The sequence below is a fragment of the Lygodium microphyllum genome, chromosome 19 (assembly GCF_053477565.2).
Source record: "Lygodium microphyllum isolate KBCC chromosome 19, Lygodium_microphyllum_v1.1.10, whole genome shotgun sequence".
Lineage (NCBI taxonomy): Eukaryota > Viridiplantae > Streptophyta > Polypodiopsida > Schizaeales > Lygodiaceae > Lygodium > Lygodium microphyllum.
In genome coordinates this window covers 6,459,544-6,603,722 of record NC_141153.1, presented here as the reverse complement: position 1 = coordinate 6,603,722, position 144,179 = coordinate 6,459,544, and the positions used below count along the sequence as shown (strand labels likewise).

The 144,179-nt window shown below is 41.7% G+C and overlaps 1 protein-coding gene across 1 annotated transcript; it reads left to right on the top strand.

Annotated features, from left to right (window-relative positions):
* Positions 1-26,552: 26,552 nt before the first annotated feature.
* Positions 26,553-134,510, top strand: FASS (tonneau 2 (TON2)). The gene is made up of 14 exons (XM_087701019.1): positions 26,553-26,728; positions 26,824-26,857; positions 26,969-27,176; positions 27,394-27,485; positions 27,572-27,634; positions 27,718-27,816; positions 84,403-84,561; positions 84,654-84,725; positions 120,583-120,715; positions 121,380-121,444; positions 131,898-131,973; positions 132,892-132,993; positions 133,189-133,381; positions 134,035-134,510. The coding sequence occupies exons 1-14, from the start codon at positions 26,721-26,723 to the stop codon at positions 134,273-134,275; spliced, it is 1,545 nt and encodes a 514-aa protein (XP_087557145.1). The 5' UTR covers positions 26,553-26,720; the 3' UTR covers positions 134,276-134,510.
* The last annotated feature ends 9,669 nt before the right edge of the window (positions 134,511-144,179 follow it).

The window sequence follows — 144,179 nt, the reverse complement described above, 5'->3', positions numbered from 1 at the left end:
CACAACATGAAAGGTGCTCCTTGCAAGATTCCCCCTACAAATTCATAAAGCATCTTCACAAAAATAGTGGTAAGCACCTTACTAGTAATAAATAAAATAACTTACTACTAATAAATATTTTCTCGACAAAGCTATTATCTAAAAAGTTCCTAAACGTCTCCATAGCCTAATTAATTATCCACTCCTACATAAAGATGAAAAGAGTGCCTACAGTCTCACTACAGCCTGCAGTCTCTACAACAACCCCGCTCTACAAGCAACATCCTTCATTGGCAAAGAGAATCTCTTCTAACAAACAAAAGGTAAAAAGAAACTTGGATATCTCTCTAGCTTGGGCACTTTCAACGTGTGCTACAGCAAACAGAAATGAAAAGAATGCTCTCTCAAAAGGTGCATCCTCCACAGCCAAATCAAATTTATTTATCTCAAGGCTATCTAGAACAATGAGGAGGCCATCAAAGAAAACTATGTTTTCTCACGGCTAAATGTTTTATCAAAATGGTCAAAGAACTTGAGAAAACTATGGGCTCTTCCAAGTGTCATAATAGGCAATCACCAATGTTGGATATCAAGCAAAGAATGAAAAAGATGATCCCAAGGAAAGGATTCAAAATGTTAAATCTTTCTTGGTGAGATTAACAAAACCCACATTTGCCGTATATTGTTGGCAAAAACCCACCTCAACTACAAGGGTTATTTTCATCAAAAGAAAATATCACTTGTTTTTGAAAAATAAAAAGGAGAGCCTCAACAATCGTTTCTAGATAGCAATTATAACCAACCCTTGGAAAGAACCAAAGCATGGCCAAATGTGAGATTCACAAAAACTCAAAAAACATGCACATCCACATTACAATGTTTTCCTATTCAAAGGGTGAAGCCATATCAAAAAATTCATACTTCTCCAAACCATGCAAAATGCACATCACAAACTTTTTATGTGTGCAACTCAAAAGGAGGAAAGGTCATAAATCATAACAAGTATGGATGAAGAAAATATGAATGATATGAAAAACATTTCATATCAAATATAGAAGAGAAAAATAATGAAGAAGTGATGGACGAAGAAAAAAGAAATGTGAAAATAATTCTTTAACAAATGAAAAGATGGATTAATATGCACCATGTCAACAACAAAGCAAGAAAAAAGGAAAAGGTATACCATGAAGAAAAACTTATATGAAACCCTTTTTTCAACATAAGCATAAGAAAAGCACATGGTAGCAAAAGAAATGGCACATGGAAGAAAAGCAAGAGAATCATACGAGTACATCTCCTTTCAACAAAGTCTTATAAATATTTTGAGATAATACTCCTTTATGTGAATATGTAACATCTGCGGTCGTGATCTATAAGACCCCCCTTTTATAATTAAATGAAAAAAAATTTAACCCCCCCATCGGTGCCACCAGTTGGCGGAGGGAGGGGGAGCTGCAGTGGCCGTTGATACGTACTAGGAGAGGACAAGATGACGTGATGGGAAGAGAGGCTGCAAAGGGAGGCAACGAGCGTGATGACTATCCCTTCTCCCCCTCAACCATATTCTGCATGGTGCCGGCCCACCTAGTCGCCTAGTGGAGATAAGGGGAGATTGGTTGGGGGGGGGGGGGGGGGGGGGGGGGGGGGGGGCGCTCCATGCCACACCATTCCCCCTTCCCCCCCCCCCCCCCCCTCCCCCCTAGGAGAGAGAGGAGCACCTCATTTTTCCTTCCCCTTGCTATGGAATTGAATGAGAGAGAGACAAAGAGAGAGGGAGAGAGAGAAAGGGGGAATCTCCTTACAAGCTTCCAAGCTTCCTCCCCCCCTCTTTGAGAGGATTCCCACGGCCATTCTCCCATGAGGAGTCAACTCCTTAGTAGCTCATGTGCGTATCCGCAAAGGAAAGTCCAAACTATATGATGCCTCCCAAGCGAAGTAAGGTCTAATCGAGCATGAATCCCACATCAACTGATGGAGCTACAGGTCAAGGAACCATGACACTTGGTAACTAGGTGCATTCCATAAATCTTACTCTGGTAGGTAACTTTTAAAAATGTAGATCAACTACATTAGGTAGGGAGAAGTATTCATGCAAAAATCTATGATAGCTAACCACCAACTAGGTTGTATTATAAATCATGTTGGGAATTGTGTTTTATTGCACTATGGCATGTTATAGAATGAATAATTTGCACAAAGATTACGCATTGGTGCACACTAAAATCAAGGATTTTATTGATTTTTTCGTAGAGCATTAGATTTATGCACTAGCATTGGCATGCTTGAGAGGTAAAAGGAACTCAAAAATGGGTTATCAAATATAAATGCTAATTCGACACTCTAGAACCAAGTACCGTTATAATATCAAGCCCTACGAACAGGACAGTAAAGCATAGTTATCATTAGAAAGAAATCACACTTTTGCATCGCATAATTCACATAACTGGAAAGGTAGGTGTAAAGGCTTGAATCAAGTTCGTGATGATCATGAGTTGCAATGAATCGACTAAGTGTCTATGGGTTGTTGCAATACTAAGCTAAGTACTAGACTCGAATTTTTGCAAGTGCATCTTAGGTTACTAATATATAAATATGCAAGACCATGCAAGACGATAACATCCTATAAACCTTTAAAGAGAAGTAGCTCTCATTTGCACTAGGCATGATGATTTCATGTTCCTCGCATAAAGAAAAATACAAGTCACAATTTATGATTTGCATAAGTGCATTGAAATGAAATTCCAAGAATAGAAGCTCTGCATTGCATCATTAACTCGGGAAAGACTCGCATCTAGATTTGCATGGCATCATGGACAGTTTCACTTGCACTACATAATAGAGATTCATGTTAAAAGATAGATTTAAGATGTGTATGTGAATTGCTAAACTTAATTGCACGAGGCAGTTCGATAAACGAAACCTTATGTGATACATAGGGCTAGGGTTTAATTCGACTTATTTAGGGTTTAATTGTAAATAAGTCAATTTATTGCTATGATCATAGGTTAACTTAGAGTCAAGTAAACACTTCATTGGTCTCTATCCTAAAACTAGCTGTGTTAAGTCCAAAACCCTTAGAGATATCATACTTAACCTGATACAACTTGATGTCAATACAAGAAAACTCGAGTGTCATATCTGCAAGAAAGAACGACCATTCGCTACCTGTCGTTTAATGCTCGTAGCTGTTCAAGGATTGCAAAGGACCTAGTTTGCTCTTGGCTTGCAAAAGGAATGAACGAAAGTTTAGTTACAAAATCTTAAGGGAGTGAAACCCTAGGGTAAACTTAGAATCCCTGATAATGTTCTAAGGAGAAAAATGGTTACCAAATAACCAATTAAAATCCTAGGTTGAATTATTTAAAACCTGTGATCCCAAGACAAGAACCTTGGACTTAAGGCTAGCAAATTAGGACATCTACCATCAGAAAACTATCAAATATAAATCCAATAGCATAATTACTCGCTCCTATCACATAAGAATGGGGTGTCGGAATGAGGGTATTCTCTATCCCTCAGAAGGTCATGGCAATTGACACCAAGGCAAGAAAGACCCAAGAAGGGCGAACGCTAAGCGTTCAAAGATGGGAACTCCACCTTAGCAGATGTCTTGAACACTCGCCTTCATTATTGTTTGTGCTTGTAAATTCTAGAATCATTGTCTGTGAAAGGATTGTATGATCCAAGCTCACAAAAGAAATTTAAATAATGAATCAGGTTGAATTCATGGAGGGCATGCCAAACCACCCCCAACTAACCACCAACCCTATCTAAGGGGGATCTAAATAATCATAATGGGAATGTGGACCGAACCCACCATGAGAGGTCTCTTCATGGATTAGTTTGAACATAGGAGGATGCTTAGATGCCAAGGGGCTCTCGCTGTAAATTCCCTACCTTTGAGTCCTACTTAAACGATCTACGTGACTCGAGATGGTTTCTCGAGGCCCTATTACTAGTGCAAGGACAGAAACTTGGAGGAAATAAGGTGCATCCTCATGGATTGTGAGAATCGTCCTTTTTGGACAAGACTTGTATCCCAGTTAAAATGCTAATATAAGGTTTGATTCCAAGAAACATGTCTGGATTGTTTTCATGTCACTGCCATAAGTTACGTGAACGAGCCCTATACCCTAAAAGGCTTAATCAAGGAAGCTGATTTTAAATGTCACACATAAATGTGATAGGACTTAATTAGAAAACTAAAGAGTGCCTATTGAGGAAAGCAGGTGGGCGGAACCCTGATGGGTCCATCCTATGAGGGCAGGGTGATCCCAAAGAATTGGGAAGCTTCTCACAAGGTTCTACAATCACACGACATTTAGCTATTATTAGGTTAGAACCCGATTCATGCCGTTTTAGGGGACCGGAATGGGACTATGCCCTATGGGCAAAGAGGTTGAGTGGTGCATCCCTCTCGTTTCCCATTCTCTTTGAACCAAGTGCGGCATGGGTTTACTTCGGCTTGGGTACCTCTACGTAAAATAAGATATCCAAGTCCTGACGCTAGAATGCTGTCAAGAAACCTTGTCCACTAGGAATCCTAATTTCAGGTCAATCCGAGTGGGTTCAGCTGTGAACGCTTTGTTGCGAGGCAGATTTGAGAAACCCTAGGCGACAAACCCCGTAACATTCTATGGGGAGTGCCATGCAGCGTCACTTAGATTTGTCTCTCAATGGATCGCTAAAAACGTGCCTGGATAGCCAATAGACGAGCACGTTACAGAATAAGCATGTTACTCTTCCACCTTTCATGTGGATAGCACATTACTCTTTCACCTTTTCATAAGGAACCCATTTTCTACAGAGAGTTCCTCCTCTATGATAAAATATCCATCTATTGTAAAGGGGACTCCCTTGGATCTGTAAAAGGGAGCTCTCTCATCCTTAGAAGGGGGTCTTTCACAAGTCTTTTGTAAGTTTCATTTTCTAGTTCATTTCATAGTTAGTTTTAGGAGTTCTTTTTTGGATAAGCTCAACAAGCCTCTCACACCTTCTCTCTCTCAAGCTTCCCTTGTGCAAACCTTTCTCTTCCTTACACTCTTACCCTTAAGCCTCTCCATCCTCCTCCATACTCACAAAACTAATAAGCTCTCCATCTTGCTTCTCCACCATACTTCTCCAAGATTCCATATTTCCTTCTCTCCCAAGCTTACTTCTCCCTTAAGCTTCATACGCTCTTACTCTCACCACATGCACCTTTTCATGTTAATGGTCCTCATTTGAAACCTTTTCTGACTTAGTTGAATCGTTTGAGTTTGGGTAGATGGTTTCTTAAATTACTTTCTAGCTTATTTTGTTTTGTTTGGGGAAATAATTTTGTTATGGCATACAGGTATGGAGATTTTATGGATGGATAGTCTATGTCCTCATCTTGATGATGATAGTCCTGACCCTACTCATGTAGGCCCTTATAGTATTCCACGATTTCAAACACATGACAAGTTCTTATATGTCCGCGAGGTGAGGCCTGTTGTGGTACATCTTTTGTAGTTGTCTTTTGCTTACAGTATTATCCATGGAAAACCTCCCTCATATACTCATTTGCACATCATTGATTGTGAGACTTTTTGGCATGTTTCCAAGGATAAGCACAATAAGCTGGATCCTAAGTCTAGAAAATGCATCTTTCTTGGTTATGGGGATGTAGAGGTGAGATAGGCTATCGCCTATGGGGTCTAAAGGCTTGGAAGGTGATCCATTACCATGATGTTATCTTCTGTGAAGAGAAAATGCATAAGCAACCTGAGCATATTGTTGAGGTACATAGGGTGATATTTTAGGAGAAGCCTCTTGCTATTGTACAACTAGCTAGATAGCTAGCAACAATGTCCATGATGCTTCATAGGATGTACAGGCCCCACATCTTATCTTGGTCTACTAGAGATAAATGATAGTCTCCTATACAGTTTGAGTCCTCTATGGATTATGTTATGGTGATAGATATTAGTAAGCCTCTTACTTATGATGAGGCCATGTGTAGAGGTGTCATCACTCTTGGGATAGGGCCATGCAATCAAATTATGACTCCCTGTAAAAAATATCATAAGTGGGATTTGGTTCCCTTGTCTAGTGGAAAACGTGCTTTTCCATGCAAGTGGGTGTACAAGTTGAAAAGTACCCCTAGACGCCCCAAGCTAGCATACAAGGCTAGATTGGTTACTAACGGTTTCAAGCAGGAGCATGGTGTGGACTTTGATGCAGTCTTTTCTCCTATTGTGAAGATGACTACCCTACATCTGATACTAGCTTTGGTTGCTCAATTTGACTTGGATTTTTATCAGATGGATGCCAAGACAACTTTTCTTCATGGGAGCTTGCATGATGAGATTTACATGGAGTAGCTTAAGGGCTTTGCAGAACCTAGCAGGGACCACCTAATGTGCAAATTGAGGAAGAGCCTTTATGGCCTTAAGCAGGCACCTAGGGAATGGTACCATGAGTTTGATGCTTTTATGCATTTAGAGAGATATTTCCGCAATGATATGGATTCGTGTTTATACACAAAGAAGGATCATGATGACAGCCATATGATTTTGATCCTCTATGTGGATAACATGTTGATTGCTAGGAGTGCTCATGATAAGTTGGATGCCTTGAAAAGTCAGCTCAATAAGAGCTTTGAGATGAAGGACATGGGACATGCCTCACATATTCTTGGGATGCACATTACACGTAATCGCTCTAAGGGACTCATTTACTTGTCACAGAAGGAGTACATCCAAAAGTTCCTTAATTAGTTTCATCTATAGGATGTCAAGCCTATTCGCTATCCTTTACCTTCTCATGTGAAGGTCAGCCTGGCTCATTGTATGCAGTCTACTGAGCAGAAGCTCGAGATGGCCAAGATCCCTTATGCATCCGCAAGTGAACAGTTTGATGTATGCCATGATAGCCACTTGCCCTAACATAGCATTTGCAGTGGGAGTTATGTTACGCTATATGGCTAAACTTGGCAGATAGCATTAGGATGCTGTCAAGGATATCATGAGGTACTTAAAGGGCACACTAGCTATATGCATATGTTATGGTAGCCAGGATACAAGAGTCTGAGATACATTGACTCTGATTATGCAAGACATGTACATAGTAGAAAATCCACCTCTAGCTATGTCTTTACCTTCGCTAGAGGTGTTGTTTCTTGAATGGCCAAGGTGTAGAAATACACAACCCTCTCTACTAAAGAGATAGATTATATTGTAGCTACTGAGGCTTTCAAGGATGCTCTCTATTTAGGCTGTTTGGTGGCAGACCTTGGCATTACTAATGTGGTCCCTACACTACATTCAGATTCTATGAGTGTCATTCAGTTGGCTAAGAATCTAGTCTTCCATGCAAAGATAAAGCACATTGAGGTGTGTTACTACTTTATAAAGAGGTTGTTGAGAACAAGTCCATTGAGCTTGTCAAGACCTTAAAATTGATAAAAAACTTGCATAGTTGGTCATGAAAAGTCTCTCAATGGAGCACTTTGCCTTAGAAAGTTGATGGGCATTGGATGAGATGACGTCTTTCCTCATCCTGTTGTACTTATGCACATTTGTACTTTGTCACTTTTTTCTTGTTCTCTCCTCACTAGAGACACATTTGTCTTTTAGTGAAAGGTTGTTGGGGGTAAAGGTGCATGTATTTAGCCGCATGTGTATTAGTTACACTGACAATATCTACACATCTATACATTGTAGGTGGCGCTGCCCATCATTGTCATATTATTCTTTATTCTTTCAGTGATATTTGAATAAAGAGAAGGCTGGTCACACATTGTGACTATTGGAATTCCCACATTGGGTATATATCTCTCTCTCTTACTCTTGCTCCTTTCCATTGTAACTCTTGCTTCCACTCATGTGCTTCTACTTCAAGGCTCACCTCTCCCTTCATGTTGTTGAAAGATGAGCATAGGAACTCTCCTTACACTAGAGAGGATAAGGGTAGCTAGGTGTAAATGGACTGGAGGACAGGGGAAACCCTAACCCTAACTCCTCTAGTGGCTATATAAATAGCCTAAAGTACACACTCAATGAAGAGGAGAGTGTACTAGTTGTACCTTGAATAACTGACTAAACAAGATCTTGTTCTTGTACTTGAGCGAGCTCTCTCTCCCTCTTGTGCACACTCTCTCATGCTTCCAACTCTGATTTGCAACATGGTATCAAAGCCATCTCTGATCCTTCAGCTTCCCTCAACCTCTATACACATCTAAGTACACAAGAAGAACTCTTGCCATCTCAATTACCTTCCTTTCCAAAATAGCCAGCTAGACCCCTTGACCTCGAAGGAGCTGGTATGTGCAATAGAAGCAGTTTCAGCTCCCGATTTCTTCTGGAGATTTCATCCTCAGCTTAGGGCGCTTCAGCACAGTGCATCAATCCCTGATATTGGATGACATGGTGGGCAACATTGCCACAAATGTAGAAAATGGCGTAGTGCTGACAGCATGGCAGTTCGTACAACAGCACGGCCTGCAATAGACATAATAAGGGCAGCCACCATAGAGTCAAACACTGCTGCTCCCATAGAAATTCTTCCTCTGCTGCTCCCACAGAGTCAAACCCTAACTGTGGGTCTCTGGCAGCCATATCCAAGAAGCTTCAAGCTTCTTCAACCTTCAAATTTTTCAATGTTTGGTCACTAACAGTGATCTTAATGTGATTTTACTCACTCAATCATCTCTTCCAGAATTAGTTACTAATATAGGAACTTCATTTCTGAGGCTCTTTTACTTGGAAGATCGTCATGAAGCTCATCAAGATCGACATATACCATCTCTAGCAACATAAACTAGAGATGAGTGCTTGTAAGCACTATGGCACATTGCTTAATCATTATTGCTGCTAGTACCTACACAATCTAAGTTTTTTCATCAAAAAATTTAAACAATTGAGTTCTTTACTTCATGTTGTAAGGCTATGTGTACAATTATAAACACATAGACCATCCTATCCTAAACTTGTATTGCATATCATGTGTGGTTTTTTCAAGTACCCTGGTAAATGAAATCAAAGGGATGAGTATCATTGTACTCTCCTCGGAGACATCACCACCAAGCATTGAAATCATAGACCGTCCTTGTCCGACACAAGGTTCATCTACTAAGCCATACCACAAGGAGGAGCCCGAAGTCCAGTCTAGGTTCACATCATTAAAACCTAAAAAGACCATTAAACCTCGGAAGAAGATTGCACATAAGAAAGGACCACCAAAGTCATATTTTGAAATATTACATATGTATGATTTTCAGTCTTTCTCCTCGTTACAACTTTGATATCAATTGTTTGATTTGCTTCCGCATTCAGTGGCAAGGTTGTAAGGGATTAGACACTGCCCTTGTCCAAACAAGTGGTAAGACCTTCCCAATGGCCACAATATATGCTGATGTCCATCCTCAAATTCGGAAATTTAATGGAAAAGATTTCCATCCTTGGCAAGTCTTGGTCAAATACAAAATGATGGAAAGAGGATACTGGCCCTTCATAAAAGGGACCAAAGTAATTGACCCATCCAATCCCCTTGATGTTGAAGATGATGAACGGGCTCAAGCCATCATCATGCTTCATTTAGATGAATCTTTAATTCATCACATTGACCAACTCTCAACTGCAAAAGAAAAGTGGGATGAGTTTGAAAGGCTCTACAATGCTATAGGGAAGAACTCCAAGATATTTCTCAAGATTTTTTTTAGCTTGGAATACAAACAGGGAGAAGATCTAAGCAAGTTTATTTCACATATGAAGAGGCTTATGGCACAGCTCGCCTCTGTTCAAGCATCCATCCATGATGAAGATGCCATTGCCATCCTGCTAAAGTTTGTGAAGAAGGCTTTTTCAACCCTTGTGACTACCCTAACTAATATCTCGAACCCAACTTTAGCAAGTACCATCCAATCATGCCTCGATGAAGAGAAGAGAAACAATACTGAAGGCTCTTTAGCATTTACTTATCGTGAGCAAGTGTTAGTCCATACAACTGCTACTAAGTGCTCCTACTATCACAAAAAGGGGCATATTATGAGCAACTGTTAGAAGAAATATCCTAACAAAATGAAGTGCAATAAATGCAAAAAGACTGGGCATATCACTAGTAAGTGACCCGGTATTCCAAAAGTACCTAAGGAATTGGAGGTCAACTTTACCTCCCAATCCACAGGTGACTGACCCTTTTGAGTCTTGTAACACTCTCTACCTATAACCTTTTCTTATAGCCTGATTTATAAAGGCATCTCATTGAGAATTAAGGGGAGGCATCCTATTATGTTTTATCATGCCACCTGGCATTGAGGGGGGTGTTGAAAGATAAGCATAGGAACTCTCCTTACATTAGAGAGGATAAGGGTAGCTAGGTGTAAATGGACTGGAGGACAGGGGAAACCCTAACCCTAACTCCTCCAGTGGCTATATAAACAGCCTAAAGTACACACTCAATGAAGAGGAGAGTGTACTAGTTGTACCTTGAACAACTGACTAAACAAGATCTTGTTCTTGTACTTGAGCTCTCTCTCTCCCTCTTGTGCACACTCTCTCATGCTTCCAACTCTGATTTGCAACACATGTCTCGGTCTAGCTTAGTTGAAGGTGAAGCTTGAATCTAGTCTTCATTGACAAGGTTGCTCGAAACACCATCCAAAAGATCACTTTTTAATATATCATGGTGTTAAACAAGCTTTCTTCTGGAGTTTAGCGGGAGGAGACAATTCTCCACCAATTATGGATGAGTTTGTGGCTGTTGTTCAGGTTGGTGGTCTCTCTCCTTCAATATGGTTGTAATTTTGATTTGATTTGATTGAATTTTGTTGTATTTGTTATTGATATAATTAGAGAGAGAGAGAGAGAGAGAGAGAGAGAGAGAGAGAGAGAGAGAGAGAGAGAGAGATGTTTACTTGGTTTATGTTGGTGAGCTTATGTATATGTTAGTTATGTTTGTTTTTATTAGCTTTGTTAGTGGGTTGGAGAAAGAGACCTCTCTCTCTCTCTCTCTAACCTACCTAGGTAACCTCCCCAACTTTTGATTAGTCTCCAACTTTCGTTTGTATTGGTATTGGTTTTGTTAGTGGGTAGGTTAGTTGTTTAGACAGGGGGAGAGGGAGAGAAAGAGAGTATGGTTGTTAGTCTTTTAGTTTGCCTATTTTATTATTATGTGATGAGAGAGAGAGAGAGAGAGAGAGAGAGAAAGAAAGAGAGTAGTTTATTATTTGTTAGCTTATTTTATTTTTTAGTGAGAAGTGAGAGAGAAAGAATGTTCATTTAATTTTTTTTAAATTGTTTATTTTGTTAGTGGTTGGTGAGTTATTGTTGAGGTGGTAGGTTAGTTTTGTTTGTGTTGCTAATAAGTAAATTGATGTCAATTAGTTTTGTTGGTAAGTTGATTGGTTGGTTAGAGGGAGGAGATATATATGTGTGTGTGTGTGTGTGTGTGTGTGTGTGTGTGTGTGTGTGTGGTTAATTATTAGTTATAAATTAATTAATTGATTACTACTTAATTATCGAATCTCTTTCTCTTGACGCAAGTGTGGGGGCATAAAGAGAGAGATATTTATTTATTTACTTACTTATTTATTATTATTATTATTATTAATTATTAGTTTCAATTAATTGATAAATCACATATGGAAGAGAAGGGGGAGGGAGAGAAAATTTGATTGATTGATTAGTTATGGGCTCTCTCTCTCTCTCTCTCTCTCATATAGGGTGTGAAGTAGGTTGGTTTTGTTAGTAGGGTATGAACTCTCAATATTTTGATTTGAGTTTGTGTAATAATTTGGTTTTATAGGCAAAATCTATGTGTGTGTGTGTCTCTCTCTCTCTCTCTCTCTCTCTCTCTCTCTCTCTCTCTCTCTCTCTCTCTCTCTCTCTCTTTGTGCTTTTGAAATAGTGGAGTTTTTTATGTTGGATTTATATGGAGAATACCTACCTATGCACTTTAAAATTTGAGGATCTACATTGGATTAGAATAAACATTTTAAGATATGCATTTCAAGACATGGAGTGGAAGATATCAACATTTTAAGATATCGATGATGTGGGGATTTAACTCTATCTATTTTATAATCTTCTACACTTATTTTAAGACATGGAGTGGAAGATTCTATACCAATTTTAAGATATGTATTATATTGTCAACCCATATAGGTGCCAAGATGGAGCCATATATCTTGAACTCCGAAGTAGGGGCTACAATTTTCTACACCTATCTTCTTCATGGATTATCAAGTAATGATTTTCTAGGAAAGGATATTGTGTGGTGTGTACCCTTGGACCAGAGGGGTCCATCTTAAACATACAAATGAGATCATGCAATGAAGCTATTTGTCTTGAAGAAAAAGCCTCGTTCAATTCTAAAAGCCAGTTTATTGCTAGTCGTAGCATTTAGTGCACTAGGGGCTAAGTGATAATACTATTTATTCATGACTTTCATTATCAAGAGATAGGTCCATTTTTTACTATGCTCATTGCAATTCATGAGGCTAGTATGCATATAATACTTTAATGTCATTAAAAAACCCCATTATTGACCTTTTCAAACATTGGGAGTTGTTTAATGTGTGAGTTATAGTTTTATTAGTGGGAATGGAGAATGTAGCATCGTCGCAGGGCATGATTTTCTAGGGAAGGATGTTGTGTAGTGTGTGCAAGCAATGAGACTCTTTGTCCAAGGAGAAAAACCTCATTTCAATTAAAAGGCCAACTCACTAGTTGCTGTAACATTAGATACACCAAAAGATCCATCCTCGACTCTACTCATTGCAATTCGTGACGTGGGTATAACTATAAAGAACTTAGAATCATGATGGATGTATTCATAAGGATGTTCAAATGAATACAACCATTGTTATGAAAACTCTAATCTCTCGCCTAGGAACCCATGGGAATTTTCTCGAAGTACTCCAATTACACCTTAAAGACATGCAAATGACCAGTATCTAAGTTAGTGAAAGACCCACTTGAGTCCTATGTGTGAGATAAACAAATTGAAACCTCACTCCAAATGCTATTTGTGATAGCAAATCCTATCATAATCAATCATATGGTCCAAAGCACGTATGTTTCAAATTCAATGCATTGGAAGGTTCATCCAATGCCATCTAGGATTGTTCACTATTTCTAAATTTCAAGAATAGTTGATATGCACCTCAATCTTAATGCATTTGTTTTGCACAATGTGAAAGCGTTTGTAGCAAACAAAAACATTTCTGCAAGAAATGTTGTACAATGCACTCCCAACATGAAAATGAATATGCACAAAGTAAAAGAGATTACAAGAAAAAAGGCAGTTCATCGTGCACTCAAGCATGTTGGAGGATATGATAGTTATGTTGGTTTCTTGAGAATCATTCATCGCCTAGACAGGATTCAAAAGCAAGTGAAGACACTATTTTGACATCAAAGAGCTTCAATTTCTCTTAGTGAGAACATTGGTAATCGTCTATAGAGGATTGAGAGAACATTGGAGGAGAAATATCAAGGGACCCTTGGTGATGGAGTGAGGATACAATATGAGTTGGAAGAAATCAAGGGTTATATAGGGGAGATATATGACCATATTCAAAATATTGGCCATGGATCCTTTTATGATCATGATGAGAATATGAAAGATCTTATTGATAGTGTAGGTCGTATAGAGGATGGAGTATGTGAGTTAATTACTCACAAAAATGAGAGCTTGGTTGCACTGAATAACATTGCCATTGATGTGCAACTTACTTCTTTGAAAGTTTGCCTTAATAGGTTTTCAGCAATGCTAACCCAGATGAATCGCAATGTACGCTCATCCCCTCACACTGGAGAACATTGCTCTTGATGTCCGACTTCCTTCTTTCAAAGTTTATCTTGATAGGTTTTTGGCAATGTTAACTTGGATGAATCACCACATAAGGACATCCTCAAATCCATGCTTTACTTGATATATATATTACCTCTACAAGGCTTCTTAAATGAGTTATATTGGATTTTATTTGTGAAAATTTCCATTTTGAAATTCATTGTCTATCTCTTCCAAATTGTAAAACTTTTTAAAAATCATTTAACGGTTTCTTTTTCCATCTTTCACCTTGGTATTCTTTCATATGTAGACGAACAAACATCCATTAGCAAGGCTTGGAGAGAGAGAGAGAGAGAGAGAGAGAGAGAGAGAGAGAGAGAGAGAGGGGGGGGAGGGAGGGAGAGAGAGAGGGGGGAGACTAGACAATGCTTGGTTTGCCTTTATTAAGCGTTGTGTATGCATGTGCTCACACATGGCCATATACACATTTTCTTATCCATGTTGGACCTAATGCATGTCTATTCTTTCACTTTCAAGTCTAGAATACCCTCAAGACTAGCATATCTTTAAGTTTGAGTGATGCTTGCTAGGCCTTTAGCAAGTGTCGTGTGCATGTGGATGAATGGACATCCATTAGAGAGAGGGGGATTGTTAATTGGCCTTTAGTGAGCACCATGTATGCATGGGCTCATGCATGACTATTCTTTATCTTTGAGTCCAGGACACCTTCAATTTAGGGTTTTCAAATGCAAATGTGTTCATCGATTGTATCTTGAATGGCTTTGAGATATCTCTATGTGAACTCTTATACTCTCTTGAAAGTTTCATGTAGTCATCATGTATCAAAGCAAAGCCATGGACGATGTTCCAAACATAGTGCATTCAACTCCATTGAATGCGATTGATTTAGTGGAATCAAAGAAAATGGCCACCACATTGTCTCTTCGATGCTTGCCTACTTGGAGCCATTTACATGGCTATGGGAGATAGTTGTTCTAATTGCATTTACATCAAGGTGTTGTATACTTTTTTTTAGAGATAAGAATCTATATATTTTGTTGCAGCTAAAATGTGGAGTCTAATAGGGTGAATAAAGTTCATGTGTGCAAAATGAAAGAAGTGGCAAGGCAACAGGGAATGCATGTTGCTAAATCTACAAGAACATCAAGGATTCGAAGAAGCACAAAGGCTACTTCAAGTTTTTCAGACTTTAAATGTCTCAAGGCCAAGATGAATGAGTTGATAGAATTCCAGATGAGTTTATGCACACGTGCCGATCATGCACTTGCCATTTACACCGTAAAGCTACATGAATAGGCTAAAGGTTTGTATGGTATTGTGTGAGAGATAAAGCATACCCAGAGTGTTCTTCAACAAGTCTCGAGTGGTCTAGGTGGTGAAGTAAGGAAACTTTCGACAACTGTCTCTAAGACAAGTAGGTTGATGAATTTATTGGGTGAATAATATGTGGGAATCATTTTGGGGGCTTGGAGATAACCACAAGCCTGTGATTTGCCAAAGGGGTTTTTGATTACCATTCTTATAGTTTCAAATGAATGTTAACAGCTTAATGCCTTGCTATAACAATTGAGTCATCAAATGAACTATCACAACTAAGGAGGAGAACTTGCTTGGGATGAAGCTTATGAGCTATCATTATCTCGCTTATTATTTTAAAGTGCTTGGGCCACCATTTTTTTGCGATAATGTGTGCTTTCTTTTTGTGAGGCTTACATTGGTTTTGATGTAACACAGATAAACTAAGTGAAATGTATTGGGTACTTAAAATGTGATGTGATGCCACTTTCTTGAGGTTTGATCTGTAGAAAGAGCCATCGTGGCTTGCAATCTAGATAGAACTTTATTGATTTTTGCAATGTAATGCATATGAGAGTAATATTCTCTATAGAATGCTTAGTGTATGGTCTAATTATAATATTTAAATATTCAAGTCTCTTCCTCTCTCTCTATCTCTCTCTCTCCAACATTTGGTTCAATGTATAAGGACTTGGATTAGATCACATTTTTAATTTTGAGTATGTATCTATTGCCAAGGATGAAACTTACAAGCTACTATTGTCTTGCTTATTGTAAAGTGCTTGGGCCACCACTTTTTTGTGGTGATATATGCTTCCTTTTTGTGAAGCATGCATCAGTTTTGAAATGTAATGAGTGAAATGTAATGGGTGCACATAATGTGATGCCTCTTTCTTGAGGTTTGATCTATATATAAATACTTATTGTGTCTTGCAATCTAAAGAGAAAACTTAATTGATTTTTGTAATGTAATACATGCGAGAGTAATATTCTCTATAAAATGCCTAGTGTATGGTTTAATTTTAATCTAGCATTTAATATTTAGATATACACAATCTCTCTCTCTCTCTCTCTCTCTCTCTCTCTCTCTCTCTCTCTCTCTCTCTCTAATATTTGGTTCAATGTATAGGGACTTGCATTAGATAAGAATGATATGTATGTTTTTTCTCTTTTGAAGAGTTTGTTTAGGTAAACATGAGTGTTTGTAAGTTGAATATCCTATTGCAGCAATTGAGTCATCTCAACTGAACTTATTGAATAGAAACTCTCTCTCTCTCTCTCTCTCTCTCTCTCTCTCTCTCTCTCTCTCTCTCTCATAGTTGTGGTCTTTATTAGCCTTTTTTGATTTGGGTTTGGGTTAATTTTGATTTTGACTACTAGTGTTTTAGAGCGCATCAACACATGCTTTTATAATCTTGTGTACTTTATTTTTATGAACTTGCATTTTATGGGCTAAGAAATTATACAACACTTTTGATATGACAAACTTAAACTAGGCTAGACTATGTGTATCAAGTTTAAAGGTTAACTTATAGAAAAAATTATTACCTCTAGCAATTTGTCAAGAAGTAACTCTACTACTATTTTTATCATGGCAAAGGTAAATCTTGAATCTCCATCAAGTCTCTGATAAGTATTGGCATAAATTCATGTTAAATGCATATGCATTGCTCTCTCTCTCTCTCTCTCTCTCTCTCTCTCTCTCTCTCTCTCTCTCTCTCTCTCTCTCTCTCTCTCTCTCTCTCTCTCTCTCTCTCTCTCTCTCTCTCTCTCTCTCTCTCTCTCTCTCTCTCTCTCTCTCTCTCTCTCTCTCTCTCTCTCACTCTCACTCACTCACTCACTCATTACACACACACACACACACACACACACACACACACACACACACACACACACACACACACACACACACTCATTCACTCACACACACACACACATGCACGCACACACACACACACACGCTCTCTCTCTCTCTCTCTCTCTCTCTCTCTCTCTCTCTCTCTCTCTCTCTCTCTCTCTCTCTCTCTCCATCCATTGTGTTTAGGAAATAGCTTTGAGAATCATTTAGATGTCCAATTTGTACATAGAGATTTGTGTTTGGATTTGCATGTAGATCATGTGCATAGATTTTTATGTTGAATAATGTTAAATACATATGCATTCATTTGGCTCTCTCTCTCTCTCTCTCTCTCTCTCTCTCTCTCTCTCTCTCTCTCTCTCTCTCTCTCTCAGTGACACCCATCTATAACATTCGAGGAAGTTATTAGTGTTGGAAATAATTTAAGAATCCTAATGTTTTAGGTATATTGCGCATTCCTATTGAAGAATGATATATTTGGGTTCGAGTTATAGGCTTGGGGGATCACTTGTTGTTGGTTAGATAGAATTTTTATTTGTCTCTCTTTGGATCAGACATCTAATAACATAGAATATAAAAATATATAGTTTTGATTTTTTACTTCTAGTGTTCCTTGCGTGTAGGAGCAATGTGCTGATTTAAATTGCTACAATGTTTAGAATTACATGATTCTGGATTGATTTTACTTTTTAGTCTTTTTGAAAATACTAATTTCGATCAAGTATTTCCTTGAAAGAATGCATGGTCTCTCTTGACATATAGGCTTTGTGAGAATCCAATCAATATGGGATTTTCACATCGGACAACTAGCAAAGATTATGTGTTACGTGTTCATAGCCATAAACTCAAATCCACGCAACATAGACAACGACAAGTTGCTAGGATTAGGACTCAAATGGTTCAATTATAGACAAAACATGATTGGAGGGGACACAAAAAGATGTGTTTTGCTATGGTTGGGTGGTAGAACATTTCACAAAGAGGAGCTCTAAATCATGATAGCTTGATTCATGCAGGAGTTCAGAGTTTGGTTCATAGCATGCAAAATATGCCTTCTCACGTGGGAATTTTAAATGTTAATAGTGAATCAATTGAGCAACAAATTGCTATGAATTATAATTGCAATACTAGAAATCACCAAAATCTAGGAAATTCAATGGTTAATGAGTCATGTATTAATAATGCTCCAACCTTTAGCCCTCAAAATGGAGGTTTCTGCTCCATTTTGCATGCTTTGCCTATAATGGATATTCATCATGCAACTAAAATATTGCTATTTCAAGACCCAATTATGCATTCCATGGGAAGTTTTTATGAGATGTGTGAGTGATGTTCGGCTAAATTGTGGACATTTGAGACTCAGTGCAAGGATCAATTTTATTTGGTAAACATTGTTGTCGAAGTGGAAAAGTAATGTTGCCACTGTCACAACATTTAGTGTAGCCATTGCATGATTTGTAGCATGGTATGCATCCTCAAAGTAGACTATTTAAAAATAATATACGGGCATATAATAGTGCTCTTGTATTTGTGTCACTTGGTGCCAATGTTGATGAGTTTTTGTTTGTTGCGGGGAATTCTTATGTCTTTAGAGTGCACGGTTCCATTTATCATTGTATAGGCCCTTTGCTTCCTAATGTGCAACGATAGGAAAGGCCAATATTTGCACCAACTTTGCGTTTATAATATTGAGCATGAGTTATCTAATCAGTTGGGTGCTATGCCTAATTTATTACCAAATTTACTTGGGGAGCTTCAATCTATGATGTATCAACACGATGTATATACACAAGCTTTTAAATTTGTGGGTATATAATTGCAAAATAATCCCTTGCATGATTTAAGAATGACTATTTTTGGAGTTCAGCAGACTAATAGACAATACTCAGCTCAAGTGGCAACTGAAGTTGCAGCTATCATGCCAGGACAAGGCAACAAGAATACTCTTGATCCTTCAGATATACATGTTTATAGTTGAGATGGACGATGTATTGCTATTTCAAACTTACATAGGGCATATATGCCAATGATATACGTTCTACTTTTTCCTATGGGTGATGACGGTTGGCATGTAAAGGTACCTTATAGTAATGCTAATATTCTAATTAATATACATCGTCTAATAAGGACTGTGTTACTCAAATGCAATTTTATGCATTTCGACTACAAAGTGTGTGAGGACACTAACGTGTGCATATTACATGGTGGCTGATTGTTGCAACACTTTATTGTTCATGCTTATTGTAGTATAGAGCAATGTAGCTTGGCTTGGTGTCGTGAGGATCAATCAGTTTTACGCTTGAAAGTTTATAAAAGCTTGGCAGATATGATGGGAGTGATGGATAATGAGCTAGTACAAGTTATTGGTGCCTCTGTTAATAAAAGGACAGTTTTGCCATCTACTTTTACTAGTGGGACAAGGCACATGTTGTATCAAGATGCCATGGCTATAGTACAGAGTAAGGGGAAACATTATCTCTTCATAACAATGACATGTAATCCAAAGTGGCCATAGATAACTAATGCTTTGTTGCATGGAAAGATTGGTTATGATAATCATGATTTGACTGCTCGAGTCTTTCATATAAAACATGCTAATATGATGCATATATTGTTGAAATGGAATCTGTTTAAAAATGTTGTCGACTATATTAGTGTGATTGAGTTCAAAAGTGAGGGCTACCGCATTCTCATACTTTGCTAATTTTGGAGCACCCTTTGAACCATGGCATTATGATAGATTTGTTTGCTTTGAGTTTCCTAATAAAGCAAAATTTTAAGCTTTGTTTGAAACTATCTCAAAATGCAATGTCCATGGTCCATGTGGTGGATTAAATCCCAATAGCCCTTACATGTGTGATGGTCAATGTACTTAAAAATTTCATCGGAGGTTTGTGAATGTGAAAACTGTTGATAACTCTGGCTATCCTGTTTATAGAAGACAGGATGTTGGAAACACGGTCACAATAAAGGGTATTACCATTAATAATCGATGGATTGTCCCATACAATCATTACTTAAGTTAAAAAAAATACAATATACATATAAATGTTGAGGTACGCTCAACAATGGCAATTGTTAAGTATTTGTAATAAGTATATATACAAGGGACATGATCGTGCAACCATTAAACTTTTTGTTGAAAGCTCAGGATTGACTTGTACAACCATCCGTGAAGTGGAGAGATCGAGAGTTATTTAGATGCACAATATGTTTCAGCTCCAAAAGCATGTTGGTGAATATATGACTATGCATTGCATAATGAAAAACCTAATATGCAATGGTTGTAGGTGCACTTTCTTGATGAGAATTGTGTGATGTTTCAAGATATGGACAATATATCAAATGTTATGCAAAATGAAGATATGAGGAAACCTACTCTTACGTAGTGGTTTGTGTGCAATCGTATTCATCTAGAGGCTTGAGCTATTTGCTATCAAGACTTCCCAATGTATTGGGTGTGGAATGCATAGCAAAAGGTGTGGTCAAAGAGAAAGCATGGAAATACATGTGGTCTAATATACTTTGTGCCACCTACATGCGGTGAGTTTTATTACTTATGAATGCTAGTTATGTCAACTGCTTCAAATGCATACATGTGTATCATGGGAGCCTCATTCCACAAAATAAAGCTCGATCTTCTCAATAATTGAGCAAGATCACTCTAAACATGAATATTACAGGTGGATCGATTACTTAGATCCAATGGAATTTCAAACCTCGAGTGAGCAGTATGACCACCTTGTAGAAGCAAAGCAGCAATGCTATCTGATGTTGTTGCTAATGCTATACAATGATCATTGTGTAGCCTAGCAAGCAAACACTTATAGAGAAATGTCTTCCTAGACCCATGAGGACCATTTAAAAAATAACATCCCCAGAGTCTGCACCAATAGCATCTATAACTGTATTATATGCAACTCTATGTCTGTCATTCAACATTGCCTCCATAGAAACACAATCTCTACATTGCTCCAGTATATCATATGGATATGCATCTTCTAAAAGAGGGTTAGCACACAACTGAGAATCTGTTTGATGAGGTTCTGGCAATCCATCAAAGTCAAACAATCTTCACCCATGCTATCGCAAAAGATATTGAAGGTGCAATAAAGCCTTGCTTGATGCCTCTTGCTGTAGAATTGCAAAAGCATGTGTTCTAGCTATAATTTATATAGAATATCCTCTACCATTGGTGCCATAAACCTATCCCAAAGCTGATCAGGTTGAATAGGCTCATAGAAGACCAAAATTGCAGCAAACAAAGCATGCAACTAGGCACCAATTTGTATAGAGGCAGCTTCTTCCAAGCACATAGCACACTCATCATCACCCTCTAACACACCCTTTGCAATGCAGGCTTCCTTAAAAGTATTGTACATCACATTGCCAATAGTATGCAAATCCTCAAAAGACATACATCCTCGAGACATTATTATGAGTCGTGACAAACCATTTGGTGGAAAGGTCACTTTACTTGGAGGTGATTTTAGACGGATCCTACCCATCGTGATGAAGGGTTCCTATGAAGATATTGTTAATGTAGCACTATGTTACTCTCATTTATGGCAATATGTTAAGGTGCTAAGGTTGTTTGGGAATATGTGGATGTCAACCGTTGGTGACGTAATGTGATAATGGGTTTATTCATTGGATTCAAGGGATAGGGGATGGAGTGGGTATTATAGAGAATTGTCATAAGTTACGTATTCCATCTGGCATGGCATTAAAAGGACACTTTATTGAAACCTTGGTTGATAGCGTGTACAATGAAGTATCCATTGTGAGAGACTTTGGAGTATATTTCAGCGAGCATGCTATACTTGTAGCGCATAATACAAAGGTGGCTTATTTGAATCATCATGCATTACAATCGATGCCTAGAGAGGTTATATAGTACTATAGTGCGGATCTAATTATAGAGATGGATGATAGCTCATTTTTGTACTCTGTAGAGTATTTGAATACACTAGATCTTGGAGGTAGGTTTCCTCCCCATCTATTACTACTGAAGATGAATGCACCTATTATTCTACTTAGAAACTTAAATCTTGGAAAAGGTCTGTGTAATGGTACACCGTTGATATGTAAGGCATTCAATAAAATGTGATAGATGATAAGATACTAACAATAACAAATGTAGGGGAACAAGTTTTCATTCCTAGGAACACTTTTATTCCTAGCACTTTGCAATTTCCATTTACTATAAGGCAAAGGCGATTTCCTATTTGACTAGCATTTGCTATGACAATCAATAACTCACACAATCAGATTTTGTTTGTTGTTGGTATTTACTTAAAGACATTGGTATTTACACATGGATAGTTGTATGTTGCATTTTCAAGGGTGAAATCCTCATGTGGTGTGAGAGTCTTGCTAGATGAAAATGGGAGTGTTGTGAATGTCATGATGAATATTTTATACAAGGATGCACTTCAGAAGATGCAATAATGTGTGTTGCTTTTTTGCAGAGATGCATACAAATATGTGTTTTTTGGAGGGTGGAATGATATGCTTGGTTTTTTGCATAGATGTATCTATTGAAATTTGATAGCTTCGTGGTCCCTACTTAGTAGATATGTGAAATGGCCTTTGTGCCATGTTCGGTTGGCATATACTCAGTAAGTAACTGATTATTTTCTACACTATATTTAAGTGTTTACTCAACTTTTGCAAATGCCTACTCCAAATTGGGGCTATTATCCAGCTTTTGAGTATCAGAAGGAATTGCAATGTATCTTGCGCGTAGTAACAATGTATGATATTATAAGAATGACACTTGCAAGGGTCATTGAGCATTTATATGATGATATCAACATAGAGATTTTACTTCTAGTGTATTATTGAGGTGGTGCATTGTGGATATACTTAGTGTTTTGAGTGCATATGGGTGAAGTTGGACATGATAAGAGGTTTCCATGATCTCACACTGATAGAATACGAAGGGGGTTACTGACGTATGAATTTAAAGACCTCAATTACATTGTGATGCTACATCAAGCTATGAAAATGCCTACTCAATGGTTTGTAGATGTTAGGCCCGGTACTGTTATTCTAAGGTTAAGTAATATTTGTCAATTATTAGATGTATTTACATTTACATTGTGGTTTTCTAAAATTTTAGGTGCAAGAAAGAGAGGAAAGACTATCATGTCCCCTATACAATTGCCGAGACGACGAGGAGTGGCAACGGGACTTGCTTCACCTAATCATGTTGTGTTGGAGAATGGAAATTTTCCTTGTGATTCCTCAAAGAAAAGAAAGCTTCGTTTTGGTTAGGCCCCATGGGAATTTTCTGATTTTTTGTTCACGTTGGGGCCCTTTTTGTAACATTTGGATACAAATGCATAGGCACAATCGAGGAGTAACACTTTGTGGTTTGTTGATACTTAACTTTATGGTGCAAAGTTATTAGCGTAGTCTCTAAAAAAAACTTTGGTTTTGGGCTCTACTTCACCTATGTGTATTATTAATACTAAGAGTTTATTTGTAATGCTTAGACACACTTAGACTTTGTGGTGTATTTCATGTATCTTTCCTTTATGGCTCATTTTAGCGTAGCAATGTTATTTCTAGTTGTAACATTCAAGGATCATATAGAGCTACTTCTAACTATTATGCAAAGCAAGTGTGGATACAAGTTTACACGTTTGGTGCATGGTCATTGCACATATATATGAGTCTCTGTACACCTAGATACAAATGCATGTCTAGCCTTGTATACGTGCATATACGAGAGAGAGAGAGAGAGAGAGAGAGAGAGAGAGAGAGAGAGAGAGAGAGAGAGAGAGAGAGAGAGAGAGAGAGAGAGTGAGTGAGTGAGTGAGAGAGTGAGTGAAAAGAGAGGGGAGAGGTGTAAATGGGGTGAGAGATAGAGGGGTTGTAGGTGGAGGAGAGGGATAAAAAAGGGGAGGGAGGGAGAGGTGGAAAAGGGGGGAGGGAGGAAGAGATAGAGGTTGCAGAGAGGGAAGAGAGATAAAAAGGGAGAAGGGAGGGAATGAGGAAAATATATGCGAGGGAGAGAGAGCTGGGTAACAAATATATGAGAGAAAAGTCATAAAAAGAGGAGGGGAGAGAAAAGGGGTAGGGAGAGAGGCAAAAAAATAGTGAGAGAGATTCAAGATAGAGAGAAGATGGTGAGCAAGCATGTGATTTCTTGCACTCAAGGATACAAAATATGCATTTTGTATGTCTTTTATTTATGGTTAGGTGCAATGTTATTTCAAATTGTGACATCCAAGGATCATATAGAACTGCGTCTAGATATAATGCAAAGTAAGTATGGGTAAAGTTTACAAGTTTGGTACGTAAAAGGTATTGTATACATATATGAGTCTCTATACACCTAAATGCAAATGCACGTCTATCCTTTTATGTGTGCATACATGAGAGAGAGAGAGAGAGAGAGAGAGAGAGAGAGAGAGTGTGTGTGTGTGTGTGTAAAAAGAGAGGAGAGAGATGCAAAAATGGTGTGAGAGAGAGGGGTCGGAAACAAAGGAGAGGGATAAACAAGGGGAGGGAGGGTGAGGTGGAAAGGAGGGGAGAGAGAAAGCAATGGGTGTTGCAGAGAGAGAGAGAGAGAGAGAGCAAATATGTGGGAGAAAAATCACAAAGAGGAGAGGTGTGAAAAAGGGCAAGGAGAGAGAGATTGGCAACAAATAGTGAGAGAGATTCAAAAAAGAGAGAAAATAGTGAGTAAGCATGTAATGTCTTACGCTCGAGGATGCAAAAGAAGAATACGTGTTCATGTTATGGTTGTGCAATGGAAGCGAAGCATGTGACGTTTTTACACTCAAGGATGGAAAAGTTACTGGATAGCATGGTAGCTTCTCTTCCCTTGTACCCCAAGCAGAATAGCATTGCTTGCATACGAACGCTAGTGGCTATTAATAAGAAATATGGTGGGGAGCTCTATAAGTGGAAGAATTGGCCCATTGCAATATTTTGGATATTCTCTATTGAGAAATGAAATTGAAGTAGCAAATACATAAGGTCACTCAGAAAGAAAGATGAGCTAGCTACAATTAATTCATAGAATGAACATGATCTGAAGCTTGTTAAGATAGTCTTTGGCTAGATGCATATAATAGGGGCCTAGACATTGATTGCCTTGTTAAGGGAGTTTTAAGACATTTTTGCTTGGGATTATTGTGATATGAAGGGGCTTGACCTGAAGTTTTATTAGCATCACATTCCTCTAAAAAAGATTTAATGCCAAACACCCAACAAAGATATCGCATGAATAAGCATATGGCCAAGTTAGCTAAGGAAGAGTTGGATTGGTTATTGTGGGTGGACTTCATTGCACCAATGGTTGAGTAGAATGGGTCTTACTCATATTTATTGTTGCAAACAAGAACAAGAAGCTATGGATCTATGTAAACTACCAAAATCTTGATGAACCTACCATTCTTGAAGCATTTTCCTTGTCATATTTGGAATGTTCTAGATGACGTGGCTATCCACAATATTTATTATTTCTTGGGTACTATGAGGGGGTATAATCAAGTGCAAATGGCATTGGAGGATCAAGCCAATATAAATTTCATTACGACACGGGGTCTATATGTTTGTATTGTAATGTGGGTTGGTGCAAAAAATGCTTCTCTTCCTTTTTAGCAAGATATATAGGAAAACTTTGGTTCCTATCTTACTATTCCTTTTTAGTAAGATATATAGGAAAATTTTAGTCCCTGTCTTATTATTCCATTCACATATTTCTTGTTGGTTACAAAATTATTCTATTTCTAAGTGAGGGTTTAGGGATAAACTATTTTGTGAAGAAGTTTCACTTGTCTTTATTAGGCAAAGCCTTTATTTTCCATGCGGATATTTCCGTTATGTTGCAATTGGTTAAGCAGGAGAGTTTGATATGTTGTTTGGTGAGATGCATTCTACTTGTTTGGAGAGTTTGAATGTAGAGTGGTTCATTGTCCTTGAGTGCACCATGTGGGTGTGTTGTAGTAGGAAGTTCTCCCTATGGAGCAAGAGGTGGTATTGGGAGAAGCACATGCAATCCTCCAGGGGTGGACATACATGTTACATATTACTTGTGGTGGCCAACTTTAAAAGTGGACGCCATTAAATATGCTTAAAAATGTGATGTTTGTGACCAATAGAAGCATGTCACTACCCAACAATATATACCCTTGAATTCAATCTTACTATTAGATCCATTTCACAAATGGGGCATTGATTTTGTCTTGAATGCCAACCACTTCTTGAATGGCGAAATGAGACATTGTTATTGCCATCGATTATTACATAAAGTGGGTAGAAGCTTGCCTCTCTTGGGATGCTAGTATTCATAAGTTACAAGTCAGTGGTGGGTGGGAGTGTAGGGAAGGTTGTTACTCCTTTGAGTCGAGCTGCTTCAAGTAGCCATTACCCTTCATTTGGGCACAATATATATGACTCTAATGCAACTCAAGCGGCTTATGAGCATGCTAGTGTGCTATAGCAACAAATGGTGGATCTTTGGGGTACAGCAGTGCAAATTATACGAGAAGCGGATACATTTGAGTGATTAGTAGGATACACTGATAGGTAGATTTAGCGGATACATTTATCCGCTTACGAGGTAGCTCGTGTGCACATAGGACTTCCAGGCGCTCGCATTTTTGGCGAACCCGCGGGAACGGGGTCCTCAGGCTACCAAATTAACATTTCCTTAGCGAATAAGCGTAAAATTGCCGCATACGCGGGAGATCTGGCCTAGCCTACGAGCCTCTAGCCGATGAGGCACAGTAAGTTCTTATGTAGGTAGTTGAAAGTGGAGGTCGTGGGGAGGTGCATCTGCAGCAGCAATTGCATGAACAGGTCGAACATAGTTTGTGCAGACGAAGCGCTGGTGTCATCACCGGCTGCAGCAGAGACAACTCAGGCAGAAATTGAAACCTTTAGTTATGTGGCAGGAACATTTTGCGTTCAGGGCATCCTCTGCTTCAGGTGACATTAGGAGGCTCGGACTGCATTGATGCTGCACGCTTTGAATCCGGGAGTCTTCTTTGAAAGGAAGGTTTTCAGCTTTTTAACCTGTCCTGCATGTGGACATGGCAGAATGCACCAGGATTTGTTAGGCCTATTCTTTGTGGTTTGATCGTTTGCATTTGGAGTCAAGTGATCACAATGCCAGGCACTGCAACCAATGGGGATTGTCAGGATACACAATCAAAACCTGGCATGTCAGGTTCATCAATGCTTTGGGCTAGAAATTTGAAGAAGTATGTAGGTTCTGGAACAGAGCTAGGGTCAGAAGCTCTAATGGGTAAGATTGCTTACTTCCTTGCCTTCCGAAAACTTCATCCCTTAATGAAAATGCTGTATCAGTCACCATTTGCAATGCAATCTTGCAAACAGTTGTATATAACAGTCTTCCATTTCCATTCTGTCACTAAAACTTAAGTTTTGAAGAATTCCACTGGTTTTATGTACTGCTGGTTATAGTTTTTGCAAGCTTTAATCTGATTTGTGATTTCATGCAGAATTAGAGACAAAAAGAATCTTGCTTGAAGCATTCAGAGAACGACAGCAAAGGAATGCACAGTCAGATGCTATTCCTACCTTCTACAAGCAGGTGCTTCTGGGCTGTTCATGAGAGTCAGCTGATTTGCTTTTTCCAGCTTTCTAGCATTTATACATGAATAACTTCCTGTCCTGCAGAAACCTTCTGAGGGATCTATTGGAAGCAAGGTGCAAAGATTAGCAAGATTCAAATTCCTGAAAGTAAGTTGTATTTTGTTAGCATAGCCCTGATAATTTTTCATTTTCTGAGGCGTAATGGAGCTGATCTACACGTTTTAATGCAGAAACAAACAGAGCAGCTTCTGAATGCAGAGGACTTGGATACTATGTGGGTGTGCTTGCGAGAGAACTGCGTTGTGGATGATTCAACTGGTGCTGAAAAGGTATGCTCTCTCTTTTTTTTTTCGTAAATAGGTATGCTCTCTCTCTCTCTCTCTCCAAAAAACAACCAATGCTCAAGAAGATACAGGTCGGACCTGTTTTCATATCTTTCAAATTTCCGAGTTTCAATATGGATACTTCATGTCCTCTTCAGTTGAGACGGCTGATATTATGATTATACTAGCACTGGGTTTGAGGTATTCCCAAACTTATTAGATACCCTCAAGAGTTAAATACAAAGGTCTATTACATTTAGGCAATAGGAATTGCCACCATGTCATGTTGAAGCACAAATTAGAGAATAAGAAGCAAAAGGTAGCCTTAGTACAAAGTTTTTCATGTTTTTTGTCATGTCTGAGATTTCTTTATAAGCTCAACACATGCATAGGCAACTGTTGTTCATTCTACTCTCTTTAGGGTACCTTGTCAAGGATCAAGTGACCGTTGAACTTGCTCTACCTTTCCATTGTAATCAACATTGAACTTTGCCTTAGGGCTGTTGAGTTGGGTACACATTTTTCCATGCACCCATCACCTTACGTGCTTCTTCTTGCACTCATCATTTGGCCTATGTGTGTGGTCTATCTAGACACATACTGCATAATAGCTAGGAGTTTCAGAAACAGCAAGGTAGGAAACTGGTTTCAAACAAGTTCCCTATACTAGCAATTTTTAGGAAACGTTTTCCTCTTACCGATATAGTAAAAATTATGGGTTATAGAATCCATATATACAAAATGCTCAAAGAAATAATCCTATGTATCCTTATTAATTGTACACTATGAACATGCAAATGATGTCAAACCTCAAAGAAAATAGGTGTTACTAGCCATTCTAAATCACATTTCAATTTATCATTCTCAATGATCATCAAGAAATAGGTGTTACTAGCCATTCTAAATCACATTTCAATTTATAATTCTTAATGATCATCAATACACTGTTTAAAAAGAAATATTAAATACCATTTTGAAGCCAGCATAAAGTAGCAAACATGAATAGAAGTATAGAAGTAACAAAGTGTCAAACAAGTCCCAAGCCTCTTGAACCTTGTTAAATATTCAATACATAAATGGATTATGGAAACTACTAAAACCCAATCCTAAGTCCTATAGAATGTTTAATGAGTCACGACTCATGCTGAATGTCCTCCTCACTATCCTCAATCTTCTTCTCCTCGTCCTCATCACTCTCCTTGTAAGAGTTGGATCTCCTTAGTAGATCCCTATTAGTAGTAGTTGGAGCAGTACTTGTGCTAATTGCTTTACAAGTACAAGCTGTTGATCTTGTAGCTGTAATAGGGATTATAAGGTCCTCATATGACATGGAATAAAGAGCTTGTTTCTCTTCTTGGTATAAAACAAAGCTCATGTACTCTAGTTTCTCTCATAAGGACCAAAACTGCAATCTTGAGAGAGAACCCTAATAGCAATAGGTCTTTGCGATATCATCAGTGCAAGCATTAGGATAGCATAATTTCAATCTTTAATGCAAAGGTAAGTATATCATGTATCTCAACATGATGATTAAGTTACCAAGTTGGGAGCTGAAGTCCCATATTTCTCCCCCCATGACACAAGATGGAACTATATCTTCCTAAATGATGTCGTTGGCTGTCGTTGCAGAAAAGAAGCAGCTCATCTTCAAGCATTGCCGTGAGTTGTAAATCATCACCCACAAGCTTTTTAATGTGCCCTATCCATCCTGTTTCCAACACTTGATTCATATATTGCGCTTCACTCCACAATAGATGCAATATATGGGCAATTGCATGAATGGGCGAATGGAACTAATCCCAGTGATTGTTCCATACTTGCCTATTGCTTCAACTCTACAAAAACTCCAAAAGCGTTTCAAGTTAAAACATGTATTATACACATGCTTTAAATTATAAAATTGAATTAACAATTACATGTTAGCAAACAAACAAGCACATGTATTAAGGGCTTCACCAGTCTTGTCCATAAACTCATACAAAAGTCCAAGTGTGTTACCCTTCTAATACAAAGGACACTATAGGTGGGTTGCAATTGTTGAGCTAAAAATGCATCGGCTTTATTAAAACAGCCCCAAAACTCATTTAATTTATGAATTAAACCTTTTATTAAAAAGAAATGAGTTCCTAAAGAGTGTTTGTGCTTTGTAAGCACAAACTCTCATTGGGAGGAACCAAAGTTTCTATAAATAGGCACGTTGTCCTCTTACCCACAATCTCGTTTTTGTAGCTTGTAGGTGTGAGAGCTTTGCTCTTTACACTCCATATGTGGAGGAGATCTCAATCGAAGTTGTCCACCATTGTCTTCTACCATTAGACACCTACTTCTCAGCCATTCCTCGAAGATTCGGATTGTTTCTGGTCATCTCCACCCTGCTGCTATTTATCAAGGCGACTGCTGCTTTCTACACCTTGGAGTTTGTGTTTATTGTTGTACATTGCTCGAAACTCAAAGTTTTTTCCAAAAGTGCCGTTGCCAATAGTCACCACTCCATATAGCTCGTGTTTTGCTTCATTTGCTGCCACCCAGCATCAAACGTCATCCTGGTGCTGCATTTTGCCTATTCTGTTGCGGCTTGGAGTCTGGACTAATTTGAGCCATTCTATGCTGCGTTTGTTGTCTTCTATTTGTCCTTTGTCCATCCGCCTCACTAATTTAGCATCCTACTATTGCGTTTGTTGCTGCTAGACACATTTGGAGGTTGCCTTGCTGCGTTTTGAGATCTATCAATTAGAGAGCTCTAAGAGAAATGGAAGGAGCTTCACTTGCCATAGTTCCTTTCTCTCTCTCTCTCTCTCTCTCTACACACACACACACACACACACATTCTTATTCATTGTGTTCATTGTCCACCAACTAACAATTAAATTGGTCAAGCTAATTTATCACCCAAGTATTCTTGAGCACTCATTAGTCCTTGGGTTGGCATTAAAAATTAATTAATGCCAAGTCCCTAGTGTCACCACTGGCACCTATGTCTAATAAAGTGATCTAGGCTAATCTCTCACCAAGTACCAAGTATTTGTCAAGTACAACTTGTTATAACTTTTACCTTTGGCACCAATTGATATCTTGGGGTCCTAGGTCCCACCTTGTCAAATAGCCAACTTGCACATTAGATGTGCAAGTCACACTTGCACATAATCAAATTGTAAGCACAACATCAAAATTTCACGACCTCGTGACATCGACGTTCTCTCTCCTCTCTCCTCACTCCTCACTCCTCAGTTAGTCTCTCTATTAGGTGTCCTCACTCATCTTGCCCTTAGATTGGCATTGATATAGGGCCAAATTTGTCATCTTTAATATTGTATGCAATCTTGATTTCATTATCAAAATTTTTGGTTCTTTTGTATTCACTATCTCTGTGCTCTTCTTTGCGGGGCACAACTTGTGGTTGGTGGAGAGCAACACAACACTTCATTTGCTGTGCCTTTGGCTAGATTCAGGGCTTTCATTTGTTGGTTCTCTCTAGTTTGAGTGTGGAGCGCCCCATCTTCGGGCCTGCACGTTCTTTGACAGTTCACCTTTCCTTGTCTTTTCTTCTACAGAGTTCTCATCATGATGGATCATCAAGACCGACAAGATTAATAGGTTTGTGAGGTGGATCATGAGGAGTGTCTATTATCTCCCTATCCATCTTGTCCCCCTTCTCTTCCCTCTTCAGAATCTTGTATCTCTCATATCTCCCTCATGGTACCCACCATACATGTGCCCATCCTTTCCACCCTTCCCCAATATCAAAAGTTGGATGGGACCCACCATTTGTATGGAGTTGCTAGGTTGAGGCCATTCTTGACACTTAACAGTTTTTGAGAATTTGTTACTCTTCCCATATCATGGCCTACTACGGGCCAAAAAAATTGTGTTCTGGTAGGTTCAATGGCTTTTTGGTATTGCCTCAATACATGCGTCCAATCATTTTTCTTCGTGAATTGCAAGGATGCAATCCTTGTGCATGCTTGGTATATCTATATGGAGGAGATTCACTATGAGTTACCATCCCTTGGGAAGAACGTGTAGTGTGAGGACATGGTTGTGACACTTTCCTTACATTTCCCCTCAAGCCAAGTATGATATTGCTACACCAATTTTCTTAGCTCGTGTGTGGGTCACCATCAGTTGGTAGGAATTGGTACCTATTATCTTGAAGTAGGACTAGCACAAGGAAATTGATGGCAAAGGATCTATTAGTTGTACTTTTGTTGCTAATTCATTTGACAAAGAACAAAATGAGAAGAAGAAAGGGAAGAAAATCAAGTTGAATTCATCATCCAATTCTAAATTTGACAAAGAGGAAGGACATGACGGCTTTGCCAAGTGTTCTCACTTTGGGGAGTCCTCACATCCCAAGGAGAAGTGCTACAAGAAATACCCTCACGTTTGTTTAGGTGTGAGCAAAGGAGTCTATGTCTATCTACATATGCTCTTGCCATTAAGACTAAGTGTGTTTTCCCCACATTCATTAGATGGAGGATTTTCTCATGGCTTTCTCAGTTTCAGAGAAGCCTTGGTTCATGGATAGCAGCATATCTACTCATGGCATTCATGTGATTGGCTCTAGAATGTCCGTCATCAAGGGACTCTGTCACTATAGTTGAGATTTTAGTGATGCTTATTTGTGGTGTGCCATGTCATTACTTCCTAACTGACCGCATTTGAGCTCTATTGTAAAGGCTATAGATATTCTAGATTTGAGCTTCCATGTCCTCTCCATTCATGGCCTTATTTGTTGTAGTATCCTAGCTATCTTCAGTGGATACGGGGTCATTGTCATGGGGACGTAAAGTTTTTGAGATGCTTTGCTCTTGCTAGTGACATTTGATTAATTTAATAATCAAATGTGCAATGTTGTAAGGCACATGTGATGCACATGGTAGTTATTTCATGGTAATAGGCCAAAGACCCCCAAGAAGCGGTGGGTGTCAAAGGCAGAAGTTGTGACAAGTTATGCTAGCCAAGTTTTGGATGTCAGTTGGTGTCAGTTTTGGCCCTAGGAGATTTAATTGGCCATTAAGTGTTAGTGGTGGTGACACTAGAGACTAGGCACTAATTAATTAATTTATGCTTGTCCAAGGGTCAATTAAGCCTAGGGATCACTTGGGATTGCAAATGGCCTAGCTAATTAAATTGTGGATGGGCACATTCATTTTTGGGCAGGGTCAAAAGGGCTGAAATTAATTTTCAAAATTAATTAATTAAAAAAAAGGGTTGGAAATGACTGAAAAATGGGATTAGAAGGTTGCCACTTGGCAAAAAATTCTCGTACAATGGGAGAGAAGGCTGTTTTGGGTTGGGAGAGACTCATTTAGTGCTTTCAGCCTGTGAGAGAGAGGAAAGAGTTGTTGTTGATCAATTTCTGGGCGGGGAATCAGCCATTTGTTCTAGGTGATAGCTGCCAAAACGCCTCAGAAATAAGGCGACAGCATTTAATACATTAGGGATAGTAGGCGATAGCATTTATGAGTAGGTAACAACATCTTGGAGGCATTAGGGCAGCATGTAATAGCATTTATTGCTAATAAGACAAGGCAACAATCTGATTTGGGGGTTTTCCCATGTGGACTCTGAATTTTCTCTCTCCTGAGCATTCTTTGAATATCTCAACATTTCTCAACCAATTGAAGGTGTTCTTAGTTCGATTTGGTGGACAATAGTGAGATTTTTGTTGTAAACCCTAATTCTCAGTAGAAATTAGGGTTTAACAGCCACCTTGGGACCCATGCCAGTAGTTAGAGGCATTGTACATTGAAATCAACAGCTGAATTGAAGGAATTGTCAGGGATTTTAGATGCCAGCCCATTTCATTTGATTGGGGGCAGCATTTGGCCAGTTTGTGGTTCCATTTGTGTACAAGTCCTGGGTGAAGATCAAGGGGCAAAGTGCTTGAAAGGCTTGCTGATTGGTTGTGGCAGCAAGGGGCTTTTGGATTAGTGGAGGATATTGTAAAAACTTGGTTGTACTCCATCCAATAGCAATACTAATTAAAAAAATACTGCAAGGGGTGCCAAAAAGGATGTCCAATGTCCAAGATTATTGTGGTAAAGTGTGCATTTTTGTTTTGTTGATTTATTAATTGCTATACTTAAGTGCTCGATCAGGATTTCACCACTCTTTCCAAGAAGGAAGGCCGGTTTCAATCATTGTTGATAATGCCACCTCAAGGGCCATCCCTTGGATGTGTTTTCAAGAGCGTGGGATTTATTGGATCCCTTCACCTATCTCTTTTCCGTCTTTTGAGCAAGGTTCTCCTTAACATCTTCCCTTTGCGCCATCAATTCCCAATAGGCCGCCTTCCATTTTGAAACCAGCCTTCCTTTTGGAGAAAGGGTGGTAATAACGTGATTTAACACTTATTACAAGAATAAATAAATTCACATAAATTGAAATTTAAATGTTATCGATTAATCTTGGACACCCGATACTTGACTGGCCCCAAAATTGGTGCCCCTTGCAGTATTTCTTTAACTTGTATTGCAAATGGCCCGAAGTACATTGAAATTTCTTCAATTGCCTTCACTATTCCAAATTGCCCTTGTTGTCACTAATGAGTAGTAGGTCTTCAAACCAATTTGCCACTTGGTTTGTTCTGGATTGGCCTACGAAACACTTCTTGCATGACAAATTCAGCCCAAAATTTGAAGTTGGCTGGCTAATCTCTTGAAATTTTTCAAAATTTCCCAATTTCAGCCTTTGAAATTCAAGTATTAGGCTTGTAAATCTGAGCACACTTCTCAAGGTGGTTGTGAAACCCTAATTGCTGTTATAAACTAGGGTATGCTGAAGAGATTCATCAAAATCTCCACCTCCAATGGTTGGAACTGCTAGAATTGCTAAGGGAAGTTGGGAATTGGCTAGAGGATGAGAGAGAATGCTAAAGAGGGAAATTTCAGATTTCCATCGTGAGAAAATGGAAGAAATCAGCTGCTGCCCTTTGTAGACAGTCATGAAAGCTGTCTCAAACTGTTGGAGATCACCAAGAATGCTGTCACTTGCAGCTGGGCATTCTCCTGCAGCTGTCACTGCTGCGTGGCTGCTCCTTAGGGGCTAGAATGGCCTCTTTGTTGATACTTGTTGGCATAGTGCTCTCTTTTTTTTTCCGTAAAAGGTAATTGTATTAATTACGAAAAAAAGATACAAGTTTACATGATTACAAGATACACGATGGCTCTAAGCCATCGAGTTACAAAAGTCATGGCAAAGACGCAGAGGAAATTGCCATATGCCAGGGAAGCATAGTGCTCTCTCTCTCTCTCTCTCTCTCTCTCTTCTCCACGAGCTGGAATGAGCTCTTTCCAGCCTCCCACAGCCTTTTGCTCACTTGCATAGGCAAGTTTAGCTAAATGGTAGCCTTCCTAATCCATTTTCCAAGATTTTTTAGCTTTATTAAATTAAATTTCAGAATATTAATTGTAAAAATAACTTTAATATTTAAATCTGCTTTGAAAGTTAGTTAGACCAGCCAACAATTAAATTGGCTAGGCCAATTTATCATCCAAGTATTCTTCAGTATTTATCAGTCCATGATTTAACATTAATTAATTAATCAATCAATGCCAAGTTCCTAGTGTCACCATTGTCACTTATGGTCAATAAATTGGTCTAGGCTGAAATTTGTCACTAGGTTCCCCTTGTACCAATCAAATACAACTTATTATAACTTTTGATTGTGGTATTAATTGATCTCTTGGGATCTTTGGCCTGATATCGTGAAATAATTTACTTGTACGACCTTGTACATTACATTTGCACATTTGATTAACACTTAATCAAATGCTAAGCAAAGCATAGAGCACCATGATGAGAAAGGAATCGGCTTCTCCCCTTTATGGAATTTTATTGAAGCAAACCATAGGCACAAAGTGCTTAAACTATAGAATGGGACTGATTTGTTGCAAATCTAAGAACTAGGGTTTTGAAAGTCTAATTTTTGCATTGGACAACAAGTTGATTTTTTTTTTCATGCTTTGATTTGATCAAGTCAAGTAGAATGTGTTTCTTGGGATGAATATTTTATAGGAGTGTGCAAAGTGTGCAAAGCATGTGGTTGAAATTTTAGTAATAGAGCTTGTGGAAGTAACGAGAGAGACCTCCGTAAATAGATGTGAGGCTTTGGGTGCTAAAAAATGGAAAGTGGAGGTTACATAGAACAAGTGTTTGCTAGTGTTGAGCACCTCCATAAATAGATGTGAGGCTTGGGTGCTCAGAAGTGGAAAGTGGAGGCTACAAAGGACAAGTGTTTGATGGGCTACAAAGGACAAGTGTTTGATGAAAATGACAAGTGTTGAGCAAAATGATGAGTGTACAAACACTTGTCAGGTTCAAAATGACACACGTTCTATTGATGCCACATGTCAATTTTGTAAAGAAAGTAGCTTCTAAACCTTCTACTTTAAAAATATCTCAAGTGGTTGAGAAATTGAAATAGTTGTTAAAGACAAAATTGTTCTTGTAAAATTCCTGAGCCTTTGACGTAGACACAATTTCTATTGGAGTAACTTCTAAAATAATAACCTTGTAAATTTCAGAAGTTGCCAAATTTTGGATTTTGGAGAGCTTCATTGTATAGGTTCACCAGTTCATGTTTTTTTTTTTGGTGATCATGAGCATCTAGTTTTGTCTTTTGAAACCACTCATTATTATGTGGGTTTCTAGTTAATTTGACCATCCTTGTGAAGAAAGTCAAAGTCATTCAGACTTTTTGGTCAATTTTTCCACTAGAGGCATTTTGGCCATTGGTTACTCTTGAATGAAAAGATGAGTATTAAACTACATTTTGAAATACTCAAATAAATTGAATTTCAAGGTATATGAGTATAAAAAAGCTTAATTCGTTGAGCCAATACATTTGGATAATAGTTGATATATAAAAGGTTGGTTACAATTAGACCTGAAAGAGCAATTAGAAATAGAGAGGATGACACTAGAATGAAGGTGCTTGGGCTCTAATACCATGTTAGAATAATGTGGAGTAATTGAAGCAAAAAGATGAAGCTGCTATAAGCTCAAAGGTCTGAACATTAGAACAATACATAAACTTAGAAATAATGAATTCAGGAAATGGAATCCATATATCAATATGGGCAACGAGTAGAGTGCTTCTAATCTCCCTCTCTCTAGTAGTATATAGGATACATGTATTAGATAGATGTGAGATAGAGTAGCTAAGTACACAAGAAATATAAGGCTTGTTTGAACAACCAATCTAGTGGGCTCTAATACCAAATCATTTAAGGGGTGTTATGAAAAAAGGTATGTGAGTCCTAGGTCATTTTAAAAAAGAGTTTGACAAAATCTTTAGAGGTTTTGGATATGGATAACGCATATAGGTGCAGCATGCAACATCTACTTGAGAAGAGCCTACTTTGCTACCCATGAATTGCTAAGAATGCATAGATTTGTTGGAGATAATAAGGTTAGAATTATGATAGATGATTTAGCCAACTCATGATATTAAAAGTATGTCGCTGTGAAAAAGGTAAAGCTCCTAATATCTAGTTAACATCACTATGTAGTTAAGATGATGCGAGGACACAATCGTATGGTATGGAACGCTATGGTGTCTAATTTGGAAATTAAGATTCAAGAATATGATATAGGGCAGAGAGATCTTTAGGTAGAGAGTAGATTTGGAGTTTAGAGGCATCATTAAAAAGGAGCTATCATCATAATATACTTGCGAAAGGACAAAAAGGCTATTATAATTCAAGGTGAGTATGATATATCAAATTCTCCTTTGATTTGTTCATTTGAGTTATAGAAACTTATGTATAGACATGCTTGTGAGGTTTATATGATTTGGTGTTTGGCCATACAATAAAATTTCTTTGTTGAAATAGATAATTTTTTGTTCTAGTATTTTGTTGTCAATACTCAATTAGGTGCATTGGTTAAATGGAATTAAGGATGTTTTTCCATTTGATTTAGCATGTTGTTTACCACTAGAGGGAGAGGATAATGACCATCCCATAGAACTAATTAGAGATGCACATAAAATTTCAAATCTTCCATATAGATTGAGTGAATCCGAGCACAAAAAGGCAAATTAAAGAATATGTGGGTAAGGAGTTTATTAAACCCAGTCATTCACTATGGGCTCTACTGATTTTATTGGTGAAGAAAAAAGATAGCTCTATGTGATTTGTGTCAAAGAGTATGAATAAGATTATGGTAAAGAATCAGCTCCCATTGCTTTACCATAATCAACTCCCATTGCGAAGGATAATGGATGGAGGATCCTTTTAATCAATTGAGAGAAGCTCAATTCTTTACAAGAATAGACATGAGATTTAGCTATTATCAAGTTAGAAGCAAGGCGCATATGTTTCCAAGATGGTGTTTAGGACTAGGTATAAGCATTATGAATTGTTGGTAATGCCTTTTGGCCTTACCGATGCTCTAGTCACTCCCATGAAGCTCATGAATAGTGTTTTTCAGCCTTACTTGGATTACTTTGTTATAGTCTTTATTGATGGTATCCTCATCTTTAATGGCGCAAAGGAAGAATGTTTGGAGCATCTCAAAAAGATATTTCGATTATTAAGAGAAAATTATCTTTTTGCCAAAGAATCCAAGTGTGAATTCTTTGCTTAGGAGGTCAAATATTTAGGGCATATTATTTCAAAAGAGGAGATCAAGATGGATACAAAAAAGTTTAAGGCAAACTACGAGTATGGCCACCTCCTAGAACTTATAAGAGTTGTAGAGACACTTGTTGTCTACATGTATTGGCTGCTTGAAATGTGCGTTGCATATTCTTTGGGTATTTAAAAATATGGTTAAATGTTCATCTTTCCCTCCAAGGGTGGCCAATGGTGAGAATACCTTGTATTTAGAATCAGGTTGTTGTGGATGAGATGCCCAAGAGGACTAAAAGTTTAATCATGTGGTTAGATTGATCGGACCCCCAAGACTTTTTAGTGGAGTGGTCCACATAATGAGTGATTTCAAAGGGTAAAACTAGATGCTCATGATCAAAGAAACAAACCATGGATTAGGAGCTGTCTTGAATCCATATTTAGCAACTCCTAAATTTTAGGAGGTTACTATTTTTTAAAGTTACTTTGATGAAATTCTCTCAGCATTAAAAGTCTTTGAATTTTGCAATGGAACAATTTTATGTTTAGTTGTTGTTTTGGATTCTCAACTAGTTGAGATTTTTTTTTTGAGTAGAATGTCTAGAATCTTCTTCCTCCCAAGATTGACATTTGACATCTAGAATAGGACATGTGTTATACAAAAGTGACGAGTGCCCATACACTTGTCATTTTCAACATGCTATTGTCTTTTGTAGCTTTCTCTTATCACTTTTGAGCAGCCAAGTGACACATATATATTGGGGGTCTCTCTCTTTACTTCCACCAGCCTTATTGCTGAAATTTCAGCCACATGCTATGTATATGCCTATGTAATCTTTTAGTTAATAGTCATCCAAGGAGCACCCTCTACTTAGCTTGATAAAATCAAAGCATGGAATTAGAAAATTAGCTTGCTACTTGGAATATGCATAAATTGGGGTTTTGAAAACCCTATTTTTCAGATTTGTATAAAATCAAGCTCATCGTATTTGGTTTAGGCACGTTGTGCTTGTGGTTTGTTTCTATAAAACTCATAAAGGGAGGTGTTTCCTTTTTTAAATTCATTGTAATAACTGATCAAGTTGAATAGCTCAAATGATTGTCATTCTCATGTTCTTTCCAACGTTTACACCCTTAAACATCTCAAATGGCATCTACTTGGTAGAAGCGTGCATTGTATCATTAATCATATGCTTGACCTATGAATTTGGTGCTGCCTAATAACCTTGCCAATATCATTGACAAATAGTAATCATGGTCTAACATGAATTCTCCATGTGGCTATCAATTCAATAATGGTATACTGCGGAAAATACTTGTTACGTCCTGAGGCTATAGAACAATGCTTTCAAAATCCACGGATTGAACACAATCCTCTTTAATAATCATGATCTTTGAAGATCTCTATATTTAAGAACCTTGCAACCTTTGTTGCATCCATATTAGATTGGATGGAGTCAACCTCATTTGCTTGTGAACTTGTTCACCATAATGAAAACAACATCATTACGGAATCTCTTGCTCTTTGGAATGCCAATCGCAAAATTCAATTTAAATCTTCTCCCAAGCACATTTAGATTGGGTGATGGTTGTTACTTCCCACTACTTTCTAGTTGGTCAATTATGATGTCTAGCATGCCCAACATTCTCTCATTTACCACTATATGCTTTGCGTCTACCAAGGCCAAAAGAAATGCCAAGATAACTTCTTAAGGATAGAACCTCAACACAATGCTCCATAATGTTGCAACATTTGCCCATTGAGAAGCCTTACTTATGTAAGGTTTATAATAATAAGATAAATTTTGCCATAGAAATCCATTTGTGCTAAATTTTTAACATAAACCTAGAATGGAGATCCCATTTGTAGTTATAATGCATCTTTGGACCAAAAACTAAGATTTGCCTTGCAAAAGGTGAAGAAATTTGACTCCACGAAAGTGACCACCACCATTGCATAGAGCCACCTTCGTTATGCACCCGTCACAACACGTATTCAATCTTGTAGTTGAATTGGATAGTAAACATATACCATCACAATCAACACAGAATCATGCTATGATTGAGAGTATATAGCATAAAGCTTATTGGTTGATCTTCATTCAGAATCCCATCTAAAACAATAATACCTATAGTTCTTTGTACGATGTGCAATAGCTTATAATTCCTCATCATAAATAGCGTATTTCAATTCTATTGTCTTGAGCCTTCGACTCAGATCATCCATGGAGTGCACAAGCATCACAAATAACAATTAGGGCTCATTTATGTCCCAACAATCACAATGCATTGAGGAAAGAATAGATGCCCAAGTCATTGAAAACCTGCTCTATCTCCACTGTGCTATCCAATGGATGCCCTATTTTGTAATATCTTTTAGAGGCAAGGTCACATTTGTAGTGTGCTCTAGAAACCACCTACCAAACTTTGCTAACCCATGCTTATGCAACTCCATTACATCTTAGGACAAGGTCACTCCATGATGGCCTTGACCTTCTTAGAATCCATATTAATGACCCTTGCAAAAATGTGTCCCATATGAAAAATGGATAGCTCAAAATATTTGATGCTCTTCCTATTTAAGAAAATCTTATTCTCTTGTAAAACTCGAACCACTTTCTACAAATGGTCATATTGCTATTCGTATGACTAACTGTAAACCTAAATATCGCCAATGATTGCAATTGCACTTCCCTATGCGAGGTAACACTAGGGTTTGTAGAGAAAACACAAGGAATCTATGAACACAACTACCACATTGTTGGAAAAAACATTCTCCAAGATTGGAACACTCCCTTGCCCATTCTCGATAGCCATCCCAACTTTGAAACTTTCCAGTCCCCTTCGAGTTGTAGGGAATAGACAACAAACAAAAGTGCTTTCTTATCTTTTTATTTTTTTATTGGTTTGCCTAGCTTTCATGCCATGCAGCCCATTATGGTAGTCCCATTCCATCTTAACTTGACTTGTTTTTTCTAGCCACTAGCTCTCTCATTACTCTTTCTCTCTCTCTCTCTCTCTCTCTTTGTGCACCCATCTTTGCAAGGAGTGAGCTAGGGCGGTCTAGGTGAAACCTTACCTAGGGATTGATCATGGTGAACAAAGTGAATGCTGAGCTACTCGCCCATGGTGGAGCAAAGATAAATGGATGTGCAAGCTATGCACTTCCGAATACGTGAGTGGATTGACAAGATGTACATGTTTTTTGGAGGAGTGTGGCAAAGAGATGAGGTTTTACAGACATATCCGAGAAGAGATAAGAGCTTTAGGCACGTGCTACAATCCTGATGCTTTAGACATTGCTTTTTGTTTCATTGCACAATCCTTTAGGCATTCAAGAGTACTAATGTACTTACTCGTGAGTGGATAGATAGTATTGAGATGGTTGGGCTAGACAAAGTTGTGCATTGGTGGCAACTAGTGAGTCAACAAGTAGAGTGATTGATGCTATGATTTAGGCATTGCCATCACATTACGATTTCTTATTTCGTGGCTCACTAGAATAATCTTTTAAAGGATATTGGCAAGCTTTAATGGGTAGAGCTGATTATTACCAAAGCTATTGAGATGGTCACATGTGTGCTCAATAATTAGTTGATGGGCTATGAGCTTTTGAAGAAGTCTTGAAAGATTCTCTTGAAGTACTCACATACTTGCTTTGCTTTCAACTTCTTGATGTTGGGTTCATAGTTGCCAAGAAACTTGTTTGATAAGGTTAGGAAACTTGTTTCATACTTGGGCATTTTCTGAGTCATCCACAGAGTGGGCAAATGTAAATATCTCATTTTGTTAATACATTTTGCATCGATTTTTAATTTTTTTTATTCCTAGGTCAATTTGATTGCAATCAAGCGACAAAGAATGTAGTCATCCATACATGGTTCCAAGTCCTACGAAGTAAATAAAGTACAAAAATCAAGAAATTGAGTTCTATCTACAAATCTGATGAAGGTGATGTCTGTTGGAGAGAGACGCCAGATGGTGAGGAACCTCGCTGGCAGCCAAACGCAAGAAGGTGGAGCTGCTAGAAGGGTGGAGGATGACACCAGATAGGGTGGATGCTGACGCCAAGAGAGCGTGGACACCAAACGCAAGGTGTAGGAGTACAGAAGATGTTGTCGCCAACAATGGAGGATGGACACCAAGTGAAGAGAAGCACACTGCCACCATAAACGTAGCCAATTGGAGATGAAGGTTGGCGCCAGGAGAAAGTGGAGATTGTGGTAGGAGAGGAGAGAGAGAGGATGGAAGAGAGAGTGTTAGAAGACTGACGAAGAGAGAGTGGGAGTGATGGATTGAAGGATCAGCCGTGAGGAATGAATGAGAGACTGGCCTACAAACAATCACAATCAATCTAGGGTGGCACCCCTTTTTGGGGCTGCAAACCCTAAATGCAAAACGCAGAAATGCAAAAACGCAAAGTGCGGGTGAAGGTTTCTCAACACCCCCTCTCAAGCCCAAAAAGGGGAACAAGAGAAGAGTGAGGTGGAGATGTAATGCTACATGCTGAAGAATGCTTATGTAGCAAGTACTACTTGGACAGTGTTCCTCGTGGGGAAATTGTTCACTTGCCCAAGCGCCCTAGTACAAAGATGATGAAATCATGCAATGCATAGGAGGAATGTCCAACTTCAGAATATGCCCATACTTGATCTTGGGAGGTGGCTCCATGTTGACCAAGGGACGAAGAAGATCCACCTTGTAATCTGAGAATTTCACTTGAAAGGAGACTTTTTGAAGATAGTTAGGAGATTGGATGAGCTGTAGAACTCGAAACTCAACCTTGGGAGTGAAGCCACTAGCTTCATGACTCCATGCTGGAAGGAATACGAAGGCCTAGCCACCAAGTCGCTGTTGAAGATCTAAGGGCTCCGATCTAGGTAGATCTTGTAGATCCTGGATATGAGTAGAGGAAATGACTGCTCAAAGGAGAGCCACTCCTTGAAAGTGAAAGGTAGTGGTGTGTGAAGAACTTCATGGCACATAGGTCCCTCTCTGAATTGGAAGGAGTAGAAGTAGGAGCCCCCTTTGAAACCGGAGAAGAAGTGAAAGCCCCCTCTGAGGGCGAAGTAAGAAAATTCCCTTATGAATCCCAGTCTGAGAGAGAAAGGGAATCCAACCACTCATGGCTCACGGACTGTGAAGCATCTGATGACGAAGGAAGTGCCACCGGTTGTGCTGAATAAGGTATCTGGGGCTCGGAAGAAGAAGTTGGAAAGCACCCAGAAGTGGCTCTCGAACTTGAGTGGAAGAGGGTGGGAAAGAAGGAGGCTCAGGATGAGCCAAGGGTGGGGAATAGTGGCGGGCTCTCAGGAGAGTGGACTGTGGAGGAGATGTGGGTTGTGGAAGCCATTGTACTCGGAAGTAGGTGGGGGAAACCTCCGCACAGTGGGTGGTCTCCAAGAGGGTTTTTTGCCTCGTAAGGTCTTAAAGCCTCCGTGTGCTCGAAAGGACTTAGTGCGCTTCGGTTGCGGCTTATTAACTTGAGCATAATATTTCGATAGCCGATGCAGAACGATGTCTGTGGCCCAGAAAGGAGAGGTGGCACTAGGAGTGCCAGGTGGGAGATGCATATACTCCGGGGGGATGGGGAGCAAAGGTCGAAGTGGACAGTTTTTGGGGAGATAATCGTTCGTGCCACAGTAGTAGCACCTAGTACATAGTGTGTGTATGGCACACATCGAGTGAGAAAAGAAACACAGAAGATGATGAAAGATGAATCATGCTGATGAAGTGAATCTGATACAAGGGTGCTGTAGCACAAAGGAAGCCCTACAGTGCAGGAAGACTGCCGAAGAAGCCTCTGAGTCTGCAAACACAGGATGAGGAGGTGTCACTTGGAGCAGGGAGACTGCTATCGAAGGGTGAGGAGCCTCTGAATCTGCAAATATAGGGATGAAAAGTGGTACCTACAAGCAGGGAGACAACTGATGAAGCCTTCGTTTGCAAACACAAGCCTGATGAGGTGATGCCAGCTGCTGTTGGAGTGATGTCAGAAGGGTGGGAAGCAGCCAGGAACCAAACGCAAGGTGCAATTGCCTTTGATGAAGGTGATGCCTGTTGGAAAGAGACACTAGATGGTGAGGAACCTCCCTAGCAGCCAAACGCAAGAAGGTGGAGCTGCCAAAAGGGTGGAGGATGATGCCAGATAGGGTGGATGCTGACGCCAAGAGACTCCAAGAGAGTGTGGACTCCAAACGCAAGGTGTAGGAGTACAGAAGATGTTGTTGCTAACAATGGAGGATGGACACCAACTGAAGAGGAGCACATTGCCACCATAAACGCAGCCCAGTGGAGATGAAGGTTGGCGCCAGGAGAGTGTGGAGATGGTGGTACGAGAGGAGAGAGAGAGATGATGGAAGAGAGAGTGTCAGAAGATTGACAAAGAGAGAGCGGGAGCGACGGATTGAAGGATCAGCTGTGAGGAATGAATGAGAGAGTGGCCTATAAATAGGCATAGTCAGTCTAGGGTGGCACCCCTTTTTGGGGCTGCAAACCCTAAACACAAAGCGCAGAAATGCAAAAACGCAAACTGTGGGTGAAGGGTTTCTCAACATAGTGTAGGAAGGCAAGTCTTCATTAGTGATGAGTTTAGGATTTTCTCGTTTGGCTTCTATTCCTATGGGGATCTCATGCATCGACTATTAGGGTGTGGACTTTTGGAATGAGATGAAGCAGATTGATACCATGGCTCAAACCATTATGCACTTATTGTACCTTGTAGACACTATGTAGCCAATTTATTGGTAGGGTCTATAAGGCTATGGATAGGATGATTGGGAGGCTATAAAAGCGGTGCTAGATGATGATCAATATGATGAGATCTCTATCTTACACGTGACATGATGGAATGCCTATGGATCTCCTTTGCATGTGATTGCATTCATGTTGGACCAAGAGTTTCAAGGTTATGTGTAGGAGAATGAAATGTTGTGGATGATTGGAGGTGCACTTGTTAGTGATGTACATTTTTTGGGTGTTTGGGCATTTATTAGGCTTTGTATTAGGTATCTTATGTGCAGTCAGGCAGCCATTTTTGGGCTAGCTCATTTGTCTCGGGTCTCTTCCCAATGTCTATATATACTCCACTCCTCCATGCTTGTAGTATTGGATCAGATCCTCTTGGAGAGAGGGAGTTTGGAGGTATCACTGGCCACTACACGTGCCATTCACCTGTGTGGTTTGTATGATACATCTCTTATATTGTGTTATGGAGTGATTGCCTGTTTGTTCATTGTTTGAGTTCTTGTGTTTATTCCAGTGTTCTCTGTTCTTTGCGTTCTTGCATTCTATTATAGCAACATCTCTCTCTTCCATTGCTGTCTCCTATTCTGACATGGTATCAGACGTCTGTGTTGCTGTGTGCGTTTTGAGTGCTGTCCAAACCTGCATTTTACTCAGCAACCTGTTCTTGGTGATTGGATGACTTCATCCCTGGCTGAGTGCCCTGTCTCTTGATCTGGTTTATCTGCATTTTTCTGCCCAGGCCCTGTGTTTTCATCTTGGCTGTGCTGGGCATTTCCTTCCCGAACAGGTTAACTGCACTTTGTACTCTCCCACTCTATGTTTTTGCCTGGTATGCTTTGCCATCATTAGGGCTGACATGGGCTGCCAGAAGTTGCAATTTTGCCCGTGGAGATCTTGCCATACTTTGTGTTGCCATGATGCTCATTGTGCAATATGCCCGCGTTATTTTGTCAGTCTGTTTTCTCTAGGTTATGAGTCCTAGTTAGAGTTTGACAAGGACATTTGGAGCTTTGATTCTGTCTTTCTTGTGAGTTTTGGTGTGTTTATCAGTTATGCTGCCTTGCCAGATGGTTTCCAGTCCCCCAGGATGACTATGATTTTTTCTCGACTGTCGGGATGCCATTCATAGCTGGTCTCTTTGTTGGGCCAGTGCACACTCTGTGTTCGTCACCATCTCTATCATTGTCACCATCTTTGTCATTGTCAATGGTGCTGTCATCATTATTCAGTTGAATTTGGTACCCTCATTGATGCCTTGGGCTGTGTGTAGGGACTGATCAGTCCCCAATGTATTCAGCCTTCTTCTTTGTTCAACGCAAATCATTCTTCTCTTTTTGCTTTCTCTTCTTCTCTCCTTTTCTTTCGGTGTTCATAATTCTCTTCCATTGCACACTCTCACACGGTATCATTGCCAAAGTGAAGATACGGAGGCAATCCATCGAGAGAAGACCCCCCAAGCTGAAAACACCAAATTTCAATACTTTTTTTCTTGCTGAAAATGCAGATTTTCTGTAGCTGACTGGTCCATACACATTGGGTGACATGTCTATAGTCTTTCCTTTGCAGAGGTGTAGTTGCTTTCCCTTGTTTGGGGCCGTCTTTAGCAAAAGACAGATTTTTGTGGGTATTTGCAAGTATTGAAGATGTTTTAGCATCGGTTCAATGGCTTTGATGACTTTGATGAGGAGATTTCTCATCACTCCTATGACAGGCAACGTGATCAAGATTTTTGCCCACAGGATTTCTCTTGAGAAGAAAATTCGGATGCTCAGTATTGATCACTCCCATTCTGTGAAGGGTTACGACATCAGGGATGAATGTGCATCCCTCGGGAGGACTCTCTTTAGAGGATATGGCAATGATTCTCTTGACTCAATTGCCATCTCCAAAGTTTGATGTGCTCTACACCAGACTTCTAACATTGAGGATTCGAGAGACTCTTCTTTAGGAGGAGTGCGGCTTGCTAGTCTCGGAGCATGATGTGTGAGAGGCTGAGAGGATTGAAGCTCAGCTGAGAGTGCAGTAGACAATGTGGAGAGTGAAGTACGACACCCAATGCAATAGGCTGAAAGAGTGTAAGCTGAAAGTATAAAGTACGACCCTTAAACCTTAGGGTTGTAGGGGGTGCTCACACCCGAACATGATAAGTGCCCGTAAGTGTGTAACATAGGCACATACGAAAGAAGAGAATAAGCATGGGGGAAAAAACCTCTCGTACCGAGAGTAAAAAGTGCCCCAATGTCCTATTGATCACCGACACTCCTCTGTGAGCGTAGCGTGAGTGAAACCCAACAAATGCCCCTGGAGTGAAGAATAATCAAAGTACAAGGATCAGTCGCCACCAAAGGAGATCAAATGGGTTCCGTGGCACTGCAATGGCACTTTTGACTGTCAGTGAACAAAGGAGTAGGCTCCGTAATAAATACATCTAGATCAGCTAGCAAGCGTCTAATCTATACACATTTAACTGCAGTAGTGAAAGCTGCCTTGTATTCAGCTTCACATGACGATGTGGCAACAGTGGATTGTTTCTTGCTAAGCCAAGATATGCAAGATAAGCCAAGAAAGAAACAATTGCCACTAGTGGAGTGACGTGAATCATAATCACTAGCCCAATCAGAATCACTGTAAGCATGTAACTGTAGTGGTGCCTCCTTGGCATAAAGCAATCCAAGAGATCTAGTACCTTGTAAGTAATGAAAGACACGCTTAATAGCTTGCCAATGTGACATGCGTGGCTGATGTATATATCTGCTCAGGGCTGAAACTGCAAACTGTATGTCCGGCCTAGTGTTGCACAGGTAAATAAGACATCCAACTGCTGAAGCATGTGTGTATATCAAACAAATCACTGTTATTATGCAATGATAGCTTCAGTCCAAGTTCCATTGGTGTACAGACTGGCTTGCAATCTTGTAAGCCAAACCTCTCAAGGACCTCCTCCACCTAGTTGCATTCTTTCATAGGTGAAACATTGCTGAAGCTCCACCAAGAAGCACATTGAAACTTTATCTCTAACTTTACTTGCCTCAAAACCTCAACTATTTTCTAGGCTTTTTTCCCTCTTGAGCATTATGATTCTTTAAAGTTTCACATTGCTGCAATTTCAACTTAACTAATATGCAACATTGCATCCAGTTGACTAGCCCCTCACATGCTTGGAGCATGAGATGCTATCCGAAAACATTCTTGTTTGCATATTTTGGATCATTGCAATGTGGTTGTGCATGGGAATTTGCATACTACCAGCCATACCAAAATGCATTTTTCCATACATTGCATGCATTACTAGCCAATTTTTTCCTCATGACTACCATTACATATGGAGGATTTGCATGACCAGCACTATATGGAGTATTTGTATGACCGGCATTGATACCATGAGTCCCAAACACAGTGGGTTGCATATATGCATTTCCAAACTTGCCACTTTGTGACCCAATATCATGCCAACATTGTTGTACTTGGGTTTATAAATATTACTAGCCATACTTGGATATATTGGGTGTCACTAGATGGTGATACTTTTTACAGTTGCTTTTCTTATTTACTTATATAAACATTTTATTTTTCTTTTCTTTTGTTGGTGTTGCTTCTTACCCCCAGAGTTCTCTTGGAATAAGCCGGGATCTTTGCATGGCCAGAAGAGGCAGCCATTGGGACAAATTTGACTAATGGTTTGTTCGAGCCTTAGGATCGGTTCCATATTGAATGGGCATTGAAGAATAGAATGGTGGTGGTTTGGGACTGTGTGCTTAGCCACTGGAGATGGTGCAGGACAATGAGCTTGGCCAAGATAGAAGATGCACATGTGAGAATGCTTACGGACTAAAAGTCACTGTAACTGAGCCACATTATACTTTTTGATGCGGTTGTAACGATAAAAGTTGCTCAAAACAACTTGAGGAATGTAGGGGTCACCATCCCTAAAATTTAGGGAGTTACTATTTTTGGATCCCAGAATCAGTTCGTGTCATTGTCTTCGTTTTTGCACAAGGATTAATTCTCTGGTTTGTGCAGAGGTCAAATTTTGCACCGATCATGGAGAATTTTAGACCAGAAGGTTTAAATGGGAAAATTGTTACATGTATGCCATGTGGCACAAATTCCAAAGAGAGAGAGAGAGAGAGAGAGAGAGAGAGAGAGAGAGAGAGAGAGAGAGAGAGAGAGAGAGAGAGAGAGAGAGAGACACTGCTTTTCATGTGGTAAATTGGGGCATTTCATGGCCGAATGCCCTGAAAGGCAATCGTCTTCGGAGGATGCGCAAGTTGTGCTGCCCAAGGATAACATGGTGCTTGATGCCACGCCCCAGGAAGCCCTTCAATCTCCTCATGTCATGGATAAAGGCAAACAACAGGTCCTGAGTGTGGATTCCCGTCGCACTGACTGGATTGAGGCACGTCCCAAAAAAGGTAAAAAGTTGGATGCAGGCCTGGCGGATCCTGAGCCTATTGCTTCCCAGGCTTCCGTGCGCACGTATACGCGCCGGAAAGAAATGGCCACTTCACAGCAGGCTGCGCGTCCTACGGCCCTGTCTGCCCCTCGTAATCAGTCTCTAAGGAGAGCCTATACCGACGGCCCCAAAGGCCCACCTGCCAAGCTGGCGTTTGATGCCAAAGGTAATGTTATTACACCCTGGGATCGGCGTTATCCCCGCCCCTCTCCCAAGGCAGTGGATTTCCCTTCTACCTCTAAAGCAGGTCGCCAGAATTCTTTTGCAGTATTGGCTGATTTTCTGGATGAGGGTGTCCTGGATGCTCTCGCGGAAAAGGTGAAATCGAGGCAGCAGGCGCCTCGTTCGTGACTTTCTTCTTTGAGAATACATGAAGATAGCCACGTGGAATGTGCGAGGCATTTGCTCTCGCCATAAGCAACATGCCATGTGGACCGTCTTGCATGAGAACCAGTGGGATGTATTGTGTGCAGTTGAGCACAAAAGTCACGGTGAAGCAGGAAAAGTGATGGATTGTCATGGATTCCGTCTGTTTTATGTAGGGACCCATGCTACGCACTATTCGAGCGTGCTGATGATTGTCCATGAGAAATATCAGCCTGTCCTTGTTAAAAATGATGTGCAGGGCCGCTTTCTGGTGATCGAAGTCTTATTTGAAGGAGAGATTTTATGGCTGTTGGGCCTCTATGCTCCGAATGATCCCGCATCCCGACGGGATCTTTGGTCCACTTTGCAGGGCTCCATGTCACTCGAGCAGATGGGAGAATGAAGTTTTGAGGAGTTGAGAGCAGATTGCTGCAAGAAAATAAGCCATGGAGAGTACTTCCATGTCTTTGACTCAAGTACAGAGGTAGAGCTTGCTCCCTCTGATCAACTCTCTCTCTATTCTCATAGGAAATGCTTCGCATGATGGGCTGATTCCATAGAAGGTATAATTCTGTTTTTTCTCTGAAATTGTGCACTTGAATCATCGAGTATTGGTCACAAAAATTGCAGGACATGCTGGACAGTAAAAATAGTGAATTCAGAGATCTGCAGATTGTAATTCTGCACACGAATCATTGAGTTTTGGTCACATGCTGAATAGTAAGAATAGTGAATTCAGAGATCTGCAGGCTGTAATTTTGCACACGAATCATTGAATTTTGGTCACATGCTGAATAGTAAGAACAATGAATTCTGGACATGCTGGACAGTAAGAACAGTGAATTTAGAGATATGCAGACTGCAATTCTGCACAGGAATCATCGAGTCTTGGTCATAGAAAATGCTTTCCTAAAAGGGATGTTAATCTAGACATGCTGTACTGTTTTTATGTAGCTGGGATTTACTCAGAAGAGATGAAAACCAACTGTTCACAGGTTATGTATTTTGGAACATTATGATTTTTTGTAATTTTCCATCTTTTAATTGATAAAGAAATACCGAGAGGGGCGCTGGTTTTTAGGGCCAATCTGGTGTTGAGCGAGGGAGTGAGATCTCTGCTTATGTGTGTATGTTAAGACCAGATGTTAATTGAAGGAACTACCGCTTTATGTGAGTCATAGACCAGTTGTATGGTTCCATCCTCGGGATATGAATTCTTTTTTGTAAGAATTTAAGCTCGGATAGTTTTGGGTGAAAAGGCCATACACACAAGTTTTACAGAGATTACAGGACTAGAGATGGTAGACATGGATAAAGGCAAAGGAAAACTCCCTCATGAAGAAGAGAGTTCTTCTTCTGCTCGTAGACACCGAAGAGAGAGTATTGGTGCACAGGTGTCAGCACCTTCTAGAATTGACATTGAACCACAGGATGAGGAGCATAGAAAACACCTAGTTGCAGTTTTTAATGAGCTTAAGCGTTGTGAGATGAAGGCAGGATCGAAGCTCAACATAGAAATCGATAGACAATATGAGAGTGAAGCACGACATCGAATGCAATAGACTGAAAGAGTGTAAACTGAAAGTACAAGGTACAACTCTTAAACCTTAGGGTTGTAGGGGGTGTTCACACCCGAACACGGTTAGTGCCCGTAAGTGTGTGTCATAAGCATATACGAAATAATACCATAAGTCTGGTGGAAAAAACCTCTCCTACTGAGAGTAAAAAGTGCCCTAGTGTCCTACTGATCATTGACACTCTTATGTGAGCGTAGGCGTAAGTGAGGCATGAGTGAAATACCCAACAAACCCCCTTGGAGTGAAGAGTGATCAAGTGTACAAGGATTATTTGCCACCAAAGAAGATCAAATTTAAAGCATGGCGAAATGCTTCAATTTTTTCACAAGAAAGAGCTTCGGTGAAGATGTCTGCCAAATTACTGGTGGTAGGACAATAGACAAGGCTGATATCACCTGCATGTAGCCTTTCTCTAACAAAGTGATAATGTATCTCAATGTGTTTCATGCGTGCATGAAACACTGGGTTCCGAGCCACTGCAATGGCACTCTGATTGTCAGTGAACAAAGGAGTAGGCTCCGTAATAGATACATCCAGATTAGCAAGCAAGCGTTTAATCCATACGCATTCAACTGTGGTAGTAAAAGCTGCCTTGTATTCAGCTTCACATGACGATGTGGCAACAATGGACTGTTTCTTGCTAAGCCAAGATATGCAAGACGAGCCAAGAAAGAAACAATTGTGACTAATGGAGTGACGTGAATCATAATCACCAGCTCAATCAAAATCACTGTAAGCATGTAATTGCAGTGGTCCCCCCTTGGCATAATGCAATCCAAGAGATCTAGTACCCTGCAAATAACGGAAGACACGCTTAACAGCTTGCCAATGTGACATGCGTGGCGGATGCATATATGTGCTCAGGGATGAAGCTGCAAACTGTATGTCTGGCCTAGTGTTGCATGAGTAAATAAGACATCCAACTGTTGGAGCATATGTGTGTATATCAAACAAATCATTGTCATCATGTAATGACAGTTTAAGTCCAGGTTCCATTGGTGTACAAACTAGCTTGCAATCCTGTAAGCCAAACTTCTCAAGAAGTTTACCAATGTATCTTGACTGTGATAACCTAATACCTCTAGCATCATGTATGAACTGAATGCCCAAGTAATAATGCAAAAACCCCAAGACATGTCAAAAGTTTGCTGCAAATTTTGTTTAAATGCTGAAATTTGATCAACATGTGTCCCTGTAAGCAAGAGATCATCAACATAAAGACAAATGATCAGCATGGATCCCCCCTCTTTACATACGTAAAGGGAAGACTCCGATGAGCTGTTTATGAACCCTTGGCTAAGCAAGAAAGCATCTATCTTTGCATACCAAGCTCTAGGAGCTTGTTTCAAACCATACAAAGCTTTTTTCAGCTTGCAGACCAAGTGTTCCAAGCCCTGAACTGCAAAACCAATGGACTGCTGTACATATACTTTCTCATGAAGTTCCCCATGTAAAAATGCAGTTTTAATATCCAACTGATGCACAATCCATCTATAATGAGCATGCAAAGCAACCATAGACCTGATGGTCGTCATACGGGAAGTAGGAGCAAATGTCTCCTCATATTCAATGCCTTTTTTCTATGCATAGCCTTTAGCTACAAGCCTTGCCTTGTATTTGTCAATGGATCCATCTGCATTTCGTTTCAGCTTGTAGACCCATTTTGTTCCAATGGCTTTCTTCCCAAATGGCAAAGATACCAAATCCCATGTTTGATTCTTAGTGATAGAATCCAATTCAGCTTGCATTGCTGCCATCCAATGCACACTCTGTTGTGCATCTTCAAAACATTCAAGCTCCTCATCATCAAGGGTGCTTGTTGCCATAATAAACTCCATGGTATGTGCAGTATCATGCATACGAGCTTGCCTTCTAGTACGACCAGCCATGGGTGCATCCAAATGACTATCTTTCATAGTCTGTAAATACCATCTAGGCATTTGTCTTGCCTCTTGACTTTGCATAAGCTCTTTTCAGTACTTTGCTGAATATTCAGATCAGCCAATGGCTGATTTTCTGCATTTTGCAAAGGAGTAGCTGGCTGAACATTGAGTTCATTTGCTGAAACTCTAGCTGAATCACCAAATGTAATGGGCAGCAGCCCTTCAAATACATCACGGGCAGCCTGATATGTGTCTAAACCAGCCAGGGAAAATTCTAAATTTTCATCAAATAGTACATTCCTACTGACAAACACCTTTTTAGAAACTGGATCATAGAGTCTGTAGCCTTTGTCTATGGGAAAATGAAAAATGATGCATTTTTCCCAAAATACATCCTTCATATAAGTACACAGGGTGTCTCTCCAATAGAGGTAATCCATCTAGCATTTGCGTACGCTGTAAGAGCATCAAGTTGCCAAAGTTCACATGCCCCATCCTAGCATGCCATAACTCTGCTTGTATCATAGCAGGAGTAAGAGTGGATGTCAAATACGCTGACTGATCAACTGAAAGAGCATCCAAATTGTATAACCCATGACATAAAGTGCCTGTCAAATCCAAAATCATGTGTTCTTTGTCTCTCACCATGCATCGGTCATCATTAAATGTGACTTGCAATCCACAACGTGCCAAAGAAGAAATAGAGAGCAAATTCTTCTTTATGCCTGGCACAAATAAAGCATTCTGTAGGCGGAGAATAGAGCCATCAATGGCTGTGAGCACAATCTCCCCAATACCTCTAACAAGGTACGATGCATTGTTTGCACACTGTACAGACTAGCCAACTGGAGCTGCATGAATAGATGCAAATAAATCTTTGCGAGATGTAATATGCCTAGAAGCACCATTGTAAAAAAACCAAGTGCCTGCATCCTCAGTAGAGCTGAATGCTCGATCTGCCCAAGAGGTGTCATAACTGCATATGTAAAAACAATAGTCTCTGTTTGCAACAAAGGACACGGGCTCAGTAGCAGTGGAACGAGCATCAGAAACAAATATTTTTGACTCCTTTTTCTTCTCTTTGGCAATGCGCTTTCTGCACTCAGTGATGTAGTGTCCTAGCTTCTTGCAATAATGGCATTGCTCTTTTTGGCTTGCGTGCCCCCTTGTTTTTTGTTTGCGTGTGATGTGCCAGAAGTCCCAGAACTTTGCGGAGCATTCTTCACTTGGTTGCCTTTGCCCTTTTGTCTAGCTATAAAAGCCTACTCAGAGGCTATAGTATCCACACCACTATTTCTTCGTGTTTGCTCCTTCTCTAGAAGGAAACTGACTAACTAAAGAAAAGTGATTGGCTACGCGGCAATCCTCATGATGAGATTTAAGACCGTATGAAAAGCCAAGTACGAAGGAGGTAATGAGTTCAAAGTGGTAGATATCATCTGTGCATCCGAATAGTACTCATCAATATTCATGAGTTGCTCTCGCAAGTCTTGAATTTTGTTCAAGTGATCCCGAATAGAATCACCTTCATCCATTTTCAATGTCTCTAGCTCTTTCTTTAAGAAAGAGATGCGAGTCTCATTCTTGCCTGCAAATATTTGCTCCAAAGTTAGCCAAGCTTCTTGTGAAGAAGCTGCTGAACAAATGTGGGGAATGATTGACTGCTGAACTGCCAATGCAAACAACGACAACACTTGTGCATCCCATGTATCCCATGCTTTTTGAGTTGCTGTTCTTTGTGGAAGTGGCTGAAATGGAGCAGGCTGAGGTGCCCGTTGTGCACGTCCTCCCGGAGGAGGAGTAGCTGGAGCCACAACTCCAGGTCGAGCTTCTTCTCCACTGACATAATCCCAAAGATTTTTCTGTTGGGTATTTGACTCACGCCTTACTTACGCCTACGCTCATATGGGAGTGTCGGTGATCAGTAGGACACTGGGGCACTTTTTACTCTCGGTAGGAGAGGTTTTTTCCCCCAGACTTATGGTCTTATTTTTGTATGTACTTATGTGCTTATGTTACACACATTTGGGCACTTAGTGTGTGTCGGGTGTGAACACCCCCCTACAACCCTAAGGTTTAAGGGTTGTACTTTGTACTTTTAGATTACACTCATTCAGTCAATTCTCTTGGGTGTCGTGCTTCAACTCTGTCTCTCACTCTCACACTGTCTACTGAATCTCTGCTGTACCTTGATCCTCTACTCTTACATTTGGTATCATAGCGGTCCTCAGTCAGCAGCCAGGAGTCCTGCCAGTTTTGCCCCCGAGTCGCCAGCTCCAGACCTACCCAGTCCTGCCTGCGCCTGTCAGCCCGTCAGCGCGCAGCACCAGACGACTCCTCTGCCCTGCGCGCAGCTCCAATAGTCAGCGCGCAACACTGCCCTGCCCAGACGCCACCTGTACCTGCATGCGCCCTGGCGCTGTTCCTCTGTGCGTGGCCTTTGCTTGAGTGTCAGTCTGCAGCCCGACGCCTGTCGTCGTCGCTTGTCGTTCACGTCAGCAGCTGCGTCGCCTGTTTGACCACGAGCAGCCCTTCGTCAGACGCCTGCCCGCTAGACGACCTACCACACGCAGCCCGCCTGCCCGCCGTTTTAAAACGTTACATCAGCAGCCCTCGTTTTGACCATGCGTAGTCCGCCTGCCCACCTGCCGCCGTTTTACAACGTCAGCGTCAGCAGCCCGTCGCTTGCCCAGTCCACGTCACTCAACGTAAGCACTGCGACTACTGTCCTGCGCCCGCCAGTCAACGTCCTGCCCGCCGTTTTGACCATGCGCAGCCTGCTAGTCTGACGATCACGTCAGGTAAAATTTTCAACAAATTTTTTTAATTTCAGCCCAGAACACAGTTCTGGAAGCGGAGGTTCACACGTGGCAAGCACAGAACAAGTGGGGGGATAAATTTCATGCAAATTTCTGGACTGGATCGTGAGAAATTTTGGGGCTCTTGTGTATTTGGAGGACAGTTGCATTTAAACTGCTGATACAGTCACAGAAAGACTGTTTTTGACAGAAATGGCAAAAATTTTGGGGATTTTGACATAATAGTGTTGCAGTGCACTGTTTGCACCTTGGGAAGCATGCATTAAAAGACAGTTTTCTGACAGAGTACGCCCTTGCACATTAATTGCAAAAACGTGTTTGCTACAATTTCTGGAAATTTGCAGATTTCCAGTTCGTACTGCTTTGACATTGCTCATTTTGTCTTTGGAAATTTGTCATCATGGCAAATCAGGGAGGTAATGTTTTTACGTATGTATCCAAGGAGGACAGACTGGACGAAAACAACTATTCCCTTTGGTCATTCATGATGAAAAATGTATTAGTGGCCAAGAATTTATGGGATTATGTCAGTGGAGAGGAAACTCGACTAGGAGTTGTAGCTCCTGTTACTCCTGCTCCCCAAGGCGCACGTGGACAACGGGGACCTCAGCCCGCTCCACCTCAGCCACTTTCTCCAAGAACTGCAGCTCAAAAAGCTTGGGATACCGGTGATGCACAGGCCTTGTCGCTGATTGCTCTGGCAGTTCAGCGGTCCATCATACCTCATATCCGTTCGGCATCTTCTTCACGAGATGCATGGTTGACTTTGGAGCATATGTTTGCAGGAAAGAATGAGACTCGGATCTCTTTCTTGAAGAAAGAGTTGGAAACTCTGAAGATGCATGAAGGTGATTCTATGCAGGATCACTTAAACAAGATTCAGGACTTGAGGGAGCAGCTCATGAATGTAGATGAGTATTTTTCGGATGCGCAATTAATATCCACCACCTTGAATTCCTTACCTCCTTCGTACTTGTCTTTTCATACCGGTATGCATTGAACCTCACCATGAGGATTGCTGAGCACCCACTCACTTTTATTCAGCTGGTTAGCTTGCTTCTAGAGGAGGAGAAAACACGGAAAAATAGTGGTGTGGATGCTATAGTCTCTGAGCAGGCTTTTGTGGCAAGACAGAAAGGCAAGAACAGCAAGGTTAAAAATGCTCCACAGAGTTCTGGTACTTCTGGCATATCGCAGAATCAGTCACAAGGGGGGACGCAAGCAAAGAAAGGAAAATGTCATTATTGTAAGAAGCCCGGCCACTATATCACTGAGTGCAGAAAGCGCATTGCCAAAGAGAAGAAGGAGTCAGGAATGTCTGCTTCTACTACTCCTTCCACTGCTAGTGAGTCCGCGTCCTTTGTTGTGGACAATGACTATTGTTTTTACACTTGTAGTTATGACATCTCTTGGGCCGATAGAGCACTTAGCTCTACAGAGGGTGCTGACACTTGGTTCTTTGACAGTGGTGCTTCTAGACATATCACATCTCGCAGAGATTTGTTTGCTTCAGTTAGTGCACCTCCCGTTGGGAAATCGGTACAGTGTGCCAATAATGCATCATACCCTGTTCGTGGTATTGGCGAGATTCAGCTCACAGCCATTGATGGCTCTATTCTCTGCCTGCAGGATGCTTTGTTTGTGCCTGGAATAAAGAAGAATTTGCTTTCTATTTCTTCTTTGGCACGTTGTGGTATGCAGGTCACTTTTGATGATGACCGTTGCATGGTTCGAGAAAAAGAATGCATGACATTGGTTTTGACAGGATCTTTGTGTCATGGTTTATATGAGTTGGATGCTCTTTCAGTAGATCAGTCAGCATACTTGACATCCACTCTTACTCCTGCTATGATACAGGCGGAGTTATGGCATGCTCGTTTAGGGCATGTTAACTTTGGCAGCTTGATGCTTTTACAGCGTACTCAGATGCTGGATGGCTTACCTCTCTTGGAGAGACCTCCTGAGCACTTATGCGAGGGATGCATTTTGGGAAAATGCATCGGTTCTCATTTCCTCGTGATGTTGCTTTCAGAGCAACAACCAGATTGCAGTTGGTGCGTTCAGATGTTTGTGGGCCTATGCAGACCATGTCATTGGGTGGTTGTTATTATTTTGTGACATTCATTGATGACTTTACACGTTTTTACTGGGTCTATTGTTTGAAAAAGAAGTCAGAAGTGTATGATGCATTTTTGGCTTTCAGTGCACTTGTTGAAAACCAATTTGGATGCCATATTAAGACTGTCCGTTCGGACCGAGGGGGGGAATACATGTCCTCTATGCTGAATTCTTTTTTGCAGCAGAAGGGCATAGTACATCAGTATACTACAGCTTATACTCCACAACAGAATGGGATAGCAGAGGAAAAATCGGTCACTCATGGAGATGGCCAGATGTATGCTGAAGGCAAAGAGCTTGCCTCATAGTTTTTGGATGGAAGCAGTCATGTGTGCTTGCCATATTTTGAACAGATGCCCTACCAAAGCCTTGAAGACCATCACACCATTTGAGGCTTGGAACAGCTGCAAACCTTCTATTGGTCACTTTCGTACCTTTGGGTGTCTTGCCTATGCCCATATTCCACAGGTACTTAGAAGAAAATTGGACAACAAGGCTGTTAAGTGCATTTTTATGGGATATAGCAATGAGAGCAAAGGCTACAGACTCTATGATCCCGTTACTAAGAAGGTTTTTGTCAGCAGGGATGTTTTTGATGAAAAATCAGAATTATCTTTGGCTGGTTTGGACACATATCAGGTTGCCCGTGATGTTTTTGAAGGGCTGCTGCCCATTACTTTTGGTGATTCAGCTGGAGGTTCACAAAATGAACCTAATGTTCAGCCAGCTGCTCCTATGGAAAGTGCAGAAATTCAGCCATTGGCTGATCGGAATATTCAGCATCATGCTGAAACAGAAATTCAGCAAGAGCTTGCACACAGCCAGGATGCTAGACAGCTACCTAGATGGTATTTGCAGACTATGCAAGATAGTCCTTTGGATGCACCCATGGCTGGTCGTACTAGACAGCAAACTCGCTTGCATGATTTAGCACATACCATGGAGTTTATTATGGCAGCAAGTACTTTTGATAATGAAGAGCCTGAATGTTATGAGGATGCACAACACAGTGTGCATTGGATGGCAGCCATGCAAACTGAATTAGATTCTATTACTAAGAATCAAACTTGGGATTTGGTGTCCTTGCCATATGGGAAGAAAGCCATTGGAACGAAATGGGTCTACAAATTGAAAAGAAAAGCAGATGGATCCATTGATAAATACAAGGCACGGCTGGTAGCTAAAGGCTACACACAGAAAAAGGGCATTGATTATGAGGAGACATTTGCTCCTACTTCCCGTATGACGACCATCAGGTCTATGATTGCTTTGGCTGCACATTATGGTTGGACAGTACATCAGCTAGATATCAAGACTGCATTTTTACATGGGGAACTTCAGGAGGAAGTTTATGTACAGCAGCCCATTGGTTTTGCAGTTGAAGGCTCAGAACATTTGGTATGCAAGCTCAAAAAGGCACTATATGGTTTAAAACAAGCTCCTAGAGCTTGGTATGAAAAGATAGATGCTTTCTTGCTTGGTCAGGGGTTTCTAAACAGCTCATCTGAGTCTACCCTTTACGTATGTAAAGAAGGGGGATCTATGCTGATTTTATGTCTTTATGTTGATGACCTTTTACTCACTGGAACACATGCTGATCAGATTTCAGCATTCAAACAAAATTTGCAGCAAACTTTTGACATGTCTGACTTGGGAGTTTTGCATTACTACTTGGGCATCCAGTTCACACATAATGCTCGAGGTATTGGGTTATCACAGTCAAGGTATATTGGGCAGCTTCTTGAGAAATTTGGCTTACAGGATTGCAAGCTAGTTAGTACTCCCATGGAACCTGGACTGAAACTGTCATTACATGATGACAGTGATTTCTTTGATATACATACATATGCTCCTGCAGTTGGATGTCTTATCTATCTATGCAATACTAGGCCGGACATACAGTTTGCAGTTTCAGCTTTGAGCAGGTATATGCATCAGCCACGTATGTCACATTGGCAAGTTGTCAAGCGTGTTTTTCGCTACTTGTAGGGTACTCGTTCTCTTGGGTTGCTTTATGCCAAGGGGGGACCACTGCATTTACATGCTTACAATGATTCTGATTGGGCTGGTGATTATGATACACGTCACTCTACTAGTGGCAATTGTTTCTTTCTTGGCACTTTTTGCATTCCTTGGCTTAGCAAGAAACAATCCACTGTTGCCACATCGTCATGTGAAGCTGAATACAAGGCAGCTTTCACTACCACAGTTGAATGCGTATGGCTTAGACACTTGCTAGCTGATTTGGATGTATCTGTTACTGAGCCTACTCCATTGTTCACTGACAGTCAGAGTGCCATTGCAGTGGCAGGGAACCCAGTGTTTCATGCTCGCACGAAACACATTGAGATTCACTATCACTTTGTCAGAGAGAGGCTATATGCAGGTGATATCAGCCTTGTCTATTATCCTACCACCAGTAATGTGGCAGACATCTTCACCAAAGCTCTTCCTCGTGACAAATTTGAAGCATTTCGCGATGCTTTAAATTTGATATCCTTTGGTGGCAGATGATCCTTGTACTCTTGATCACTCTTCACTCCAGGGGGGTTTGTTGGGTATTTGACTCACGCCTTACTTACGCCTACGCTCATATGGGAGTGTCGGTGATCAGTAGGACACTAGGGCACTTTTTACTCTCGGTAGGAGAGGTTTTTTCCCCCAGACTTATGTTCTTATTGTCGTATGTACTTATGTGCTTATGTTACACACATTTGGGCACTTAGTGTGTGTCGGGTGTGAACACCCCCCTATAACCCTAAGGTTTAAGGGTTGTACTTTGTACTTTCAGATTACACTCATTCAGTTAATTCTCTTGGGTGTCGTGCTTCAACTCTGTCTCTCACTCTCACACTGTCTACTGAATCTCTGCTGTACCTTGATCCTCTGCTCTCACATTTTCGCCACAAGTACTTTCTTCATTATGAAGGACCAAAGTAAATAGTTATTTCCATTCAATCTGTCCTCCTTGGATACATAGGTGAAGATATCTCCTCCCTGATTTGCCATGATAATCAATTACCAAAAGAAGTAAAAGAGCAATGTCGAAGTGGAACCAAAATGGAAATCTGAAAAATTCCAGAAATTGCAGGAAATAACTTTCTGCAATAATTATATAGAGGTGTACTTTGTCAAAACTGTCTTTAATGCTCATCCAAGGTGCAATCAGTGTTCGACAACACTGTATCAGCAAAATCCCCAAAATTTCTTGCCCTTGATTTGTTCAAAACAGTCTATCAATGATTGTAACTGCAGTACATATGCCAATGTCCCTAAAAAGCATAAAATCCCCAAAATTTTTGATGAATGTGCCTAGAAATTTGCATCCAATGTGTCCTAGACATGTATCTTGAATTCTGTGCCTGCTGCATAGGAACCCCCTTTTCCAAAAATTTATTTTGGAATAAAATGATAATTTTTTTAAAAAAATACCTTAGTGATGACGGGCTTTTGCTGACGATAGGCGGGTGTCAGGGGAGTGGTCAACGTGATTGGCGTAAGGGCAGTCGGGCTGGACGTCACAGGTGAGTAGGCGAGCGTCAGAGTTGTGGGGAGTTGGCGCAATGGTGAACGGGCAGCTTGAGCAGGCTTTGAGCTCTAGAGCGTGGCGTGGTGACTGCTGACGGGCGGTGCAGAGTACCAGTCTGCTGCTGAGGTGTCGCAGCTGACAAAGCTGCTGACGGGCAGCACAGGAGACGCAACAGATGGGCAGCGTTGGTGATTGACGGGAGTGACGTCTAGCGGGTGGCACAACAGACGGAACTGGTGGGATGAGCTGCTGGTGCTTCAGATGGGGTGGTGGGGCAGCTGACGTGGCGTGCAGCACAGGGGTGGACAAGAGGTAGTCTGGCGTGTGGCGCAAGAAGCAACTCGAGCTGCTGCAGGTTGTGGCGAATCTAATGGGGCAAAGTGAACAAAGCCGGAAGCTCCCAAAGACTGAGTGGAGCTGATGAGAACCTGAGCTTCAGTTGAACAGAGCCGATGTTGCTCTGATACCAAATGTGAGATGAAGGCAGGATCGAAGCTCAGCACAAAAATCAGTAGACAGTATGAGAGTGAAGCACGACACCCAATGCATCAGACTGAAAGAGTGTAAACTGAAAGTATAAGGTACAACCCTTAAACCTTAGGGTTGTAGGGGGGTGTTCACATCTCAACACAGTATGTGCCCGTAAGTGTGTGTCATAAGCATATACGAAATAATACCATAAGTTTGGGGGAAAAAACCTCTCCTACCGAGAGTAAAAAGTGCCCCAGTGTCCTATTGATCACTGACACTCCTATGTGAGCGTAGGCGTAAGTGAGGCGTGAGTGAAATACCCAACAAGCGTAACTAATTGCTCATTAATGGTAAGAAGAGTGAATTCTTTTTGGAAGAGATTCACTTCCTTGGGCACATAGTTTCTAAAGATGGTGTGAAGATGGATCCTGCAAAGATAGAAGCAATTGTCTCTTGGTCCGACTTGAAAACTGTTCATGATGTCCGAAGTTTTCTTGGCCTATGCTCTTACTAGAGAAGATTTGTAAGACACTTTGTAGAGATAGCTTCTCCTTTACATGCGCTTGAAAAGAAGGATGTCAAATGGCAATGGACTAACAAAGAGAAATCAACATTTAGATATTTGAAGGGGAAAATGACTACAGATCCAGTACTTATTTTGCCAGATCCGTCTAAGCCATTCGTAGTGTAGTGTGATGCATGTGGAAACAACATTGGTGCTATATTAATGTAGAATGGTTGAGTTGTGGCATACGAGAGTAGAGTACTTTCTGTCATTGAAAGGACTTACCAAATTTATGAGAAAGATTTATTGATTGTGATCCATGTACTCTCTAGTTGGAAGCACTATTTGCTTGGTGCTGATTTTGTAGTACAAACGGATCATCAAACACTTAGATACTTTCTCACACATGCTAAATTGTCAGAGAAACACATGCGTTGGGCAAATTTCCTATCTATGTTTCATTTTCAGATAGTGCATGTGGAAGGCAAGAAGAATGTAGTTGTAGATGCTTTATCTCGCAAACCACAGGTGTCAACCGTTTCAATTCCTTATCACCATGAATTGGATGGTATGAAAGAGCAGTATGCTAATGACGAAGATTTCTCTGGAATCTATGAATAATTGATCAATGGCCAACATCATGATCATTATGTGTTCTAAGAAGGCTTTATCATGATGCATGGAAGACTATGCATTACAAAACAATTAAGGCCAAAAGTTTATTGGAAAGTCATGCTCCACCGTATGTAGCACATCGTGGTATTGATGCTACAGTCAAAGCGATAGAGATTTTCTTCTATTGGCCAGCCTTGAGATCTAATGTTGATGCATATGTTAGATCTTGCCTTGTATGCCAAAAGGTTAAATTTGATAGACAGAAGGCACCAGGTTTATTGCAACCATTGCCTATTTCAGAAAGGCCATGGGAAAGTATTGCCATGGATTTCATTTTTGATCTTCCAAGAACTTCTTCAGGGAATGATGGAATCTGGACTATCATTTGCAGATTTAGCAAACAAGCACATTTCATTCTTGTAAGGAAAAAGATTAAGTCAGAACACATGGTAAAGATATTTATGCAAAATATCTTCAAGTACCATGGAATGCCACGATCTATTGTGAGTGATAGAGACCCAAGAATGACTAGCTTGTTTTGGAAAGCATTGTTTGAAAACATGGGCACTACGTTGAAATTTTCATCTTCTTTCCATTCACAAACTGATGGATAGTTTGAAGAATCAAATTCGACTGTTTTAGATCTACTGAAGTGTTATATTTCAGATCATAAGACTTCTTGGGAACACTACTTGCCATTGGTTAAGTATGCATACAATAATACAATGCACTCATCTATTACTGGCAAAGCACCTTTTGAGATTGTGGAAGGTGGAAAGAAATTGCCTCCCATTTTGAAGACAAAAGATAACATCTTTGAAGCAGATCGTTATGTAAAAGATTGGGAAAAAGTATATAAAAAGGTTAAGTATTCCCTAGAAAAGTCACAAGCTAAACAGAAAAGAGCTGCTGATAGTCATTGTCGGGAGCTTTAGTTCAAAAAGGACGATTGGGTCTTATTGCACTTTGAAAAGGCACGTTTGAGAAAACAGAAGGGCAAGGAACGTTTGTTTCCAAAGTTGAGTATGCGTTACTATGGTCCTTTTCAAGTCTCAGAGAAGATCAATGATGTAGCATATAGACTGAGATTGCCAAAGAATTGGAAAATTCATAATGCATTTCATGTGAGCCTATTGAGGCCTTTTATTGGTGAAGTGCCAGAAGATTTGGTTCAAGAGGAACAACCTGAAGTAGAGGAATTAGATGAGATTCTAGTTCTTGAGCAGATCCTGGCACATAAGGATAGGAAAGTGAAAAGTAGAGTTATAAGAAGATTTTTGGTGAAATTCAAGAACTATTCACCAATGGATGCCAAATGGATGGAAGAGGCTGAATTGACATATTCGCCTCAGTTATTGCAACTTTACCGAGAAGCTTTCTTATTGGAATCTACAGTGACTTAGAATGCTTTTTGAAGCAATGTACATTCTCTATTGTATAGTTGAATACTGCATCTCATTGAATAATGCACAATGTATGGTTTACATTTAGCATTAACATGTGTATCATTGAATGAAATCTTAGTGCTTTGAAGTTGTATTTGTTACACTTAAGTTGAATGAATATGCATGTTGTGACACTAATAGTTCGCGCATACGTGCTATCGCCTTGTGTTGCATCGGGAAACATGTATATTAGAAAGGTTCCTAGTAATCATAGTTGAATATAGGATGTAATCCTCCACCTATGTGAGACTTAAACTTGCAATGACACAAATGGTAGCGGGGAAACTCCTACCATCGCCTTGTGTCATTTGCTAGCAAGGGATACATGTGATGACATTGATAACATGGAAAATCTTGTTATTGCCTTGTGTCATTCGTTAGCATGTGTGGCATGCAATCGAGGTCGCTTGCTTTTTTCAAGAGGGGGGTATGTCACCAGGTGGTGATACTTTTTACAGTTGCTTTTCTTATTTACTTATATAAATATTTTATTTTTCTTTTCTTTTATTGCTGTTGCTTCTTAGCCCCAAAGTTCTCTTGGAATAAGCCCTAGGATCTTTGCATAGCCAGAAGAGGCAGCCATTGAGACAAATTGGACTAATGGTTTGTTTGAGCCTTAGGATTGGTTTCATATTGAATGAGCACTGAAAAATAGAATGCCAGTGGTTTGGGACTGTGTGCTTAGCCACTGGAGATGGTGCAAGAGAATGAACTTGGCCAAGATAGAATATGCACATGTGAGAATGCTCATGGAATAAAAGTCACTGTAACAGAGCCACATTACACTTTTTGATGTGGTTGCAAGGATAAAAGTTGCTCAGAACAACTTGAGGAATGCAGGGGTCACCATTCCTAAAATTTAGGGGGTTACTATTTTTGGACCCTAGAATCTATTCGTGTCATTGTCTTTATTTTTGCAGGAGGATTAATTCTCTAGTCTATGCTGAGGTCAAAATTTTCACCGATCATGGAGAATTTTAGACCAGAAGGTTTAAACGGGAGAATTGTTACATGTATGCCATGTGGCACAAATTCCCGAGAGAGAGAGAGAGAGAGAGAGAGAGAGAGAGAGAGAGAGAGAGCATTTAAAAAAAAAACGTAATAGGCATAAGGGGCAGATGGGAGAATGAAGTTTTGAGGAGTTGAGGGCAGATTGCTACAAGAAAATCAGCCATGGAGAGTACTTCTACGTCTCTGACTAAAGTATGGAGGTAGAGCTTGCTCCCTTTGATCAACTCTCTCTCTATTCTCAGAGAGGAAATGCTTCCCATGATGGGCTGATTTCATCAAAGGTACAATTCTGTGTTTTCTCTGAAATTTTGTACATAAATCATTGAGTATTGGTCACAAAAATTACAGGACATGCTGGACAGTAAGAATAGTGAATTCAGAGATCTGCAAATTGTAATTCTGTACATGAATCATTGAGTTTTGGTCACATGCTGAACAGTAAGAACAATGAATTCTGGACATGCTGGACAGTAAGAACAGTGAATTCAGAGATCTGCAAACTGCAATTCTGCACAAGAATCATTGAGTTTTGGTCACAGAATATGCTTTCCTAAAAGGGATGTTGATCTGGACATGCTGTAGTGTTCTTATGCAGCTGGGATTTACTCAAAAGAGATGAAAACCAACTGTTCACAGGTTATGTATTTTGGAACATTATCATTTTTTGTAAATTTCCATCTTTTAATTGATAATAAAGAAATACCGAGAGGGGTGTCAGTCTTCGGGGCCAATCTGGTGTTGAGTGAGGGAGTGAGGTCTTTGCTTATGTGTGTGTGTGTGTGTTAAGACCAGGTGTTAATTGAAGGAACTACTGCTTTATGTGAGTCATAGACCCGTTGCATTGGGCCTTGCACACCACCACGCATTGGTTGCTGCGTATGATAAGGAGTTGTGTCATACATCTTTGTATGCAGTCCTTGATCCACCATAGCATGGAAACTAGTGCCACCATCAAAGTAATGTGGCTGTCCCATGATTGCATGCATGTCTTGCTATCCAAAAAGCATTGGATTGGCACTTCCAAGTTGGCCTTGCATATGCATCAATTGCCGCACAGGCATCATTTGCTTATCCTTGCTACCTTGTTTTGAAACGTCATGCTGCTATATTGGCTCTTCCTTTGGTACATCTTGCTATCTTGAAGTTCTTGAAGACGATTTTCTCTCCTTGCCTTTGCTGCCCTCCTTTAAGGGGTTCAAAAAGTGCGTGAATTGAGGATCATTTGCCATGCATAAACATTTCAATTGCTGTCCTCAGCTGATTTTTGGATTGGTCATTAGATTCGTCTTCCTCTTGCTGATCCTTAGCTTCTAAAGTCCTAGAAGGATCCTAATTTTGGTTCAAACTAACGTTATTAGCTTGCTGACCATGTTGCGTGCCTCGTTCAAGATCAGACATTGCATTTTTTCCAACACTTTGTGAATTTTCAAATTGAGAGGCATCATCCTTGCTTGATCCCATCTCACTATTTGAAGACATTCTTGTTGTAATGCTCAGATGAATATAATTTCAGCACTAGAGCAAAGCTTTTGGCTTTCAATCAGGTGCCTCGGGTCCACAAATTCGTGGGAATCGATGGTATCTTGGCAATGGAACCTTGCTATCAACCTTCCTTCTTGGAGAGGGTGGTACTAACTTGATTTAATAGTAATTACAACAAGCATAAAATTCACATAAATTGAGAATCCAAATGCTACTACTTTAATCTTGGACTGTGGACAGCTTGTTGGTCCCAAAATTGGCGCCCCTTGCAGTATTCTTTAACTTTTATTGCAAATGGATGAAGTATCATTGAGATCCCTTGACCTCCTTTGCTAATCCAAGTGCCAACTGTCAAGATTGACCAGCAAGATTGGCTTTCACTTTGCTCCTTGAAAGACAAATTTAGTCCCAAATTTAATACTGGTTGTCTAGCCTCTTGAATCTCCTTGAAATTCCTCAATTTCAGTTGCTTGAATTCAAATTCTAGGTTCTCAATTTTGAGCGTGCCTCCCAAGGTGACTATCGAATCCTAAATTTTGCCCTAAATTAGGGTTTATAACAGAGATTTTCCAATATCTCCACCTTTGATGACTCAAATTGATGGAAAATGCTAAGATAACTTGAGAGATGGCTGGGGATGAGAGAATATGCTGTAGAGAGAGAAATTTGAGAGTTTCATGGTGAGAAGTGTTGAAAAATTGTTAGTATTGCCTTGCCCAAACATCCATGGAAGCTATCACCTATAGCTTAGGACCACCAAAAAGATTGTTGCCTCCTCTTGTATGCTGTCATTTGCATGAGAAGAACCTTGGGCTGTTGTCACCTACTCTTGGAGGGCTCCAAATTGTTATCACCTGTTGTAGAAATGGTCCTTGGTAGCTACAAATCACATTAGCAGCATCTCCTTGCTCTCTAACAGCCTCCTTCTCTTTCACCATGGTTGGAATAAACTTCCACCAGCACCTAGAAACGTTTTTTTCACTTGCATGGGCAAGTTTTGCCAAGCGGCAGTCTTCTAATCCCATTATTTAGCATTATCTAGATTATTAAATTAATTTTCAAAATAGTAATTTTGAAAGTTAATTTTATAAATATTCTAGTGCTTAGAAAAATAATTTCACCAGCCAATAATTAAATTGGCTAGGCCAATTTGTCTTCCAAGTATCCTTGAGCAGTAATTGATTTTTAGACTATCATCAATTAATTAATTAATGCCTAGCTTCTAATGTTACCATTGATGTTAGTGGCCAATAAATTGGTTTAGGCCCAAATTTGACACCGGTACCATTTAGTACCTATCATGCATAACTTATTACAACTTTTGCCTTTGGCACCAACTGATATCTTGTATGTTGGGTTCCACACTATGAAATAATTAACTTGCACCTCATGTGTAAGTCACATTAGCAGATTTGATTAACTTTTAATCAAATGTTGAGTAAATTATCAAATTTCACATCCTTGTGACATTTGTCTATGTGGGATATGACTTCCTCATATCCTCTACTATGACATCTAGTCTCCTTCAATGCATGGCTTAGCAAGGATCATGGATCTCCTTGCCTTACAGTAGTGGATCGATGCTTGTCATGTATCCTGGGGCTAGAGAGGGATGTTTGTGAGAGGACAATAGTTGGGCATGCTGATGACTACGATACATTCATATGATGTGGTGGATCTTGATTAAGGCTTTCTACATATATCGACATAGTTTTGTGGGTTCAAATCTTGGAGATGTGATTGACTTGCAAGCTTATGATGGGTTGTTTGGTAGAGAGGTGTCTTTGCTCCTAGTTTGAGCTCATGGGACCGCTTCAACAGTTTGGTTGAAGGCGGGGAATACATGGTCATAGTGTGCTTCTATAAGGCACTGTGACAAGCAAAGATTTGGCTATTTTCGCTTTCTCTGATCAAGGTTTGAGTATGTTCCACATTGACTTTGTGCTTCTTCTTAGATGTCTTTTGGATTGGAATTCATGACCCAAAGCTAGAGTCTTGGAGTATTTCTGTGGTGCATTCGGGTACTTTGAGTGTCTTCTTCGAGCATCCTTTGTCATTGTTGTATCTACCTATGGTGGTATAGGTTTCCGACAAATCATTGTTGTGGAACATGGCGATGGTTCTTAGGGGCTTCTTGTTTCCCATAATTGTATATTTTAGAGAGTGTGTTAGCAGCAAACATTTCATATGTGTTTGGGCATTTATTAGGCTTTGTACCAAGCGCCTTAGGTGCAGATGGGCTGGCTCATTTGTCTTGGATCTCTCCTTCGTGTCTATACAGGTTCTAGTCCTCCATTCTTGTAGCATTGGATCACATCCTTTTGGAGAGAGGGAGATTTGAGACATTGCTGATCACTACACGTGCCATTAATGTGTGTGATTTGTACTATACATCTCTTATATCATGTTATGGATTCCCTTTTCCATTTGTTCATTGTTTGAGTTCTTGTGTTCTCTGCAGTGCTTAGGTCCTCCTCCTCCTTTGTGAGAGACGAGTAGATCTGGGGAGCACAAACTATGAGTGGGTGGCACCAGTTGATGGTGACGAGATTGAAACTGCATGTATGACTCTAATACCAAATGTGAGAAGCAGTTGGCTATGGAGGAGAGAGAAACAAGAGACAGTGATACAATAGATAGAGTGAGCTCAAGATTGCATGATAGAAGAAAAGTACGAACAACAACTGTCTTAGGTTGACCTAACCACACTTCCACACCCTAACTAGAGTTGGATTAACTTAACTTTTGAGTCTAGCTTCACTACATTTAAAGTTCTAGTTACGCCACACTTTAACACTTTAATAAGTGTCCACACCACTCAAATTACATTGGGCACTGCCCAACTTTTGTAAATTCTAACATTCAATACATCTTGCTATCCATAGCAACTAGTAAGCCTTCAAACCAATTTGCCTGTTGGTTTACTTGAGCATTGGCCTTCAATTAGCTCCTTGGATGACAAGTTCTGTCCCAAACTTAATGTTGGTTGGCTGGCCTCTTGAAATTCTTCGAAATCCCCAAATTTCAGCTGTTGAATTTTAAGTACTAGGCCTTGAATTCTAAGCACTTCCTAGGGTGACTGATAAACCTAGGGTTTAGCAACATAAATTCTTCAATTGCACCCTCTTGGGATTGAATTTTCTTGATATCTATTGACATAAGCTGTGAATAGGTTGAGAGAATGGACAAGATGCTGGAGAGAGATAGATTTTAGAGTTTTGTCACCAAAATTGACTGAAATTTAATGCTGTGCTGCCGTGAATGGGTGATTTACTGTAGGCTACCATTAACAGGATCCCCACATTTAGTCACGTACACTTGTGGGCCAAAATTCATAGCAATAGGGGATGGCCATTTTCTAGCTTCCTGTCCTATTCGCATCCTGTCCCCATATTGTCCCAGTCCCATCTCCATGTTGGAGTCCCCTCTCATCATAATCGGGGTGACAATTCCTACCCTTGTTTCCATTCCTAGGAGCCTTGGTCCCCAAAACTTGTCCCATGTTACTATGCCAAAATTGTTGTCACTTGCTTGTAGATAGCTTATAGGGGCTATGACCTACCTCCAATAGCTTCCTTGTTAGCTGCTGGGGGCAGCTCTTTGACAACCTCCAATGGCTGGGCTGATCACTAATGGTTGAAAAATTGCAGTAGCAGCTCTCTCTCTTTCTCTCACAATCTCTACAATGTCGGAATGAGGTTCCAATAGCCTCGAAATAGCCTTTCTCTCACTTGCATAAGTAAGTTTTGCCAAGTGGCAACTTTCTAATTATTATTTTCATCTCAATTAAATTAATTTTCATCTCAATGTTGGAATGTGATTCCGATAGCCTCGAAATAGCCTTTCTTTCACTTGCATAGGTAAGTTTTGCCAAGTGGCAACTTTCTAATTAATATTTTCATCTCAATCAAATTAATTTTCAGAATATTATTAATTTCGAACATTAATTTAATTATTAGTTCTTGCTTAGAAAAATGATTATGCTAGCCAACAATTAAATTGGCTAGGTTAATTTATCATCCAAGTATTCTTGAGCTGGCATTAATCAATTAATTAATGCCTAGTTCCCAATGTCATCACCAACATTAATGGCTAATAAAATCTTCTAGGCCAAAGTCAATATCGGGCACCACCTAGTACTTGACTAACATAACTTGTTACAACTTTTGCCTTTGATATACACTCACTTCTTAGGGTCCTTGTGTTACATCCTTGGACATCTGGATGAGCGCTAGTAGTGGTGTTCACAGTGGTTGTGAAGTGACTTAGTGTGTATGCACTTAGTATACTTCGAGGTTAGGAAAACTGAGTTCTATTTCTAGGACTTAAGGCCCTATTGTGCACGTTATTGTGCGATCACCATTCTTGGGCTCCTGGCCTGTTTGCTGACGTATTTATATATCAGGATGGTATGGGTTGGTGGTATGGAATGCCAATCCTTGGGATGTGGTCGTGACTCGGAGCTTTGCTAGCTCCCAGGCTCGGGTGTGAGCTCGTTAGGCTCTATCGCGGGGAGGTGAGTCTAATGTACAGTCCCTTTTATTTGTGGATATGGATCTTATCATATCTCGTGTGTAGATTGGATCCTAGGGGGACGTTTCATTGGTATTGGAGCATTAACTTGCAATTGGACGCGAGATTTGATGTTGTGCACAAAACCACTTTTGTTCATGGAACCATGATAGTTTACACTTGACAGGTATGCCTTTGTTAAGGGTGGGATGGGACACTCTTAGTGGGAGGGGGACTGGGGCGTGCACGGGAGGCACATGTTACGGATGGTGGGTACGATAGCAATGTATGTTTCTTGTCCGGTACCCATGCTCAGGTTTTATGTTGGGACAATCCTTGTGCACAAGGATCTTCAGTGGTTCTGATGATTGGAGTTCGGGGAGTTGCCACTCTAGGACTATGGCAAATCATTGTTGGAAGTTGAAACTTTGTAGCCCAGATAAGCATAAGAATTTGGATAGACAATAATTTTGTCAATTTAATATTTAGTGTCAATGTTATTGTTAATTCTAATGTTAACACAACATGAACTGTTATTGCGAGCTCAACATTTAATGTTTACGTTAATATGATGATTAATTTCAATGTTAACATTAACTTTAGTATTGTGACAAACATTATTGTTAATCTTGATCTTAATCTCGAGGAGAGATGGTTATGAAGAAATTGGAGAGAGAAATGTGGTCACGTCAGGGAGAGAGAAGATATCTCTTAATGGCTGGAAGACTAGGTATAGAGAAGTCGAGAGAGAAAGAAAGAAAGAAAGAAAGTTATATTAACGTCTATGAAAGGCCAAGGTGGCCTATAAGACCAAAACGTTACATACAAAATGTTTGGGAAACTTTCCCAGTCCCAGTAAAGCTAGGCTAGACTTGATAGGATCTACATTTGTGAGAGAGAGAGAGAGAGAGAGAGAGAGAGAGAGAGAGAGAGAGAGAGAGAGAGAGAGAGAGAGCGTTCAAATACCTAGGCTAGACTTGATAGGATCTACATTTGTTAGAGCGATTCTTTTCTTCTTGCACTGATTGATATGTGGGTGGAGCGACAACATGTCTTGTCAAATCACTATTCTTTGGTTTTGGATTTGACTCATAGGCTAGTTCGTGCCTTTAAGGCCCTACTTGCTCATTTGCCTCTACGTTCCAATCAATCTTTTCTGCTGCAAAATCAGTTTTTGGAATGTATCCAACAATTGATTGCTTCTCTTAGCTCGAGGGTCCTATCTGAAGGGATGGAAGCATGTGCTGTTTTTAGGGATAATGCACGTGCGTTGTCCCGACAGTACAGTATTCAGCATGCTTCTTCTTTTCAAGCTGAATTGCAGCATTCACAAAATTTGTTGGCTCACTCGTTGTCTTTGCATTAGTCAAGGGATACCACTAAGGACTTGCTTACATGCATTGAATGGTTGAAATGTAGAGTTCAATCTCTTCAGGAGGAGGAATATGCTAAATACAAATTGCTGGCCCGAGCGGAAGCTCTACATGATAATAACTGTCAATCTCATTAGTTCTTTGCTTGTCTACGCCAGAAATACACTCGCGAAAATATTGTGCGTTTGTTGGATGAGCAAGACATTATGGTTATTGAACCTGCTTTCATCATTCAAATGTGCATTGATGATTATAAATCCTTGTTGGGTACGTAGGAGATTCTTTCTGATGTTGTTCACTGAAACTAGCTTTCCTTCTCGGATAGGGTGGTTTAACCTGATTAAGCACTTAATTACAACAATCAGCAAATCAACATAAACTGAAATGCTCACTTTACCTTCATAAACTTGGACAGTGGACACCTTGTTGGCCCCAAAACTGGCGCCCCTTTCGGTATTTCTTTAATTTCAATTGCTAATGGATAAATTACAAGCCGAGATTTCACAATCTCCTTGGCTGATTCAAAAGCCCCTTGCTGTTCCAATAATTAGCAAAGCATTCGGGAAAATTGCCCCTTGATTTTCACCCAGGACTTGCTCTAATGGAATCCCAACTAGTCAAATGCTGCCCCAAATTCACAATAGATGGGCTGGCATCTGAAATCCTCACAATTCCATGAATTTACGGTGCCGATTTTAATGTACAATGCCTTTGACTGATGGCACGGATCCCAAGGTGGTTGCTAAACCCTAATTACTGCTGTAATTTAGGGTTCACAGCAGTAAACTCTCTATTGTCCACCAAATTTGGCTGTACTCTGCTACCAATGGCCGAGAATTACTGAGAATGCTTGAGCATAGACTGGAGGAGATGAGAGAATGCTGTAGAGAGAGAGAAAATCAGCTGAAATGTATCTTTTGATTCGTAGCTTTGATGGCAAATCTGATGGCACCAATAGCTTCAAAAGGGGGGTAAAACACAGGTAGTTGGCAAGCCCTCCTCTTCTACTGCCGCCTCTCTTGAGGTGGAAGAGAAAACCTGCTGCCCCCTGTCCTGTCGTGGCACACGATCAGTCGTCGTCGCCTCTCAGAGCCAAATCTGATCACCTCCTCTCTCTCCACCAAGCTCAGAATGGTTGCTATTCAACTTCCACCACCCTCCAACAGCCTTCTCCCTAGTTGCATGGGAAAGTTTTGCCAAGTGGCAGCCTTCCTAATGCATTTTCAGCCATTAAATTAAATTTTCAGAATTAATTAATTCTGAAAATTAGTTTCATCCCTTTTGACCCTGCCCAAAATTAAACATGCCCATCTGTAATGAAATTGGCTAGGCCATTTGCAACTTGGAGTGGTTCCCAACCTCTGTTGACCCTTAGACTAGCATTAATTAATTAATTAATGCTAGTCCCTAGTGTCACCTCTGACACTTAATGGCCAAACAATTGTCCTAGGGTCCAACTTGGCACCAACTGACCACCAAAACCCAGTTGGCATAACTTAATACAACTTTTTCCTTTAACACCCACTGCATCCTCGGGGTCCTTGGCCCGTTCCCATGAAATAACTGCTATGTGCATCACATGTGCTAAAGAACCTTGCACATTTGATTAATAACTTAATCAAATGTTACTAGCAAGATTAAAGCATCTCAAAATTTCATGTCCCCGTGACATTCACTCTGCTCGTCGATACATTTGTGATTTGGTTAGTAATTAGGTTAAGCGTGAATGGGTTGATTTGATGGAGGTTGATATCTTCGAGACTGAAGTGGAGGATGTGCTGTCCCATTTATCACGAAGGAAAAGCATTGGCTAGGATGGGCTTCATAATGAGTTGTTTTCAGCCCATGTTGAGCATCTTAAGGACCCATTAACTCGCCTGTGCTAGTAAATTCGGAATTCTGGTAGGATGCCTTCAAACTGGAAGATTTCTGTGATTCGGTTGTTCCCTAAGGTTCCTTCTTTGACTTCTTTGAAACAATGGAGAACCATTTTTGTTATGGGTTCTTTGTATAAAATATTTTTTAAAATCATTGCCGATAGATTGCAGAAAGTATTCCCACACTTGGTGGATCTACGTCAATATAGTTTTGTTAAGGGACGCAATATAATGCATAACATTTTGAATGCTCAATTAGGGATTGATTATGCCAAAGGCTGAGGCTAGCAGGTTGTTATGCTTCAGCTTGATCTTAAAAAGGCATTTGATCATGTCAGTTGGTCTTTCTTGCGGCAGCTGATGTCTACCATGGGATTTGGTCCTCGTATGACCTCTCTTGTTGATACCATTAGTTAGGATGCTGTGGCTCGTATTGCACTTAATGGGGGAGTCACAGATGAAATTGTCTTGTCTTGTTCTCTTCGGCAAGGCTGCCCTCTTAGTCCTTTGCTATTTGCTTTGGTCACTCACCCAATGTTCTCATTGTTGGATAAGTTGGTTGATCAAGGCGAGATTGTTGGTTTGTCTCTTCCTAGTGGTGCCCAACTTTTGGGGCAATCTTTGGCTGATGATTTCTTTATGTTTCTTGAGGCTGATCGCACTAATGTTAATAGGACAATGGTTATGTGGAATCTTTTTGTTTTAGTGTTGGGGCTTCATATTAATGTTCAGAAATCTACCTTGATTTCTTGTATGGAGAGTGATTTGCAAGCTTTGGATTGGCAAGGAGCTGTGATTTCTAAAGGAGATATTACCCGACACTTGGATTATCCTATTGGTGTGGATATAGCTCCCCATGCCTTGCTTGATTGGATGTCATCCCGTATACATGATTGGTTTATGTACTGGGAATCTCAAGGGTGGCCTCCTCATGTCAATTAAAGTTGCTCAATGTTTCATGATCAATATGGTCTCGTTTTTTTGCCCTTACTTCCTTGGACCAAGAAGTCTCTTTTGGAACTAGTTTAGCCTATTTGCTTCATGTTGCGGAAAAAGAAAGAGAATCATTTGAGCGAGGTGTGGATTTCGTGGTAGCATGTGACTACTCCTAAAAGGATGGGGGAAGTAGCTTTATTGGATGTTAATTCGCATCTGGTTGCTTTGAGACTAGCACTTTTGCAAGCACTATGTGTGAAGAGTCATTCGTGGTCAGATATTGCAAAATTTTCATAGAAAAGACTGGTATCTCTCATGGTCGCACGGTTATTCAAGTTTCTTGGAGGTATGTGCTTAACTCCACGAGGCCTGTTAAGGTCTCCCAGCCTTCTCTCCTTTCTCATTTGATTGTATCCTAGCAAGAGATGTTACGTTTTGCAGTTTGATGCCCTCCTAATTTTTGTAAGGAGGAGAATTCACTGCAAGGAGAAGTGCTGGCTACCTCTAGGTTGTTGGATTGGCTTGATAAAGACTTGCAACGAGATAAGTTTAATTGGATGGCTTGTTTGGGGTTGCAAATAGTCCATGATCGTGTTATTCCTGGGTAGCCCTGTCTTTACTCTTTCCTGCGCATTCGTCAGCACTTTCGGGTGCCTCGTGGTTGTCATGATATTTGATTGCCCTTAGAGGACATGCTTTTGAGGTTCTCTCCTTTGCTTGCTTTACAACCATTGTCTTCTTGGTGAGATTGGATGTTCATGCTTCTTGATGATTTTGAGAGAGAGAGAGAGAGAGAGAGAGAGAGAGAGAATGCAGACCTGATGGTCTGATGTAATAGAAAGTAAGAGATACAGAGAGAATGTTGACCTGATGGTCTGATGTAAATTTTCACTACCTAATTCAATTATCTTCACGAAAAAAAGAGAGAGAGAGAGAGAGAGAGAGAGAGAGAGAGAGTGTGTGTGTGTGTTGTAGCTGTCCATTAGGAGTCTGGGTTGTCTATTGAGTCAGAGCTATCTATTGGTCCAATAGATGGGTTTGTCCTTGTGGTGACCCTAGAATTGTTTGCTGTGGTCAGTTGGCTGGAAAGGGATTCGTTGCGATGATTCTTGTCTCCCATGTGGAGGTGGAGAAGCTCTGATTTAAGCCCACATATATGGAACTAGTTGAGTTGGGGGTTGTGTGTCTTTGACATGGAACCTTACTAATCATTAACTCTTTATCTATAATTATTCTTCGTCTCAATTCAAAATGTTTAGGCTGAATCTTCCATTTAAATATCAAAACAAGCCTGCACTCTGTTTGTAGTTCTGTTCTCTACAGTTCCTTGTCTCTCTCTCAATCTAATCAGCACACTCTTTTAATCTTTTTATTTTCTTAGTTGCTACATTCTCTCTTACCTTCATGGCTTCTTGTGGTGTATCTCCTTTTGATGCACATGTTCCTATCGAACCTCAATACATGGAGGATGTCCATACGGCTTCTTTTGATTGAACACATGCATGGGCAGCATTCTGAAGAATCTTCTTCCTTCAAATTTGATGTAGATTCATTGCTTGTAGCGATTCTTCAAGCTCAAGTCAAGGACATGCAATAGCAATTGGCCGAGTTGTGCCCTTCCCATTTTCCATTTGTGCTCGCAGCCATGAGGATGTTGTCTGTCCTATTCCAACCTAATCCCTTTAAAGGGGAGAAGAAGAAATGAAATGAGACAAACATCAATTCATGGCTAGCCAAATAGGATGGCTTATATTGATTTGTATTAGTTTGATGATGCTGAACTTATTGGGAGTGGATATAAATCATGTTATAGGAGAAGGTGTATGCTTAGTGGGTAGGGCTATGCCCTAAGCTAGAGATATGGGCTAAATTTCCATTTGTTTTTCAAAAACGTTCGTGATTGATAGTTGGATTGAGAAATTTGAAAAATTATTTGAGCTAGATATGGAAAAGAAGAGCTTGGATGCATATTCCCATGGATCTAAAGATTTGTTGCATAAGACAAAGGCCTTGGAAAATCCTCAAGCACTACTCTATATGTGATACCTTTTCAGATTGCCATTGGACTATCAAAATAAGATGCTTGGCAATTTGCTTACTCACTCGAGGATGTCTATAGGTATGCAAAGAATTTTGATATTACTTTGATTGCAAGTAGGGGCAGCTAGTTGATGGGGGGCTCCCATCGAGCTACCTCTATCTTTAAGTTAATGAAGTCATCTATCCCAATGAAGGGCAGTTGCTTCGCTTGCCGTTAGATGGGTCATTTTGACAATGACCAAGAGTGCCCCCAAAATAAGAACATGAAGTCTATATGTAAAACTTTAATAAATACTCTTAAAGCTCCAGGTATATCTTTTGAGATTTGATTCTAAGATTGTTTTGTTAATGCAAGTAGTTGCAATGGTAGTTCCATTAATAAAACATTAGTTTGATCTCCTTGGCTGCAAGGTGAGATGGGCGAAGCTTATGCAAGAGTTTGACTTCAAAATTTGCTATACAAATCATGCAACTAATATGGTTGCTAATGCTCTTAGTTGAATTCATAAAGTTAATGTCTTATTCTTCTAAAAAATCTCAATCGATTTCTATATTTCTCTCAAAGGGTGTTGTTAAAATGATCTTCATTTTCATATGATTTGGCAACAAGTTGAAGAGGAATTTAGTAGCTTAGGAAACTTTGGTACTTCGAATGCTTGAAAGCTGGCTATTAAGAGAAATATGACAAAAAAGTATTCAATTCGTAATAGATTACTTCTTAAACAAGGCAAAGTGTATGTTTGATGATCAGGATATGTGCAATAAAATTTTATATGATTGTCACGAGGTGTTGAGTGCTGGAAACTTTGGCATAAACTGGACTTGGGCCTTGGTTACTTGCTACTTTTATTGGCCGCATGTTAAGACTATGGTTAAGTCTTATGATTGCGAGTGGTTGTAGTGTCAGCTTAATAAAGCTAAACGACAGAGGCAGGCAGGGATGTTGCATTCTTTACAAATTCCAGATAGAAAGTGGAATAGCATTTCTATGGATTTTGTAGTAGGATTGCCTCGTATGCAATTGGGGTTGTATAGATCAATTGATAAAAATGACTCAATTCATTTTTGCAAAGACGACTATGAAAAGCCATGATTTGGCTAGTCTTTTTGTTGAACATCTTTATAAACTATATGGTTTTCCTAATAAAATAGTCATTGACTGGGATTCTAAGTTCATTGGTTATTTTTGGCAAATGCTTTTTCAAAAACTGAAACTCAATTGTTCTATGTCATCTTGAAACATCCTGAAATTGATAGACAGACCAAAAGGACAAATCAAACCATGGTGAATATGTTGCATGCATATATCTCTCGTAGGCAATTTGATTGGGAGCGTTATCTTTCTTAGATTGAGTTTTCTTACAATAATGCTAAGCATTTAGCTATTGTATGATTATGAGCCGAAACCATCAATTGCTACAAAGCTTAGAGGGGTGAAAATACAATCCTTTGTTGACTTTTTGTACCATATGTAGGAGATGTTGACGAGTGCTAGGGAAAGCATTAAAATGACCCAGGATTGTGCCAGATTTTATGCTAAGCAACACCCTACTCCTTGGGAGCTCTAGGAGGGCATGTGGGTTTACCTTAAAATCCCAATTTAATAACTATTGCCAAGTACTATAAATTGTCTTCTAGATATTGTGGTCCTTTGTAGATTACCAAGAAGATAAGTAGCATATCTTACGAGTTGGATTTATCTTCAAAAATTTGAGTTGAGCTTGTGTTCCACATGAGTTGTTTAAAAGAACAATTGGGACAAGGCAAACTAATCGTTTCAATTGAGGAAGTCCCATGGCTTGAGGATACTACTTGTTATACTCTTCTCGAATTTGAATTGGTTCTTGACCTTAGGACTAAATCATCCCGTTGGACCGTTTATCTTGAGTATTTGGTCAAGTGGAAAAACCACCCGAAGGTGGAGCCTACTTGGGAGTTGGTACGTTCATGGAAGAGTGGTTTTCCTCACTTTGTCCCTGACGATATTGCTAGTTCCTAGGCTTGGGGGTGAGCATGCTTGGCTCTATGGCTGGGAGATGAGTTTGATGTCTAATCCCTTTTATTTGTGGATATGGCTTGTGTTGTGTCTCGTGTGCACGTTGGATTTTGGGGGACGTTTCACCTTGGCCCTCGTCATTCTGAAATAACTAACTTGCACATCACAAATGCACCTCATTTGCACATTTGATTAACATTGGATCAAAGGCTAAGTAAAGCATCAAAATTTCACATCTTTGTGATAAATCTTCCCCTTGAAATCCTTGCAATCTCCCTTGATTGTTCTGCAATTTGTCAAAAGCATCCATTGCCACTATTGGAAATACGTGCTGTTAGTCAAATGCTAAGTAAAGCATCAAAATTTCACATCCTTGTGATATATCTCCCCCTTGAAATCCTTTTAATTGCCCTTGATTGCACTGCAATTCGAAGTATCCATTGCCACTTCTAGAAATACATGCTAGCATCATAGTGAAACAATATGTGCCTATTGCTTAGCCATGCTTATGTTGTCTGCATGCTTGAAACTAACTTGCACATCACATGTGCATCTCACATTCGCACATTTGATTAACACTTAATCAAATGGTAAGCAAAGCATCAAAATTTCATGTCCTCATGACATGTATGGTGGGATTATAGTCTCAAAGACTATAGTTTTGGATCTTTTGTCCCAATTTTCTAGTCCCATTTTGTGTCCCCTATCTATTCCATGTATGTACAGAAAATGTTGATTCATGAGTAGGTCAAATGCACCCCCAATCCTCTATGAATAGCAGCCTAGTGAGTACATCCCTACCCCTCAGTCATCATTAGTTGGTGCCTATTTGCCCTCCCCATTCCCAGTGGTGGATACCTCAATTTGTGGAGACCTTGGAGTGTGCCTTTTGTTGATTTCAGACATCCTTTTGCTCTAGAACCTGTTTGCAACTGTTGCCTACTGGTTGGCACACTTTTCAGCGCTGTTGGTCTTCTTCTTTAGCCTATGTTCTTCAATTCCAGCGCTGTTGGTCTTCTTCTTTAGCCTACTGGTTGGCACACTTTTCAGCGCTGTTGGTCTTCTTCTTTAGCCTATGTTCTTAAATTCCAGCTGTTGCTGTCAGCTTGTTTGGGAGATTCGACAGCCAGGGTTGCATTTCATTTGTGGATGGATCCACATAGTACAATTTATCCAATTCAATGAGATGTGTATGATCCGTCTAGTTTTTGTCTCCTTTTTTCTTTAAAGTTAAATTATTATTATTAAATATTGGGGGGGTGGGGGGGATTTGGTGTTGAAAGAGAAGTGTTTTTACACTTTAACTTTTTCCTATTTATCCTCATTGACCTCTACCTACACCTCACTCACTACTTCCTCTTCTTCCACTTGTCTCTTACAAGCTCCTCTACTCTCTCTCCTCCATGAGTCCATCCACCTTTCTCTATGTGTACATCCTCCTTTTCCTCTTGTGTCTCATCTCCTATGTGTAGCTCTATTCCTATTTCCTCGTTCTTTACTTCCTATTCTTTCTCTTCCCCTTCCCCTTCCCCTTTCCCTTCCCCTACCTCTACCTATATCTTTATATTCTTTACCCTTGCCTCACTTGTTGAAAAATAGCCCCAAAACAGTAAATCACCAAAAGTTTCTTTAAATGGGGAGTGGTTCTTGAGAAATTTTTTGTCCAACGCGCAAAAACCTAATTTGGGAGGATCCTTCCACTTCTATAAATAGGCAAATTGCCTACCATTCAGCCCTATTCTTGTGTGCAGATTTCTCACTGCCACATGCAAATTTCAGCCACCAGCCACCTTCCCTCTATTGTCCATCTGGCATGTCCATCCCTACTATTGCCTTGCGGCTTGGAGGCCTCATACTACTGTGTTTTCAGTTGCCAGTTGTCACTTGCATTTTTCTCATCATCAACACCGGATCAGCTTGCATTTACAGCTCTAAACTTGGCGATAGGCCGATCTCCATCTAGTGATTAACTCACCAGCCTTTTTCAACTAGTGTGGCCACTTGCATCATCCTCCACTTCCTCTGATGTCTCCCAGGTTGCCTACTTTCTTGGCGATCAGCATTTTGTTGTTTCTCACACTCCATCATCTCCGACTATTTGTTATAGCACTTGGGATCCATGTTTAGTGGATGACACACATTGATGATTCCCTTAGCCCTCTCCCGCGACTCACGAGAGCCACCAGCAGCTATTGGATAGCTTTGCCCTTGAGCATTCTATACATTCTCCTCTTCATCTACAACATTGATTCATTCACTTTAGCGTCCTCTTTCTTCTTTGTTTGTGTGTGTGTGTGTTTTTGTGTTTTACATTTTGTCGCAAGAGGGTGCAATTGAAGAATTTTTGCTGCTAAACCCTAATTTACAACAGAAATTAGGGTTTACCAGCCACCTTGGGAAGAATGTCAGAATTGAGGGCCTAGTACTTGAAATCCAGCAGTTGAAAGTCGGGGATTTCAAAGAATTTCAAGAGGTCAACTAGCCAACGTTAAGTTTGGGGCATAATGTGTCATTGAAGGAGTAGATTATAGGCTTGCTGGTTGCTATGGACAGCAAGATGTATTGAAGATTGGAGAAGATCAGGTTGGATCTCAGTGTACCACAACCTTTAGCAATAAAACTTAAAGAAATACCAGCAAGAAGCGCCAATTTTGGGGCCAATCAGAAAAGACAGAGAGTGTATGAACACAATTAACACAATGATCTCTGATAAAACAGAAATGGAGGAGGAAATGAAATAATGCTGAAAACTCAATGATGAACTGAGTATGCAGGGTGTGATGTGATGGATGGTGAAGGATTGGAGGGTTGTGCGTGACAGCCGGTGTTTCTTGTGGGAGTCCGGTGAGGGAGGGTTGGAGAGTGTTTTCCTATTGAGCGGATCTGGGGTGCAGCAGACCATGTGCTTGATGCCGGATGCTGATGAAGAATGAGCCCAGGTAACCACAGAGCAGCAAAGGCTGAAATTGCAGCAGTCTCTAGAGAGGATGAGGAGTGTAGAGGCCCAAACGATGGTGGAGGTGGCTGAGCTTAGAATAACTGAGGATAGACAGCATGAGTTGCAGTTAAAAGCAGTACAGTCACAACTTGTTTGAACATCTGGATGCAGAGGTTGTAGAGGAAGAAAATAAAGAGCTGTTGAACCTGGCAATGAGGAGAGAGATGATGTGGCAGGAGCTCTGGACCCAAGCACAGGCTGGAGAGGATAGAACAGCAGCATGTAGTGATGGTGATTACAAGTTGATGATTGCGATCATGAAAAAGCAGCGAGGAGAGGTTGGAGAGTTGGCACTAGAGTGGGAATAAGGAGGGATCAAGTGGCAATGACAGTGATTCCCTTGTATGGGACTGTCTAAGCCTTATTAAAACTGTTTTGAGATCGAGAAGAGTGCTAGAAAAGTATGATTAATTTGTGGTAATTCCTAGGCCTCTCTTAACATTGGGAAGCAACTTTATGGATTCTGTTGAAAGTTCAAACTTTGGCTGTAGAGTGAAGTATCTACCATCCAGACTCATTAGCTTAGTACTCAATGTGTTGGATGTCTGAAATTTGAACTCTGTTAACAGTTCACAATTTCATTGTTGTTTTCTATGGTTTGACATTCATGTTATCAATCATGATGTTTTGAAGTTGTTATTTTCACATGGTGTCTTAATATTGTGACATTGATATATTTCCGGCTGTCCCTGTGAGTTGATATTGCTTGGAGCAATATATAGTTAAAATTGGTAGTACTTGTGTAGGGAATGGATGAACAAGGCTATTTCTTTGCATATTTAGAGATCTGAATCCTAGGTCCATTAATTGATGGTATACATGCAGGAAATGTCTTTTAGATGTTTCCTAAAAATTAATGGCATAGGAAACGTGAAGAGAACTCATTTTGTATTGGGATGTTTCTAATACTTTTGACCATTACAATGGTGATGTCCTAAGGATTTATAGGCTGTCTCATACCAGCCAGCCACTGAAAAGCACCTACAGTGGTTAAATACATGTTACAACGTTCTTGAAGCTTTTTCATGGTCCTAATTTTCAATCTGCTGACTTAGACCGCCGGGCAATAGTTTATACTCTTCATGGTTGAGGAAATTTGAGAAAGGCAGATAGGCTGATAATCTTTCAGGCTCTTCATGTGGCTCCTCTAGCAACTTTACAATCTTTTTCTCAAAGACATGCTCCTCATTTTCACTTGAAGGGAACATCCTAAGTTACACTGTATATTTTCTAGGCTATTCACTCTTGTTGAATTGATGCAGATGAACTATGAGGACTTTTGCCACATTGCAACTGTCTGTGCTGAACAAATAGGGTCAAAATGTCGCCGCTTCTTTTGCCCTTCCAACTTCATGAAATTTGAAAAAGATGAATTTGGGCGTATAGCCATCTTGCCATTTTATTTGTATGTAATGCGTACTGTAAGTATTGCTCTTCACATTGTTAGCAACAGTGTTTCAGATCCTTTATGTTGTTCCTTGTGAACTGAACTGGAACTTTAAACTGTTTGCAGGTATCTTTGACACAAGCACGAATTGACATGAGTGAGCTGGATGAAGATGCAGATGGGTTTCTGCAGCCTCAGGTATAGAAAATGGCAATAGATCTATTGGTTACTCAATTCTCATATTTAGACAAAACAGTGCTTTTACCTGCTTATGTTTGGATTTCTGTTGCTTCTTGTTAAGTGATTGGACTTTAAAGATTTTCATTTTCTTGGAATTTAGTATCCACTAATTGGGTGATGTGCAGGCAGTTGAAGAGCCCTCTAGAATAGCAAGCAGATTGTCTTGGTCATTGTTAGCTTTGGGAGTGCAATAGCACAGGAAGTACAGTTATATAATTTATGGGAGTGCTTAATCTATGGGGCCCTTTTCTTGTAGTGAGCAACCTCATACTGTAGATTCAGCATTTTAGCTATCTTACTTTCATGTGGGGCTGTTTGCAATGAGGTTGTTTGTTCATTTCAAACTCTTATCTGCATACTTCTTCTTTTGCATAAACCTGTGTATACTTGGCGTGATGGTCTGTGTTTTATCAGGAATGCAATCACCTAAGCTGTGTTAGCCACCATTGAAATATCATTTTGCCCTTAATCCAAACCTTGGATTAAGTTTTATAGAATTGTGATTCAAAACTAGTGGTCTAGCTAAGTTAAATACCCTTGAGGTGGCATATGACATTTAGGGAAATGCATTTAAAAACTTCAGGTATATGACAGCATCAAACCTGAGGAAGCGTACTGGAGACCATAGTTACAAGGGCAATGGAGCCAAAGTGTCCATTTAGGTTCACATTGAATAAGGAGGATCTGAGTATACAAGAAAGGATACCATGAGTCATGCAAATTGAGAAGAAAACAGTTACAAGTCCAAAGCTTTTAAGGACAATTCCCAGTGGCTTATCGATGATTCCAATTTCAAGTATTAACTCATTGCACTTTTGAAGTAGAATGCATATATGGAGTCTGAAGTTGGTGGTTGATCATGGCTCTAAGCATTTTTTTGGATTATCCTTTGGTTTGTTTTAAGCATCATTTGTCATCATCAATTTACTTGTGATGATCAGGCTTTACGATATGGTTTTGAAACAAAGATATGTAGTGACTGAATTTTTTGCTTGAGTTAGACAACTGGTGAGTGGCAGTGAGTCATAGTAGGCCCATGAATGTGATGGAACTTGGACAATGCATAATTCTATGTTTTGTATCCAAAAGTGGTTTTTGGTCAGACAGGGTGCCTGATTCAATTGGGATGGGAGTGCAATGCTAACACTAGGGTACGGGAACAAATTCTGAGCATGATCTGACTTCCACCAAATTAGTCACAAGCTGACCTTGGTGGACACTAATGAAAAGTCAGCAGCCTCAACTATTATAGCAATGATGTGGGCCTATGCATCCATGATGTACAACCCCAAATTGCAGAGCTACAATTTCAAGCACAGGGCTGATCACATGTAAGTGTATGATCGCAAGAGACTCACAAAGTGGGCTTTTTGCGAGGATGCCAAACTGGAAACACACCTGGTAATGCACAATGATGTGACTTGAAAACTGTTGCTTAACAAACTGGGGAAGAATGTGATGACAATGTCATGGGGAGGGGGTTCCCTTTCCTTGCAACTAGTTGCAAAATAGGATGCCAGCTACTTGTATAGTATACAAGTATTTACAGCTTAGAGTTGTTTATCATATTGATATGGTTGCTTTGAGTTGTGTTTACTTGGAACTGCTGCTTGCTGGTGGTAGGTCTAAATTCCATGGCTCATGTGACATAAGAGCAAATATGGAAGTCTCTCGGAGGTTCTGATGTTACTCTTGATTCTTTGCTGTTAATTTTGGACCTTGGGCCTCAGGGATGAGATGCTTAACTGTTGCAAACTTTGTCATATTTGAGCTCTAGGATGGTTATTCTGGATTTATGTTCTTGTTTCATGTAGGTTTTTATGGACTAAGAGTGTTCAATTGATGGTTCTGTTAGGCATATACTGCACTCATGCTTTTCATGGAGGGATGAATTATCATAGTTATCATACCGCAATAATGTAAAGGATTTGATATTGCTTTTAAGCATCATATTATTGGAAGCTTGACATACAAAGATTTGCAGTCCTCTAGATAACCATTCTGTCACTTGGCCTAAAAGTAGACAGAAAGAAGGGGACTAGAATCATAACTACTAGGAATGCGAAAGGGGAATGGGGTGTTAGAATGGGGATGGCAGTTTCAGCTGGAGACAGAGTAGACAGTAGAGAGAGTGAAGATACAGCAGGACACACGATGCAATTCCCAAGTGTGTAAGTGAAAGTACAAAGTACAACCCTTAGACATTAGGGTTGAGTAAGTGCCTTAAGGTGTGTTCACACCCGAAAGTGTGTAAAGTATGGTAAGTGACCGAACTGTGTGACATAGACTCACAAATAGGGAATAACGTGACTGGGGGAAAAAACCTCTCTTACAGAGTAAAAAGTGCCCGAGTTGTGTAACATGAACACACAAATAGAGAATAATGCGACTGGGTGAAAGTAGACTTTGATGGGCTGTTAATGAACCCTTGGCTGAGTAAAAAGGCATCAATTTTTGCATACCAACCGTACGGAGCTTGCTTCAAACCATAGAGCTGGGATTGAAAGAAACAACAATCTTTAAATAGGTCATAGGACACACTCCATCCAATGCCCAACTTTGGGATTGGCTTCACTCCACGTTACGCATTGGCACAACACAGATTGCGGAGGTAGTTTTCATGGGTCAAGTGATCTTCACGGTTTGACCCACCTTTGTGGATGTAGCCCATGAGCTAGTGGATAGCTCACCTTATGCCTCCACAAAAGGGGTCATCTATATGGTTCCTTGGTATAGTGGCTTCACAGTGGAGGACTTCGTGCTCCACAACAGGTTTCCTAGATACTCGGTCACCCTTCTATTATTTGGATTGGCGGTAGAGTATCGTCAGCTAGTAGAGGACTTTGGAGGGATTTTCGGCACAGTTCTTCCTCCCTTCTTTGCGGATGTAGTGACAGCCGCAAGAGTCCCGAAGGTACGGGTGGCTGTAGAAGATACAAAGAACATACCTAAGTTTCTTGAGATTGAGGCAGACAGACACTCTTTCAGGCAGCAGGTTATTGTGACAGGGCAGCTTGGTCAGTGCTTGTGATGCCATGACTTTGGGCATCAGGCAGCAGACTGCACGCGTTTCGGAGCCAAGGCGTCTAAGTCGGCAGACCCGCAAGTGGATGCTGATGGTTTTACACGGGTCTAGTGACGATAGAGAGGGAGACGGCAAGGGGGGCCTCAACCAGCCCCTCAGACATAGCCACGACAACAGAGAGCAAGAGGGCATGCGACGGCGTCGGAGCACCCCATAGCAGCCCCCCACCTGTCCCACTCAGCAAGATCATAGGCCTCCACCCCTACCACCCACTAAGGCAGCACAACTCACCCCACCCGAGATCCCCCAACCCCCTTGCCCATCCCCACCTCATGGATTGCCCCCCGACCCTATCCCACATGCCCCCCCTTCCGGGGCCACTCGCCCCCCCTCACACCCGCCACATACTTCCGATCACCCCACCATCCCTCACTCCTTGTCTTTCCCACCAGCTCCCCCGCCGGCCAAACCCCTTGTTCCTCACCTGATACATGTGTCCCTCCCCTTCCACAGGGGGTGACGAGCCTCACATGCCCATATCTTCTTTCCCCCCCCCCATAGGGGGTGACAAGCCTTACGCGCCCATATCTTCTTCCCCCCCGCCACACACACACACACACACACAACCACTAGCTCATCTGGCCTAGCGCCCCGTCACACTTTCCCTCGACATGCGGAGTTGCTCCCACAAGAGTTTTTCCGTAGTGGTCTGTGGTCCTATTTGAGAGTTGCGGAGCACGGAAAGTTTCCACTTTCTCTAGAAGAGGGGATCTTCGTGGTCCGCAAGTCAAGGAGCGGCAAGGTCCATTTACTAGCACCACTAGTTGGACCAAACTATGCTTTTTTTTTTCAAACCTCATTCAGGAGACTGGACGATGACATAGAGAAGCGAGGGTCCAGGTTGCAGACCACATCTCCTAGTGGATGGGTGAAGGAGGGCTAGCACTCTTTTTTGAGCAGTGGTGAGGGTGCATGATGGACATTAACTGGTGGGGTGGAACCGAGGTCCCACATTTGAGTATTATTTTTTGAGTCCCTACCTAGTGGAGCTCACCGATGGATGTGATTGAGTGGCCCCTCGCACAGGCTGCCTGCTTCTATGAGTGCGCAGAGTCATGCCTCTCAGCGTGGCTGATGGACGCCCTGGTTGTACCCCCTAGAGCATCTATCACCTGCATGGTTTGCTCGAGGGCCACCATGGGGGAATGGAGTTCACCCTCCAGGCCTCCGGTCAAGAGCATTTGCATGCCCCATAGCTCTTCTTCATCATCAGCAGCTTCCATAGTGAACATATGCTTGTTTGGTTAGTCAGAGGTTTTCCCATGAGTCTACACCTAGCATCTTGGAACGTGAACAACCTACACTACAATGGGGCACGTGGTTCCAGGAAATTGATTGTTCGGCAGGAGCTGCAGCATGCCCTTGGCATAGAATCGACATCTTACTTCTTCAGGAGCATAAGCTCACCCCCTCCTAGGCCCATCGGGTGGGGAAGGTACTTCGAGGCAGCTCACACACCTAATGGGAGTACTCCATCAGTGCCCATAGCGGGAGTGGAGGCGTATGTATCTCTATTGGCCCGAGCCTTACCGTCTGTGTGCGAGACCATGGGATGATTGTGGCAGGGAGGGTCCTATGGATCAGACTAGATTTAGGGGACTCATGCCTTGGAGTCCTCAATGTTTATGCTCCTACTAAGGTTAGGACACGCAACAGGTTCTGGATAGAGATTGTAGCATGACTAATAGAGGTGGACTCTTGGATTGTTGGAGGAGACTTCAACAACTTGGAGGCCTTAGAGGACCAATAGGGCAGAGGCAGAGTTTACCAGGGTATGGCAAGGGAGGAGTAGGAGGCAGGGGAGGTCTTCCTCCTCGTAGTAGGAGCATGTGATGCTTGGTGGGACCTAGCTTTTCACAGGAGGGAGAGGTTGTTGGACTTCTCTTGGGAATATAGGTGGTTGGGCGAAGCTCTTTTAGAGTGGCTGGACTGGTTCTATTTGGGAGAGTGGGGGTGCTCTAGAGGAAGCCATGTAGGGCAGTTGACTGGCACCACTTTGTTTGATCACTGCGCGGCTCTTCTCACACTTAACGCTCCCACTTCAGCCCTTGACACGCGATCCTGCCGAATCCTTGACTCATCTACAGGAAGGAGGAGTAGCTCTAGACTAGGGAGTGGGCCAGGGAGGACAGGATTGCAGAGGTCTTAGCCAAGTCGAGTAGGATCTGCCAAGAGGCAGCCCTGCAGGCCAAGCAACAGTGTTGGGAGGAGAGAGCACTCTAGCGAGACTTTTTTTTTTTGGAAAGTAAAATGTGGCTAACTATATTACTATTTTTTTTTCGATTATAACGGAGTGCTCATGCTCAACCGACTAGCTAGAGCTGATGCAAAGTCACAATTACATCATGTATACAAGTCAAGGCGGTCTGGGGGGGATAGGGGCAAGAAGCCATGGAGGGGGGGGTGTATCGCCATCTGAGGCTGCTTGCCTGCATCACGAAGAACAGGTTCTGGCCGCCCCAAGTGCGCATGAAATGACAACGAAGCTCCTGACAAGCCCTAGATTCGCCCTGCACCTGATCCCATCGGCCGCGGAGGGAGTGGATGATGGAGGTCCAGAGCTTTGCTAAGATCGCCTGTACTGAAAGTCTCTCTCTGCCAAAAGTCTCCTGACACCGCGCCTTCCAGATATGCCATCCACTAACTCCCTATGATCTCCCATATTTGAGAGTGGCGGTCTGTTGTGGGCTCCAGTACGTGGCGGATGGGTAGAGTCTCCAAACCGACCATTGTGCACGACCCTGCCTCGACAATGAATATCGTGTCCTGTATCTTGGCCTCATACAGAAGGTGACGGCCCTGGCTGACTACCTGCTAGCAAAAAGCTCCCCATGAAATACATCCAAGGCTGGGTGCCATACGGCGAAGGATGCGGCATGCTCCTCTCCACACGAGCTGTGCCTCCTCACATGACTAAAGGTAGTGCTTTGGGGTCTCTAGAGGTTGTTGTGTGCAACGCTTATAACCTCCCTTCTGCATCTGGGAAAGCCAACTTCCCACCACTAAGCCTCCATGTGCCACTAGCCATAAAAAATATGATACCCTTCTCGGTCTCGAGCTATCCCATAGGCGGCGCAAGAAAGTCCGTTGGAAAGGCTTTGTGATGCTATGCTCCGCCCAGTGCCTGCTACGTGACGGCACCCAATCCATACCCTCTTGCATCAGTACGTGTTTGCCAATACAGGCAGTGTACTCCAAGAACCTTGGTGGTTTCTTGGTGACCGCAGTGGCTGGCCATAGCCACTCTCCTAGATCCCACTCTAGCTCAAGTGGTCTGCTCTCCCAGATCCAAAGGCGCCACTCCCTGAGCTCCCTCCAAAAAACATAGGGGTCCAATTGCCATGTCTTCCCCTGAAGGCCCACCACCCGAATCCTCCTCCACGAAAGTGCAGCTATCCCCTCATCCTGCTGCCCTCTGTCAAGGGCCAGATGCCCCCCCTCCTGAACGGTGAAGAAAATCCCTTGCGGGGCGTCGCCCACTCTACCTGCCACTTGTAGGGGGATGCCTGTTGGTGAAAACCTAGTAGCCCATACCTCCCTGGGCTCTATCGGCTCTCGTATCCGGGGAGCAAGCCACTCCAGAGGTATCGCTGGGTCTATCTCCCTTCTCCTCAACTCCACTCCTCTTTGGCAACTTGATACACGTTGCAGCACCTCCTCATCCGCCAGCCTCTTAACTAGCCCAATGGATGTGGGGGGCGCTTGCCAATTTGTGCCCCTTCCCGATCTTTGACTTGGGAGTTCCCCTGCCACACGCGGAGTAGCTGCGTAGAAAAGGTGATCGGGGGGGGGGGGGTGATCTAGGCTGACGTGAAGATCCATCTTAGGGACGGCCTCCACTCCCTGCCAAGTCTTGGTCTATAATCTTGAAGACCCTCCTGCAATAAGACTTTCCAGGTCTGCCCACCTGGTGTGAGGCTGCAGACAACTAGCTTGCCCAAGAGGGCCATACTTTGATACTCTGGGTCTATGATCCCAAGTCCTCCCTCTGACCGATGCCGTACGATGGTTGCCCACGCCACCTTGGTCTGGAATCCTCGGAGCCATTTGACCATGAACAAAGGAAATTCCGCACTAGGCGGCAAAGCTGCACTATGCAAGATGAGGAGAAGCACCGACACGAGGCGATGTATCTGGCTGTTGCTAGGAGGACCTGGTTGACCACCAGGGCTCGGCCGGCTAGTGAGAGGCGAGCCATGCTCTAGTAGGTCAGCTTCCTCTGAATAGAATCAAGGATTGGAAGAAACTGTTGGGGAGGAGTGATGTCGAGTCCCACCTGGAACCCTAGGTATTGGACAGACTGCCCTCTGCTCACCCATCTAAATCCTAGGTGGACGTCCCACTCTGTGCTAGAGTCCGGGTCTGTGAGGAAACCAACCAACTTTCGCCAATTGATTTTTGCTCCCGTTGTAGAACAGAACACCTCAAGAGGCAGGCAGCCTCACTCTCTCCAGCATCAACTCATCGTTCTCTATGTAGAGTGCTGTGTCATCTGCATACTCTGAGTCTAACAACTTAGTTTCCTCTCTCATTGGAAGTTGGAGGCCGTGTAATCCGCTCACACGTGACTTGAGGGAGTGAGACATCGCCTCCGCAAAAAGTAGGAACAAGTATGGGGCCAGGGGGCAGCCCTGTCGGACCGATCTCTCTAGCCGAAACTCCTCCCCTCGCTTTCCACCTATGAGGACCCTACTGGTGGCTGATCTGTAATGTGCGGAGACCTTGCGGATCCAAACTTGGGGGAAACCCAACCTCACCATGGTGCCCTCTAGGAAATCCCAGTCCACCCTGTGATAAGCTTTCTCAAAATCCAAGAGTAGTATGGCCAGTCTCTGCCCATTGTGCTGAGCCCACTCTATTGCCTCAAAGAAGGTAAATACATTGTCTAGGATGCTCTATCTTGGACAAAGCTTGTCTGTGTGTCATGGATGATGTTTGGAAGCACGGGGTGTAGTCTACCAATCATCTTTGCCAGTGCCTTATAGGCCAATGACAATAAGGTGATCGGTCTCCACTGGGAAAGCTCCAACCAGTCTCCCCCTTTGGGGAGAAGACTGATAAGGCCTGCCGAAAGACTCCCTGGTGTGTGTCCTGAAGTGAAAATCTCTTGGAAGGCCATCAGTAGGGGGTTCTTCACCACTTCCCAGTAGGTAGTGAAGAAGGCCTTAGAGAGGCCGTTCTCTCCCGGGCATTTCTGCCCATCCTGTTTATGGAAGGCCTCCTCTAGTTCCTTCTCTATGAAGGGGGCTAGGAGGGAGCGCCCCATCTCCTCTGTGATGAGGGACGAGATGTGATCCCAGACCTGCTGTCTACATTGCCGTCCTCTAGTTGAGGCTGTCTCCTGCTAGAAAAGGCATCTGTAGTAGTTGGTGGCAATCTCCATCACCTCGTCTGGGCTAGAATGAGTCCTTCGATACTGATCCTGAAGGCTGCGTATCTGCTCTCTTGCGGTGCGAGGCTGGTGCACCTGGAAGAACTCCTTGCACATCGTGTCCCTCTTCCGTGTCCGAAAGGCTACTGAGGTGCGGAAAGAGAACTCCGAACACGTGTCTTCTAGGCGAGCAATGGCTGCTCGCGCGCGCACCTCCTGTGCATGGAGGATGGGATCGCTTGGTGCCTCCTGCAATAATCTTTGTATGGCTGCGAGGTCCTGCCGGAGTGCTCTCTTCTCCCTCCTGGCACTGCTGCTTGGCTTGTATGGCTGACGCTTGGCAGATTTTGCTCGACTTGGCTAGGATCTCTTTCACCTCCTCTGCGAGATCTAGTCCCTCCTGTCCCACTCCTTGGTCCAAATCTGCTCTGTGTGTCTCATCATCTCCTCTCTCCTATAGATTGAGCCAGGGATCTGACAGGATCGTGCGTCTAGGGCAGACGTTGGGGGATCAAGTGTCAGGAGAACCGGGCAATGATTGGAAAGCGTGGTGCTCGCCAACTGCTCAATTTGGCCTCCATGAGAACCACCCCTCTCCCCCACATAAAACCTGTTCAACCGTTCCAGTAGGACTTCACCTAGCCGCGTGTATCCCCGAGAGAAGTCCAATGATCTTTGCCTCTTGTGGAAGGTAGGGTCTCTCCAAGCATCGCGTGCTCCGACCGCCAGTAGAATGTAATATTTCCACGCAATAAAAGTTAGTTGATTAATTCGAAAGTTAGTTAGTCAATTAATAAGTTAGTAAGATTACTAACTAAAGACTAACTAAGGTAAAAACTGACTAGCATTAATAGCTAATAATTTTCATTCAATTAAAAATATATTAAAAAAAATTTAGAGTCATAAATCTGACATTTTTCTTGGATTGATAAGGACCGTAGCCACCCTTCACGAAAAGTACAATGTGAACGTGACTTATGAGCCATATTACTCACTAGTATTAATGTGTATAGTCTGAATGGTCCAAAAATATTAGATTCTTGGGGGAAAAAAAAACTATTATACTTTAGATATTATCCTAAAAAGATAGAACTAAAAGTCATTCAAAAGAAAAGACAAGTGATGTTTTAGTTAGTTTTGGAGATTTTATAAAAAGAGAAATAAAGAAAAGTGACTGAAAAAATCGCGCGTACCACGATCACAGTCTACAGGCAGTAGACAACACTTCAAACAGAGAAAAGAAGGAGGAGTGAACTAAGAGCTTTCTAAACAAGGGTCTTGAGGTTTCACCCCCCTTATGGAGCCAATGCAACCATCAGATTTATGATCTGAGCATCAGATCACTGAGCCTTCTAAGAGCCCCTTCACTCTTGTTCTCAGACTTATCCCCTCCTCTCTAATTCATTATAAATATGAGGCATGGGGAGGCACAAGGGAGCATAAGGAGACCCCAAAAGGCTGCAAGAGAGAGGGAGAGAGAGAGTATACCCCTCCAAGAGATTGTGAGAAAGAGCTTGAGAGGGAGAGAGAGGGAGAGAGAGAGAGAAGAGTTACCTCTAGAGGCTACACAATTTCCCTCTATCTCGATCCTTGATTTAACCATCTTTTCTTTCGCTCTCCCATCTCGAATCTATTCCACCTTTCTAATCTCTTGAGTCTACTTGCGGACGATGGCCTCCAAGTGAAGAATGTCGCGTGCAGATGACAATTCTACAACCAGCAAAAATAGAGCTTCGGGCTAAGGCATCACTATCAATCCAATTGTGGTATTGGTCGTAAGTAATGTATTTTCAAATTGATAGATGCTTGTTTTAATGCTCGCAAGAGATGCATTAGGCTTCGTACTTTGTGGTGTTAGAATAGGTCATTGAAAAGGATAAATCGCATCGCAAATATGCAAAGATGAAGTTTGTGAAGTGCTTGCATCAAAGGGAGTTAAATTGCACCTAGTTGCTATGTGATGAATCTATGCATAGCATAAGCAACATATGGGACACTAAAGTAATGAGCATCGATGAGTCTTTGATTAATCTTTACCGAGGATAATATTGTTTAAAGTTCGCAAATGCATATGCACGGTACATACATGGGAGAGATTATGTAAACTTTACATTGATGACATGCGACTCCTTGCCTTAGGAGAAAGGAAGATAAAGCCAATAAAAAATATTGCATAGTACGAAAATGCTAAAAGATAATTGTTACTTAGAGAAGAGGCATAAATGCTCTTGCTAGATTGATTAATTTGCATTGGAATGATAGGACTTACGTCATGTATAGTATTGGAACCTTTAGCATATGCCTTAGGCTAAAGGAGGGAATATTAAGTAAATTCTACTCTTTGACCCCAAGGGGGTGAGTGAATATGCGATGGAATTATTGTCGCGTCTATTATTGTATTGTTGGGAAAAATTCAATTAGTTTTGTTGGTTGATTGAACAACACCCTAAATGTTTTTCTTTCAATCAAGGGATTGTTGCATTGTGATTTGGATAAATATTCCAAGGCTTGTGTTGATGGCAAATGAATGGTAGGGGTCTGTAATGACAAGTTGCCATGGGAATAAAGGAATGGTTTTCTAGAATATGATATTAGGGCTGATTGCTTTGATTGTGCTTGAATTTTAATTGGATTAATTAAGGAAGGATATTTTGCACGCATGGATCATCTCCAAGATCACATCGCGGATTATCCTGAGAGGGCACTGCTCGATTCATAGGCCGATGGTCGAGTGGTGAAAAGGCCAACCACGGAAATGGCATCTCACTCCTTGACCACTTGTGGGTTAGGTGGAGCTCTGGACACCCCTTACTTGTCCAAAATGGAGTTGGAGATCCCCGTGAGCCCAACGTCTAGGACGTTGGAAGATCCTATTTTAGATAAAGGATGGAAATTTCGGTGCCATGTGATTTGGACCGGGTACTTCTGTTGGACAGAAGGGATATATAATTCTCCTGTATAGGCAGGAGACAAAGATTAACTTAAAGATAAGTTAAGGAACTTGTTTGATAAAACGACTGCTTGTTTTGTTTTTGTGCATGTGCTGTAAATTACGTGAACGAACTCTGTGCCCTAAAAGGCTTAGTTAATGAAGCTGATTTTAAATGTCGCACATAAATGTGATAGGACCTAATTAAACAACTAAAGTTATCGAGAAAAGTGCGGTGGACGTGACTTGGGTCCGTCCTATGGAAGGGTGGTCCCGGTTAGCTGGGAACTTTTCTCAAAAGACGTAATAACGAAACTGTGAAGACTCAGAGTCAATAGAGTTAGAATCCTGATTTATGCTGTTTTAGGGGAGCAGAATGGAACTATGCCTTATGGGCAGAGAGGTTGAGCTTCACATCCCTCTTGTTTCTCATTCTCCATGAACCAAGTGCAGCATAAATCTGCTTTGACTTTGTTATTCCTATGCAAAGTGGTTCATCTGGAGCTCGATGCTAGCTACTTCCTAGAGACTTGGCTGATAGGAAAGAAACCCTGACTTTAGGTTGGTCCTAAGTGGGAACGGCCGGATTCTTCTGCTTCGGGGCAGACTCGGGAAGACCTAGATCGCAAACCCTGTGACATTCCTTGCGAGTGCCGGGTGGCGCTTTCTAGAATCCCCTCCCGATGGGCTGCTAAGACGTGTTCCACAAGTGGACACGTTACATAGAAAGACCTCCCATGCCTCTTGCTACTCCCCGGCCATGCCCTGGTAGTTTCTGGCTCTGCCCTACTGGTCCTCCAGAGCCTCCTGGTTGTTGAAGTCTCCTCCAACGATCGAGAAGTCGACCTCTGGGAGTCCATTCGCGATTTCCACTCAGAACCTGCTGTGTGCCCTAACCTCTGTAGGGGCATAGACATTGAGGACTCCAAGGCACGAGTTCCTAATATCCAATCTGATCCATAGAACCCTCTCTACCACTATCGTCCCGTAGTCTCGTACACAAGCGGTGAGACTCGGGCCAATAGAGGTGCATACGTCTCCACTCCTACCATGGGTACCTATGGCGTGCTCCCAGTAAGTGTGTGAGTTGCTCAGGAGTATCTTTCCAACCTACTGGGCCTGGGTGTGGAAGTAAGCTTGTGCTCCTGTAGAAGTAAGATGTCGATCCGTCCGGCCAGGGCAGGCTGTAGCTCCTGCTGAACAATCAACTTCCTGGAACCACGTGCCCCACTATAGTGGAGACTATTAACATTCGAGGATGCAAGGTGTAAGCTCATGGGGAAAGCTGTGACTCACCAAACACGCATCTGTTCGGTGTGGAAGCTACCGATGAGGAGGAAAAACTATGGGGCATATAAGTATGTTTTGTCGCCACTCTGGACGGCAAACTCTAGTCCCCCATGGTGGCCCTCGGTCACCATAGTGGTGATAGATGCTCCAAGTGGTACTATCAATGCATCTATCAGCCATGCTAAGAGTTGTGACTCTGTACACTGGTAGAAACGGGCCGCCTATGCTAGGGGCCACTCGATCACATCCCGCGGAGCTCTCCAATGTGGAGGTGCTCGAAAGATAATGCTCAAGTGTTGGACCTCGCCACTAGCCCACCAGTTAATGTCCATCATGCAACCAGGCCACTGTTGTGCAAACAGTATTAGTCCTTTCTCTCCCATCCAATGGGAGATGTGGTCTGCCACACCTGACTCTTCAGCTCCTCCTCTATCTGTGTCGTCGTCCAATCCTTTGAGTGAGAGGATTGAAGGAAAAAAGTGTAGTTTGGTCCATCTGGTGGTGCTAGTAGATGGACTTTGCCCCTCCTTGACTTATGAACCACGAAAATCCCCACCTCGAGAGGTAGTGGGAACTATCTGCGCTCCGCAACTCTTAGGTAGGACCATGGGCCACTGCGGAAGAACTCCTGTGGCAACAGCTGTGCCTGTCTCGAAAAAGTGTGACGGGCGGAAGGGGCAGATGAGCTGGTGGCTGTGTGGGAGGGGGAGGACTGCTGGTGCGAGGAGGATGTAGGCGTATGTGGCTCCTCACCTGCTGTGGGAGGAGGGGGGGTGGGTCTCAGGGGGATCACCTGAACCGGGTGCGGATCAAAGGGGGTACTCGGTAGGGGAGGTGGTGGGGGGGAAGAGGGTCGGGGGATGGTGGGATTGTCGGAGGTACATGGCGGGTGTGGTGGGGGATTGGTGATCCTAGAAGGGGTGGGCTGTAGGCTAGGGTCAGGGGGGGAATGGGAGGTTGGGGAGGGTCCCCACCCCGTCCGCCCTATAATCCACCACTCGTCTGGTAGACCCACTACCCGTGCTCCCCTCCGCACCCCCCAGTTGCTCCCTTCCTCTGCAGCAACTTTCTCCCCACTGATAGCAAAGCAACGTGATAGGTAGGTCCTCAGCAAGGACGCGCAATGGAAACCTGTGGTCAGACGCCAGTGCATTTTGCGAGTGTCCCCCAGTCAAACACCTTGCGCACCATCCTCTCTGAGGAACAATTCTTAGCCATCCGCGCCACGGAGCTGGAGTTGAAAGAAACAACGATCTTTGGTCAGGTCGTTGAACACTCCCCATCGAGGGCCCAGTTGTGGAATCGGCTCCACTCCACACTGCGCATTGGCACAATGCAGATCGCGGAGATAGTCCTCATCGGCCAAGGGATCTTCATGGTTCGACTCACCTCTGTGGACGCAGCTCATGAGCTAGGGGAGAGCTCACCCTATGCCTCCATGAAGGGGGTCATTTACATGGTTCCTTGGTATAGCGGCTTCACAGTGGAGACATTTGCGCTTCATAACAGATTTCTTAGACATCCAGTCACCTTACTTTTCCCCGAATTGGCAGTAGAGTACCGCCAATTAGCGGAGGACTTTGGACGGCTCTTCGGCACAGTTCTTCTTGTCTCCTTCGCGGATGTAGTGATAGCTACAGGAGTCCCAAAGGTACGAGTGGCTGTGAAAGACATAAAGAGTATACCAAAGTTCCCGGAGATTGAGGCAGGATGTCACTCCTTTAGGCAGCAGGTTATTGTGACTGGGCAACCAAGGTCATGCCTGCGTTGCCACGACTTTGGGCATCAGGCAGTAGATTGCACATGTTTCGGAGGCAAGGCGGCTCTGTCCGACAAGCCCGCAAGTGGACGTTGACGGCTTCACACAGGTCTAGAGACGACAGAGAGGGAGACGGTAGGGGGGCTGTAGCCAGCTCCTTAGACACAACCTCGGCAATTGGGAGCAGGAGGGCGAGTGATGTTCCTCCCCCGAGCAGAGCACTCCGCAGCCCCCCTTGCCCGCTCCACCCGGCCGCCGCAGTCCCCCACATCCACCACCCGCCCCACAGACTCCCCCAACACCCGTCATGTATCTTCGACCACCCCACCATCCCTCAATTTTCTTTCCCCCCCACCACCTTCCCTGTCGAGCACCTCGCCTATGCTGATCCGCACTCGGTATAGGTGATCCCCCTCAGACCCACCCTCCCTCCTCCCATAGGAGATGTGCCACACACGCCTACATCCTCCTCGCACTAGCAATCTTGCTCTCCCCACACAGCCACCAGCTCATCTGCCCTTGCCACCTGTCACACTTTCTTGAGACAGGTGCAACTGTTACCACGGGAGTTCTCTTCCGCAGTAGCCCATGGTCCTACTTGAGAGTTACGGAGCACGAAGAGTTTCTACTACCTCCGGAGGTGGGGATCTTCGTGGTACGTAAGTCAAAAAGGGGCAAGGTCCATGTACTAGCACCATTGGATGGATCAAACTACACCTTCTTCCTTTAGTCCTCTCACTCAGGGGATTGGATGACGACACAGATAGAGGAGGTGAAGAGTCAGGTGGCGGACCACATCTCCCAGTGGATGGGAGGAGGACTAGCACTGTTTGCATAGCAGTGGCTAGGTTGCATGATGGACATTAATTGGTGGTTGGCCGGTGACGAGGTTCCACAGTTGAGCATTATCTTTCGAGCCCCTCCATAGTGGAGAGCTCCGCGGGATGTGATCGAGTGGCCCCTCGCACAGGCGGCCCGTTTCTACTAGTGTACAGAGTCATGACTCTCAGCATGGCGGATAGATGCATTGGTAGTACCACCCAGAGCATCTATCACCCCTATGGTCCACACCCGAGGGCTACCATGGGGGACTGGAGTTCACCGTCCAGGCTTGCGGCAAAGCGCACTTGTATGCCCCGACATGGGTGGGGATTGCATCAGGACTCCCGGAGGTGGGACTCTTGGATTGTTGGAGGAGACTTCAACAACCTGGAGGCCTTAGAGGACAAGCAAGGTAGAGGCAGAAACTACTAGGGCATGGTTGGGGAGGAGCAGGAGGCATGGGAGGTCTTCCTACTGGTAGTAGGAGCTCGCGATGCTTGGAGAGACCCAGCTTTCCATAAGAGGGAAAGGTCGTTGGACTTCTCATGGGGATAGAGGTAGCTAGGCGGAGTCCTGCTGGAGCGGTTGGACAGGTTCTATGTGGGAGAGTGGGGATGCTCTTGTGGAGGCCAGATAGGGCAGTTGGCTAGCACCACTCTGTCCAATCACTACTTGGTCCTCTTGACACTTGATCCCCCAACATTTTCCCTAGGTACACGGTCGGTGTCGGATCCTTTACTCGATCTATGGAAGGGAGGATGTGAAGAGACAGATTGAGTAGATTCAGACTAGGTAGTCGGGTAGGAGGGACCGGATCGCAAAGGAGGTTGTAGAGGTCCTAGCCGAGTCGAGCAGTATCTGCTAGGAGGCAGCCCTACAGAGGCCAGGCAGCAGAGCTAGGAGGAGGAGAGGGCACTTCAGCGGGACCTAGCAGCCATGCATAGATTACTATAGGAGGCACCGAGGGATCCCATCCTCCACGCACAGGGGTGTGCACGAGCAACCATTGCTAGCCTAGAGGACAGGCACTCAAAGTTCTCATTCGGCACCTCAGCAGCCTTTCGGGCATGGAAGGGGGACACGATATGCGGGGAGTCCTTTCAGGCACACCAGTCGAGCACCTCCGGAGAGCAAATACGCAAGAGGGTCTCCAGGAGTGCAGACCGAGGCTTGGCGGGGAATGGAGACCGTCCTTGAGATGGATCTTTACGACGGCCCAGATCACGCCCCCCAGATCCCCCTTCCTACTTAGCTTACTTCGTGTGTGGCAGGGCCTCCGTAAGGCCCTAATTCAGAGCTCCAGGTTGCCAGGAAGAGATAGACTGTCAGCCGGTGATCTGGAACCCCCATGTCAAAGATTAGGAGGGGGTACAGATGGGCAAGTGCCCCCACATCCAATGGGTTGGTTGGGAGGCCGGCCCCCGGCTCACACCATTAGGACCTGGCGGGAGGTGTACAGGTTGGTGGACGAGGAGGTGTTGTAGCGAGTATTAGGTTGCCAGAGAGGAGTCAAGTCCAAGAGAAGGGAGATTGACACACCAATACCTTAGGAGTTGCTTGGCCCCCTGGTATGAGAGCCGGTAGAGCTCGGAGAGGTATGGGTCGCTAAGTTTTCATCGATAGGTATCCCCCTAAAGGTGGCAGGTAGAATAGGCAGTTCCCCGCATGGGACTTTCTTCACCGTTCAGGAGGGGGGGCGTCTGGCCCTTGACAGATGGCAGTAGGATAAGGGGATAGCTGTCCTTTCGTGGAGGAGGATTGGGTGGTGGGCATTCAGGGGAAGACATGGCGACTGGACCCCTATGTTTTCTAGGAGGATGAGGGGATAATTGTCCTTTTGTGGAGGAGGATTCGGGTGGTGGGCCTTCAAGGGAAGGCATGGCGACTGGACCCCTATGTTTTCTGGGAGGAGCTCCGAGAGTGGCGCCTTTGGATTTGGGAGGGCAGACCACTTGATGAGCTAGAGTGGGATCCAGGAGAGTGGCTATGGCTAGCCACTGCGGTCGCCAAGAAGCCATCGAGGTTCCTGGAGTGTATAGCCAGGATTGGCAGACACATGCTGATACAGGAGGACATGGATTGGGTGCCATCGCGTAGCAGTAACTGGGTGGAGCACAGCATCACAGATGCTTTCCGACAGACTTTCTGGCGCCGCCTATGGGACAACTGGAGGCCGAGGAGGGTATCGTATTTCGTATGGATGGTGGCACATGGAGGCTTGGTAGCAAGGAGTTGGTTAGCCTAGATCTAGAAGGATGGAGGATGTAAATGCTGCACGCAACAGCTTTTGGAAACTCCCAAGCACTGCCTCTGGTCATGTGAGGTGGCGCAACTAGTGTGGAGAGGAGCATGCCGCATCCTTCGCAGCATAGCACCTAGCCTTGGATGTATCTCATGGGGAGCTTTTTATTGGCAGGCAGTCGGCCAGGCTCGTCACCTTCTATATGAGGCTGGGATGCAGGACACGATCTTCCTTATTGAGGCTTGGGTCGTGCGCAGTCGCCGGCTTGGAGGTTCTACCCATCCGCTAGGTATTGGAGCCCAAAGCAGATTGCTCTGAGGTATGGGAGATTGTAGGGAGTCTCACTAGATGGATGGAAAAAAGTTGTGTCACGAAATCCTTCTCCTCATTGGTAGAGCACACTCTCTCTCTATATGCTAAAAGGTCCAAAAGTGACCTCAAACTCCTGTTAATGCATCTCCATTCACTGCATACATCCCAAGAGCATGACATGCGTGTCTCGCCATACATTTGCCTTGTTCAAGTGTGTTTCCTTTGAGATTTGGGTTCTTTGCTAAATGTACATACATCTACACACAAGCATTAGGCTCTAGATTACCAGAAGGTTAGCAAAGTTTCAAGTGGTGCACCCCTTTGGGGTCTTAAGTGGTAAGAGGAGAGTCACCTCTCTTTTAGCTTACCACCTCTCTTGGCATTGGCCTTTTTCTTATCTGGAGTATACATGGAAGATATTTTTAATTAAGCAAACAACAAATGCATGTAGGAAAAAGAAACTTTGGTCTTCTCATGAATTACAAAAAATGGATAATAGATTGGGTGTGGAAGGCACGGCGTCAGGAGGTTTTGGAGGAGAGAGACTTTCTGTACAGGCGACTTTGGCAGAGCTTTGGACCTCCATCATCCACTCCCTTCGCGGCCGATGGGACCAGGTGCAAGGCGAATCTCGAGCTTCGTCAGGAGCTCCGTTCACTTCATGTGCACTTGGGGCTGTTAGGAATTGTTTTTCGTGATGTAGGTAGGCAGTCCCAAATGGTGGTACACCCCTGCTCCATAGCTTCTTGTCCCCATCCCCCCTAGACCGCCTTGAGAGGCCTGCATATTTGATATTTGTGTGACTCTATATCAGCTCCAACTAGTATGTTGAGTAGGAGCACTTCCTTGTATTCAGGGTTTTTTTGAAGTAATATAATTAGCCACACTTTATTTGCAAAAAAGAAGAAGAATGGTAGCCCATGGGAGAGGATGGTTGCATTGTGCCATTGTGTGTATATGAGAGAGAGAGATGGATGAATCATGAGAGAGGGAGAGGGGAGCGAGAGTTTTTAAGCTTGTTAGTTTAAACTTCAAACTTTTCTATTGAGTCTTTATGTGAGAGAAAAAAAGGATAGAGAGAGAAAAGATAAGAGGGAAAGAAAAGAAGAAAAGGAAGAAAGGAAAGCGCAGAAAAAAAGGAGGAAAAGCAGTCACTTTTGTGACCGTTGGCATATGGGGCCACGGCGTAGTTGGGCGGGGAATAGATCGGACATGTCACACGATGGGCCGGACAGGACAGGATGGGCCGGATGAGTTGACCTGTCTGTCAGATGTGGACAACCCTGCTCTAAGCAGGAAGTCATGCTGGTTCAATTGGATCTCGAAAGGTTTTGATTATTTGGATTGGTCTTTTGTGGTAGAGCTCATGCATGCTATGGGTTTTGGCCCACACATGGCTCGTCTGATACACACAGTTAGTACGGGTGCTCCTTTGCAAGTCACATTGAATGGTAGGGTTAGCGAGCCATTCACTCTTGCATGCTCAATTAGACAGGGTTGTCCTTTGAGCTCCTTGTTCTTTGCCTTGGGTGGCGACCCATCTGGTCTTCTCCATGCTCTCTCATTTGGTGGAGATAGGACAACTAGCTGGTCTTTCCCTCCCCTTTGGTTAACATTTTGTGTGCCAATCGATAGTAGATGACACATTCATGATCCTCAAAGTGTTGGGATAAAGGTCCTTTATTTACTTCCGTGTATTGTACACGTTTATTATTTAGTTGTACATGTGAATGCACCGTTACATGCCCTAAGTATAAATACATTTTATTCTGTGTACCAACACATTGTTGGTACACCCAAAAAATCAGATCGTACTCTCTCTCTCTCTCTCTCTCTCTCTCACTTGCTCACTCCTCTAGTAGCACTCTCAACAACTGGTATTAGAGTAGAGGTTGTGCGCGCTTCCCGAGACCACATGCATTAGTCGCCTGTTGCAACACTGACAAGCGATAGACGCAGCGAACAGGTCGTTGTGCAGAAGGCCTGTGCAACACAGGTCGTGCTGAAGAGGAGTAGCAGGCAGCTGAGCAGGCGCACGTGAGGGTCCAGCAATCAACGGCTGCAGGTCGACAGGAGCACAGCTGCGGACTCTTAGTCCAGGCGACATGCAGATAGGTTGCAACCAACAGCAAATAGGTTGATGCAGGGACCAGGCGGCAGGCACTACGCGTGGGACGGAGTTGTGGTGACCAGCTGGACAGCACTGCGCACGGGACGGAGTCAAGCGGGTCAACGGAACCTCCCGTCATCTTTTTTTCAGAAATTCCTTTAATCTCACTTATCCCCTTTCTCTGATGGGGGTTCACACGTGGAAGCACAGGTTTTAGGTTTATGCAAATCTGGTTCGGAAAATTTTGGGCTTTTTCCAGATTTGATCTTGTTTATGCTTGACAGTGACATTTGTGTCAGAAATCGCAGACATTGTGCATGTTGACCTTAGTTAAATTGGGGATTTTGCCAAATTTGTCGGAATTTTACTCATTCAAGTAAAATTTCTTGACATTGGACTCGGAAAAATTGGGGCTTTTCATGTAATGATGAAATTTTGCTCAATTGGGTCAGATTGGCTGACATTTATGCACAGTTGGATCTGGAAATATGGGATTTGGTGCAGATTTTGGTGAATTTCTGTAGTATTTTCTCGTGTGGTGGCTAGTTTATGTAAAAACAATAGAGATTTATTTCTGGTTGGGCAAGAACAACAGTGTATTTGCTGGTTCAGCTTGTGCTCTTGCAGTTCAGTGCATTTACACTAGTATTTGTGATAAAAATGGCTGCAACTTCTTCTTGTTCTGACATTAAGAGTTTGATGGAAATCAAACAGTTTGATGGTTAGGGCTTTGACCTTTGGAAAGTCTGTATGTAGGGCATATTGTTCTTAAAGGATTGTGAGGATGCTTTGCAAGAAGATAAACCCGCACAAGTGTGTGATGCAGATTGGGCCAAAGTCAACGAAAAGTCTATGGTTTATATAAAGATGGGTGTCATAGATGACCTTTTGACAATTATTAAGGGCTTAGATATTGGTTATGCAATATGGGAGAAGTTGAAAACTACCTATGAGATCACTACACCTATTAATCGGATGCATTTAATGCGCAAGTTGGTGAATATGCGACTAGATGAGTCCAAGCGTGTAGCTGAGCACAGTCGAAAGGGCCGCAAGAAGCTTGATTGCAAGTACTACAAGAAGGAACAAGAGAGAAAGAAGAATGCAGGAGACAAAAAGAAGAAAGAGGATAAGACAGATGTATCTGAGGCAACCAAAGGCAAGGAAAAGGCCAATGTGGCCTCCAGTAGTCATAGAGGAGCTCTCGGATGTAGAGGTTGATGTACTACGTGCAGTAGATTATGATGCCCTTGTATGTCACATGCAGAATATGCAGATTACCAAGGTTGATATGATTGATGCACTTTTGTCAGTTGATGATTGTGTCACTCAGACTTGGATTGTAGACTCTGGTGTCTCTTTCCATGTAACTCTTAGCTTGGAGTGTTTTGCTATGTTCAATGCAGGCAGTTATAAAAAAGTATATCTTGGAAATAACCATGCTTGAGCATTGATGGGATTGGCACTGTACACTTGTCTTTGGATAATGGGCAAGAGCTTGTGGTGAAAGATGTCAGATATGTGCTTGGCATCAAGAAGAGTTTACTATGTGTTGGACAGCTTGACTGTATGGTTACACTACACTGTTTGGTGGTGGTTTGTGGAAATTGAAAAAGGGCTCCATGCTGATTGCAAAAGGATCCAAGAAGGGCACTTTGTATTGTCTGCACTGTAAAGCTTTGAATGACAAGTTTCTTGCAATTGCTGAAATTGACTGTCATTTGGAGTTGTGGCACAATAGATTAGGTCATATGAGCCAGAAAGAACTTGATGTCCTCACCTCTTTGAAGAGGGTCGATGGAAAAGGCTCTAAACTTGACTTTTATAATGACTATCAGTTTGGAAAGCAAATGAAAAATTCCTTTTACTCTGGTGTCTCTTGTAAGTCCAATGTCTTGGACTAAGTGCATTTTGATGTATATAGTATGCCAGTGAAATCGTTGGGTGGTGCTGCATATTTTGTCTCTTTTATTGATGATTGCTCGAGGAAGATTTGGGTTTATTTGTTGAAAAAGAAAAGTGAAGTGTCTGTTGTTTTTAAAACTTTTCATGCATTTGTGACCACTCAGACAGGTATAAAGCTGAAATGCTTGAGAATTGATAATGGGGGTGAGTTCACATCTACTGAGTTTAAGTCCTTTTGTGACTTGCATGGAATCAAGAGGGAGCTTATAGCTCCTTACACCCTTCTTCAAATGGGATGGCTAACAGATACAATAGGACTTTGTGTGAAAGAGTGCAGTGCATGCTGCCCATTGCTAATCTCCCTCATGAATTTTGGGGAGAGGCACTTAAAACCACAGTTCACATTTGCAACTGCTCTCCAAACAGGTCCTTAAATTATGGCATCCTTGAGGAGGTTTGGTGTGGCAAATTGGCCTCATATGACAATTTACGGATATTTGGTTGTGAGACTTTTGTGCATGTTAGAGATGAGCTGAGAAGTAAACTTGGCCCGAAATCCACCAAAGGCATTTTCATGGGCTATGGTGATGAGGGTGAATTTGGCTATAGAGTGTGGTTACCACAGCCAAAGAAAATTGTTTGCAGCTGTAATGTTGTGTTCAATGAGGCAAAATTGCTGATAAGTACTTTAGCCTTTTGATGAAGACATGAAAAAGGTCAAATTTCAGAATTTGCAGCCAGCTATTACTTCAAATGATGAGGCTCATGTTGCTGTACCACAGGCTGAAATTGATGATCAGTTTGTTATTTTTGAGCCAAATGATGATGGACATCAAATAAAAGCACAAGGAGGTCATGGATAGCAAGATAGACTTGCTGATTATGAAAATGAAGGTGTTGTACAGCATGAACAACATGCTGAATATGGCTTACAGCAGCCAATAAATGCTGAAAATAACATATCTCCTGATGTAGACCCAATTTTTGAAAATGTAGATCATTGGGTAGTAGGTCTACGCGCTTAAGAAGGCAGCCACATAGATATGACCCCTCTTTGCACTATGTGATGCTTACAGATGAGGGTGAGCCTCTTACATATAAAGAGGCTGAGTCATGCAAATTCAGTAGTAAGTGGGAGCTAGCTATGCAGGAAGAGATTAAATCTCTGTATGCTAATGGTACTTGGGATCTTGTGTCGTTGCCCAAAGGAAGAAAACCTCTTCCAAACAAATGGGTTTACAAAGTAAAGACAATTGATGGAAACCCAAGTACAAGGCAAGATTAGTTGCCAAAGGGTATGTATAGAAGGAAGGGATTGTGAATTCCAAGAGGTCTTCTCACCTGTTGTGAAGATGACCACTCTAGGTGTGCTTTTTGCTCTCACTACTATATTGAATTTAGAGCTGTACCAAATCGATGTGAAAACAACTTTTCTGCATGGTGACATTGATGAAGAAATCTACATGAAACAACCCGATGGTTTTGTAGTTCCTAGAAAAGAGTAGTTGGTGTGTAAACTAAAACACAGCTTATATGGGACAACTTTTCTGCATGGTGACATTGATGAAGAAATCTACATGAAACAACCCGATGGTTTTGTAGTTCCTAGAAAAGAGTAGTTGGTGTGTAAACTAAAACACAGCTTATATGGGTTGAAGCAAGCACCACGGCAGTGATATAAAAAGTTTGACACTTTTATGCTCTCTCATGGGTTTACATGCAGCCATGCAGATCATTGTTTGTATATGAGAAAAGATATAGATGGCAACTCCATTATACTTGTTTTGTATGTAGATGATATATTGCTAGCTGGGAAAAGAAAGACTAGCTTGGATGCTCTCAAAGATCAGTTGAAATCAGCTTTCTCCTTGAAAGATTTGGGGAATGCAGAGCATACATTGGGCATGAGGATTTGCAAGGATAGAACAGAGAAATTGCTGTTCTTATCTCAAGAGAAGTACATTGAAAAGGTACTGGACAGATTTAACATGGCTAAAGCTAAGCCTCTTGGGGTGCCCTTACCTCTATATCTTAAGCTTAGTAAAGCCAACAGCCCAAAAGATGACGTGGAATTCAATGCTATGAAGCGAGTTCCTTATGCATTAGCTTGTGGCTCTCTTATGTATGCTATGGTTGCTACTCATCCAGACATTGCTCATGTAGTGGGAGTTGTCAACAGGTTTATGTCAAATCCTGGCAAAACACATTGGAAGTCTATCAAGTGTATTCTTCGATATCTAAAAGGTACACAAAGAAAGTGTATTTGCTATGGGTAGGGTGCACTTAGTTTGCAGGGTTATTGTGATACAGATATGGCAGGTGACTTGGACACTCTCAGGTCCACTAGCGGATATGTCTTTACAGTTGTTGGTGGGGTTGTTTCTTGGTGCTCCAGGTTGCAAAATATTGTAGCACTGAGTACTAGTGAAGCTGAATACATATCAGCTAGTGAAGCTTCTAAGGAAGCTATATGGTTGAGCAGACTTGAGAGGATCTCGGCATGTCTATGAGTACTCCAATGCTGGGATGTGATAGCCAGAGTGCTGTGTATCTAGCTAAGAATGCCATGTATCATTCACGCACAAAGCATATAGATGTACGATATCACTTTATTAGACAGATTCTGGAAGATGGTCTAATCACATTGATTAAGATCAAAACACAGGAAAACTTTGTAGATGTTCTCACTAAAAGTCTAAGCAAGGCTCAGCATGAGCATTGCATACGACTAGTGGGAGTTGGTTAGAGGTTCACTTAGGACCTTTAAGTGGGAGGTTGTTGGGATAAAGGTCCTTTATTTACCTCCATGTATTGTACATGTGTATTATTTAGTTGTACATGTGAATGCATCCTTACGTGCCCCAAGTATAAATACATTTTATTCTTTGTGTACCAACACATTGTTGGTGCACCCAAATAATCAGATCGTACTCTCTCTCTCTCTCTATGTCGCTCTCACTCACTTGCTCACTGTTGAGATTTGCAATCACATCCATGCTACCTCTTTGTAAGAGCAGATGGACTAAGGAGATGCAGGCTCTAGGAATCCCATAGGCATAGAGGGAAAGATTGTGACCTACCCAACTCTATTTAACATTATACTTTCTTGTCATTTTCATATGAGATGAATGCAATGTCACTGTCATTTTGCTTTTCAGTTTAGTGTACCTGCTGCTTGGTTTGTGTCCTTCAGTCAAGTCACTTGTCTTTGTGATGTCCAAGTACATATGAGTTTGGTCTATGTCTACGAGCGTCCATAGCTGCCATGCTCTAGATCCTGTGTTTTCACATGGTATCAGAGCGCAGCTGAGCATGGCTTAGCATGTCTCAAGTCCTTTCTCTGCTCTCGTAGCTCTCCTCCATCATTGCCTAGCTCACTCATGACTTCATATTCAACTCCATTCCCACTTCGAGCTCCACTCAAACTTCTCTTTTGCCATAGCCAAACAGCACATAGCTCTGATTGAGCTCTTGGATCTCGCAATAGACACATTATCTCTACACGCTTTCTTCTAAGGATCTGTCCTTTGACTCAAGGCGCAACTCTGCATCACAACACACCTCGACATTGAGCCTCCCTCTGCCCAACATTGTCAGATTTTCAACTCGTTGTGTCATTCTGTGTCCATCTGTATCTGTATGTTGGCGTGGTTCATGCGCTGTGTGCGATTCAATGTGCCATCATGGGGCTTTGGTAGCCTATCTACCAAGCTTCATTTCCATAAAAAAATCTTGGGAAATGATCAAGTCTACAGCCCACACAGAAGGAAAAACCAGGCTTGCCAGCAAACCCTAACTGTGAACACCATAGCCAAAATTACTCAAGCTTTTCCTCTTCTTCATTTTCTCTCTCTTACCACTTGGATTAAGACATTCACTCTGATTTGCCGGGCCACTGAAGACTCCAGCAAGATTTATCCTCAAACCATTGAGAAGGGAATATTTTGGAGATTTTGCTCGCAAATCTTTTGAAGCATAGCCCTTCTCAAGCTTCATTTTCACCTTGTCACTTGAGTCTACTACCAAACCAGACTAGCTTTAAAGCAAGGAGGGGATTTGGAAGATTTGGAGCAGATTTCTGAAGGTTCTTGAAGGCCTCAAGTCCAACAAAGCAAGCAACACTCAGTTTGTCATAACTAGTATCTCTTGATACTACTCATCTAGTGTCTCTTGACACTTGTGCACACTCAAGATCAACCTCTGAGCTAAAAATTGTGAATTGATTTGTTGTTGCCTTTGCAACACCAATATGGAAAAATGACTCTCCAACCGTCGGGTTCAAAGGGGTGGAGTTTCACACCTGGCAGATCCGCATCAAGCTCATCCTAATGAAGAAGGGTCTCTGGGCCACTACAAATGGCAAAGAAAAGAAGTCTCGTGATGCAGACTTGGCAGTCACTTGGGAAAAGAATGATGATAAGGCTTAGGCCATTATCAAACTAGAGCTAGACGACAGCTATATCCACCATGTGGATAACTGTAATACTTCACATGATACATGGAAGAGACTTGACACTTTGTTTGGTGCATAGTCTAAGTCATCAAAGTATGGTCTCTTGATTGAATTTTTCAGGCTTGACATGAAGTCCAGCATACCACTTGCTATATATCTAAATTACATGGAAGGACTTCTAACCTAGCTTACAGGAATCAACATTAAAGTGGAAGAAGATGTTTGTATTGGTGTTCTGCTTAAAAGTTTGCCTCCTAAATATAATAATGTATCAACAACCTTAGTCAATATGCCAAACGCTAAGCTTGTTGATATCAAGATATCACTGTTAGAGGAGGAAAAGAAGCTAAAAACTAAGGAAAAACCAAGCACCACTAGAGATGAACAAGTGTTATATACTAGTAACAAGTACAAAGGCAAGAAGGACCAGCTTTTCTGTGTTTTTTGCAAGAGGATGGGACACACTGAGAAGTTCTGCCATGCTAGAAAGAGGTCCCAGAAGGCCTATCTTGCTGCAGTTAAAGAAGAAGAAGACCATGGAGCAAAGGAAGAAGAAGACCACTAGGAGAAGGAGAAGTCCTTCTACGCCTACTCTGATAGATTGTTTTAGCCTTGTAATGTCTAAAGCCCAAATGCTTCTATCATAAGCTTGTAAACTCCTCATGTAGCCTTGTACTACAGCCTCTGTACACTTTGTGAGGCCCCTGTTACAGCCTTTGGATGTCCACCATGTGTGTGGTACCCATACTTAGCCTTTTCTGCGACAGCCTCTGGTGTTTTGCCATGTTTATGGTGTGCCCACACTTTGTAGGTGTTGCTTTCACTAAAGCCTCTACACACTTTGTACTTTTGGTTGTGATTGAGGAGGGGTGTTGAGATTTGCAATCACATCCATGCTACCTCTTTGTAAGAGCAGATAGGCTGAGGACATGCAGGCTGTAGTAATCCCATAGGGATAGAGGGAAAGACTGTCACCTACCCAACTCTATTTAACATTGTACTTGCTTGTCATTTTCATATGAGATGAATTCAATGTTGCTGTCATTTTACTTTTTAGTTTAGTGTACCTGCTACTTGGTTTGTGTCCTCCAGTTGAGTCACTTTGTCTCTGTCATGTTCAAGTATATATAAGTTTGGTCTATGCCTATGAGCCTTCATAGCTGCCATCCTCTAGATGTAGTACACTCTCAACACAAAGTAGAACGAGAGAACCTTCACAAGGCATTGAATGTATGGAAGCTTTTTGGGCAAGCCACTGGTCATCGTATCAATGCAACCAAACCCTCTCTCATCAGTTGTGGTGAACCAAATTTATGGTCTTTACAATGGCAAGGGATGGTGATGTCGTGTGGGAATGTTACATGCAGCATTTGGGTTACTCCTTGAGTGTTGATGTTTAGCCCAAGCAATTGTTGCAATGGATTTCATAGAAATTAGAGGTCGAAGTTTCTTTATTGGAAATTGCAGGCTTGGCCTTTCCACGTCTGCCTTAAAGTGGCATAATTCATCATGGTCCCCATTCTCACTTACTTTTTGCCGCTATTACCTTGGACTGCCTCGACCTTACGGGTTCTTACCGGACACATTTGCTTTGATGCTGTGGACAAAGGATAGTTTGCATGTAGGCATCTCCTGGATCTCTTGGAGCCATTCTTACACTCCTAAAAGTATGGGCTGTGGATGCGCACACGCACATGGTTGCTTTTCGATGGTCTCTCTTTTGTGCCATGTGTACTGATTGAGACCCTTGGGTCTTTGTTGCTCGGTCCTTTTTGGAAGAGCAGGATGTGGGTCATGGCAATACGACCATTCATGGAACTTGATGGCAAGTTTTAATGTTGATGCTCCCTTTTCCTTGTCCTCTTCTTTCCTGGTCCGTTAGCTCGTCTACTTGTGGAAGTTGGTTCTTCAAAGGCCTAGTGGCACCCTATCGATGATCATTTGGCCATGAACTGTTTTTAGGTAGTGTCCAAGCTGTATTGTGGGATAGGAAGCAAGAGGCTCGTCCTAAATTAAATCACATGGCACGACTAGGCTTATTGTTAATTTTCGATGCCACTTTGGTAAGTTGTTGGGGGTTGATGTCTTTCCACACCACTAGGAGGGGTTTTCACATCCCTTGAGGTGATAGAGACTTGTTGGACCACCTTTTCATGACAACGGTTTCCCTGCCCTTGTTTTTGATCATCGTTGGCAAGATTGGGACCTTGCAGGTCAACTCCATTTGGAAAAGGCTTCCGCTAATCAAGGTACCATCTTATAATTAAGGATCACCACAGGCTGGTCACGTAAGGCCAATATTGTTTGGGCCTTGCATGAATCTCGGGATTGGTGGAAAATGATGGTCATGGAGGTGGTTCAATAAGACACCCTGCAAAAGTAAAGTCTTTCTTTAGCGTCATGGTTGGTGGGCTGCCCCTTGCTGCAACACTTGCAAAACACTGCATTTCCAATGGCTCCTTTCTTTTTTTTTGCCTCACCAGTGTAGAATCTTTTTGCCACCCTTTTTTGGTGCCCTTTGGCAAGGAAAATCTAGTCTCTATTGTCTACTATTTGGACGGTTGTGGTTGGTATGTCACTGCGCCCCTTTGATTGGGTCTTTGCTCGGCCCAAATATCCTACTCGAGTACAACCACATATTAGTATTCTATTTCCATTCCTCTGTTTTTGGGGTTGTTGGTAGAATTGGACAATTTGGAATGCTTTTGTTTTTGATTCCACGTTTGGGGGGCTAGAAACATCTTGCTAAGTTGAAAGGTCTCCTACATTGGCAGCTGGGCCTTATTTGGCACACTGATCTCCTTTCTAGGGAGGACTTGGTCCCTTGGCATATGGCAATCTTTGCTGCTTCTTTCCTGTACCTTTTGTACTCATTTAGTCATCTGACCTTATGTAACATAGAGCTGAGTTTCTGCACAATGGCCTAGAGCCATCCTGCATCTTGTAACCTTGTATCTTAATTAATACAATTACCTATTTATATATATATATATATATATATATATATATATATAGAGAGAGAGAGAGAGAGAGAGAGAGAGAGAGAGAGAGAGAGAGAGAGAGAGAGAGAGAGAGAGAGAGAGAGTCGATCTGCAGCAGAGGAGTTACTGGCTTTGGTCCGTTCCTTGCTCCTGGATTCCCCGGATGATGATTTTCTGCTGTCATTGGAGAGGCATTTGGCCCATCTTCTTCAAGTATTTCAGTTAAAATCTTATCAGCAGGCCAAACTGCATAACTTGACTGACACATTGCAAGATAGTGCCTGCCAGTCTCATAAGTTCTTTCGTGCCTTGCATGCGTCTCCGGCTCGCGACAATATGACCAGACTCCAGGATTCGGAGGGTCGCATGGTCACTGATCCGCAGACCATTGTCAATATGTGCAGAAATTATTTTATGGAACTTCTTGGTTCTTCTCCCTTGCCTTCTAGCCAGGTTACGCATGCCCGCTCGGTCTTCTATCATCTGGTCCACCAGCAGGTTCCATTGGATATGCAAGCCACTTTGGAGGCGGATATTTGTGAGGAGGAGGTTATGGATGTTTTGTTGCACTTGCCGACGGATAAAAGTCCTGGCTGGGATGGTCTCACTAATGAATTCTTTCAGAGCTCGGCCACGCAGTTGGTGAAGCCATTGGTGGTCATGTTTCAGCAGGTTTGGGAAACAGGGGTCATGCTCTCCTCATGGAAAGAAGGCCTTATCAAACTGATTCCAAAGGTCCCTTCGCCGTCAAAGCTGCAACACTGGAGACCAATCTCTTTGATGGGCTCCATGTATAAAATCTACTCCAAAGTGTTGGCGAATCGGCTTCACAAGCACCTTCCCACTATTGTGCATCCTCTCCAATATGGTTTCATTAAGGGCCGCAACATTCTGCATAATATCTTAAATGTGCAAATGGCTATTGACTATGCGCGACACTCCGGTCAGGAAGTGGTATTGATTCAATTGGACTTGGAAAAGGCGTTTGATTATGTGGACTGGTCTTTCATTGCAGATCTCATGTCTGCTATGGGCTTTGGTACCCGGATGTCCCGATTGATCTACACCATTAGTGCGGCGGCTTCATCCAGAGTTATGCTCAATGGTGGGGTTACAGAGCCCTTTGTCCTTGCACGCTCAGTCAGACAGGGTTGTCCTTTGAGTCCTCTTTTCTTTGCCCTGGCAACTCACCCGGTCCTTTCAATGTTATCCTCCATGGCAGATTCTGCTCAGCTGGCAGGGTTGTCTCTTCCTTTGGGCCAGCACTTCATTAGCCAATCTTTGGCTGATGACACCTTTATGATTTTGCAGGCGGACAGGGACAACATTCGCAAGGCATTAGATGTTTGGACGCTTTTTGGTCAGGCCTCGGGGCTTCGCATCAATGCCTTTAAGTCAGCCATTCTCAGTTGTACGGAGCCCGATTTACAGTCATTAGGCTGGCAAGGCCAGGTGGTTTCCCGTGGCTCTATTGTCAAGCATCTTGGATACCCATTGGGGGTGGATGTACGGCCAAAGGACCTACTGGAGTGGATTTCACAAAAACTGGCGGCAAAGCTTATGTATTGGAAGTCGCAAGCGTGGCCCTTCCATGTCTGCCTCAAAGTGGCTCAGTCAATTATGCTCCCAATGCTAACGTATTTCCTGCCATTGTTGCCATGGACGCCTACTACTTTGAAGGCTCTCACTCATCCCATCCGTTTCATGCTATGGAAGAAGGATTCCCTGAAGACAGGCATTTCATGGATTTCCTGGTCACATACATGTATCCCTAAGCGCATGGGTGGTGGAGCTCTTTTGGATGCAGAAAATCATATGCTAGCTCTCCGCTGGTCCCTTTTTCGTGCCATGTGTGTGGATCATCACCCGTGGACCATCATAGCTCGTTATTTTCTTGAGGACAGCGGGCTCCGCCATGGAAACACCCGGCTTCGGGCCTCCTGGTGGCATGTCCTTAATGCAGACTCCCGTTTTTCTAGCCCCTCTTCCGCTTTGTTACTGCACTTGGTCGGCTCGTGGAAAGTGGTGCTCCAAAAGGCCCGTTGGCACCCGGTAGGGGACCGCTTGCAGACTAACTCCTTTCAGCTGGAATTGTTGGCAGTATTGCGACTACTTTCATGTGAAGATAAACATCAGCTCAGACTGAGATTTAACCGCATGGCCCGTTTAGGTGTGACGTCGGTTGCGGATGCTACCCTTGCCACTCGCAATGTCCTTGTATCGTTTCGGACTGCTAGACGACTGTTCAAGATCCCGCGCGGATACCGTGATTTATGGGGAAAGCTTTCGTCGGAACTTCAGGGTAGGCAACCCTTTCCTGCCCTGGCTGTGGATCGCCCTTGGCAGGACTGGGACCTTGCAGGCCGGTTGAGTCTGGAAAAGGCCTCTACTAATCAGGTGTATCATCTTCTCATTTAGGATCACCAATGGCTGGGTGACAAAGCTAATACTGTTTGGGGACTGCGGAAGTCGCTGACATGGTGGCAGACAACGCTAATGGAGGGCTGGCTGAATAAGGCACCTTTCAAATGCAAGGTCTTTCTTTGGCGGGTAATGATTGGTGGTCTTCCTCTTGCCTCGGCCCTTGCCAAGCGTTGCATCTCGAATGGCACTTGTTTCTTCTGTGCCACAACGGCGGAATCGGCCCGACATCGTTTCCTTTCTTGCCCGCTCGCCAAGAATATCTGGTCACTCTTGTCGCACATTTGGCGCACTGTGGTGGGGTCCTCACTAACTCCTTTCGACTGGGTTTTTGTGCGCCCGAAGTATCCCACACCGCCGCAGTTGCATATGAAGATCTTATTTCACTTTTTCAGATTCTGGGGATGCTGGCACATTTGGACCACGCGCAATGCTTTTCTCTTTGATTCGGCCTCTAATGTACCGCGTCATATTGCCAGGCTTAAAGGCCTCTTGCATTGGCAGCTAGATCTCATCCGACACTCAGACTTGCTCCCTCGGGAGGATTTGCTTCCTTGGCATATGGCAATTGCCTCTGGGTCGTTGCCATGATTGGTGTAACTTTTTAGTGCATTACTACGGGGATTTCCCACACGTTGGCCTAGGGCCCTCGTGCCTCTTGTAATCAGAAAGAGAGAGAGAGAGAGCGAGAGAACTTCTTCACCTGATGGCTTAGTGTCATCAACTATCTTGTAATCAAGTAATCTTGTATTTTTTTCGTAATTAATACAATTACCTTTTACGAAAAAAAAAAGAGAGAGAGTGTGTGTGTGTGTGTGAGTGAGTGTATGTGTGTGATGAGATGATGGTAGGGAGATGGCACAAGCAGGGTGGAAGTATGGTGCATGGGCAAAACAGGGCGAAAGGACAGGGAGAAATGGGCCCAAAAACAGGCCCTTCAAAGTTTTAAGTTTACTGTTCCAAGACAACCCATTCCTTTTACAGGGAATGGCCTTGGACCGTCTTGGGGGACTGTCAGGAACTTGGCTTGGAATGTTCCATCCCTGGAGAATGCATTCCTTGTCCCTAGCTGTGAGGGAACATCATTCCACCATTCGGAACCCTGCCATGTTGTAACTTGTTATGATAAAATGCTTCCCAAGGTCACATAGAAACAGTGCAACCGTTTTGTCGTTTATGGGACTATCAGCCAGAACCCTGCCATGTTGTAACTTGTTATGATAAAATGCTTCCCAAGGTCACATAGAAACAGTGCAACCGTTTTGTCGTTTATGGGACTATCAGCCAGATGCTACCTTGATGGTATTTATGCAAATGACAATGATGTAATTATTATGCTGTAGTGAGCCTCTTCACCTCTAAAGAAGCTACCTTGAGGATATTTATGTGATGGCAATGATGTAGTAAGCCTCTTCACCTCTAAAGAACGTATACTGCTTCAACCAATGGTCACCAAATGAAAGGTGATTTGTCTCGCATCATTGGAAACTTGCTGTAAAGGCTTTGGTGATCATTGCAGATCCACAGGTATCTCATTCATAGTTGCAGGGGAACACCATTCCACTCCCTTGGGAATGGGGAACGCGTTCCACTCCCTGAAAAAGGCTAGGGAACAGGGAATCCTGAAGAGGGAATGTGCAGCAAGGGAAACAGCCTGGGGAACGAGGGGAATGTGAAGGGGAACGTTAAGGGGAATGTTAAGGAGAATGTCCAGGCTGCCCTTCCACCAAAGGGGAATGTGGGACTTCAATGTTCATTGTTGGGAAAGAGGTAAAAGTCTCACCTATACAAGATGTCTTTGCAACATCACATTCACACCTCCATAATCATATCTATGGACCAATTGTTGCACTCAAATAGGTATATGCCAATCCTCTCTCTCTCTTAAACAGCTCTCACCCTATCTGTTTTTACTGTTTACAGCACGCGTGCACACACACACACACACACACACACACACACTCACACACACTATCTCTCAAACAGCTCTCTGCATTTATATGAAATCCTCACACACACACACACACACACACACACACACACACACACACACACACACACACACAATCTCTCAAACAGCTCTCTGTATTTATATGAAATCCTCTCTCTCTGTTTCTTTTTTGCAAAGGGAAATCCTCTCTCTCTCTCTCTCTCTCTCTCTCTCTCTCTTTTCATGAAGATAATTGAATTGAAAGGCAATATTTACATAAGACCATCAGGCCAGCTAAGAAAAACAAAATAAACACAAAACAAGCTGAAAGGCCTCTAGGACCATAACACAAAAATATCACATAAAAAGGACAGCTGGAGTGGAGTGAACAATATCCAGCCAAGGAGCAGCATTGTCAGGAAGAACTAGGTCAGTTGAAACCATAGTCTCTCTCTCTCTCTCTCTCTCTCTCTCATGCTTTCGGGCTATCTTGATGCTTCTTGTCTCTTCATCTAGTTTGATCTTAGATTATCATCTAATTGGGCCTTATGTGCCATTTCGATGTAATTGATGCATCATCTATGGAATAGACGATCATGTTGTGCAAATTGTTTATGCTTCATTTGAAGTTTTTTTGTAAAATATATAAATCAATGAATCTAGATATATATTTACTATATATACAATAGAAGTCATTTCCCGCATGTTCCTGTTCCCCTTAGGGCCTCATTCCCATTCCCTCAAGACCTCCGTTCTTGTTCTTGTTTCCATTCCGTGGCTACTATGATCTAATTGTGGTAATCGTCTCGCTCATTACCACCTCCAAGCAAATGTGCTTAACATAGAAATAGCAGCCTTGAGAGATGGACACATACTAGTGCCTAGTCTTGTAGAGGAAAGTGAACAATGGTGGACAACTTCACTCAATCGGACAAAGAAATGCTAGCATGTCAGGATTGTCAAGAAATGATTGAGCAACTAGAGAGACAATAGGGTTTGTGGGGAGAAACAAGAGTGTGTATGGCAAACACTGAGAAGAGAAGAGAAGAGAAGAGAAACTCAAATGAATGAATGAAATAATGAAGTGAATCTAATACAAGGGTGCCGTAGCATGAAAGATGCCCCGAAGCAAGGAGATTGCTGAAGAAGCCTCTGAGTTTGCAAATGTAGGAATGATGAGGTGTCAGTTGGAGCAAGGAGATTGCCATCAAAGGGTGAGGAGCCTTTGAATCTACAACGCAGGGAGGATGAAGAGTCGTTGATTAAGGTGACCTCTGAGACAGCCCAAATGCAGGTGTTGGATGCCACCTAGAATTGGTGCATTGTTGCCTAAAGGAAGGGATATCAAAAACTGCCAAACGCAAGGATGAACCACCTTTGATGATGGAAGCGCCAGCTGGAAAAGTGATGGAGAGTAGCCATGAACCAAAATGCAAGCTTGAAAAGATTGACACTAGGCTGATGATGTAGATGCTTGGTGGAGGAGGACCTCCAGGGCAGCCAAACGCAAACACTGAGATGACGCTTGAGAGGTGAGAGCTGTCACGAGGCTAGTGGAAGTTGATGCTAGGTGGGGGTGAGCAGCAAATACAAGGGGGAAGGTGCTTGGAAGCTGTCGCTTGTGTGTGGGAAGGAACGCTAGCTGGAGAAGATGCCACTATCACCATAAATTTAGCCCAAGGATGTTGGAGAATGGCACTTGGCAATAGGGAATAGGGAAGGAGATGGTGGAGGGAGAGATGATGATCTCACGAAGTGAGTGAGTGTGGTACAAAAATAGCTGAAGATGAGCTGAATGCAAATCGTAGTGTGCATGATGATAGATAACAGGTGAGGGAAACTGATTCTGAACAGATGGAGGTAATATGTGTGAAAAGACAGGCTGCTGCATTTGAGACTATCCCCAAAAAAGGATGGTGGACATACAGCAACCCAAAGACCCAAATAATGTATGAAATGAATGGCAACGGACTAATGGAACAGCTCCTTATGTCTCCAACTGCTAAGGGATGACCATAATACCCACATATGTCTTGAAGTATATGAACTCCCTGTTTGTATAATATCAGGAGCTTGTTTTATCTTTGTATTCAGTCAACATTAATCAGATGTTGGATATTCTTCTGTATAAAAGTTGCATTAGTAAACATCCTTGCTTTCTCTCAGTTGCAGAGATTTAACTATGCAGATTGTGGTTTCTGCTAGGAAATGGAGGCATATATCCGAGGGTTGATCCCTAATCTTGCACAGCTTCGAGAAATACCAGTGCCCTTCTTGCCAATGTATTGCCGAATAGCAGCTCGCAAGTTTTTCTTTTTCTGTGATCCACACAGGCGAGGTATGTTTCAGGGAGGAAAGTAAAAGTAAGAATTGCTAGAGTATTGGCATTGTCAAGATACAAACTGGCACTCTAAGTACATCTGGGATTCTTGTCTAGTGCTTGGTTTTTTTCCCAAGAATGTTCTCTATTGCAAATGAAAATTAAGATGTTCTGGTGCATGAAACATCGTGATGCTGTTACAAGTTGTTTTTGAGATTGCCTGAAAAGAACCTGTTCCAAAAAGCTGCTATGGTTAGGATGGATCCCTCTAAGTAGTCTTGTGAGCGTACCTGTCCTTGACAAGCTGACTCATCTAGAAGTACAAATATTAAGAGGGATTCATTGTCCAAGGAGAATATGAACTTTATTCTTAGCATGGAGCAGCACTAAGAATCATCTGAGCTTTACATAGCAAGATATCCTTTAGTTTTATAATGGGGGCTAAACATGTGATATGTATGGCAAGGGCTGCCCAGTATCAGAGCTGTATGCTGATGTTGGTGGCACGGCAATAGACGTTGGACAGGGCTACATTCAAGATTTTCGTTCCTCCCTGATTTTCTCTGGTTTATGAGTTCCATTTTACTGCCTTTTCTGGGTGATTTTGTAAAGAGGTTATTAGCTGTAGCCTCTGTTCTAGTTAATGTATGAAGAGGTTAACAATAGAATCCGTTGTTTGCAGGAAAGCTTTGCATCAAGAAAGTTCTTTTGAGCAACTGCCTTGCAGAATTGATGGAGCTTCATCAGGTATGCATCTCTATGTGTATTTTCATGCTGATTTAACAGTTTGAGCTTTAAAAAATCTGAAACATGTTTGCCCAAACATAATTCCAAACATAGAACGATTGGCACCAAGTTCAAATACATACACCTCTCTCTCTCTCTCTCTTTCTTTGTAATAGGTAATTGTATTAATTATGAAAAAGTACAAGTACAAGATTGCAAGTTTACAAAAAGTAGGATGGCTCTAGTCCATCATGTGTAAAAGATACAAAGTCACAGCAAAGGAACAGAGGAGATTACCATTTGCCAAGAAACTAATTCATCTTTGACCAAGATATTAGTATGCTGTAGAAGGTCAAGCTGCCATTGGAGAAGTTCCTTAGGCTTTGCAACAGGACATTGAATGCCCAAGGCGGCATAAAAAATGAATGCATTGCGAGTGACCCTTTTATGCCAGCAACCCCAAAATCTGAAAAAGTGAAATAGGATCTTCATATGAGGTTGTGGCAGACCATGGTATTTAGCTTTACCAAAAACCTAGTCAAGTGGATGCATCCTTGTGCCTACCATTGCAAGCCAAATGTCCAAGAGAAGGGCCCAAAATTTTCTGAGTAAAAGGGCAGGAAATGAATTTGTGATGGGAAGACTCAATCGTAGTTCCCATGAGAAATACCTCTGCGGTGAAGGGCTGATGCAAGGGGGAGGCCCCCCACCACCATTCTCCCCACCAACCTTCTCCAAATGAATACCTTGCATTTGAATCATGTCTTATCGATCCATCCCTCCAATATTGTCAATTTCCAACTAGCTTTAGATTTGCGCAATCCCCAAAGAGAATTGGCTTTGGTGGTTACCTATGTGTGGTCTTTGATCATGAGATGATAAATGTGATTAAGTGAAGAGGGCTGAAGGGTCAAATGCTTGCAAGATTTGAGTCTTGCCAAGGGCAATCGGAATCTTGAATAGACTCCACCGTAGAGATCATTGTAGCTAGGAGGTACCCGAAAGACTCTTATGATGGTGCGAAAGGACATTAAGGTGCCTAGGGGCAAGAAAGTGGCATGAGCAACCGAGTCAATCCAAGACATGCTATGCAATGAAATTTAGGTCTCTTCTGGGATTTTCCTTCCCACAAAAGAATAGGAGACATTGCTAGAATTTCCATTGGCAATGAATTAGCCGCTTGTGTGTCCTTTGTTAAATGCCAATGTGCCTTGGAAGTTGGAAGGGACAATTTTCTAGGAAGACACCAAATGAGTAAGAAGAACCAAGGTAGATGTAGAAAAGTGAGCCTTAGCATTAAGCACATGCCACCAAGAACCTTGAACCCTTGTACTGCCATGCCAAAGACCCCGGTTCTCAAGGAAAGTGTGAGCAATAAGAGTCTAGGGTTGTTGACCAATACACACGGCTTGAAACAGTGACCAACAGAGGGCTGTCATATGGGACTCCACATCCAAAACAGCCCTGCCTCCCATGGATTTCGAGGTGCAAACATGAGTCCACGATATCCAAGATATACTTGCCTACATAGAATCTTTCTTCTAGAGCATGAAATGGAAGTGATAGGTGAGATCCTTCGAGGCAGCATTGGTCCAAGGCAGCAATGGCAAGAAGTAGGCGAGCATGGGAAGCATAATGGATTGGGCTACTTTGAGCACATAGAATGACCAAGCTTTAGATTTCCAATTGACAATGCTTGCTTGTAATTTCTATGATGTCTGTTTCAGCAAGACTTTTGGCTGCACATCAACCCCCAAGGGGTAACCAAGTTGCCTTACAATGTTGCTGTGCTGGACAACCTGACTTTGCCACCTAAATCTAGCAAATTGGAGGCCATGCAATTAGTAAGGGAAGATTTGGTAGCATTGATTCATAGGCACGACACGTGCCCAAGTAATTCCTATACATCCAAGGTTGACCGAAGATTAGAAGCATCAGCTTTCAGAACCATAAAGGTATCATTAGCCAGTTGCCTGGCCAACAAACTGCCGTTGCAAAGGTAGAGAAAGACCACCTAAGTGCCCCGTATCCACAAGATGCGATAGCATGGAAGGAATAGGGTGAGTAGCAAGTGCAAAGAAGAGTGGGATGAGAGGTCAGCATTGTCCCATTGATCGCGCAAGGGAAAAAGACTCGATGATTGCACCACGGGAGGTGGAAGCCATATTGATGGGGTATATCAACCTTGACATGCGAGGTCCAGAACCCATAACTTCCATGAGGTCTGCAACAAAAGACCATTCCAAGAAGTCAAAGGCCTTTTCCAAGTCTAGTTGCACTAGAATAACCTTGTGCTCTATGTGCTGCACATAGTCAATGGCCATCTGTGTATGTAGGATATTATGAAGAATGTTTTTGCCCTTAATAAACCCATATTGGTGAGGATGAATAAGATCAGACCAGTGTTTATGGAGAGGGTTTGCCAACACCTTGGCAAAGATCTTATACATAGAGCCCATTAATGAAATTAGTCTCCATTGCATAAGTTTGGATGGGGAGGGGACTTTGGGAATCAACTTAATCACCCATTCTTTCCACAATCAAGGCACGTTGCTCGACTCGTGAACTTGTTGGCACATGACAATCAAAAGTTTTACCAAAAGAGATGCATAGGTGTGAAAGAATTTATTGGTGATGCCTTCTCAGCCAGGGCTTTTATCATTTGGTAGATGCAACAAGACATCCATAACTTTGCCCTCATGAATATTAGCTTCTAAGAAGTCTTGCATGTCATGGGGAACCTGATCTTTGACAAAAGCATAAAAGGGCATACGGGGCTTGCGCAACTTGTAAAGAAGATATTTGTTGCGAACCGGAAAGTTTTGCGAAGTATTCCATACACATACTTACAATTGATTAAGGATTTGTGACCATGTGACCCTTTGCATTTGCAATCTCACCACATTTTCCCGCTAGGGATGCATGCAAGGCTTGAAAGAATTTATGAATTTGACAATAATTGTCTCAAAGACCATTAGTCAGATTCCTTAGCTTAGCTTGTTGGTAAGACCGTAGTTGAAAGCCTTGAATAAGTTCATTGACTTGAGCTGTTAACGAGATTAGAAAATCATCATGCGGCAAGTCAAGCAACAGTAGACGGACCAAGACTAACATGTCTTCCACAGCATGCAAACAGTGCTTATTAAGTGAAGCATGACAGATCCCATATTGTCTTGACACCTTCTGGACATTTCAAATCAGTTTCTTGAAGGAGTCCAATCCTTGTAATGGAAAACCTCTCTAGTAGTTGGGTCATGTAGCCCTTGAAAACAACATGACTTAGAAATGAAGAGTTGAATCTTTGGGGAAACCTAGCTAGGAGACAGATAAAAGCATCCACCAGCTACCTAGTCATGTCAAGCTTCTAAGGGAAATGGTCGTTAATACATAGTGTTGCAAGATTCTTATCTCCAAAATTTCTAGTAAGAAAAAGTCTTCATGCATGGCATAAATGCGGTCTAGTCGAGACCACACGGCCAAGTATTGAGGTGAGTGAAAGGTAAAACTTGAAGGCGATGGAGAAAGCCAAGACCAAAGATCTTGTTTCAAGACATCCATGGCAAAGGTTTGCCATGCCCTGATTTTTGGGTTATTCATCAGGGAGTGTTCCAAAGTAGAGTGGAACATGTCAACACACATGTTAAAATCGCCCATAAGCAAACCTGGTCTTTCCAAGCTCAAAGAATCTCGAAGATGGCTCCATAGGGCTGGATGATGTAATGACTCATTGGGCACATAAAGGGCAACCAGCCATAAGGCTTGCCCTTCAAACACAATCTCAATCATTAGGAAGTGTATGTGAACATCATTCTTAACAAGCAGTGGCTTGAATTTCTTGTGTATAACCATGAGGATGCTAGAATAGTGTTTAGTCTTGCAACCAACATAAAGAAGGCGGAATCCATGACAAGTCGAAACACGACCATCATCATCATCCCTTTTGTGCTCAACAACACACAAAGCATCCTAGTAGTTCTCATGTAGAATAGGCCACATGTCATGTTTATTGCAGGAATAAATCCCATGGACATTCCAAATGGCGATTCGCATTTGTGAAATCAAGGAATTCATGGGTGAGGCTGCTGATGTTTTGCTTGTACTTTCTAAGCTAAAGCCTCCAAAATTTCTTCACCAAAGAATTTACCAAAACCACAAAAGCATTCTGTCCTATGCGAGAAAATTTCGCAGGGGAAGGATTGCTTCCATTTGTTGCAGGCAAATGAGAATATTTACGATCCCACAAGGTGATCACCTTGCCTTTACGGTCAAAAGCTAGGCATGTAGAAGGATCCTTGGGGTGCTCTAGAGGGTGCTCAGCCTATGATATTGGTTGCATAGCCTGCTTTGAACTGGAGAGGTTCATGACAGTTGTACGGGGCAGCTCAAAATATTTATCCTTTCTATGTACATATGTATAGAAGGTATCTTGAGTGCTTGATGAAGAACCTGTTGGCAGCTGAATTTCAACCTTCTTACCCTTTCTACGCTGAACATCAATCCATCCCGAATCATGTGGGTCTGAAGAAAGCAGATGTTGCTTTTGTTGGACCACATCCTTGTGCAGAGGCCATTCCCTAGTGGCGGTGCCTCCACTATTATTTTAGTATGCCCATTACGATTAACAGTAGCAGCCTTTTTGTTTAGACTCTTGGCCATGAAATGACTAAGCTTGCCACAAGAAACTCTAGTAGATGTCCAATCCAGTTTTTAGGAATCATTGGCAACCTGCGCATATGAATGTGGCAGGGATTCCAAAGGTGTTGAGCTATCAAGAGTCATCATAGGAGCATAGTCATCGTGCTTATTGAATTTCATTTTAGGTTGTGCATCAGAGGTTGGAGCTACTTCCTGAGCCATCTCTGTGCACGAGACTGTCTCATCCTAACCAGCTGATCTATAAATGCCATATTGAGCTCAGACACGGTGATTTTGCAACAATTCACTCCTGTTTGAATTGCAAAATTGCACAGTTGCTTGTGTGTGTGTCTCTCTCTCAGATCATAAGTTTGCAGGTTACCTAGCCACTGGTTGGTGCAGAATATGCTGCATGTCGTACCCTTTTGATCACACGGGCTTGCTTTAATTCTTGCAGCTCTTCTTCTGTAGGACACATAGAAAACAGAATGTTCCTGGCTGGGTGCAGGACAGGGACAGCATAAGACAGAGCAGAGGACACACTATGCTGCAAGCCCCAAAGCCAGGGCAGGGCTGCAAAATGGGGCCCCAGGAAGAGTGCGAGGGCCAGAGCTAGCAGATCAAAGGGCAGGCGTGCAATGCAACAGGCCCTCAGGCCCAGACGGGTGCAGGAATGCTAGGACTAAGATTCTCTGTCCTTTCTCCCGCTGGTTGACGTAGGCCCTATCCCTGTGCAATGCTGTAGCAAGGGCCTAGGGGACAGGCACGATTTACTGCAGGTTGGTGGTGTGCAAGGTGCAATCGAAGACATAGAAAGGTGGTGCTAGGGCAAGGGGCACATGTGATGGCCTCTCGTCCTCTTTGTCTCTCCTGTGTTTGTCTGTCTCTCTTTGTAATTAATTATATTATATCAAATCACATGGGGAATACAAAACTCACGGCAAAGAAACAAAAGAAATTGCTGCATGTCAGCATGTTGAATGAGAGCTAATTGCCAATGTAGAAAACCGTTGAGCCTAGCAATGTCCTTGGAAAGAAGAATTTGAGTAAAAAACGAATGCATTCCAAGCGACCTAGTTGTATCAACAGCTCAAAAACGAAGAAAGTGGAACAATATCTTCATATGTAGCTGCACCAGAGTGGGATATTTTGCCTTGGCAAAGCCTTAGTTAGAGGGACACAATGATGGCCTAACCGCAACTCTTCAAATATTAGACAAAAAAGTTTATATTTTTTTGGCAACAAGGTAGGAAATAAATTTGTGATGAGAGGATTTCACATTGGTAATGCAAAAAAAAAAAAAAAAAAAAAAAAGCTGTTCAAGATTCAACGCTTTGATAGAGCCAAGGAAAGGGGACTCTGTGTATGTGTCGTGCAGAATTTTAAATTAAAGTAGGCAATGTCAAAGACAAGTAGAATATTGCATAAGAAGTCGGAAGGCTCGTAGGAATTAGTGTCAAATATGCCACGAATTAAAGTAGGAACTGTCAGAGACAAGTAGAATATTGCATAGGAAGCTACAAGGCTAGTAAGATGCTCTAAACTTAGGGACCCCCTCAACATGGATGCCATCTGAAAGCTCTTTACAAGTACATTAGAAAAATAGTATTGGAATCTATATATGAGTTTTCTATGCAAAGATATGTGCACTTCAAAATTTCAGCCTACACATGCACATTGTATAAACATTCCATGATCATGCCATCTTGTTGGTTGTAATTATTTGTTTTGTTCTATCCCACACTTTAAGGCATTGATCCTTTTTGTATGCGAGCTTGTATATGCTTGAGTTTCTGTCATAAGCAGCCAATCGGGTCATGTAGGTGGAAGTGTGTACTATCTTTCTTTTGACTGACTATGTAGCTCCACCATAACTTGTGACCACTCATCAGTATCTAGCTCTAATGCACTTTCTTTGTATCTAGGAAACACAAAGAAACAAATTTAGTAAACAATTAAATATGTAAAATAATAGAAAGGACACAATTTTTTTTTCTATTCTATTATGATACTGCTCCCACTTTTATTTAGTTGTGCTCAGTTGAAAAGCTCCTTCATATGGCTGAAGAATGTCTCAGTAATTCTTTATACATTTTTCATCTATCCATTGCGCATTTGTTGTGGGTGAATTTTTGAATTTGAGTAAGAAATTTTGTGTCATAAAGCCACTTCTTGTGGTTTTATCCTTGTGAAAGAAAATTTGTTCAAGCTCCAAGAGTTGTTTTGTTTCTTTGACTTTTGGGGATATAAGACAAGCAAGCTGAAGGAAGAAAACTGCAATGGAAGAAAAATGGGTGAATTAGTAAATAGGTGAAGTGGAAGATAAGCAATGTCCTAAACACATACTAGCCTAAGGACACAGTAACCTATGATCTTGAAAGTTTTGGTAGCTCAATACAATTTTTTCTTACTTCGTACAGCCTTAAGCAAATGGGCCAAGCCTTAGGCAATTAGCGCATAGTCCTTTATGATTGAAAGAAGCTCTCGAGACCCGAGAAGGATTACACTTGCCTAATCTCCTGGAGAGCAGGTTACTCAAGCATCACCTCATCTTTTCAAGATTGATCATAATACCATTGGTTGAGATGATATATCCAACATACAACCTCCATGTGGAAGAATCTACACTTCTATGGTTCTATAAACAACTTTTCTCACATTAAAGGCCTTAAAATGATACATAAGCAATCCGAGTCTTACTGCAATGACTTATAATAGACAAGTACATCATCAAGGAAACCAAAGCAATCCAAGTCTTACTCCAATGACTTATAATAGACAAGTACGTCATCAAAGAAACCAACTATGCACTTTTTTGGATCAAACGAAATGAATCATTCACCATTTGTTGGGAAGTTGTGTGTTTGTTAACCCAAAAGGTAAAACCAAGAATGAGTAGTGTCCATTTTGTGTATGAAATCCAGAATTAGTCATGACATCTTCAAGGGCTACCTGTAACCAACAATAAATGGATCTCAAATCCATATTGGTGAAGTACTTCACAACAAGATACCATATGCAACATTATCTATCTCAGGCAATAAATACTTATTCTTGATGGCCACCTTATTCAACCCTTTGTATCTGTGTATCACGCAGTCCTTTTTGGTGAGAGGACCATTGTGCCCCACCCCATGGAGAATACCTCAGTCCAATAAAACCCTTTGCAAGATAGTCATGTAGCTACCTAGCAATCTCATCTTCCTCTTTAGGCCTGAAGCATAAGACTGCCAAGAGACATGACAGCTAAGACAATGCTTCTATCTTATTGTTTAATGTTCTACAACACTATGGAATTGTGTCGGACCAAAAAACATCAACAAATTTATAAAGTGACAGTTCTGAATGGTTTTACAAGCGTTATTTTTATCACATAGAGAATTACACTGAAGCAAAGGTTGAGTTTATAAGCAAACTATAACTATACATATATTTGCATGTAAGGACTGAGTGCAGGCTGGATTCTAGGTGGGTGTTCTATTTCATCTATTGGCAGCCCTAGTAGCTATGGATGTGGATGAAGAAGCTTCTAGCTCCTTGCTCATGTTCCTTTGTGCTCTCAGGTTTATACGTCTTATTTGGCTTGGACTCTTGTTACACCACTTAGGACACCGTTAAGACTTGACCATTTTACACATTTAGAAGGTTTAGGCTGACCACCTTTGGTTTCTGTGTGGCCGAACAATTCTGATGGTCAGTCTCACATCTCAAGCAAGGTGCTTTGTTGTCTTCATTGACAAACCTGATCACTCTGTCTCAGATTATCAAATGGACAGCTGTATTTGAAGATTCTGCTGCCCTAATGAGGGCCACCACAGCTGTAACACTTAAGAGGCTCCTTTCTGTGCTGTCAAGGTGATGTTTTAGCTCTGGAATGTGGATATCCACTCATATAGTCTCCTCAATGGTGGTAAACTTCTTATCTGTCACTGTCCCTATCTGACTTTTGATCAACAACTCCTGTTTTGTTTATGTGTGATGGTTGTTGGTATAAGTATCCAGGGTGGTTCTGCCTTGCAGGTGATTGTTGCTGTGAGGCAAGGAAGACTTAACGTTTGTCTTTATCCAATTTGTTCAGTACTCGTCTCACATATTGATTCTGGTGACAATGAGCTGCATAATGATTGGTTAATTTACCCCAGCGATTTCCGCAACAATGAACTGTCCAGGTCTAGTTGGACATGAAATCTTTCCAGTTGCTCTTCACTAAGGTGGTGTTAGCAATTGGGCCTTGCATGAAGCCAAGTCCCTTTCTCTATTATAGAGGAGGGTGCCATACATGATACCAGTTGGCTTTTCACCCCACCTTCCAATCTGTATTACAAGGATTTTACCTGCATTAGAATGCATTGCTTGTTCCTGGTTGTGATGCCCATCCTACATAATGAGATTATGTTTGAATCCAACAGGAAAATCTGTGCAGAATCCTATTGTAAAATCTAAGGGATGGCATGGTCAATTATATATTGTCTTGACAAAACATAAAATGCCACACATCCAAGTATGACCATTCTTCTTTTCTTTCTCAATCAATTCGTTATGTGATTCTTATCTGTCAAGTTCAATGAGGGGTGCAACAACCTTTATTTTAACCTTAAAAGTCTCTTTTGACTTTATTGAGGGTTCTTTTAGCTATCAATCACAGCTAATGGCCCCAAAAGTTGTGCTTGATTAGATAAGTGCAAAAATATAGCAATTGCACAGAGCCCAGCTGGATGAAACAGACTTCTGGTACCATGTTGCATATCTTGCTTATTGGAACGAGTTTAGTTTCTTCTAAGAAAATTTTCAAAAGCGAGGTGGGAAACTGGACCCCTGTATTTGTGCTTTAAAAAAAGCTATTGTTTTACTCAAGCACTTATAAATAAGCTGATGGCAAAGGGATAGCCCAAGGTTCTTTCATGATCTAGCAAGTATAAGAGAAGTTTGAGGTGCTAACAAAAGAAATTGGAAGTTGCAAGTTCCTCGGTGAGCTGATTGAATTGTATGCTTTTGATGGTTATGTTCTGTCACAATCATGCGTCATGTTCCTAGATCCAGTCCTTAAATGTCAGTGTAACTAAGGACTGTGAAGGATGCCAAAGACCAAATACTTTATATCTGTAGTGAAAGCGTGGGCACTCTGGACCCTGGCTCTGGTGAAGGCAAGGGAATTTGGCTGCAGGGGATGTCAAGCTGATGCTTTCATTACGTGTTCCCTCTGGTTGATGCTTGCTTGCACATGGGTGCTTTATACTATAGCAAAGGAAAGAGATCTCTCTTAGGAGTTTGAATTTAATGGCTTTGCCTATAAACATTGGACTGCAACTAAACGAGTTTTGAAGTATTTGAAAGCCACTAAAGATTTTGGGTTGGGTTATCTGCACCAACAAAACTCTGATTCTCTGCATTCACTTCACCTTTTGGGTTATACAGATGCAAATTGAGCAACTTCTTACTTATCTATGCGTTCTACAAGTGGAAATTATTTCTTTGATGTGTTCCTCTATTTTATCAAGACATTCTTAAAGACCCCTCTATTGTACCACTTTCTAAAGCCCCTCAATCATCTAACAAAAAATGTGGAACAAGTCTTCTAAAATTCAAGTCCACTATGCATCTGAGATTGCAGTTGTGGAGGTAGTAAAAGGAGATAAGAAGGTTGAAAATGTAGAGATATAATGATGAAAGGAAGAGAATAAGAAGATAGAGAGAGCAAAGTTAGTAGAAAGAAAAGTTATTAATTATGGAAGGAAAGACAGTGAGATAGGACCCTCTACAGTGAATGTATTGTCATCTTCTTCAAATCAATCAATAAATTAAAAAGAAAGGTACTAATTGTTCATGCCTTATTGTACAGGAGGTTGAGGATGAAGCAGGTGAAGGGGAGCAGGCAGAGAACTGGTTCTCTTTGAGCAGTGCACAAAGGATATGCGGTAAGAATTTTGTGACACTACATCCTTCAAGTGCCAAAAAACTCATTTGCTGCAATGATTGTTTGTGTGTTAAGTGCTTTCCGAAAGGTACAAGGATGGATTATGAGTCTATACATGGGCTAAGGTGGCCATAATACCACATTCAAAGTATCTCAGTTTTAGACTTTCACCTCATCCTGGCCTATGATAAATTGGTGCCTTGGTACACAAGCTGCATACCACCTGACAGGGTGATGATTAGGCTGACAAAGGGCTGATGGAGTGCTATTTTCAGCCTTTGTTTCTGGTATTTGATTATCTTTGCTTCTATATATTTCTGTCAGACAGCCTGTGTATAAACCCATGCAGTTCTTCTCTACCCACCTCTGTGCATGTTTACACGGTCTGTGAGAGTTGCGATGTTCTCACTCAACGTATCTAGTGAAGCCATCTGTCAAAATCCAATCCACATTATTGTAATACTGCATGTGTCTGCCAGCTTGGTCAATCCTAGACAGTTACCATCTCCTCAGGAGACACAAATATGTTTTCATTCAAACTTATAATGAATGTTTAATGAAGAGATTTGCATGAAAACAGGCTGTCAACAAGGTATGAGAGGAATCTAGTTATTATCTAGAGAAGCAATTTGAGTTATTCTTCTGAGCGATCCAGCTCTACTTCTAGATTATTTTATAAAAGCTTCATCATAGCCATCCTTATAGGTTGAATTGTAGCTGCTGTTGTATATTTGAACCATTTAGTGGTTGAGTTACTTTTCGATGACCATGGGTTAGACTTCCAAGCAAAAGTGGATGAGCAAAGTAAGTCCTTCAATAATGTTTCAGACATTGTAATATTGAGAATTGTACTCTCTTTTGGATTTACTTCACCTTTTACCTTTGTAAGCAAAAAGGGTTCTCTTTTCTTTTATTGCAGATGTTTTCCTGTCCTTGGACAAAGATATGAATGGGACGTTGAGCAAACAAGAACTTCAAGAATATGCTGAAGGCACACTCACTGAGATATTTATTGAACGGGGTAAGGATTAACCTTCAGTTAAAAGTTAAATAATGTCTATAGTAATGTGATGAACAGCCCTCTAGAGTGTCTTGAGACTTTAATAGTGGCCTGCAGAGCTTAGATAAATCGAGAATAGGATATTATTGTCATAGCAGGTGAAATGCATACTTATATTGTACATGCTTACATTTTCTGTGCACACTCCGTCTGTAGTTTTTGATGAACATGTGAAGAGGAGTAGAAGCAGTGGTGGCAGCGGCCGGGAGATGGATTTTGAGAGTTTCCTTGACTTTGTCCTGGCATTAGAGAATAAAGATACACCCGAAGGCTTGACTTATCTTTTTCGTTGTCTGGATTTGCACAACAGAGGCTATCTTACAACTGCCGACATTCATATGCTATTCAGGTCAGTGAATCAATCTACAGTATTAATGTTGGATGTGAATGATAATTGACGATGAGCAGTTTCCAAATTTGGGTGGTTGGTTGGCTTCAGAATTGCCATTCAGATGTGCACACAGCCACACCCAGTATACTGCTTCAATCTAACTTCCTCTTTATCATGTCCGCTTTGCACAACAGCGGCTATCTAGTACACTCAATATCCTAGTGCTGTACCAATCAGCGAGTCCTTTGAGGGTATTGACTGTCAAATGATTTCATGCAACAGTCCCTAAAATTGGGTGATTGTTTGGCTTCAGAATGGTCATTCAGATGTGCACACAGCCACATGCAGTATACCGCTTCAATCTAACTTCCTCTTTATCATGTCCAATTTAGTCACCAAGCATGTCTGCTACCTGCAAGCAATGTGCAGGCATGGTGCATGGCACATAAGCATTCACACACTGGCATCACACATGGATGTAGGCTCGTTCTGCATTGGTATTTTGTTTTCAAGCATCACTTGATGGTGTGTTGCAGAACTTCAGTTTCAAAGTAACGCTGCTATCTGCAGATCTTTTGCTTGCAACCCTGCATAAACAAAGAACACAAAAGCGGCTAATTTTGTTTTTGCACACAATGTATCTCATGATAGTACTTGTTCATGAATTTTAGGGATGTGCATCGAAAGTGGATTGAAGGTGGAAACTACGACCTTAATATAGAGGATGTGAGGGATGAGATTTGGGACATGGTGAAGCCCCGAGATCCTTTAAGAATCACACTGCAGGATTTGCTTGATTGTAGACAGGGGGGAACTGTTGCAAGTATGCTAACTGATGTGCGAGGTTTCTGGGCTCATGACAATAGAGAGAACCTTCTCCAAGATGAGGAGGAAGTGGAAGAAGAAGAGTAAGTTTGCTTGTCCTTGATCAGATTGACAATTTATTCTCATCCTTGGTGAGGTTCAGGCTGACTTCTCCATTATGATTTCAGCTCATGCTTGGGGAATTCTGTTCAAGCTTATTAAATTATGTCTATGACTAAATATTTTCTAGAAAATTGTTTGGAGCCCAAGGTTAACCTCTCGGGTCATAATCTTGTATACTGCGCTTTTAATGGGATATTTTCAGTTGTTGGTATTGTGAACATGTTGAGTGCAAAATATCTGTATGTATTTATATTGGCCTAGAATGCTCCTAAACCTGCATATCCATTCATTGGATGTCAAATGATGCTGTTCAAAAGTGCTTTTCAGTGTTTGTTACTGTTCCCTCTCCACATTCCAATGGTAAGGATTGCAGAGTCCCTGGATAAAACAATGTAGCAATTGGCTAATATCTTAGGGCGATTACATTGATAGTTTCCAATGATATTATTTTCCAGGTTTTTTGAAGTTATTTATGAACGTATGTCATGTGATGTGTGACTACTTTATTGGCCATTAAGGTGTAGATTTCCCAGCTGTGTTACATATATAAGTCTGGAGGTTTTACAATTGAAGGGGATTTAAAGAGTGACCTTAGCAACAATACTTTTGTGGTTTGTGCTTGAATTTATATACACAGACATACATATACATGTACATATACATATGCATGCATGGATGTTTTAATATAATGTATACACAGGTACACATGCAGAGACATATATAAGCACTGAAAATTGTGTCTAGAAGGTACTTCCTGTAGTACAAATATATATTGAAGAAATGTAAGAACTTATATGTTGAGTGTTATATAATTTAAATATTCTTAAGAGAGTTGTATCATATATTGCTCAAAGTTATCCAAATGGTATGGTTATTTGTGATTCTTACTCTTCTCCAAATGAGTTTTGAGATTCAATACTCCATGAAATATAATATCCCCTTGCCAACCCTACCCACCTACCCATCCATTCCCCTCCCCCCCCCTCCCCTATTTCTTACCTCCCCCCCACATTATTTTACCCCCCCAACATTTCATAGCCCTCCTAACATTTCTTTCCCCACAATATTATTTACCCTCCCAAATCTTAATTCCCCCCGTGCCCAACCTTAATCCCCGCGCCCAACCTTAATTACTTCCCCTCCCCCAACATTGTTCTCCCGCCTTCATTGTTTTGACTTTGTTGCAATCGTTTAGAGAGTTCAAACCAAGTCCCATATGTGGTAGCTTCAGCTTAGACTCCACCTGTCGAAGATCTTGTGGCATAGTAGTACTCACTGCAGTACATCCGTACTTACTGCTTTGCCGCCTTAGATTTCTCTAGGGTTTCTCCGTTTTTGCAAGCTTGATGCAAGATTTTAGTGCTATTGACTCCATTGAAATCTAAGTAGGGAGTTAGAGCAGCCAAGTCCACATGTTTCACAACGTGAGACTTTTGAAAACAAACCATACCCATGAAGTTCAAAGTTACAATTTGCGCATTGTCATGCATTTAAAAAATGCATGTGAAAGAGAAATACCTAAATTTTGACAAGAGAGAAAGCTAATCAAAGGAGAGAGATTGTTAAAATAAGAGAGAATATACTTATAAGCGAAGTAATACACACAATCCTCATTATCTTGGCAAGTAAATGGACTGTTCACTATTTTTGAGGGTACTCCATTTAGTTGATTAAGTTCTCTTTTTCAAAGAAGCTAGGCCAAATCAAGTTTTATTTTTCAAAGAAGCTAGGTCAAATCAAGTTAAGTTTGTCAGCCTCACCAGTGTTTATGTGGATTAGGTTGATTGCACATGTTGATTGACCTATGTGTGTCCTGGCTCTTAAAATTTATGAAAATAAGTCAAGAGGGGGGTTTAATTGAGGATTTCAACAATCATACATGGACTATTGATGTATAGAGAGACTAGTATTTTAGTTGAATACAGAATGGACCATGTTGTTGTTTGGGATGCTCAAGTGGATATGGAGCTTATTGAATAAGAGTTTGTGGCAACTTCTCTATGGTGCAGTATCTTTCTTTGCAGTCACTTCTTCCATCTCCATCAGGGGAACATGAAGGAGATCCTTGAGCCCCACTGAGGGGATTATTCAGAATATGTGAAAGTGTAGAGTTGTGATCCAAGAAACAATATTGTGATGGCCTATCTAAAGGCAACGTGCTTGAAGAAAGAGAAAAGAATCAACTAAGTCTATGTATATACAAAGATGAAATGTCGATATACTATCGAACCCCCATTATCTGGCGGCAATTAGCAAACTGCTTTGCTGGAAGACCCTTCGTGAGAAGGTGTGCAGGGTTATTATCTGTATGTACCTTGACAAGCTCAATGCTTTTGCTGTGAAGTACATCCCTGATAAAGTTTTTTGGCTCTCTTTCTTCAATTGAAAATAGTCCCGTTTGTAGTTCTTTTTTTGCCACAATGATGGCACTTTACATTTTTGCCATGAAACTTGTTGCATGCTCTATTTTCAGAACTGCATTTTTTGCTGAAATATGCCTCTAGTGTGCAATGCATTAGAAGAGTTGTTTGCTGAGTTATTTTGCTTATTGAGTTCTTCCATTAGCAAAGAACTCTCCAATTAGAGTATGACAACTGAGCATTCGAGTTACTCAAAGCTATCTTGAAGGTATCCTAACTTTCAGGCAAAGTGCATAGCAAGAAAGTAGCCTTGAATTCATCATCAATATGGAAATCCAAAGCAATCAGCTAACTAAAAATTGAGTTAAACTCATTCAAATGTACAGACAGGGTTGTGCCTTTTTTCATGCGAAAGTCCATTAAAATTTTCAACCAGTAAACCTTGTTAGCTGCACTTTTCTGAGCATACAATTCTTCAAGCTGTTGCCACATTGCATACGTTGAATTCAACTTCTCAATGTTAAAGAGTAAGTTATCCAACACCGAGAGCTCAATGGTAGAGTAGGGAAGCTCATCCAAGTCATCTCGTTCGTCTTGTTTTATGTCTACTGGTTTTATTCCCTTTGTTTTAATGGGCTTTACATATTTCTTTTGCACCAAGACATTGTAGCATTGTTTTTGCCATATTGCAAAATTATGTGCACACTCAACCTTTTTGATGTGTAAAATATTATTGTTGTCACTGTTTCCAGCCATAATTTGCAGTATCAAATTAGCTAAGTAGTCACCAAAGGTAAGCCCAAATGTTACACAAGTAACCACGGTACACAAGTACCAACCAACAGTGAAAATCCCAAGATTGCAGAGATTTTAGATTTGCAAATAGATTTTCAGGAAAAAAAAGTCTATTGTTGCAGTCCTCAAGCAATTATTGACACATTTAGGTACCAAGGCACCAATTACATGTGAAATCCCCAAAAATTCGCTTTAATTTTTGCTCCAAAGGCATTTCCAGGCACCAATTTGACAAATTCGATCAAAATGCCGAAATATTTAGAGGGTAATCCATCCAAATTGCATCAATACATGTACTCGCATGTACCAAACATTCGTTGCACAAATTGAAGGGATTTTGTAAAAGCCCCAAATTTCTTGGGTTTAGAGTGCACAAATTTTAGTGAAATTGAAGAAATTTCACTAAAATGTGAAAAGCTCCAAATTTGTTTTGGACAATTGTGCACCAAATGTGCAAATTTTGAGTCGAATTGTCTTGTCTTGCGCTGAAATTCCCAAATCGTAGAAAAGCCGCATTTTTCTTGAGCAAAATTTCACGTTGTGCCTATGTGTGAATGCCTGGGAAAAGAATGGCAGAAATTAAGGACAAAATTTTAAGAGAAAAAAAAAGGGATGAGCCTGTCTTGGCATTGACCAGGGCCCGTCGGATTTGACACATGGTGACACGCAATATTCCCGTTGCCGTAGGTCTGACCCCTGTGATGCCTACGACCTGTTGTGCCCGCCTGCAACCTGGCGCTTGCACGAGCCTGTCGTCTACTCGACTCGCCCTGACTGTTGCACGCCTTGACCTTGACTGTCGCCTGTTACCTTATGCCAGTCACCTGTTTTGATATGAGTTTGTCGGATATCGAGACCGAGTGAGCTAAGGGTGAGAGCGAGATATTGCATAGAGAGGAGTCAGGAGTGTAAGCACGACACAACGGGTATATGGTACAGTAACGAATGTACCACTTTTTAGGTTTAGATAGTGTATAAAATACAAGAGTGTAAGAGTGCGTTCACACCCGAACACTGAAGAAAGGCATAGTAAGCCTTTATTCCCAACAGATTAGCGTCCCTTTTCAAGGTTCTCCATGAAGTTTAAGCGTCCACAAAGGTAGCGTTATTTGGCCTCAGCCCCTCGAAGCATCTGGCCAAATGGTTAAAGGGCCTCGTATCCTTTCCTTGCTTGGCATATGCATCAATCACAGTCACCAAGGTTTTATGATCCTTTCAGGCAGAACACCAACTATGCAAAATCAAGGTCAATAAGATCTGCTTCAAAACCAATGGCAGTAACATCTACATGTTATCCATAGTCCTTGGGTGATGGAGGAAAGATTTGCGCAAGCACAAAAAAGAATAAGAAAAGTAACTAACTGTCTTGGAACTCACATGCTCCTGTTGCATTTTCCAGAGAAGCTCAAGGCCTCTGCATAATGTTGCTGCTAGCAAAATGCTGAGAGAACTGTGTTCCATGCAACTGCAACGCACACAGAGATTCTCAGAAATATTGTAGATACATGGTGTGAAGAACCACATCTATCATCCACGCTAACCAATGCAGTTTCGATCATGGGGTAGCACTCAAGATAATGCAAGCATGAATGCAGGAGCTCTAGACCTGCCATGTCTGTGCATGTTTGCAGCACCCTTACGATGAAACCAATCTTTTCTGGCTTCAGCATTGCATCAGTCAATAATGTGTTGCTTATTTAGATGTTGTCCAATCTGTCTGGCTTTGGGACTAGATCAGTTACTGATATGCTGCATCCTTCTATCAGGTTCAATTCTGAGGGATGTTGGCCAACACTCTTTAACAAGCTTTTGCATCTAGAATGTTGGCCAACACTCTTGGACTAAGGATCTCTCTCTCTCTCTCGTGAAGAGTAATTATATTAACTATGATAGAAGAGTACAAATATCATAGAGAACTGCGAAGATGTTGGCAGGATTGCCATGGTAACCTTCGTATGCCAAGGGACTAAATTTTCCTGGGGGAGAATGCTTGCATGATGAGCAAGATCGAGTTGCCAATAAAGTAGGCCCTTCATTGTGGTTGCATGATGTCGAACACCAAAACTAGAATAACAAACAAAAGCATGTTGGGTGTTGTATTTATGGCAACATTCCCAGAATTTGCAAAAGTGAAACATAATCTTCATGTAAGGCTATGATGAAGTAGGAAACTTAGATTTGCCAAAAACCCAATCAAAGGGACGAAGAGAAAGCTATACAACTTTTGACCAAATCTCAAACAAAAGAGACCAAATCTTCTTGGCCAATGGATATGAAACAAAATGTAATGGCCAGAAATCTACACAACGATAAAAGATGGTGCCATTAGAAACATGATAGCTACAAAGAGTTGACGTGATGGGCTAGTCGGTAATCAATATTTTCCAAAGAAAAACCTTGCATTTAAATGGAATTTTATTGATATGACCTTCCATTATAGGTCGGTTCCACCATGACATACTTTTATGTAAGTTCCATACTAAACTAGCTTTATCTAGTAGCCAATTACAATTCTTAATACATAAATGATCACTTTGTTTGACAAAATTGCTCTTCAGATGCAATTGGCTTGCAAGGCACCAATCCTAATAGGGATGATTAATAGTAGGGCTAGGAAAAGGCTATGATCTTGCAAACGCAAAGCAAGTGTATCCCACAAGCCATGGTAGCTCTATTTGATTCGATAAAGTCAATGAATGGTGTGGAATGACTCAAGGACATGTTGTAAAGAAAGCATGGCATCAAGAATAGTGACCAATGCCAAACAAGCCATTGGATTAAATCAAGGATAATCACCATGTTTTCCTTTTCGATAGAGGAGCCTAGGCATGTCAACAACTCATCTTGAAAAGATTTAACTTGTAATTGATCTTGACACGGATGACAAACCCCCTTTCGAAGCACAAGCTTCCAAGAATGGACCAAATGGGTCAATAGAAATTAGCATGGAAGAAAAGTTGGTTGTGTTAAGCACATGCCACCAAGAGGCCTGAGTTTTAGTGTTTCCACGAAGCAGACCTTAGTCTTCAAGGATGAAACAAGCACTTTAAATGCAAATTAGGTTTAGTGCACTTGATGAGGGAGGAATTACATGTGCTAATATATAGGTCGAAAGAATAACCAAATATGTCCTAAATATCCAATGCCTTACCAATGGAATTCCTATTAGCTTTAAACATCATAAAGGTATCATCGGGAAATACCTACCCAACGAAGTGCTGATGTGATGGAAGAGACAAACCAACCAATTGTGGAGTGTCTAGTAGATATGATAGCATTGTAAACATTGGGTGGGTAGCCAAGGCAAAAATCAAGGGACTAAGAGGATAGCCTTGTTTGATCACACGTGCAAGAAAAAGGTTAAGTGAGGTCACCGTTCAACATAACTCTAGAAGTATCATAGTTAATAGTGTAAATCAAATGAGATATGTAAGGATCGAAACCCATAGATTGCATTATCTCTACCAAGAATGAGCATTCTAAGTAATCAAAAGCCTTTTATAAATCCAAACATATAAGTACAACCTCTTGGTGAGAATGCCACGCATACTCAATGCTTGTCTGAATGCTTAGAATATTATGCAAAATATTCATGTTCGTAATAAAACCATTTTGATTAGGCTATATAACATGAAGGAGATGCTTATGGAGGTGATTAGCCATGACCTTCGAGAAAAACTCATCCATGGTACCTATCAATAAGATTGGTCTCTTATATTTGAACATTCACGGGGTGCATGGAGTTGGGGAATGAACTTAATGATACTCTCCTTCTAGGATGCAATCATGACTTTGATGGCCCAAGCCTATTGGCACATGATTATCAATAGTTTTTCCAAACAAGTCGCATGAGTCTCAAAGAATTTTTTTGTGAGTCCATCCCATCATGGACTTTTGTTCTTGGGTAGAAGCTACAAAATACCCACAACCTCCTCCTCATGAATATTAGACTCCGCATCATGAATGTTAGGAGAAACATGATCTCCATAAAAAATTAAACGTGCATGAACAATCTAATTAGAAAGAGGCTATTGTGAACCAAGAAGATCCATAAAATATTGTTTGCAAATATGCACAATAGACTGAGGATCTATAACTATGTGATCATTGGCATCTTGTAGTTGTACTATTTTTTCTCATGCAAAAAGATGCATGCATTCCACAACACAGTTTATATGATTGGTAGGAGTTATCTTGCAAACCATTTATAAGCACATTAAATTTATGTGATTGGTAGGAGTTATCTTATGCACCATATGTAAGCACCTTAAGCTTGACCTGTCGTTAAGAGTGCAATTGAAAGTGCTAAACAAGATCAGTCAATCATGAAGATCGCTAAAGCCTAGCACTGAGGTAAGAGTGCAATTGAAAACGCCAAATAAGATCAGTGAATCACGAAGATCAATAAAGCCTAACACTGAGATCAAGATAGCTTACAGAACACAAGTATAACTCTACTCTATCATAATTCTACATTCTCATTAGGGCCTTGATATTAAGATAGTTTTAACCTTGTCTTGAAGATCTCTTTCGTTTGTAGATCTTGCCCATGCGCTCAAGCCTGGCACTAAGTACAAGATAGTTCCAACTCTATCATGATGATCTCTCGGAATGCATAGCTTGGTGCTGCGCTCAAGTGTGGCACTAACGACAATGTAGTTTAGAGAATACCAACATATTTCTACTCTCTCATCATGACCCCTTGAGAGTAAGCATGACACTAAGAACACTAATATAAGGGGCCAAAAAAGCAAGCGATTTCATAATCAGTCTATCAAATGATGCAAATCCCATAGAGGGAAAGTCCACTGAAAATTGCTTGAGTAGTTGCACTATGTAGCCATTGAAAACATCATGACACAGAAAGTACTTAAAGTGACAATGTAGTTTACTCAGGAATGGTGCAAAGGCATGAATGGGTTGGTTGAGCATCTCAAACTTCAGAGAAAAATGATAGTAACATCCCAAATTCTGGACAAAAAAGCATGATCATACATGACATAGATCCAATCTAAACGACTCCATGTCTCATTATGTTGTAAGGAATGGAAGGTGCCTCTAAAATTTGATGGACATAGCCAAGGCCGCAAATCCTATTCAAGGATCTCTAATGCAAAATCATTCCACTCATGGGCTTATGGATCATCCATCAAAGAATGGAAAGAAGTGGATTGTATTGTATCCACACACATTAAGATCACCCATTATTAAATGTGGCCTACCAAGAGTGAGGGTATCTTGAAGGCATCTCGGTAAGGCTAAGCAATGCAGGTCATTAGGAGCATAGACTCCAACTAGCCATAAATGCTCATCGTCAAGCATAATCTCAATCACCATAAAATTGTTTATACTCATTGAAATGGATAATCCTGCTTGCTTCTTTATGATTTTTGTGCTCTACTGTACACAACACAACCCAAGCATTTTCATGCAAAACAAACTACATGTCATGTTCTTTGCTACAAGAAAAAACACCATGGACATTCCAAGTGGTAATCCTTATTTACAAAAGAAAGAAGCTTCTCTCTCAACTTTTGTGTGTGTGTGTGTGTGTGTGTGTGTGTGTGTCTCCTTAAGTCCCTTTACTACTAACATAGCATAGAAATATACCACTTATTTGATAGGATGTATCTTTAGACATCCATATATATCTCCATTTTCAATGTTGGCCAATTTGCATGTGTGTATTGGTCCCATACTACCAATGTAGCGCAAAAAATTGTAACATTGTTTTACATGATGGTCCTTTATCACATCCATAGAGATCTCTAGCTTCAAGAGAGATCCACTTGCCAACATGTGCAAATGATGTGTGCGCGAACATGGATTTGAAGTGGTATCACCTTTCTTGTGCGAATATCTTGTTTCCCAAGCATAACAAATAACATGTCACAAAGGGAGTGGAATATGTTCATTCTAGCATAGAGTTGCTTCTTGAACATTTGAGTTGAATAAGAGCCCATCAATTTCACTTGATAAAATCTTGAGCACATACATAGGTAAGCCCAACATCATTGAGTGGTGGCATTGAGAGGAATTCAAGGTTTTATTTGCCTTCATCATCTTGATGATAACTTTTGCCCCATATAACCATACTCTTTCAGCATCATCAACATCTTTGAAGGTGCCATCTATCACGATTGACATCATAATCTATATCACCCAATGCAAATCCACCTCAATAGTGATTGTCATTAGCTTTGTATAAACGAAAGAGAATTAGATTTGAAAAAGGGATTTGAGTTGGAAATATCAAAGTTGAAATTTAAAGTAACATAGAAATATGTATTGAGAGTATGAACTTTCATTTACAATTGAAATTTGAATTGCAACATAGCATGAATTGGAAGTTGCTCGTAAATTGATGCTATGAGACTTTATCCAAAAGTATGCATATTAGACTTGAAACCTGCATTTTCCTTTTAGAATACTAATTTTTTAATTTATAAACAATTGAGCTTTAGACTCACATGGAAATGTGAGATTACTATACAAAACTCATTTGATTTCATAGTCAAATAAAAATAAAATTCAAGAGGCTACATGTGTAAAACTAGCTAATATGATTAATTGAATAGAGATATTTTGAAAATATAGCCTAGAAACAACTACAATATGAGATTAGGATCGATCTTCAAATTGTAATTACAACTAGAGTTATGCAAAAGTATGTTGATGTCTAAACATCATACCTTCTAGCTAGCTCTAGAAATGGTACCATTCTATCCCACACA

Bases quoted from the DNA above. Each gene is read 5' to 3' on its own strand.
- FASS (XM_087701019.1), top strand. The intron at 26,858-26,968 runs GTGACATTAGGA...TGGACATGGCAG, and splicing joins CAGGGCATCCTCTGCTTCAG to AATGCACCAGGATTTGTTAG. The intron at 133,382-134,034 runs GTCAGTGAATCA...CATGAATTTTAG, and splicing joins GACATTCATATGCTATTCAG to GGATGTGCATCGAAAGTGGA.